Genomic DNA, 144,179 nt, shown 5'->3' with positions numbered 1-144,179 from the left:
TGTTTAATATGGCATATCGCAGCTTTAAAGTGTCAGATCTGAAGCTTACTTATCTTTAACTAAGACAGGGTTGTTGAATCAGATCAAAAGCCATTGCGAAGCTGCTGCTCCTGCTCTTATTATTTCCTTGTATTTGGGAGCTGTTGAAGAAACAAAAGAGAGCGTCAGTCTTGTGAAATTAAACACAAACTTTATTTACAATTTCAGGCCAGATGCACAAGCAGAATTGTGATGACAGAAACTTTAATCAAAACACAAGATGTTGTTTTGTCCCTGACCCACGGGCACTGATTTCCTGCACCTTGTTTTCTTTTTTCCTGTTGTCCATATTTTTAGACAACTAGATTATTTGAACTCTCAGAGCATTTTGACTACAATGTGCAGATGGCTGGGTTTTTTTTTAGGCTGTATATTTTATTCACGAAGCAAACTAGGAGGATCTTAGGTTTAAGGTCCACATTTTGTTTAGTTATGTGATCTTCAGTTCTGCAAATGTTGTCAATAGTCAACGGGGTTTGAGAAAACAAAACTAGAATTATTTATAAGTTGCACAATGGAAGCAGGATTGTCAGAGTTGATCTCTGCAGTCAGACTATCTGTCAATGCTCACTCCCAGGACCCAATGATGAGACCAGTTCCAGAGGACAGTAGGGAATTGCATCCCAGAAACAGAATCAGAAATTAGATAATGACTTTCAGAAGTACTTTTGGAGATGATAATAAATAAGGAATCTGTTTTATATCTCCATTGAATAAACATATTGGACGAGGAGAGTCAAAACAGACTTGATCGCATTTTACACCATTGCAGAGTCAGGTTTTGTACTTTGGTGGAGGAGAAGGAAAACTGGATTAGGGAAGAGCTCTTAGAGAAAAAGGAAGTTGTTTCATATAAAAGGTTTCAAGTTTGTAGAAACTATTCTGGTTTATTAATTTTAAATTTTGTAGAAAGGGACAGGCTGCTAAAAGGACCAAAAGAGAGAAACAAATAAAAGACATCATTAAACTCATACTCTTCGTTTATTATGTATTCCATTGTCCTGTGCATGTCTCCAAATGTATGACCTCATAGTTCTCTCAAGTAAACTCAATTTGTCATTCTTCTGCCCAGCCAACCACTTCATCTATATCTTCCAATGTACTTTGCCTACCTCAAAGCCAATTATTAAATCATTTGCAACATATTTATTAATTAATTTATTTAAGGATAGAGTGCTCATTTAATTAAACCCCAGTGTGTAGTTCTACATTCTTCATATACACTGGGAGGCCTTTTTATTAGATGCTCCTGTACACCTGCCCATTAATGCAAATATTTAATCAGTGAATCATGTGGCCACAGCTTAACACATAAAAGCATGTGAACATGGTCAGGAGGTTCAGATGTTGTTCAGAGCAAACATCAGAATGGGAAAGGAATGTGACTTTGACCATGGAATGATTGCTGGTGCCAGACCGGTAGATTTGAGACTATTAGAAACTGCTGATCTCCTGGCATTTTCTTGCACAATAGTCTCTAGCTTTTACTGAGAATGGTGCTATATTGTAAAGGATTAATCGTTGTGCTTGTTGAATGTCTCCCCAGCATGGCCTTGAATGTAACAGCACTAGCTAAGGAAGCTTTGATTACCACTGTGAGAATACAGTACGGTGACCATGGGAATGTGATACACCTTGAGTATAGACCACAGAGAGTTTACAGAGGATGGTGCAAGAAGTGGCAGTTCTGTGGGGGGAGAGGGGAATGCCTTGTAAATGAGAGAGGTCAAAGAAGAATGTATAGACTGGTCAAGGCTGAATTATCATCCCACTCAAAAGCATTCTCCCGTCATATCTCCATAACCTCTGACACCCTTACTAATCAAGATCCAATCAACCTCTGCTTTAAATATACCCAGTAACTTGGCCTCCACAGCCATCTGTGGCAATGGATTCCACATGCTCATCCATCTCTCGATAAAGATATCCCTCTTCATCTCTGTTCTAAAGGGATGCCCCTCTATTCTGAGGCTGAGCCCTCTGGTCCTAGGGTACCCCAAAATAGGAAGCATCCTCTCCACATCCACCCTATCTTGGCCTTTCATTTTTCAATGGACTTCAATGAGATCACCCTTCATTCTTCTAAACTCAAGCGAGGAGCCATCATATGTTCTTCATATGCTAACCTCTTCATTCCCAAGATCATTCTTGTGAACCTCCTTTGGACCCTCTCCAATGCCGGTACATCCTTTCTTAGATATAGGGCCCAAAACTGTTCACAATACTCCATAGGCAGTTTGACCAATTCCTTATAAAGCCTCAGCTTTTGTATTCTAATCCTCTTGAAATGAGTGCTAGCATTGCACTTGCCTTCCTTACCACTGACTCAATCTGTGAGTCAATCTTCAGGGAATCCTGCGGGAGGACTCCCCAGTTCCATTACAACTCTGATTTCTGAATTTTCTCCCCATTTAGAAAATAGCCTGTGCCTTTATTCCTTCAACCATCCACTTCCCTACACTTTATTCCACCTGCTACAGTACTTCTTTGCCCATTCTCATAATCTATCTAAGTCCTTCTGCCGACTCCCTGCTTCATCAACACCAACACCTATCTTCATATTGCCTACAACCTTGACCACAAAGCCATTAATTCTGTCATCCAAATCATTGGCATGCTGTTAACATGAAAAGATGCAGTCCCAACACCAACCCCTACAGAACACCACTAGTCACTGACATCCAACCAGAAAAGGCCCCCTTTGCTCCCACTCCTTGCCTCCTGCTAGTCAGCCATTCTTCTATCCATGTTATTATCTCCCCTGTAATACCATGGGTTCTTATCTTGCTTATCAGTCTCTTGTGAGGCACCTTGTCAAAAGCCTTCTGAAAATCCAAGTAAACAATATCTACTGACTCTCCTCTGTCTACCTTGTCTGTTATTTCCACAAAGAATTCCAACAGATTTGCCAGGCAAGATTTTCCCTTAAGGAAACCATGCTGACTTTGGCCTATTTTATCATGAACCCAAATTACATCAAAACCTCAACTTTAATAATGGACTCCAACATCTCCCAATATTTGCAATGTTCCTGTCCTCCAGAACCATTTCAGAATCTAGTGATTCCTGAAAGATCAAAACTAATGCCTCCCCAATCTCTTTAGCCACCTATTTTCAAAAGTATATTTAATGTCAGAGAGATGTGTACAATATACATCCTGAAATACTTTTTCTTCGCAACCATCCATGAACACAGAGGAGTGCCCCAAAGAATGAATGGCAGTTAAATGTTAGAACCCCAAAGCACTCCCCCCCCAGCTCCCCCGCCCTCTCTGGAATGTAGTCCATATGGTCCAGATGACTTATCTGCCTTCAGACCTTTAAAGTTTCCCAAGCACCTTCTCATTATTAATAACAACTTCACTCTATTGGGCCCTGACATTCTCAAATTTCTGGCATGCTGCTGGTGTCTTCCACAGTGAAGATTCATACAAAATACCATTTCTTTGTTCCCCATTACTACCTCTCCAGCGTCATTTTCCAGCGGTTCAATATCCACTCTCACCTCTCTTTTACTTTGAAAAATCTTTTAGTATCCTCTTTTATATTATTGGCTAGTTTGCCTTCAAATTTCATCTTTACTTTCCTTATTACTTTTTCAGTTGTTTTCTGTTGGTTTTTAAAAGTTACCCAACTCCTCCAGCTTCCCACTAATTTTGCTATTTGGTATACTCTCTTTTGCTTTTATGAGGTGGAAGAGAGGTGAAAACCAATTATTGCATTGGCTACACTTGTAAGGGAGAGAGCTGTAAGAAGAGAGGAGGTTTATGGGTATAGAAGAGTGGACCAGGGTGTTGCAAAGGGAATGGTCCCAGCAAAATACTGAAAGGGGAGATATGCCTGGTGGTGAAATCTCTTTGAAAGTGACAGAAATTGTAGAGAATTCGTTGTTGAATACAAAGGCTGGTGGGGTGGGAGATAAGGACCAGAGGAGTTCTATAATTGTACCAGAGGAGGTAGGAGTTGGGGTGGTGGTGAGAGCAGAGGCATAGGAAATGGATGAGATATGGTGAAGGGCTTTGTTGCCAATTGCAGAGGCGTAGCCACTGTCCGGAAAAATAAGAAGGCGTTTCAGAAGCATTTGTATGGAAAGTTTCATCAGATGACAAAACCTTCTACACAGATGCTACTTTGATGTCTGCCCCTCCCATACTCTCACTTGAAGTTTTTACTGACATTCTTTGTCTACTTTGAAATTCTGACAGAACTTCTCCAACCTGATATATTGACTGTGTCTTTTCCCATTGGTTGAAGTCTGATTTGCTGAGCAGAATTTTCTGCTTTTTGTTTATATATTTCCAGCATTAACAGTTTTTTTTTAAATTTCATTTATACACTCTTAACTTTTTCTTCCTGCAATGAGTCAGTCTTGGATCCAGTTTACCACTCTCCCTTGGATCTCCCGATTAGGGCATCTTTCCATGTGTCAAACACTGTGCTAAAATCCATGTAGACTATGTCAAAGGAGACCCAAACATCCAAGTCCATAGATCCCTGGAAATAGCAACCCAGGTGGACAGGGCAGTGAAGAAAGCATATGGCACGATTACCTTCCACAAGATACTGGCTAGAAATCTTGAGCAACACTCACAAAATGCTGGAGGAACTCAGCAGGACAGACTGCATTTACGGACGGAAATGAACAGTTGACAGTTTGGGCTGACACCCTCCATCAGGACTGGAAAGGAAGGGAGCAGAAGTCAGAATAAGAAGGTGGAGGGAAGTAGAGGAATACTACATGGCAAGTGATAGGTGAGCTCATGTGAGGGGAAAGTTGGGTGAGTGGGGGGGGGGGGAGATAGTGTGAAAAGCTGTGAGGCGATAGGTGGAAGAGGTAAAGGCCTGAAGAAGAAGGAGCAATCTAATAGGAGAGGACAGCACTTAGAACAGAACTTAGGACAGAACTTAGAGGAATGTAGAAGACAGAGAGGCATTTTGATAGAGGGATACAAAATTATGAGTGGTATAGATAGGGTAAATGCAAGCAGGCTTTTTCCACTGAGGTCGGGTGGGACTACAGCTAGAGGTCATGGGTTAAGGGTGAAAGGTAAAAATGTTTAAGTGGAACATGAAGGGAAACTTCTTCACTCAGAGGATCATGAGGGTATGGAGCAATCTGCCAGCACGTGGTGCATGCGAGCTCGATTTCAACATTTAAGAGAAGTTTGGATAGGTAAATGGATGATAGGGGTATTAAGGGCTACGGTCCTGGTGCAGGTCAATGGGAGTAGGCCTGGTTTGGCATGGACTAGATGGGTGGAAGGGCCTGTTTCTGTGCTGTACTTCTCTATGACTCTTAAGAGAAGTAAGTGGAGAACCAGAGGTGATGAGCAGGGGAGGGGTAGAGAAGGGTTTTGACGCCAACAAAGTTTGGGGCACAGAAAATAAGAGTTGGGACATCATGGTATACTTGGCTTATTGGTGTAATGTGTATAGTTCCAGTCACCTTTCTGTAGGAAGGATGTGATTGTGTTGGAGAGAGTGCACAGGAGATTCACCTGGATGGTGCCTGGATTGGTGATGTTTAATTACAGGGAGAGACTTAAAAGGCTTGACGTGTTTTCCCAGAAGTGAAGGAGGCTGTCGGGTGTCCTGATAGAAGATCATAGGAAGTGTAGATAGCTTAAATAGTCAAATCTTTTTCTCATGATTGGGGTATCAAAAAACTAGAGGACATAATTTTAAGCTAAGAGGTAGAAGATTTAGAGGATACCTTAGGGATTTTTTTTTTCCAGTGGCCCAATTGAATTGAGAGAGGAGACTACACACATATTGGAGCAAGAGATATAAAAAGGAACGTTCTTGGGCTTTCGACTTTATCTAGCAGTGCAATTGAATCGCAATTCATTAGCAATGGCAAATATAAATAAGGTAGGGAAAAGCTGAGTGGCCATTGTTGGAGCAGAACAATGTTAGAGTCGGAAGATTTTGTCTCAGCAGACTTTAGCAACAACAGGCTTGGTGAGATAAGTTTCAGGTAGGTTTCTTCGTCTTCACTCTTCATCTGTTATGCACAGTTAGTGCAGTGAGAATGGCTCTGGGGTCTGGGTTGTGTTCTTTATGTGAGATATAGGAAATCTGGGAGACCTTCAACATGCTAGATAATGACCTGCACTGGGTGCACTGAGTGGTATCTCCACAGGGAAAGTGATAAGGAACTTCAGCTGCAGCTCGATGACCTTCAGTTCAAACGGGAGAATGAGGAGGAGATATATAGGAGCTACAGGGAGGTAGTTGCCTCTAAGTTACAGGAGGCAGGTACCTAGCACTGAGTCTGGCACTGTAGCTCAGAAGGGAAGGCAGAGGGGGGAGAAGAGGACTGCAGTAATGACAGGAGATTCCATAGTTAGCGGAGAAGACATGGGATTCTGTGGACATGATAGAGACACCCAGATGGGATGTTTCCTCCCAGATGCCAGAGTCAGGGATGACTTGGATCTGATCCATGGCATTCTAAAGGAGGACCCTAGGGTTCTGAATGGTGGCTGAAGAGATTGTGGAAGCATTAGTAACGATATTCCAAGAATCAGTAGTTTCTGGCATGGTTCCAGAGGACTGGAGAACTGAAAATGTCACTCCACTCTTCAAGATGGAGAGAGACAGAAGAAAGGAAATTGTAGGCAAGTTAGCCTGACTTCAGTGATTGAGATTATGTTGGAGTCTCTTGTTAAGGATGAGGTCTCAGAGTACTTGGAGGCACATGATAAATTAAGCCAAAATCAGCATGATTTCCTTAAGTGAAAATCTTGCCTGATAAATCTCTTGGAATTCTTTGAGGAAATTACAAGTGGGATAGACAAAGGAGAATTGGTGGATTGGTATACTTGGATTTTCAGAAGGCACTTGATAAGGTGTTGCACATGAGGTTGCTTAACAAGGTAAGGGCCCATGGCATTACAAGAAAGATACTTACATGGATAGAGCATTAGCTGTTTGGTATTAGGCAAAGAGTGGGAATAAAGGGATGGTTTTCTGGTTGGCTGCCAGTGACTAGTGGTGTTCTGTAGGGGTTGGTGTTGGGACTGCTTCTTTTTACATTCTATGTCAATGATTTGGATGATGGAATCAATGTCTTGGCAGCTAAGTTTGTGGGCAATACAAAGATAGGTGGAGGAGCAGGTAGTGTTGAGGAAGCAGAGAGGCTGCAAGAGGGCTTAGACAGATTAGTGGCAGGTGGAATACAGTGTCAGGAAGTACAGGGTCAGGCACTTTGCTAGAAAGAATAAGAGAGTGTGAAAATTTAAAACTCTGAGGTGCAAAGGGACTTGAGAGATTTCATGCAGGATTCCCAGAAGGTTAACTTGCAGGTAGAATCTGTGTTGAGGAAGGCAAATGCAATGTTAGCGTTCATTTTGAGAGGACTGGAACATAAAAGCAAGGGCGTAATCCTGATCCCACCCATCCAGCCAGCATCTTCTTTGACTTTCTACCATCAGGCAGGAGACTGTGACATAAAAACAAGAATGGTCAGGATGGAAACCTGCCTCTTTCCCTAGGTCATTAGGCTTTTGAACTCCCTGTCTCATCACATTCAAAGTGTTACTGGTTAATCTGTTCTGCGCCATATAATATTTAGTTTCTGCTCTTTAGTTTGACAGGATACATGTATATAGTTAAATGACAAAAAAACTTGACTTCCCGTGAAAGGTGTAATATGTGACAGTGATGGGGCTCTACCATCTTGAATTCAGAAGATCATCTTGGTGCTTGGGTTCCACTCCAATTCTGGAGTAGGGTCACACTACAAGGTGTGTACTCTGCATTGCTCGTAGATCAGGCATCGTGCAAGTCGTCACTATTAGTGGTGTTTAAAGTTTAGAGCCAACATGATCACTTTGTTTGTCTTTGTAATCAGATTGGTGATGAAATTCCCAGACTGCTCAGAATTCTTGTGATCTCATTGAAAAAAAGTTCTGTCAACATGTAACGAAAGAACTGGTGCAGGTTCACCTTCCTCAGGTCATTGCTGTTCATGGATTTCAGGATAACAGATAGAAAAGGGTTCAAATTCAAAGTACATTTATTATCAAAGCACGTATACATGATACAACCTTGAGATTCATCTCCTTACAGGCAGCCAGAAAACAAAGAACTCCAATAGAACCCAACATGCAGAAAAAAAGACAACTCGCACAAACAATAAAGATAAGAAATAGCATTCAGAACTAAAGTTCATGATGGTGCCACAAAACCAGTCATCACTCAGATTGGTCCAGGAGCCCGTTAGTTTCAGGCCTCAGCTTCAGTTCAGCACAGGGACAAGTAAACCTCATCGAACAGTGAGCTCCAACACCCTGACCTTTCCAGTCTGGCTCCGTACTTACACTGGCCATCAGCAGGCCATTCCTCATTCCCAGACGTTTCATGTGAAATATTCATCAGTGAAATCTTGTACCCAGTGAGAAAGCTATTATAAGCTTTACTATTATAAGTGACATCTTTCCCTGATGCATGTTATGTGTGTATTATATGTACTACTGTGCTTTATACCCTGGTCCGGAGAAACATTATCTCTTTTGATTATATACAAATACAACATATAGTTAAATGACAGTAAACTTGACTTGATCTGACTTAAATAAATTGGAAAGTTTGTTTCTTTTATCATTGGTAAACATTAAATACGTCCAATTTTAACTTTAAAAATATACAGCACTGAAGTTAAAACTCACTTTTAGCACCATCCTGAGAATAAAATGTTCAGATATTCCAGCCTGATTAAGTTTGATAAAAGAGACAGCTTAATTATAAGGCTATTTATGAAACATGAATTGCCTGAGTAAATTAACTTTATTTATTTTACTTAAGTCTTTGAAAAGTTGAGAGTCTGGTTCACTGCCCTGCCTTTTGCTTATTAAACATTAGGCAAGTGGGTACCACCTTTGGTTCCACAATCAGCTATCAGTCCAATTACATACAAGTTTAAACATTGATTTGTTTCACGATAGTACAGATCTAATCTCATTATCTTTACATTTGGCAATGAAGCACCCACACATATTCTACATTGAGGTTAATTACTCAGTATTCATCAATTAGCGACTGCGAACTGGATATGTGTGAATCCAGGTCAAGGCTTGCTACTGTTGCAACAATCGCCCCTTGTTATAATGATCAGGGAGGCACAGAGAGAATCTGTAATTGCCGACAAATACCTTTGTTGTCTCAGCGGAAGAACGCAGGAACTTACACAACCGACTACCTGTGCGCACACCTCCTGAGTTTTCCTGACCTTCTATGAACAGTCAAAGAACAGAAAATATAACACCAGTTAATAAGGAGTTTCTGCTACTGGCCACATGTTCCTCCTAGCCCCGTTTCGAATGTCCTAGTGTTTGAGGGGCACCTCACATCCACGATGATAAACCTCCTACTGAGTCATTGTTGTGTTGTATGTGAAAATCTTTGCTTTTATATTCATTTCTTACCAATTCAAATATTGCAGTCCAGTGCCATTGGCTGTAGTTCCTGTGTCTGACCTCTAACACCTTTTCATTAGCTCTGCTCCAGGCCTGCATCCATTTATTGCCCTCTTTCCAGCAAGTGACAATCAATAATTTGTGGCTCTGGGTTCCCAATCAGCAACCAGCTTGAATCACACAGACCAGACACAGATCCCAACATTCACAAACCTGCATATTATATCCAACCAAAGAACACCTCACAAGTAACATTTATTTGGAAATTATCCCGAGTTCAGCAGATTACCTAAGGCATTATTGTGTCTGCTTTAAACACTGATCAAGCCAAACGACTTCAGCTCACAAACTTTAGTCTCTTCATAAAATGGCAGCCTCCATCTCCTCCCTCATGACGAGAACAAAGGCAATTGGTCTGTCTGCTTCCACTGTCCTTGATTCATTTGAATCCACTGATTTGTAGACTGTAGTTCTTTCTGGCCAACACGACTAATTCCACCAGCAATGTAGTTGAAAACAAACTATCAACATTCACACAGTCTGGGTGAATTGAGGACAGAACAGCGGATGGTATTCTATATATTAGCTTTGATACGTATTCTGTTAACTGTGTGTTAATATTAAAGCTGGGATATTTATTGGGATGAAAAGAGCTATAGTGTCATTCAAAAGAGAGCTATTAACTACCCATGGTCCATGTTCACACGTGAAGATAGCCTTAGAGCTGCTACTAAGAGTTTTATTATTCACGGAACCATAATAATTAATGAATCCTTTTCTTCAGTGGAGGAAAGGGCAAACAGGAGTAATTTTGAATCCAAATTCTCTAAATCTAATCTAAATGAGCCTAAATAAACAGTGAGCTATTGAATTCTGGCTGTGCTGAATTGTACAGGAGTCACACTTAAGTTACCTTTTTGTTTGGAGGTGCGGGCGGTGAATAATCAGGTTGGAATTTATCCCATTTGCTATTAGATTTCAAAATTCTGACAGTGGTCTTTGCCTGCAGCACTGGTGGCTCAAAGCTGACTAGATAAACAATGAGTCACATGAAGCGGATTAATGCAAGCATAATACCAAAAGATGGGAAGAATTCTCTCTCTGACTGCAATTCTGAACCACACGGTAGATGTTGGCTAATGCTCGGTGCGCTTCGATGTACCAAGGTAAATCCTGATGAATCTGGATAGACTCGGATGAAAGGAGATTTTAAAGGTTTAGAACTCTCAACAATTCTAAACAAATAGTCATCACCCAGAATTGTTAGTTCCTTTTGTCTTTCCACAGATGCTGCCTGACGTGTTGAGCACTTCCAACATAGTCCGTTTTTATTACATATTTTCAAAATCTGGAGTGCTTTGCTTTTGGATTCATGCCTTAGATACAGACACTGTAGTGTTCTTCTAGAGGTCCCTAGTCTTGTGTAGTGAATGCGAGTTTATGTATTCACCGTCTGCAGCAACAAAAGAATGTTGCTTTCCTACTGATGATTTACAACCTAGTCTCAGAAAAATTAGCTTCAAATGTTGTTGGTACAGAACCTAAAGGACCAGAGCTTAATTGTAACCTAAACAACCCACTGTCTTGGCTGAATAGACAGTATCAAAATGAATTTCAAAAGCCTCAATCCTATTGTTATCGGTGGTCAATTTACAGTTCAGGACTGCCCGCAGCATCAACAGAAGTTATAAGGTGATGTGACTAGTATAATGCAGGTGTATTAGGAACTGTGTGTATCACAAAACTCACTCACTTGTTTTGAGTTGTGTGCTGAAAGGCCTCCATTTTAATTGCTTTTCCACAGAGAAAGTTGGGCTGATTAATGTGAAACATCTGATTCCTTATGTTTCAAGGTTTCACTGACGTGGTGGTTCAGAGTTGTCCTCATATCAAGCCCTAGAAACATAAACCCTATCATCCCTGCATGTTAAATTAAATTGACCCCTGTTCACCACATGGTAGCTTCACAATACTCACGTCCAGTCCCTCCTTAGCTTTGCCTTTTCCACTGAAAATATCGGGGGAGCACAGCAAGCCAGGCAGCAGCTTTGGGGGGAAATTGATAGTAGACGTTTGGGGCTGAGGCCTTTCACCAGGACTGGGAAGGAAGGGGGCAGAAGCCAGAATAAGAAGGTGGGTGAGTCTAGGTGAGGAGGGAAGGTAGGTGAGTGGCAGAGAGGGATAAACGTGATTGATGTGAGAAGCTAGAAGGCAGTAGGTGGAAGGGGCAAAGGGTGGAAGAAGAAGGAATCTGACAGGAGAGGCCAGTTTTCCATGGAACAAAAGGGAGGAGGTGGGGAAACAGAGGGAGATGATGTGCAGGCCATGAAAGCAGGGGCAAGAGGGTCACTGGAGTGAGGGGAAACAAAGGATAAAGTGAAACAAGGATAATGAGTTGTGGTTGTGACATTACACAAAATGGAATTCCTGTGCAGATACTTATTGTCAACTCGAGTTTTGTGGTAGAAACACAGAAACATAGAAAACCTACAGCACAATACAGGCCCTTTGGCCCACAAAGCTGTGCCAAACATGTCCCTACTTTAGAACTACCTAGGCCTTACCCATAGCCCTCTATTTTTCTAAGCTCCACGTAGCCATCCAGGAGTCTCTTAAAAGACCCTATCGTTTCTACCTCCACCACCGCTGCTGGCAGCCCATTCCACACACTCACCACTCTCTGCATAAATTACCCCTGACATCTCCTCTGTACCTACTTCCAAGCACCTTAAAACTATGCTCTCTCATGCTAGCCATTTCAGCCCTGGGAAAAAACCTCTGACTATCCACATGATCAATACCTTTCATTATCTTGTACACCTCTATCAAGTCATCCTCTCATCCTCCATCGCTCCAAGGAGAAAAGGCCAAGTTCATTCAACCTATTCTCATGAGGTGTGCTCCCCGATCCAGGCAACATCCTTGTAGATCTCCTCTGCACCCTTTCTATGGTTTCCACGTCCTTCTTATAGTGAGGCAACCAGAACTGAGCACAGTACTCCAAGTGGGGTCTGACCAGGGTCCTATATAGCTTCAACATCACCTCTCAGCACTTGAACTAAATCCCATGATTGATGAAGGCCAATACACCATACGCCTTCTTAACCACAGAGTCAACCTGCAGTGTCCTTTGGACTCGGACCCCAAGATCCCTCTGATCCTCCACACTGCCAAGAGTCTTACCATTAATACTATATTCTGCCATCATATTTGACCTACCAAAATGAACTACCTCAAACTTATCTGGGTTGAACTCCATCTGCCACTTGTCAGCCCAGTTTTACATCCCATCAATGTCCCTCTGACAGCCCTCTACACTATCCACACAGGTGCTGCACCTTTTCTCAATGAATAAATGACATTAGACTTATGCTGTTAAAGTGAAGTAATTGAAAGGTTATTTTTAAAGAGAGCACTAATAAAAGCAGGCATATAGTGTCTTCTTACCGTAAAGCTGATCTATATACAACGGTTATATCTTCAGACTGAAAAAAAACATACTTTATACAATGAATTAATATTATATAAATCCCCAAATGAAAACAAGAAAATGCTAAAATACTCACTATTTCTGTGGAAAGAAAAATGGAGTTAATATTTGAGGATAAAAACCTTTAATTCTATATATTGCTATATTTTAATAATTCTATATTGTTCTACCTATATATATTTCATCAATACTGGTTGTACAAGTATTGGAAATTCTATTTTAATTTCTAGTCTGATTTTTCACAGTTTCTCACCCTTGTCTGACTTCCTACTCAGTCATAGAGACACTGGCATCAACTTGTCATCTGAAGTCCATTGATTTTGATTTTATGATGGTTGGCTTATATTATTTTCTTCCAAATGGTTTTTCTACTAAACACTTTCAGTTGTTTTGTTAAGATAACTAACTAAATAAAATGAACTGGGAGGTTTTTAAAACAATCAGCAGCTGAGACAATATCATAAAAGCAAGAGATTCTGCAGATGCTGGAAATCCAATGCAACGCACACAAATGCTGAGGAACTCAGCAGATCAGGTAGCATCTATGGAAATGAATAAACAGTCGACGTTTCAGGTGGAGACCCTTCATCAAGACTGGAAAGAAAGGGGGAAGCTGCCAGATTTAAAAGGTGTTGGGGAGGGGAAGGACAAGCCAGAAGTTGATTGAAGCCAGGAGGGTGGGAAAGGTAAAGGCTGGAGAAGAAAGAATCTGATAGGAGAGGAGAGTGAACCATGGAAGAAAGGGAAGGAGAAGAGGTACGAGGTCAGAGTGGGAAACAGAAGAAGAAGGAAAGGGAAGGGGGAAAAATTACCAAAAGGAGAAATCAATGTTCATGCTATCAGGCTGGAGGCTACCTAGATGGAATATGAGGTGTGCTTCTCCACCATGAGAGTGGCCTCATCATGGCAGAAGAGAAGACCATGGACCAACATGTTGGAATGGGAATGGGGAAATGAATGGAATTATGTTACAATCACCAACATCCTACATCAGCCCAAACACAAGCAACACGTAAGCTCCCATTATCTTCCTAATTCTCAATTGGGATTTGAGGTTTGAAAGTCTTTACTCAGGCAGCTTGGCCAAAGACCTAAGCAAAGCAATGTTCACCACAGCTAGTAACAAAAAACAAATTCAGTACAGAAAGAGGTCAATAGGAATTAAGTGGTCACACCTGTTTGAGTGCACAAAGTATACTTAAATATCTTATGCCTGTTCTCTAGTGATTCCACTAGACAACAAATTTCATGTCACGTAAGTCAATGATAATAAATCAGATACTGACTTTGATTTTGATGGAGTCATACACCATAAAAGAAGGCCCTTCAGCCCAACAAGTCTACATCAACCTCCAAGCACCCATTCAGGATAATTCTACTGGTCCTGGATTAATCCCCTTTATTCTTGCCACATCCTCATCAACTGCCTCCCCAGCCCGATTCTAGCATGCTCCTAAACATTAGGTTTTGGGGAGGTTTAGGATGGTGGTGAAGCAGTATTATAGATTCCAACATAATTTTTGAATTGCACCGGTCATTTTAAAAATCTAAAAGAAAATAGATTGATGACATTTTTTCCTCATTTAAAATGTGATAGGCTCCTCAATTAACATGATAGCCTAGAACTTTGCTTCTACTGATATGAAGTAAGGAACATTCACTTGCCTGAATGGATAGACCCAAGCAGCAATAATATTGAACATCAGATCTCACTGCCATCACCTCAGCGAGCTACAGATAGCTAAAGAACATCTTCAATGGGGACCAGCTCTTTGCAGCTCACGTTCTCGGGATTATTTTTATGTCTTCTATTGCACATTGGTGCTTTTCCGTCATTGTTCATTTATAAAGTCTCAAAAACTATATGAATCCATCATTAAGGACCCCATTCGCTCAGGTCACATCTTGTTCTCCTTGTTACCATCAAGAAGCAGGTACAGAAGCTTGAAGGCACACACTCAAAGACTCAACAATTCAGAAACAGGTTCTTACCCTCTGCCATCCAATTTCTGGATAGACATTGAACCCATAACCACTAACTCACTACTTTTGGGAGGGAGAGGGAGGGAGAGAGAGAGGGGGGAAAGAGAGAGAAGATACTAACTGTAAATCACAGTTTTTTCTCTATTATTATGTATTATATTGTACCGCTGTCGCAAAGACAACAAATTTCACAACATATGCTAGTGATATTAAACCTGAATCTGATTTTGATTTCTTTTCTTTTTACTATAAATGGTTGCAGGAAAATGAATCTCAAGTTGTATATGGTAAAATATATGTACTTTATCATAAAAATCTACAGCACGTTACAGGCCCTTCGGCCCACAATTTTGTATGGACCATGTAACCTACTCTAAAACATGGCCTAGAATTACACTACTGCATAGCCCTCTATTTTTCTAAGCTCCACTTACCTGTCTAAGAGTCCCTTAAAAGACCCTATTGTATCTGCCTCTACCACCTTTGCTGGCCGTGCATTCCATACACCCACCACTCTCAGTGTGAAAAACCTACCTCTGACCTCCTCCTTGTACCCTACTTCCAAGCACCTTAAAAATATGTCCCCTCTCATGTTAGCCATTTCAGTTCTGGGGGAACTGAAATGTCTTATATAGCTGTAACATTACCTCACGGCTCTTGAACTCAATCCCGTAGCTGATGAAGGCCATCACACCATACACCTTCTTAACAACTCTGTCTACCTGCGCAGCAGCTTTGAGTGTCCTATGGACGCTCCCCAAGATCTTGCTGATCCTGACACTGCCAAGAGTCTTACCATTAATGCTATATTCTGCCATCATATTTGACCTACCAAAATAAACCACTTCACACTTATCTGCCCAGTTCTGCATCCTATTGATGTCCCACTGTAAACTCTGACAACCCTCCAGACTATCCACAATGCCCCCAACTTTGATAATAAATTTACATTGAAATTTAAACTTTTAACTTTCAAAGAACCCTTTGGGCTGGGCCTATGGTCTTTAAAGTCTGCGATATCCTCTTAAGTCACACTTAAAAGTGAAGAAATTGGATAAAATCTATTTACATTCCTTTGGTCTTTTATACTTTGTTCCACAGAAACAACAAAGGAAATTTTATAATATCCTCATACCAGTGCTATTTTTTTCTGAAGTAGAAGAAGAAGACCAGGCCTGACCATTTTAACCTATAATGGTCTTCCAAGTTTTACTAGTGAAACCAAAACTATGATCTTAACTTTTAAACTATAAGCTATCAATTTGCTGAATGTTAAAACAGCCAGAACAGGAAGTTGTTATAACATAATGCCAATAAACGAATTTATTTTTCAAAAATATAGAGTGGGATGAAATCAACAAAATGGTTTGTTTACAAATTTGATTTTCTGCTAGTTCTAAGGGAAAAAATCTAAAAGATAAAGACATTTCAAAGTGACAGTATCCTTCTCAATGACCTGGAATTACAAAGGTTTTAAAAGTTGCAAAATCAATGTGGCCCATATCATTACTTTTGATGGGAACAAGTAGAGGCTGCATGAAGAGAGTGCAGTGGACTTATGTGGAAGTGCTTTGATCATCTACAGTAATTAGCATTACACTTATAGATTGATGAGGTGTACTGATTAAGCATATGTGGTGAATCATTATGACTTCCTTCCTGAATCCCCATCCACCCACACACAAACTCAGAAACTCACTACTGATTGATCACAAATTCCTGGGAACTGGAAGCACTGACAAATTACATACTTGAAGAAAATTACATTTAGAATTTCAGAATCAGAACCAGAATCAGGTTTATTATCACCGGCACGTGACGAGAAATTTGTTAACTTAGCAGCAGCAGTTCAATGCAATACATAATCTAGCAGAGAGAGAAAAAATAACAATAATAATAATAAATAAAATAAAATAAAACATAATAATAAATAAATAAGTACCTAAATCAATTATGTGTATTGAATAGGTCTTTTAAAAATCTGCAAAAACAGAAATACTGTATATTTAAAAAAGTGAGGTAGTGTTTGTGGGTTCAATGTCCATTTACAAATCAGATGTCAGAGGGGAAGAAGCTGTTCCTGAATCGCTGAGGGTGTGCCTTCAGGCTTTTGGTCCTCCTACCTGATGGTAACAGTGAGAAAAGGGCATGCCCTGGGTGCTGGAGGTCCTTAATAATGGACGCTGCCTTTCTGAGACACCGCTCCTTAAAGATGTCCTGGGTACTTTGCAGGCTCATGCCCAAGATTGAGTTGACTAGATTTACAACCTTCTACAGCTTCATTTGGTCCTGTGCAGTAGCCCCTCCATACCAGACAATGATGCAGCCTGTCAGAATGCTCTCCACAGTACAGCTATAGAAGTTTTTGAGTGTATTTGTTGACATACCAAATCTCTTCAAGCTCCTAATAAGGTATAGCCACTGTCTTGCTTTCTTTATGAATACATCAATGTGTTGGGACCAGGTTAGATCCTCAGAGATCTTGACACCCAGGAACTTGAAGCTGCTCACTCTCTCCACTTCTGATCCCTCTATGAGGGATTCTGATGAATTTTATCCTGACGAAGAAGAAATTGCAAGTATATGATTTTTTTCCTAAAATATTGCTCTAAATTTGAAAGCCTCTGCCTCAGAACTCCAGCGGCCTGAAGCCATTCCTGACCCCTGGTGCTGTCAGTGTGGATTGTATACATTGCCACTGTGGCTGCTTGGGTTTTCCTTGGGTGTTCACGTATCGCCCTGCATCCTTAAACTGTGCAGTTTAATTGGCCCTTGTAAACAAATTGTCCCTAACGTGTAGGCAAATAATAGAATTGAAAGAAGTCGACAGGAGTGTGGTGAGAATTAATAAAATTAATGTATGATTAGTGTAAATTGGTGCTTGATGCTTGGTGTAGTTCTGGGCTGGAGGACTTCATAATTTTATTAAATTTTTTTGTACTTAAACAGGTAATTCTACCTAAATCCCATTAAATTCTTTATAAAATAAATGCCGCCCAGTAACAAACAGATGTTCAATCTTCATTGTAAGCCCATCTTCATTTTCTGAACTGTTTTTGTATTTTCTTCCTTATTTGGAAACAGAATCAGTCAGCTCCGTCATGGGCTCTAGTCTCCCCACAAATAGGACATCTGCAGAAGGCAGTGCCTCAAAAAGCTGGCATCAATCATTAAGGACCTTACGATTGGGATGTGTCTGGTTCCCAATACTGCTTTCAGTACAGGAACCTGAAAACCCACATTTAACGTTTTAAGGACAGCTTCCTCCCACCTTTCATCAGATTACTGATGCACCATCAATAACTCTCTGAGACATGAGGCGAGATATCGGCTTTTATTGACTGGAAGAAAGAACAATCAGCAATTGACCACCATGCTGGAGACTGAGGGCAGGGCTCAGGCCCCCATCGCCTTTATACCGGGGTCAGTGGGAGGAGCCACAGGAGCAGTCAGCAGGGGCATGTCCAGACAGGTATATGTAGTTCACCACAATTACTGAATGATCCACGAACCCATGAACACTGCCTCATTATTCCTCTTTTGTACTGTTCACTTATTTTTATTGTAACTGTTCATGTCCTGCTCTGTACTTACAACACCACTGCTGCCACAAAACAACAAATACCATGACATATGTCAGTGATAACAAAACTGGTTCTGATTCTGAAAAAGGGGTCAATAGGATTGGATTCATTGTTTCACAGGGATGGAAATCACCAGTGCGGACAGTTGAGCCAAATGGCTTCTTGCTACATTGTGTTTTATGAATCATCTTCTGTATCGGTACAGAGGAGATTTACCAGGATGCTGCCTGGTTTAGAGAGTATACATTATGATCAGAGGTTAAGAAAACTAAGGCTTTACTCTCTGGAGAGAAGGAAGATGAGAGGAGACATGATAGAGGTATACAAGTGTGGTGAGTTATTGATGGTGCATCAACAAGATATTAAGAGGAATAGATAGAGTGGATAGCCAGTGCCTCTTCCCCAGGGCACCACTGCTCAGTACAAGAGGACATGGCTTTAAGGTAAGGGGAGGGAAGTTCAAGAGGGATATTAGAGGAAGGTTTTTTACTCAGAGAGTGGTTGGTGTGTGGAATGCACTGCCTGGGTCAGTGGTGGAGGCAGATACACTAGTGAAATTTAAGAGACTACTAGACAGATATATGGAGAAATTTAAGGTGGGGGGTTATATGGGAGGCAGGGTTTAAAGATCGGCACAGCATTGTGGGCCAAAGGGCCTGTACTGTGCTGTATTGTTCTATGTAAGTGTAGACACTTCGTTAAAGTAGAAACACATATCAAATCAGGACTCTCTAAAACCTTATCTCAATGGCCTTATGAGACCAGCTTGTGAGTAACGGCTAGCTATTTGCAGAGTGTTACAACCAAGCTGGATCTCATCCAGTGTTGAGACATGCACTTCCAGTGCACAAATCAAAAACAGGAATCATGGCTACTTTTCAGCATTCTTGACTGATTTTGAGGTCTTGTATTTTGTACCAACAGCTGTCTGCAAGGTCAACTCATTCAGAACCTGTCTGGGAATTAAACTGAAATCTTTGGGAGGACAAGGTAGGATCTGTGGAGAATGGAGCAAAGTTAAACCAGTTTCTCATCTATGGGCAATCACTTTGGAGTGAATCAGAAAACTAACTTTTTCACTCTGCACAATGTTGCCTCATCACTGTTTTTTGTTTAGTATAAGATTTTCGACATCGACTTTTTTTTGCTTGCTTCTGGTTTATATTAATTGATAACACACTAAATGTAACAGGGTTGTCACCATTCAAAATATCGGATAAGTCTAGTTGTACAGTTAAAACGTGGTGTCAAAATGGTTGTTGTGACATGTCTAGTGTGGGAGTGTACTGGGTAGTGTGTGTCGCTCTCACTTTCAGCTTCCACCACTGGCTAGCAGTCTTACGAAAAGGAGAGCTGAATGTGTAAGTCTCTCCCTGCCAGTACACAGTCTCTCCAACAGCAAGCCTCGTGCAGTGACTCCTCACTGGTGACACACAGAAATTGAACTCCTTTCAGGCTCAGGCTGAACTACAGAGAACAGGGAGAAGGTCTGGCCCCTGCACACGTAGTACGCTGGCCCACATGTGTGTGGACACGCCCTGGTGCTCGTGAACCAGATCCCCAGCTATGGGTAAATAGCCCCACTGCCTTGTGGGCAGCCTCGGGAGAGATGAAGGCTACAGGAGTAAACACAGACATCAAATCCAGAATGGAGTTCCTAAGGCAGCTGGACATCATTGAACATCCTTCCAGCAGCTCCTGCAGCCAAGCTGGTGCCAAACTTATTGCTTCATAAGCTTTCCTTTAGACTACACTGGTGAGGCTGAGAGGGGGATCTTGATGACTGGGCATCTCAGGATCTCCATACCTTCCACCCAGGCTTGTAATGATGATGATCACCCGCTGTCCTTCGAGACAGACGGAATCCAACCAACAATTAAAAAATGTTTTCCTTTATTTATGTGGAATTACAAAGCTATCATTGCTGAGGAGGTAATGGTGGACGGTGAATACAGGAAGACTGGTAATCCCCTCCCGGTGCTTATGGTGCTACCTGCCCTGCTCGTAAGTTCAAGAAGGCATTTCCTCATTACAGCCAAACCATCCATAACTGTTTCTGCTATTTCCTTCTGCCAACTGAGTCAAACCTTCCTCCAGCCTCCCAATGTTCTGTCAAGGAGCCCACACCTGCTTCTAGTTTCTCCCCTACTCTGATCGTGTCTATGAAATCTACTATCTCTTCCCTTGAGCCCAAGTTCTGCTAAATCTCTGACCGTCTAACCACCATGGCTGGCTTCCAACTAACCAAGATCATTAATAGTTCAATATTCTCGGGCACTTTTGTATTGGTTACAAAGTGGACAATTTGCCATCAACTCTTCTCTTGCAACAACCTCAGTCCTGTATTTTTACAAACCACAGGTTAACTCTAACCTTCCTTTCCTCTTGTGAGCATTCTAATATATTAGCCCATAAGACATAGGAGCAGAATCAAGCCATTTGGCCCATCTAGTCATTCCATCAGATTTGATTTATTATTCTTCACAACACCAGTCTCCTGCCTTCTCCCTGTAACCTTTAATTCTCTGACTAATCAATAAGCTATCAACTTCCACCTTAAATATACTCAATGACTTGGCTTTCACAGCCACCTGTGGCAATGAATTCCACAGATTCACTACCCTCTGCCTAAAGAAATTCCTCTTGATCTCTGTTTTCTAAATGGACATCCTTCTAGTCTGAGGCTGTGCTCTTGTCTGAGACTTTATCTTGTCCATCTCAAACTGCAGGGTGAATTCTATCATATTATGATCACTGCTCCATAAGGGTTCCTCTACCTTAAGCTCCCTAATCAGAATCTGGTTCATTAACAAAACCCAATCCAGAATTGTCTTTCCACCAGTGGACTCAACCACAAACTGCTCTAAAAAGCCATCTCATAGGCATTTTACAAATTCCCTCTCTTAGGATCCAGCACCAACTGATTTTCCTGCACATTGAAGTCCGCCATGAAGTCCCTCTTAACATTCCACTTTTGACATGCCTTTTCTATCTCCCGTCGTAATTTAATCCCACATCCTGGCCACTGTTTGGAGGCCTGTTTATAACTTCCATCGGGGTCTTTTCATCCTTGCAGTTTCTTAATTCTACCAACAACGATTCTACATCTTCCGCTCGTATGTCACCTCCTTCTAAGGATTTGATTTGATTTTTTACCTATAGAGCCACCCCACTCCCTCTGCCTACCTGCCTGTCCTTTCAATGCAATGTGTATCCTTGCATTTAAGCTTCCAACTATTAATATTTAATAGTTTAACTCACAACACTTAAGCTCAGCAGTGATGCCCACAATGTCGTACCTGCCAAGCTCCAACTGGTGACACAAGATCATCTGCCTTGTTCTGCACACTGCGTGCATTCACTTGTCCTTCAGTCCTGTATTCATCACCTTTTTGATTTTGCCCCCAGATTACACTTCAACTCATCCCACTGACAGCAATTTTTGACCTGTCATCTGCCTGTGCTACCTCACAGTCTCACTACGCACTGAATCTACTTGTATACCAACTGTCCCATCCTCAGCTCTATCATTCCAGTTCCCATCCCCTGCCAAAACAATTTTAAACATCCTCAACAGCTCTGGCAAACCAGCCGGTAAGGATATTGGTCACCCTCAGGTTCAAGTGCAACCCATCCTTTTTGTACAGGTCATACCTTCCCCAGAAGAAATCTCAACGATCCAGAAATCTGCAATGCTGCCCCCTGCAACAAATCCTCAGCCATACATTTATCTGCTCTAGCTGGGAATCACTCATTGATTCCATTTTCCCAAAGTTATATGTACCTTGATAATAACTCTACTTTAAACTTTGAAATTTCCATTGAAAATTATCATCTTCCACGTCAATCACAGTTCAGCTATCACACTTTACCCTTTATCAAACAGTTATGATCTCTGCATTATCCCGTAAAACCACATTATTCCATCTCTTGGGGCAACAAAGAAAAAAATCATTGTGGGCCAAAGAGCCCGTAGTGAGTTGTATGGTTCTAAAAATCTACTCAGTCAGTCCAGTGCACTACCAATGGGGCATTGCACTTGGTTAAAGCAAGAGCCTATCATCCCTCTCAGATGGTGAATAAGATATGACGCAGGACTACATCAAAGAGGAGGATATGAATTTATTGATCAATACTTATCCTTCAACTAACATTATAAAAATAAAATATCTTGTTGTTATTGCATTAGCATTTTGGACAGTTCTGTGCAAAAAATTGATTTTAAGTTATGCCAATGGTTCTAAAGATTTTTGGGATATACTGAAGCCATAAAAGAATACAATTATTCATTTCCTTTTTTTTTATTAATCGTACACAACAAACTTGGGGCATTTGCCACTGGCTCAGAGATAATATCTGGGCAGTGTGGTGGTGAGATAAGTAGAATTGTGACCTCACAGCACCAGAGATCCTGTTTCAATCCTCACCTCTGGCAATGACTGTGTGGAGTTTGCACATGCACATTCTCCCTGCGATCATGTGGGTCTCCTTGAAGTGCTCCAGTTTTCTCCCACATGCCAAAGACACACCAGTCGGTAGATTACTTGGTCATTGTAAATTACCCTTAGTCTGCAGTTAAGTGATAGAAATTTGAATGAGAATATGGCAAGAATAACAAATTGGATTAATTGCAAATGGATCGTTGGTGGTTGCCATGGATTCAGTGGGCCAAAAGCCTGCTTCAGTGGTATTTCTTACCAGGACTCCATTTGCTTCCTTGAATAATCTTTAGCGCTGCCACATCATTCACCACTTCAACATTCAATTTGACCCTGAGCCGCACACTGTTTCTCCAAGTTTCTGAGAATGGAATCAACAGGAACATCTTTTTAATTATAAACACGGGGAAGTCTGAAGATGCCAGAAGTCCAAAGCAACACACACAAAATGCTGGAGGAACTCAGTAGGTCAGGCAGCATCCATGGAAAAGAGTACAGTCAACATTTCAGGCTGAAACTCTTCTTCAGGACTATGAAGGAAGGGGGAGGATGTCAGAATAAAATGGTGGGGAGGGAGGGGAAAGAGGCTACGCTGGAAGGTGATAGGTGAAGCCAGGTCAAGGGCTGGAGAAGAAGGGATCTGATAGGAGAGGAGATTAGACTATGGGAGAAAGAGAAGGAGGAAGGGACCCAGAAGGAAGTGATAGGCGGATCAGAAAAGGTAAATGGCCAAAGTGCTGAATAGAAGGGGGTGGGATTTGTTTACTGGAAGAATAAATTGATATTCATGCCATCATGTTTTTAATTGTTTAGTTTTTACTTTTGTAATCTGTTTACTGATCAAATGGGTAAAAATAAACTGCTAGAAGGGAAAGAATTGATTGGTTAAATCTGAATTGATGAACTTAAGCAGAAATGAACAGAAAAGACATTTGGTTGAGGGCCAAGCTTACTGTCTCCAATCTATTTGATTAAGTCATCTTGTAAAATTAGTTTGTATGTGCACATAATATGCTTATTAAGACAAATTGTATGCACATGAAATAATTGAATGATTACAATCACAACTTGTAATACTCCTCCTTTTACATATCCCAACAGCCCCATTACCTTGCAGTTAAATCAAATCTTTAAGAAAATGCCAACATTAATCAATAAACAAACCATTTTTAAGTCCATTAACAATTATAGATTGCAACTGAACATGAGGCAAAACATCGTGGATTTTTAAACTAAAAAATGACAGCTTATGGATGCTACTTAAATGTAATTTTAAAATCTAGATGAAGAAAACAAGTTATATGAAAAGTGCACCATTTTCAGTCCATTCACTATATGGCACATATCCTATAGAAGAGACCAGTTGATGGGCAGAGGGGCTGCAGTGGCTCTTTTAGTAAAAAAAATTAGCGGATATTCTTGCAAAGAAATGACACAGTATCAAAAGAATCCATGTAGTAGAGTTAGGAAACTGCAAGGGCAAGAAGATCCTAATGAGTGCAGTGTACAGGCCTCCAACCAGTAGCCACTATTTAAGATAAAATACTCCCGGCATATTGAGAGGGAGAGCTAAAATTGCTTGTATCTGTATCACAGTTGAGTGAATGTAACTATGGAGACATGAGAGAGGGAATGGCCAATATTGATTAGAAGGGAATGCGAGCAGGGATAACAGTAGAGGAGCAATAGCTTGAGTTTCTAGGAGTAATTTGGAAGATGTGAGATCAGCTCATGCTAGAGAAGACGAAGTATTGCAAAGGGAGGATGAAGCAATCGTAGCTGTAAGTTCAGTAAGATAATGGTGTGCTTGGGCACAGCAGCTTCTCCAGGTCCAACCAAAGGTGCTATTGTCTTTTTTAAGTGCTGTTTTTATGATCGCAAGACACTGTTGGATATTAAGAACTTCAAGTATTGCAGGTCAACGCCATGTTACTGCCGACTAGAAAGGCGTTGGTGCACAAAGGTGGTATGCAGTCTAACGACAAATGATTATCTTGGGCATTATTCTTGTGATTACAAGACCCTGGTGGACATTGGTAATGTAGAATTCTGCAAGCCCAGTTCATGGTTGATTGGCGAGACCGACAGCAGGGGAGTTGCGTGGCCTCAGCTGTAGCACAGACCAGGCCTCACGCCGTGGGGCCAGCTGCTGCACTCACGCAGGAGTGGACACACTGGAGGGTGTGACGTGGCGTCCATTCTGGGCTGGGGGCTAGCCTCTCGCATTGGTGCTCTCCTCCACAGATTGCCTGGTGGAAGACAAACCTGGCTGCGTTATCTGCAAACTCCAGCGGATGTTCTAGCTGACAACATCCATGCATCACCAATCTACAGGACATGGCACTCAATGACTTGAGTGATATTATATGACTGTATGTTTGCTGCTATCTTATACGTGCTGTATGCGCCATGTGTTGTGTGTGACTGACGGTACTGTGTTTTATACCTTGCCCTGGAAGAATTCTGTTTCATTTAGCTCTATTCTGGGTATTCATGCATAGTTAAATGACAATTAAACGTGAGCTTAAACTTGACAAGGGAAGTCAAAGACAGCAAAATTAGTGGACTGGAAAGCTTTTAAAAACCAACATAAGGCAACCAAAAAAAATCAATAAGGAGAGAAAAGATGAAATCTGAAAGCAAGCTTGCCAATAATATAAAAGGGGATACCAAATATTTTTTCAGATATATTAAAAGTGAAAGAGGGGCAAGAGTGGACATCTGATTGCTGGAAATTGTTGCAGGAGATGTAGTAAAGGGGAATAAAGAAATGGTGGATGAGCTGAAAAAGTATTTTGCATGAGTTTTCACTGTGGAAGACATGGACAACATGACAGAAAATGGAGAGAGTCTAGGGGTAGAAATGTGTGTAGTTACTGTTAGTATGAAAAATGTGCATGGGAAGCTGAAACGTCTGAAGTAGATAAGTCACATGGACTAGATTGTCTACACCTCAGGGTTCTGAAGAGGTAGCTGATATTGGAGGAATTAGTAGTGATAGAACATAGTACAGTACACTACAGGCTCTTGAACCCATGGCATTGTACCAACCTTTCAATTTACTCCAAGATCAATCTAACCCTTCCCTCCCACATAGCCCTCCATTTTTTTTTCATCCATGTGCCAATCAAAGAGTCTCTTAAATATTCCTAGTTTATCTTCCTCAACCACCACCTCAGCAGTGCATTCAACTCACTCACCACTCTCTGTATAAAAATCCTACCTCTGATGCCCCCCTATACTTTCCTCCAATCACCTTAAAATTATTCCCTCATATTACCCATTGCGGCCCTGGGAAAAAGGCACTGGCAGTCCACCCTATCTATGCCTATTATCATCCTATACACATCTATCATTAATAACTATTTACTTAACACCTTTCATACATAAGGATTCTAAGATTTTTACCAAAATTTTGGCCACTAGATTAGAAAATTTATTACCTAAAATTATTTCTGAAGATCAGACTGGATTTATTAAAAACCGTTATTCATCTTTTAACATCAGAAAATTAATTAATATGATTTATCCTCCTTCATCTAAAATACCAGAATGTGTTATTTCCTTAGATGCTGAAAAAGCATTCGATAGAGTTGAATGGCCATATTTATTTAATACGTTGCAGAATTTTAATTTTAGTTTAAAATTTATATCATGGATTAAATTAGTATATTATAATCGGTTCTTACCAATAATCAGAGATGTCCTTTTTTTCAGTTATCCCGTGGTACGAGGCAAGGCTGTCCTTTAAGTCCTTTATTATTTGACATTGTTTTGGAACTTTTAGCCATTGCCATTCGTGAATCACCTAATATTTTTGGTATTACTCGTGGGGAAGGGACTTATAAGTTATCATTATATGCTGATGATTTGTTACTATACATATCTGACCCTGAGAGATCTATTCCTACTATTTTGTCCTTGCTTACTCAGTTTAGTAGCTTTTCTGATTACAAACTGAATTTTAATAAGAGTGAATTATTTCCATTAAATATGCAAGTTCCAATTTATAAACACTTACCATTTAAACTTGTTACAGATCATTTTACTTATTTGGGTATTAAAATTACCAAGAAACATAAGGATTTATTTAAAGTTAATTTTTTACCTTTAATTGACCAAATTGAGCAACTTGTTACCAGGTGGTACCCATTATCTTTGTCATTGGTTGGTCGAATTAATGCTATTAAGATGATAGTATTACCCAAATTTTTATATTTATTCCAAGCATTACCAATTTTTATTCCTAAATTTTTTTTGATATTATTGACTCCAAAATATCCTCGTATGTGTGGCAGAATAAAAATCCTAGATTAAGTAAAGAATATTTACAGAAGCCTAAGAAGGGGGGTGGTTTGGCTTTGCCAAACCTGAGATTTTACTATTGGGCAGTTAATATTCGATATTTAATATTTCGGACACAAGAATCGATTATAGTATCTTGCCCACAATGGGTAAATTTGGAACGTAAATCTGTACAAGACTTCTCATTGTTTTCTATTTTAGGATCTTCACTTCCTTTTGCTTTATCTAAATTGAATCAACAAATAACCAATCCCATAGCTAAACATACATTACAAATATGGTTTCAATTTCGTAAATTTTTTGGCTTGAATAAGTTTATCTTATCAAGCCCTATATATCTAACTTTTTTTTTACCCTCTTTTATGGATCACGCCTTTGTATTATAGAAAACAAAAGGTATAACATGTTTTCGTGATCTTTTTTTAGACAATAGTTTTATGTCCTTTGAACAGCTATCTAATAAATATATATATTTTGCCTAAAACTCATTTTTTTAGATACTTGCAAGTTAGAAATTTCTTGAATAACATGTTACAGTTTTTTCCGAAATTATGTCAAATGGACATTACGGAATTTTTTTTAGCTCTGAATCCTTGTCAGAAGGGTTTAGTAGCCATCTTTTATAATATGATCATGAAAATACAGCCAGAAATATCAGGAAAAATTAAGAAGGAATGGGAAAAAGAACTTCATTGTCTTATACCCACTGAGCAGTGGGAGAAAATTTTACAATTAGTTAATTCTTCTTCTATTTGTGCTAAACATGCCTTAATACAACTTAAGGTTGTATATAGAACTCATATGTCTAAGGATAAACTCGCTCGATTTTATTCTTATGTTAATCCAACCTGTGACAGATGTCATTCTGAAGTTGCTTCATTGACCCATATGTTTTGGTCTTGCCCCTGCTTGCAAAATTATTGGAAAGACATTTTCGGTATTATTTCAAAAGTTCTGAATATTAAATTGCAACCGCATCCTATTACTGCAATTTTTGGTTTACCAATGGTGGATAATAGTTGTTTATCCTCCTCAGCTCAGCAGATGATTGCATTTGTTACGTTAATGACTAGAAGATCTATCCTATTGAATTGGAAATAAATTAATCCTCCAACCATATTTCAGTGGTTTTCTCAAAATATTTCTTATTTGAGTTTAGAAAAAATTAGAAGTGTCGTTTTTGACCTTTCAGTTAAATTTGAAGAAATTTGGAGACCATTTATTCAACATTTTCATATGAGCTAAACTGACTTTTCCTAAACCTTACTTTTATTATCCTTAATTATTTGGATGGAGGTACGAAGTTATTGACACTGCTCTGTATATTTGACTTAATGCAATGGCCCATGTTGGTTAGATATTTTTTGGGAGGGTTTTTTTTTTCTTATTCACTCCTTTTTTCATAATCACTATGAGTTTGGGAGGTTATTATATATGGATGATCATCTATTTGTATTTATACTTTAACCTATTTATGTATTCTCAAACTCTCTGTATCTATGTTTCTCTTATGTTTGTTTAAAATTAATAAAAAGATATAAAAAGAAAGAAGGAGGTGCCAATCAATATTAGGGAAGTTGAAATCAGCTATGAAAACAACCCTATTATCTATTTTCAAAATCTGCATCCAATCTGCACCTCATTGTCTCCTTTGCTATTGACAGGCCTATAGGTACTTGCAACAGAGTGATTGCTCCTTCCCTGTTTATAAGCTCTACCCACACAGTTCAGTAGACAATCCTTCCATAACGTCCTCTCTTTCTGCAGCCATGATACTATCTCTGATTAGCAATGCCACTACCCGACCTCTTTTACCTCCCTCCCTGTCCCTTTTGAAGCATCTAAACCCAGGAACAACCTACCTCCATTCCTGCCCCTGAGACAGCCTCGTTTCTGTAATGGCCACAATGTCATAGGTCCATGTACTGACCCGTGCTCTAAATCTATCACACCTGTCACGGATACTTCTCACTTTAGACCCATTTCAACCCATCCAACTGGCGACATTTATGCCCTGTCCACTGTCTATCCTTCCACACAGTGTCTCTACAGCCTGCATATCCCTTTACAACAACTGCCCCATCCACTGACCTATCACTCTGCTACCCATCCCTCTACCAGTCTAGTTTAAACCCTTACCAACAGCTCTAGCAAACCTGGCCACAAGGACATTTTCCCTGCTCAAATTCAGGTGTAACTCATCTTTTCTGTACAGGTCATACCTTCCCCAGAAGATATCCCAAAGAACACAAATCTGAAACTTTTCCCGCTGCAGCCAATTCTTCAGCCATATATTAATCTGTCAAATCATCTTATTCTTACCCTCATTGGCACATGGCACATGGCACATGGCACACAGCACAGGCACAAATCCAGAGATTACTACCCTTGAGGTCCTGCTTTTTTTTTTAAGCTTCCTACCTATATTTGCTCTTCAGGACATTGTCCCTTTTCCTAACCATGCCATTGGTACCAACGTGTACCAAGAGATCTTTCAAGAATTATCAAGACTCTGGAATGGTTCCAGAGGACTGGAAAATCTCAAATGTCACCCCACTCTTTAAAAAGGGAAGGAGGCAAAAGAAATTATAGGCCAGTTAGCCCAACTTCAATGGTTGGTAAGATGTCAGAGTCCAGTATTAAGGATGAGTTTTCAGGGTACTTGGAGGCACATGATAAAACAGGGCAAAGTCAGTAGGGAAAAGTCAAGCTGCTGGAATTCTGCAAGGAAGTAACACTCAGGATAGATCAAGGAGAATCGGTGGATGTTGTTTCATTGGATTTTCAGAAGACCTTCAACAAAGCTGCTTAACAAAATAAGATCTGAATAATAGAATTGGCGGTTTTGTGGCCAGATTTATGGATAATACAAGATTAGATGGAGGGACATGTAGCGTTGAGGAAGCAGGGATTCTGCAGAAGGACTTCGACAGATTGGGAGAATGGACGAAAAACTAGTAGATGGAATATGGCGTAGGGAAGTGTACTGAATGGTCATGCACTTTGGTAGAAGGAGTAAAGGCATGGACTAGTTCCTAAAGTGAGTGAATTCAGAAATTAGAGGTGCAAGTAGACTTGGGAGCCCTAGTGAAAGTGTAATTTGAAGGTTGAGTCAGTGGTGAAGAATGCAAATGCACTGTTAGCATTCATTTTGAGGGGACTAGAAAAGCAAGGATGTAATGCTGAGGCTTCATAAGGTGCAGGTCTGACTACATTTAGAGTATTGTGAGCAGTTTTGGGTTTACAGAAATGATCCAGGACTGAGTGTGAGGAGCTCTGGTGGCCCTGGACCTGTACTCGTCAGTGATGAGAAGAATAATGGGAATCTCAGAGAAACATACCAAATATTGAACAGGGCCTGGAAAGAGTGGCCATGGAGAGGATATTTTCAACAGTGGGAGAGTCTAGAATCAGAGGGCACAGCCTCAGAATGAAAGGATGCCCCTTTTGAATAGAACCGAGGAGGAATTTCTTACCAGTATGGGGTGAATATGAGGAATTCATTGTAACAGACATCTGTGGAGGCCAAATCATTCGGTATATTTAAAGCAGAGATTGTTAAATTCTTGATTAGTAAGGACATCAATGGCTACAGGGAGAAGGCGGGAGAATGGGATTGAGAGCAAAAATAAATCAGCCATGATTGAATGTCAGAGCAGAATCAAAGGGGCTGAATGGCCTAATTCTGCTCCAGTGCCTTATTGGTTTATGGTCTATGATACTTTAAAGATTCAAGATTGTTTTTTGTTATTTTCAGTGCATGAATGTAAAGGAGAACAAAATGATTATTACTTCAGATCCGATGCAGATTAAAAAGAACACAATAAATGGAAATATAAAAGCAATCCAGTAAAACATCATGTACACATAACAGTTATATACATGGAGTTATTGTCTGTATGCAAGGTGATGCTAGATGATATGTATATTGTGGAGGCAGAAATGTTGTGATGGGTCAATGGGTGGAAGTGTTGATCAGTCTGACAGCTTGGGAGAAGTAATTTTTAAAATTTGATTAGCAATTGGAATATACACTCATTTTTCATTTTCAATCCTTTTTTATTAATTTTCCAACAAAGAGAAAATTACAAATCAGAGGAGAAGTTTAGGCAAACACATAATACAAAAGACGTAGAGACAACCAAAAAAAAATACTGTCAAGGTCAATTAAATATAATGTTAAGCTGTTGTATATGGTACATAAAGAAGAAACCACAACTCCTCTTGACAAGTCATAAAGAAAAAAAAAGATTGGAAATTTTATTAATAAGAAGAAAAAAAACCCCGCTAAACTAACCTAAAACAAAAAAAAGATCGAGCAGTCCATTTGAGGATAAAATTAGAAAATTAGAAAAAAGGAGAAAAAAAACACATCCTTCCAGTCATCGGAATATACACTCAGTGACCACTTTATTAGCTGCAGGAGAGGCATTCAGTGTGGGCTTCTGCGGCTGTACCTCATCCACTTCAAAGGTTGAGAGGTCCAATTTACTATTGGAGAAATGCATACAATATACATCCTGAAATGCCTTTTCTTCGCAAACATCCACGAAAACAGAGAAGTGCCCCAAAGAATGAATGACAGTTAAACGTGAGAACCCCAAACCCCCCCCCCCCCAGCTCCCTCTCCCGCGCATAAGCGGCGGCGAGCAACAATCCCCCCTCCCCCTACCGGCCAAAACAGCAAGTATCAGCACCACCCACCGAGCACTCAAATGTGAACAAGGCAATAGCAAAGACACAGAGTTGCAGAGGCTTCACGTTTCATCCGGCATTCGACGTACCTCAGGTTCTCTCTCTCCCTAGTAAGGGAAAGTGTCTCCATTCTCCATTTTCCCATTGAGTGGGGAAACCTAACAACAACTCATTGATTTACGATGTTAAAAGTCTGTTACATCACTTTTTTCAAGCTCTGTGCCTGAAGATCACTAAGATCTCAGGTCTTCGGGCCCAGAGCTGTAGACTTCCCCAAAGACAAACAGGTCTCCTGCTGTGAAACCAACCCTCGATCCTACTGTTTCCAGAGCCCTGAGATTTTAGGCTTCCAAATCCGAGCCAGACTCTCAGGCCGAACCCTTGGTGTGCCAAACAACAGCCAGTCCTGAAACCCTGAGAACAGGTCCCATTCCCACAAAGAATCAAAGTCAATGTGTAACTCCAGGTCAGGGTCTTCAAAAGAACCCTGAAAGGGTGAAATAAAGATACTGAAGATGGAAATAGAGCTGTTTCCGAAGATGCAAGCAAAGGAGTCGCCTTTTAGTGCCATCTTAACTCCGCCTCCATCATGTTAATATTCAAAGTTTGATAAGTACATTCAGAGATGCTCTTCTGCACACCAACATTGTATTAAATGGTTATTTGAGTTACTGTTGCCTTCTTGCAAGCTTGAATCGGTCTACCCATTCTCATTTAACCTCTCTCATTAACAAGGCATCTTTGCCCACAGAACCGTTGCTCACTGGATGTTTTTTTGTTTGTCGTACCTGTTACTCTACAACAAAAGGCTCTTGGATCCACCTTGGGTAACCAGAAAGTTGAATCTTCGACTAGCTACTTAAAACTATGTTTATTTGGACTGAACAGAGCAAGCATTAAAATACTTGATACGTGCGGACCACACTCGCTGCAGCACACCTCCCATTCTGCCCATCCACAGCAACCACTTACAACCAGGCCATCGGTGAAGCCGCAAAGAACGACCTGAAGCTCCGTGAGTGGTCTACTTTTACACCAATACACTAGCACCAGCTCAAACCCCCAAACCACAACCAATCATCTTGTCACCACACTTCGCGAATCCTCGCCTGTGTTCACCTGACTTTCACGTTCCCTCACAATGTATCGCATTCTCATGCAGTGTTGTATTCTCACAGCTCCTGCAGCTGGTTCTGTTACGTTCAAGGCCGTGGTGCTGAGATGTTCAACAAGTGGTAAGGTTAACCCTTTACCATACAGCACCATTCTCTGTAAACCCTAGAGACTGTCGTGCATGAAAATCCAGGAGATCAGCCACTTCAGACGTACTCAAACCACCTGACTGACACCACCAATCATTCCATGGTCAAAACCACTCAGATCACATCTCTTCCCCATTCTGATGTTTGGTCTGAACAACGACTGAAACTGCTGACCATGTCTGCATGCTTTTACGCAGTGAGTTGCTGTCATGTAACTGGCTGATTAGATATCTGCATTAACAAGCAGGTGTACAGGTGTATCTAATAAACTGGCCACTGAGTGTAAAACTCAAATTAATAAAATTGTTAGCACTTAATTTTTAAGTTGTTCTTGAAAAATGTATTTTTAATTAAATATTTCCACATTGCAGGTATTGATCAGTTTACTATAAATGTCTAAATGCATTTTTTTGTGTTTGATGCAGAAGTAAATAGATGTTTATTTGGAGATCTATTTCAATATAGATAGTGAAAGCTGAAAATAAATTTACTCATTGAAGACACTTGCATTCTATGTATTATAGCTAGTAAGTAAACTCAGTCAAAATGTTCTTGTCTACTTTGGAACATAGAAAAATAACTTTTTAAATGTAAGTCTTGGAAAATTGTCCATCGTATTCCATATAATTTTCAGTATGTTATAGCAGCAAATTGTGTTATCTCGTTCTTCTTATTACCTGCTTGGATGAGAAGCCATTTTGTAGATTTGATTCCCAAAACGTCTGTCGTCAGCTTTTCCAAACAAAATGGCCCCTTCTCTGATAAACCTGATGAACTATAGTAAATGATGCAGAAGTCCTGGCCTGCTTGCCCAGCAAATAACATCACCAACAATAAATTATACACCTATTATTACAAAACTAGAGGAAACCGGTGTGGAAACAGTTTTCCACATTACCTTTCAAAAGTCTATCATTGTCTTGTATTTACTTTGAGTGCCACAAGAAAATGAATCTCAGGTTTGTATGTGGTGACTTTGATAATAAATTTACTTTGAACTTTAACTTTGAAGGCACTTTAGAATCCTAAGATTTGAGCGTTAATATAAGTACAAGTTCTTCCTTTTGTGGAAAGGTGACCGGATTGGAAAATGTTTGCTTACCCTTCCTGTACAACCCTGAGTTTGCTTCTAGCTGTCTTTGCAATGTAGATTTATGATGTCTTCCTCCACAACCACACCCTCCATCACTTATCCAGTCACCAGGAGGGCTTCTAGGAGAATTGTATGGCATTATTATGACTTTATCATTGTATACTATTGTCAGAGGAAGAGCAGGCAAGATCGTGAAGAGAAGGTGGAGTCATTTGTGAGTCATTCGTCCTACCAGATCTTACCACCCTGCCCCATAAAGTATTCAGGCAGTACATGGCAGGATGTGCATTAGACAAATGCATTTCACAAATAAATAATTACTTCACATATTTCATGAAAAGCTGAAGTAACACAGATCTGCTTGCATTAGTCGCTGGCTATGAAAGTGAAAATTGTACTCAACCTTAATAGCAGTGGAGCTTTTCAAGATGCCATGCACAGGAATCTCTAAAATATCACTCAAAGTGAAGAACAAGCATGCATTTATCATGAGACTGATGTACTTTACAGGACACTTTACAGAGAATTCATTCCAGGATGTCACAGCAAGATGAAATATGGCCAATCAATCTTGAGGAGTTGTTGGCTTCCAGTGTGCAATAAATGACATCCACTTTGCTTCAAGAGCACGTACCATCAATCCCACAGCCTCCTCAACAGGGGGATATTAATTAATGAAATTCAGCTCATTTTGCTCAACACAAGGAAGAAATTTGTGTCAATGGTTGACCTTTGAATGAAGAAACCTGCTACTTGCTTCTGTAGAATAGCCCAAAAAATTAGCGGAGTTGTAGTTCACTAGGGAGATAGACCCTACCTGGGCTGTCAGTGAGAGAATTTAAACAGGCCCCAGTGCTGCAAACATGAGGAAATCCAAAGCAACACACACAAAATGCTGGAGGAAGTCAGCTGGTCGGGCTGTACCAATGGAGCGGAATAAACAGCCGATGATTCTGGCCGAAACCTGGAAAGGGAGGGGGAAGAAGCCAGAAGAAGAACAAGGGAGGACGGGCTCCTCCATCTTATTCTATCTTCTTTCCCCTTCCTGACTAGTTCCGATGAATAGTCTCAGGCTGAGACATCAACTGCATTTTCCCCTTCATAGATACTGCCTGAGTTCCTCCAGCATTTTGTGTGTGTGTGTGTGTGTGTGTGTGTGTGTGTGTGTGTGTGTGTGTGTGTGTGTGTGTGTGTGTGTGTGTGTGTGTGTGTGTGTGTGTGTGTGTGTGTGTGGTTAAGAATCAACTTTGATGTGTCAGGAGACACATCGAGGCCAACCTGGGTAAGGACGGGAGATATCTTTCCCTGAAGAATGATGATGAACTAAACGGACTTTTTATAACAATCTGGTAGTTTAGGGGTTACCTTTACAAAAGCAACCATTTCCTCCCAGATTTATTTAATTGCTATAATATCAATTCCCCCAGCTGTCTTGAAGGGATTCAAACACTTGTTTTTGTGTCAATCATCCAGAACTTTGGCGACTAGTTCAGTAACCATATTACTGTACCCTTGATGTATTTTGCTTCATTTTAAGTTGCCCACGGACATGAAATCAAGAGGTCAGAGAGAATGGCCTCCAGATCTGAAAGTAAGAGAATATTTCAATTTGTTCCAGTTCCCCAGTGTTTGGAAAATAGGCCAACAAATTATCTGATAATTTACAGAAAACTTCAAAGTCAAGTCAAAGCAAACCTCATTATCGAAGTTCATATATGTTACCATATACTACCTTAAGATGCATTCTCTTGCAGGCATGTTTTTATGTGCAGACTGGTTGGAAAGTGCTTCAGCTATGAAGTTCCAGCTGCTATTACATTCAATATGAAGACCATCCAGTTCTATCTGTATAATATTACCCTCAGCCTCAGTGTCAACCCATCGGCTGCTAAAATTATCCTGTGGGATTTTGTTCCCTCTAGATTTCAGTTTTTCAATGTCCAATATATATAATGTTAATCCCACATTCCTAAGGTTGTCATAGCCAGGGGTGAAAGTGGGGATAAGCTCCCAATACCTATAAAGTGCTCCAAATGACGTGCGTCACTAACAGCCTCTGTCAACAAAGTCCAACTCTTGCCCTTCTCGTGTGGCTTACCCACTAGGCCCAGCAGAACCGTTTCTACTGACAAGAGATGGGGCAAAGGCGGACCACTGGCACCTCAAAACCAGTTGCTTCCGGCAGGTGGGGCTCGTCAGCCTTGGACGGCAACCTGCCTAGGAAAAGGAAAATTCTGATTTTAAACCTCCACCGCCTTGCGGCCATACCCACTCATGGGAAAGGCTTCATGAGTAAACCCCAAAAAGAAGAAATCCAGAGCGGGGGTCATTAAGGCAGTTTGATGTTGTTTACAACTTCACTCTGGCAGCCTCTGCTTACCCTTCCCTTGAACTATATCAGTGACGTGGAGAGGGCGAACCCACTGCATGGGCAACAGCCGGTTCTTCAAATCTTTCCGCCCCGGCTTGCACACTGGAGAGGCCACAGTCCACCAGAGGCACAAACCCACGGTTCCCTGGGTCGGCAGCTACCTACTACTAACCACGCAAACCCCTGTCACTGATATACTGTCTCATGCCAGTTTTATTTGAACCAGCACTCCCTTGTTTGATGATTTAACACGTTTAACCCCTCACTACCCTATTCATTCTGGCACTGCAACACTGAATTTCACTAACTATGGCCTTGCTGCAACCTCAATATTTTCCATCTCCTCTCAATCAAATTATTGGAAATCTGAATCAAAAGAAGAAAATGCTGGTCAGTTATCTATGGGAAGATAAACACGATTTACTTCTTAACCAAAATATTCTTTTTTCTCACCTAATCATTGACCACTAATGTTAAATTCTTGATTTCCACTCACTTCCCCATTTTTCCTCTTCCCATTGTTGTCCTTAGGCAGTCCGTTGGCACTGAGGGTGCCATGCTGCCTGTCTGGTTTTGTGGGTTCTGAACTGCAGAGCCCTTCACAGATCGGGCAGGATGTGCTTAATGGTCTGGGCGATGCCCTCCTTCTAAGAAGCAAGGCCTCTATGTACTCCCAACGCATGGACTCTGGGTTCTCCACACTGTCCTGAATGGGGCATCACCACTTGGAGACTGTGCACAAGAAGGGCCAGAGTTGCCTCTACTTCCTGAGGAGACTGAGGTCCTTAGGAGTGTGCAGGTCTCTCCTTCACTTGTTCTACCAGTCTGTTGTTGTCAGTACAATCTTCTGTGCAGTGGTGTGCTGGGGCAATGGCATCAACAAGGATGATGCCAACAGGCTCAATAAATTGATTAGAAAGGCTGACTCTGTTGTAAGAGTCAAACCGGACACACTGGAGGCTGTGGTAGAACCAATGACGTGTCAAAACATCCTGCCAATTCCGGACAGTGTTTCTCACCCTCTGCATGCCACCTTGGCTGAGCAGAGAAGCACTTTTAAGACAACTGCACTGCTGCAAAAAGCACTCTTACCCTTGGCCATTAGGCTCTATAATGAGTCAACCTACAGTCGGAGAAATGATAACCCCCTCCTGTTAGACTGTGGAAACTTATTTTTTCCTTCTTTCTTACTTCTCTTCTAATATTTGTATATTTGTGTACTTGCAATGCTATTGTGACACTCTAATTTCCTTTGGGATTAATTATCTATCTAATAATACCTACAATCCTAGTTTAAATTGGATAAATATGTAAGTGTGATAAAAGAGGTTATTAATGTAACTAAAACATTAATGACATTTGAACAATTTTACAATTGCAAATTAAGTATTATTTTGGCATCACCGTGTAAATTGAGGACTTTACACAAAGAATTGCAGACAACTTGTTAGCTGTCTAAAAATTGTTGACCAAATCCTTTTAGGAAAAAATGTGTGAATTTCTAATACACTTTTTTAGCAATGGAAAAATAAGGGACTCAGGGATTAAGATATATACCATGAGCTTTGACTTGCTGGTCAATTTACATTGTCATTTATTACAAACACGAACATTATTCACCAGGAGTTTCTTTTTGAAAACTTGCTGATTTTACACATTAATTGCCCATGACAAGCATCCTATGGAATGTTTGACCTCACTACTAAAAGTACAACTTTACGATACCAATGTATCTCTCTGGCCCAGAATCATACTATCTAAATTTTTTTTCTCTCATTCCTCTAATTAATCAATTGCAGTTAGAGATGTTTTAAAATCAAAGTCTTCACTTTAAATACATTTCTTATACTTTCTTTCTGTATCTTTCTTTTCTTCCTCCTCTTAATCTAATTTCTTCTTTGTGTACCTGGTTTCATTCTGATACATCTCTGAGGAATTGATACAGAGGAAGCAGTTCAGATTTGTGAATCATTGAGATCTGTTCGAGGGAAGGTATGACCTGTATAAAAAGAATGGGTTACACCTGAACCCAAGGTGGACTAATATCCTTGCAGGCAGGTTTGCTAGGGCTGTTGGGGAGGGTTTAAATAAATTTGGCAAGAGGATGGGAACCATAGTGATATGGCAGAGCATGGGACAGTTTGTGTTCAAGTAGATGCAGCATGTAGTGAGAATGTGAGGAAGGATAGACAAGGGAAAGGGCATAATTGTAGACAGTAGGATGGATTGATATGTGGCTACTTTAATATGAGAAGTATCAGGAACAAGGGCAATGAATGTAGAGCATGGCCAGTACATGGAACTATGACATTGTGGCCATTGCGGAGGCTTGGCTGTCACAAGATCAGGAAAGGCTGTTGAATATTCTGAGATTTAGATGCTTCAAAAGGGACAGGGAGGGAGGTAAAATAGGGTGGGTGACATTTCTAATCAGGGACAGTATCACAACTTCAGAAAGGGAGGTATTGTCTAGAGTCAGTGTAGGTGGAAGTAAGAAACAGGAAGAGGCCAAGTACTCACTTGGGCAAATTCTATAGACTCCACACCCCCCCCCCCCCCCCAATGGCCACAGAGACTTGGAAATACAGATCGGGAGGCAGATTTTGGAAAATGCAAAAACAACAGAGTATTGTCATAGTTAGCTCAACTTCCCTAATACTGATTAGCATCACCTCAGTGCAAAAGGCTTAAGTAAGCTTTAGTGAAGAAGAGTCTAGTCATCCTTCTGTTCTTCAAGTATGTGTAAAACATCTTAGCCTTTTCATTTCCTCAAGACAATTTGCCCATTCCAGTTATAGTCCGGTAAAATTTCTCTGAACTATGACCTATGCAGTAACACCGTTTCACAAATAAGTAGAATATTTCTGTATACCATGCTCCTGATGTAGTCTCACCAATGCCCTTTATTATGGACTCTTACTTTTGTATTTAATTTCCTTAACAATAAATAACATTCCAAATTACTTGCAGTCCTTGTATTCTAGCTGTTCGTGTACACTGTACTCTCAGCATTTCAGAGTTCTTTAATCTATCCCCTTTTATGTAGTAATTTTATATCTTGGATTGTGAAAATGTGCATTTTCAGATTTTCCCATGTTATACTACAAATGCCAGATCCTTGCCCACAATTAATCTATCTACTGTATATCCCTTTGTAACTTATGTTCTTTTCCCCATCTTACTTTCCTTTCTATCCTTGTGTAATCAGCATGCTTAACAATGATACCATTGGTATTTTCAGCCAAGTCATTTACAAAAATTGTCAAATGTTGAGGTCCTAGCAACAATCCCTGTAGCACATCACCTTACTTGCCAGAAAAAAATCTATTTGAGCCTACTGTTTGCTTCCTGTAAGCCAGTTATTTCCTATCCATGTCAATGTCACTTCCTCCAACATTAGCTGTTATTTTCTACAATAATCATTGATCTGGCACTTTATCAAATGCCTTCCGGAAATCTTAACAATCTATTGGTTCCCTCTTACTTTAAAGATCTTCAATAAATAGGTCAAACTCACCAAACCACATTGATTTTGACTGATTGCCTTGTACTTCTCCAAGTGCCTTTCTGTAACATCTGTTAAAATAGTTTCCAATATCTCGTGTCAGCTAACTAGCCTAAAGTTTCCTTTTTCCTGTCCCCTTCCCATTTTGAATCAAGGAGTTACATTTCCTATCTTTCAATCTAATAGGACCTTCTGCAAATTAGTGCAGTCTGGAAAACTTGCCATTTATTTTAAGACCCTGGGATAAAATGATGTTTGGGGGCATTTTTAAGAATGTGCTTGTTCATTCACAGGATGTGCGCTTGCTGGCAATGCCAACAATTTTATCCATTCTCCATTGACTCAAAGCTGATGGGTAGTTAACAACCAATCATTCATGGATCTGATCACACAGATAATGGTGAACTAGAATACTTGCTAGAATGTTAGAATAATTACCAATGCCATGTTTTACAATTCCAGCGTTCTTTATGTAATTGTACATAACTTTTCCAGCTTCTGTGATAGAATTCAAGGTCATCTCCTTGGGTACTAGAGCAGTAATCTTACTGTTGTGCAGACTGTCTGATTGCTTGTAAGAACAGCAATTGTACATTGGGGTCAATAGCCTTGTTACCAGTGGGGAAACCTAAGTTACCATGTAGCTACCATTTGCCGGTTAAAATACAGATGAAGAGGTATCATGATGGAAGTATTGTACCTACTGCTATCAAACCTGGCTTTGACAGAGTGCTTTGTTGTGTAAAGTGCTTCTCTAGCTGCAGGTTGAGTGAATGCACCCACTCTTGGTATACATCAGGGTTAGCAAGCATTCTCTGCTAAACTATGTATGCATAACAAATGACACTCTGCTCCATGGGGAAACCCATGGTCTACTGAAACCAGACGATCACACCTATTGTTTTTCTATCTACAATGGTTAATGAAATTTAATCACTCCTTTTGAATGGAGACTGTATTTGATCTTCTGTTGAAGGAAAAGAAGGAGAGTAACCTGTGAGATGCTGCAGAACTGGCGAGCTCCAATCAGAAAGGAGCTAAAGTGAACTCTTCTGACTGGCAATATAGTCTGTACCCTGTGTGAGGGCACTGTTGTGACTGATAGATTTCAGTGAGATTCACCTCATGGAGTGCGGACATCTTACATATTGTCCTCATCAACATTAAGAAAATTACTCCCTGAATGCCTTGGGTTGGCATGGTCTCCTGCTGAACTCCCTGTCATAAATCCCAGCCCTCGCTTCCAGCACACATCATGTTCTACATAGTTTTTGTTCAATTATTCAATGTTTCAAGGGTAATACTTACTAAAGCACTCATATCCATGAATTTGAGTAAAGGACTTCAGCACCCATCACACCATATCCTACAGACCTCTCTAACTTGAAACAATTGTAGAAAGCAACAAACTGATGATTGCAGCAGCAGTCAGGGTAAATCAATAGGAATGAAACGGTGAAGGAAAGACAATCTACTGAAATTGCATCGCTGGGGTCTTATTCTTGCTGCAGAATGTGCACTTAGTCATGAAAGGTTAAGGGGAGATGCTGGCTGGAACTTTGATGCACATCCAGAATATGCAGCGTTGGCTCAAATGTGCCTTGTATATTGATTGATGTTGCTATCTTCTGCACTGCCCATTTCCAGTGTACATTCACCGTGCACATTATAATAGTTTTAACAATATGAAATCCAATATAATATGTCCCATGAGTTTATCAGTGTGTCACAAACTATTTTGGCACTTTAAGTATTTGCAATATCTTATTAAGATATTGTTGAGGTGATTTTTTTTACACCTGTTTTAGTTTCAGTGACATTAATCACTTTCTCAAATCAATTTGAGAACTTCCTACTTTCTAATGAGTTTTATTCATAATGTTGTATTCTCAACAAATGCAAATGGCCTTATCAACAACACGAACTTCGATAAGTATTTTATCTAACAGTGGAGGATAATAAGTTCTAATAAATTACCAGAAATCCTGTGACTGATCTCTGTAGGACTCAACTCATAATGATAGTCCATTAACAAAGACTTGGGAAGTGTTAGCGATAGAAAATATTTCCTTAATTATCTATACAAATACACTCAGAATCGGAATCAGATTTATTATCACCAGCATGTGACCTCCTGTACCGCTGAGTGGACGTTCATGATCTCCCGCTGCTGTAGCCCATCCACTTCAAGCTTTGACATGTTGTGTGTTCAGAGAAGCTCTTCTGCACACCATTGTTGTAACATATGATTACTTAAGTTATTGTCGCCTTCCTCTTATCTTGAACTAGTATGGCCATTCTCCTCTGACCTCTCTCACTCACAAGAGATTATCATCCCATGAGATCTAACTCAGCTTGAGCTCTCCATTTGTGGCCGGAATGGATTGGGGTGTTGGCAATCCTCACCAGCGGGTCGGTGGACTCCCTCAACTCAATGACCAGTCGGGTTTTCTCCTGCTTGTACCCAGGCTGATGGATCTCAGCTGCAACACGTTGTCCCAAAGAAGCCAATGTCCCAAAATCACCAGCCATTTCCAGATGTAAAAGTTGGCTTTCCCATCCATACTACTGGCTGCTGATAAGGGGTTTTTACACATTTTTAGGGGCCACGTCACCCTTTAGTACAGTGTGGATTGGTAATATCACACTTTATACTTTCTGGTTAGTTAGCTCTGGTTAATTTCGGCAAGGCCCTCTGTGAGCTGCTCCTGTGCTGCTTTTCCCATCTGCCTGTCAGAGAGCTGTGCAGCGTACTGCCTCCTAAAGCTCTGGATGGGCTGCCTGGCCAACAGTATGATTTCCCCAGCCCCCTACAACAAAGGTGATGTTGTCACTTCCTACCCCTTAGGCTTCACAACTTGATCTTCATCCTTGCCTATGTCACTAGCTCATCCAGCCTCTTCAGCAGCCTTCTTGTGCATGTGGCCGGCTGAAGAGTGCTTGTGACATCATCCATGTTGCTTCTCAGTGGAAGAAGCCTCTGTCCTGACGGCAGCTTTATCCTCCAACCACCTGCCTTGCTCCAATAAGGATGATCTCCAAGACTGCCGCAAACAGGGTGGGAGAGACGGAACACCCCATTGCTATGCCTTCTTCAAGCTGCTACCACCCCCTTGTAAAGTCTCAAAAAGACAAGCCCATCAGGAGGTCACCAAAGTAATCAGAAACCAGGCCCCTAATGCAGTGGGGAATGTAAAAGAACTCCATCGCCAAGTTGATGAGCTGGTGAAGCAAAGATCCACAGGCATTCACAAGATCCGGCCACACGACGTGTAGGTCACCTTACGCTTGGCTTGCTGGATCTGGTCCCATATCAATGGTGCATACTTTGCACATCCCGGGAAGCCGGGAACCCCTGCCTTCTGGCAGCTGGGGTCAATGTATCCATTGCCCATGGGGTAGCTGGTCCTCCTCTTAACCACAACAGAGAAGATGATTGTCCCCTCAACGTTCAGCAGTGCAACCCTCCTGAACTGGTTGATGGAACTGGAGTCCTGCTCTTTGGAGATGGACAGCACCACAGCTTTTTGCCACTCTGCTGGGATGTGCTGGTTTTTCCAGACTTCTCATTAGCTTCCACAGGATCTTTAGTACACGAGGGGTTTCTATAGAGCTTTAAGGAATTCCATTTTGATCTGGCACTGACACTGACCTTGCCTTTTGATGACTTCTCTGACCACTTAACTTGGGGTGGGTGGGGTGGGGGGGTGGTGAGAGTTGTCAAAGTGGATGGTTGGGGGAGCAGGATGTGGAACATACCCCGGTGATCCAAGGGAAGTTTCCTTACTAGACCACTGTACTGCCCCGACGAATGTCTCCAGCTCCTCTTTGGTGGCTTCCGTCTTCCTGCTCTCTTTATACTCTAACAGCTCAGCCTTCCTAAAGAAGCAGGGATTCCAAAAAAAGCTCGTGGTCTCTCTCTCTCTCTCTCCCTAGGATTGTGCTGATGTCCACATCCAGCCTCTGCCAGTCGGCCTGTTCATTTGCCTTTGATCCATTTGATCTTGTGCCTCCTTCCTGGTCTCTTCCTCTTAGCTTTGTGGTGTGGCTCCACAGATGGTGGGGATGTCAGATGTGTCTGTATAAACATACATGGGGGTGGGGCTGGGGTTTACCTCCACTATTGGGCCTTCTACCCCTACCAACTAATGTAAAAGAACTCCTTTGCAAAGTTGATGAGCTAGTGAGGCTCAGATCCACAGGCATCCGCAAGGTCCAGCCACACAATGTGTAGGTCACCTGAATGTTGGGTCCTTCAGCGTGGTGGTTTTCTCTCTGGCTTTGGGTCCCTCTTGTCGATCTGCCGCTGCAGTGCAAGGTCACTGTTGGCCTTTCTTGCTGTGTCTCACTCTCCCCTGATGGATTTGTAACTCCCTATGTGTCAACACATTCTCCCATCCACACCTGCCCTTCTGAAGGGCCTTTATCTCATGGTCCATGGGCATTCCGGTTGTTGCTATGTAATCTATCCCTTTGGACCCATCTTTCATCCCACCTCTCGGAGGGTCTTCGGGTTGTCTCTTTTATTCATCTTCACAGAGTCTCCTCTACGAGAGACGAGTGGGTTGGGTGACGAGATGTTTTTGAATTTTGCATCATTCTCTGTGAACTCTAGAAACTGTTGTGCATGAAATTCTCAGCAGTTCCTGAGATGCTCAAACCAACCCAAGTGGCACCAACAATCATGCCATGGTTAAAGTCACTTAGATCATATTTCTTTCCCATTCTGAATTTTGAACTGAACAACAACTGAACCTCTTAATAATATCTGCATCCTTTTATGCATGGAGTTGCTGCCACATGATTGGCTGATTAGATATTTGCATTAACAAGCTAATAAAATGGTCACTGAGTGTATATAGGCTGATAAAAGGATAATATTCCCAAAAAATATTGTTTTTTTATTAATGAATCAAAGAGAAATAATGAAAATAGTTAGCATTTCTGAATTTCTTTCTTACTTAGAATCATCTGAGGCAGCTTATTTTGCCTTGAGTTCTAAATTAGCCATGGATGAAGCATCAGATAAGATCAAGTTCTGATCAGTTAGACTTGGCAATATGACCTTCCTGGATTCAAGAGCAGCTGGACAACTTTGTGGGAGTAGGTTGACCAAAGTAGGTGGTTAGGTGATCTGTTCTTTCCCAGATCTCGAAAGAAATCAAATACTTAAGGTTATAGCACAAATATATTTTGGTAGGATGTGCCACCATTGTTAGAAGAATTATTACTTTGCAGCTACTAAAGAAAGCTAAGCTATTCTGCACATTGTGGAATAGCCAACCCCAACAAATGCTAAATTAGGTCCTCTTGATATATGGAAACATTTATGTTCCTCAAGATCTTAAGTACATCACGTTTTTTTTTTCTGGTTAAGAGGAACAGAACCTGTGATTCTATGTTAACATTTCTGCATTTTGAAGTTAGTGATTTTAATGTATTGACTCCCCTTCCTGTCAGGTAATGTTCTGCCCCCTGGAATCTATATGTCTTGTTTGGTTCTTGATCAGCCAAGTCAAGGTCCAAAGTACATTTATTATCAAGGTACATATATGTTGTTGTATATTACGCTGAGGTTCATTTTCCAGCGGGCATCCATGGTGACTACGAAGAAACACAACAGGAACAATGAAACACCACACACAACAAGAGAAAGGTCAGAATAATAATGTAATGAAACTGTGGCCCCAAAAGGCTGGAAGGATAAAAGGAAGCTGATGGGTCACATTGGGGTCTATAAATTATAAGTAGTAAACACACAGAGAAAAAGAGCTGGAAACACTCAACAGGTCAGGCATCATCTAAGGAAAGAGAAATAGAGTTAATATTTCAGGCTGAAATCTGTCAGACTTAAATTATTGCAGGATTTTGAAGGTGATGCTTCGTTTAGTCATGTGGGGGGGGGGGTGAAAATGAAATTGGCCTCAAGGCTGATGAAAGACCAGAATTTTGTTCTTGTGGAGTTAATCTAGTCTAATGTTGTTTTTTTTTCATGGCAAACTTGGGGGAGAGAGCCTTTCTGGGGTTCTTCCATTATAGCATAATTGGGGAGAGGTGTAATTGTCTTAATGGCGTCTTCAGGAAAGAACAGACTTGGTTGTTTTGTCTCTCTCCTGGTCTCGTTCTTTTAATTCTTGCCAAAATGATTTCTTTCAATACCTCAATTGTTTTCCCAGCACCTAAAGGCGTCAGTAAGAAATCAATTATAATTCTAAAGAGTCATCTTGTGTAGTTAAAAAAAATTACAAGGAGTTAAAAAAAAAGAAACTGGAAATACTCTATCGGAGATCGGAGTTAAAGATATTTTACAAAGCAAGAAACTATGGCAATCACAGTAGCAGAATCTATACAAAAGCTGATTTAATATTACAATTAGACCAATGACGGTTTGATTAGATGTACTTTTTTCATTTCTCACAAAATCAGGAACTTTGATGAATTAACACAGATTTGATTTTAAACTTCAGCCTGTTAAAGCCTCCGGCGGTAATTTCTATATGTAATGGTGCTTAATTAAAAAGAACTCTGTACTGGAAAATAAATGGAAAATTAGCAATAATGCGCACAGAACAATAATAGGACCATGTAAATAACTAATGAACGAAGTGCAAAAGGAAAGAGCGCGGGAGGTACTGGGAAGGCCGGGCAGCGTTGCCAGGTCGGGGATGGGTGGGAGATCGGAGAGGCTCCAGCTCCTCCTGGGAAAGTAGTGCGGCGCTGCCGCGGGCTGCTACAGGGCGGGCGCGGTGAAGAGGCGCAGGCTGGCTGACGCCGGGCCGGGCCGGGCTCGGCGCTGCGCAGCTTGTTGATCGAGCCGCATATGGAGTGGAGGTGGCCCAGGGCAGGCAGCCTCGGCGGCCCAGGTAACTCGCCCGGTACCGACCGTCCCCCCCAATCGCCGCTTCCTCGTCGCGCTTTCGGCTCCCGCTTGCTCTCTTTCTGCGGGGGTGCTAAACCTTCTGAACGAGGAAAGTTGCCGCGTTCTTGTGCCTCCTTTTTCCAAAAAGTACTTTTCGACCAACATGGCGTCACCGGGGAAAGGGGCAAAAAGTAGTCGGATCCAGAGGCCGGGGGTGGAATGTAGCTGATCTCCGGGGAAACTTCGTTTTACTTTCAACACTCCCCGCTTTCCAGCTGCTGAATTCGCTTGTTGGTTCCTTTGTGTAACTATATTTTAGCTCCAGTATCGTGAATGCTGCTGCGAAAGTTTTTTTCCCTCCTGAAAGTTAAAAGAAAGGATAGATTTTTTTTTACATTTTTGGAATAGAGTTGTAACAACCACTCACTCCAGTCTCCAACGATGTAAACTAATGCATTGAATGATTTCATTTGCATTTAACAGTTTCTGGTTGTGCGGCAAGTACTGCTTTATAGCTTTAAGAATCCTATCTTTTTGATCATATTTCATTTATGTACTTTATTAAATGAAACAGGTTTTGAATGTGATTCGTTTATATCCAGCTTTGATATAAATCCTGTGAAATCATCTTGATTCAATTTCCATTTCACGGGTCATCCAGTAAAACGCAAAGTATCAAAGATGCGCCACATTTATACTTGTAATTAAAGCATTTAGTCTAATGCTGCGATGAAGAACATTTTAAGTAAATATTCCTTAAAGAATACCTGTGTTGTAAAGCGATCGAATTTAAATGATGAATATTTGAACATTATCTGAATATGATAGAATATAGTAAGTATAGAATATAGTTCTTGAAGTCTTTTGAATTTGTATGAAAATCTTATATCCAAAAATAACAGAGGTTTTGATTTTTTTATGTCTGTCTAAACTGCAAATCAATGCAGTGACCGAAATGTCTAGTGTGAATTAACATTTACGTTACGATGTAATGTATTCAGTAGATTTCCTTTATCTGTATTGAGGACCTTTTTTTTGCATGTGGTAGTGCATTATCTGCCAAGCATCCTTTTTGGCACTTTGACAGGAATCAGTTCAAGGCAGGGATTCAGTTACCGAAAGGACAGGAAATTTGTCCTTGTGTTGTTTTTTTTCATTGTATCCTCTCACTATTAGTACCTTTCACCCTCATTTATGTTCTTCCTGCACTCTGAGTTCAACAGTTTGTTGTAAAATATCTTCCCAATTGTTTTATTAATGTTACATCCTTAAATTTCAAAGTACATTTATTATCAATGTATACTATATCAACCTTGAAATTTGTCTTTTTACGGACAGCCACGAAAGCAAAGAAACCCAATAGAACCCATTTTAAAAGACCTTCAAACACCCAATGTGTGTAAAAAGAACAAATTGTACAAACAATAAAAATGTAAACAAATAACACTTACTCAGAACTAAAGTTCACGAAAGTTAGTCCACAGCCACAAAGCCAGTTCATGCTGTAGCTGATCCAGAACCCTGTTAATTTTTAAAAATGTTAACCCATAAATGTTGGTTTATGTTTAAATAGTAGGTAGTCTCTGACCAAGTTATTAAGCTGATCTACAGTTCATATGCACATTGGCATCAATTTCACCCTGTAATTGATAAATCTGTATATCCTCTGACCTTTTTTATTTATGTAATTAATGTTGTATTATTGTCATGGCGTATTTTCTTAACAGCAAACTTTGTCTTCAGTAACTTTTGAAACCTAGATTAATTTTGGGCATTTAACAAGATTACAGTGTACATTGTAGTAATTGTGCTTATGCATTCCCTTCTCTACTGGGTTTGTATAGGTTTTGCAAGCAGATAAGTTGCTTGTTGAATGGGCAGTAGAAAAGCAGTTTTGGTTAAGTATAGCAAGCCAGATGTTGGTGGTGCAGTCTTTCTATCTGCGTGGCTGTGCCTAATTTGAAAGCATCATCTCAGGCTGGCTGATAAAATTCTCAAATGAATATGGATAATTGGATTTTGTACAAAGATTATGACTTGGCTAGAAAATGCTGATGGAGTGGCATCATTGGTTCTTCATTACAATGGTGAGTAATTCATTACTTGTTATTAACTAAAAAGATAACTGAATTTGGTATTGAGACCCTTGAAGGTGTAGTCTTATTACTGCTGAATGAATGCGAATTAAACGCATTTCAGTTGATAGGTATTATAGACATTACTGTTGGGGAACATTTTTGTCAAATTCTGATTTTTGATCTGAATTTTTTTTAAAAAAAAGAGTTCCCCACAGAATATTTTTTAAGCTGAACCATATTGGGTCTTAGAAGAGGATTTATCTCAGGATTTTGGTGTAAATGAAAACAAATAGATTTCAGTGGGCGGCAGATAATTATTACTGAATGTGGAATTGTGATGCATTTCCCTTTAGTTTGTAAACTGCTATTGTATAGTGCCTATGTCACTTTTCCTCATTTTGCTCATATTGTCACCTTCCTCCTTTCATTGGGTAGTACTGAGGGAAAAGTGAAAAAAGATTGAGTTTTAAAACTATAGTTTATAGAAGAAGGGGAGTGTCATTTTGCATCTTTGCCACCGTGTGGCAAACCTAATGGCAGGAGGTTTGATCTTTAACGAAGACTTCTTGTTCTGTATTGGGTGCAAGTGAGTTTGTAAAAGAGTTTTTGCAGCAAATAAGATATGTTCTACATCAAGCCTTTCAGTGTTTGAAAGCACTCTTGCTATTGAAGTATTTCTGCTAAATAACTAGGCAGTAAGGCTACATCCACACTAGATCGGATAATTTTGAAAACACCGGTTTCACATAAAAATGATAGGCGTCCGTACTATGCGTTTTTGAAAATACCTCTGTCCACATTGAAATGGAGATTTTGGCGAATCTCCTCCTACTGGGCATGTGCAGGACACATTACTGAAAACAAGCGACGTGTCTGGTGTTGAATCTCGCCGTAAAAGTGCGCGTTTGTGTAGTTACAGACTAGAAAAACTTAAAATGACGGACAGCTGTTGGCTGTTGTGCAGGAGAACTTAAAAGTAAAAAAAAACAAATACTGGAGTGTATGGAGGCAACCGACAGGGAGTTCACGGACAGATTGACCCGGCTGACGACAAACATTGAAAAACTGACTAACTCTTTTGCATTAATAAAGCACCTTGTTAAATGTATAAATGTTTTAATGCCTGCATCAGTATTATCTGGTATTTCCATACAATGTTACATTAGGCTGTTACGCATCTATTGTCAGAGAAGTACTTGTATAAATAAGTAAACCACCTTCATACGAGCAAGGACAGAAAACAGGGCAAAGTGAGTATACTTATTTATTCAGTAAGTTATGGGTCAAAGAATTTCTAACTCTTCTGGCTTCAGTCTCATTGCTGTCTGTTCTGAAATTGTTAGGTTGTGATCAAGAAAACAATGAAGTAGCACGCTGCTGTCTGATAAGAGTTTTCAAATTTCTCTGGTTATGCTGTCCACACTGATCTGCCCGAGCAACGTTTTCAAAAATACCCACCCTGGAAAGCATTTCTGAAAAGCTCCGGTTTCGGGGGATGAAAACACTGTTTTAGTGTGGACGGAGGGTAAAAACGAAGAGAAAAAGCTTCAGTTACGGACTTATCTGGTGTAGTGTGGACGTAGCCCAAGTGTTCTGAAATAGTAATGAGATAATGACCAGGTAATCAGTTTTTAGTGTTTGTTGCATCTTAAATGTTGGCCAGAATGTTCTTTTCTAAATTCTGCCTTGGAAGTGGAACTTTCTTGTTACTTCAATAAGGTGTCAGCCCAGAATTTGGGCTTGGGTCAGTTAAATGGGACTTTAAACTTGTGACTTTATCTCAGGAGACAATGACATCAGTTGATTCATGGTTGACAATATATTGGATGTATGAATCGTCAAATTTTAGTCTGTACATTGAGAAAGTACAATTGTAGTATTGCTATGAGCGAAACAAACCAGGATAATTTTAAGTTTTCTTTTAGGTCATCTGCACTCTTCCACCTGTAAAGATGGAATATATGGTAATGTTTATTGAGGAAAAATCAACCAGACTGCCATTCATTGTTATCAGTTGATCTTGGTTGGGGTGTAGTATCTGTATTTTGGGTATGTAGGACAGGAATTTCTCAGACCAGTTTGTGTCTTAGACATTTTTTTATCCTTTTTTGAACTAGTCCCAATGACTGAGTATGTTTAGGAGATAGAATTAAACATCAAATCCATCTTGGAAAGACTAGTAGACAGGGTAAAATCTTGTATTCCCTTTAATATTGTTGCGGAATTGTTTTAGGAATAAAATGTATGTTGAAAGTACTTAACACTATTTAAAATGTTTTTTTTCTAGGAAGACAATGTTAAGAAACATAACTTTCTCCTTGTGGATGTACATGTCTTGCTTTAGTCTGAGCCCACTGAAGCTGTCTAGTGTGAGATCAGACAGTGAAAGGTGTTCTGTAAGCACCAATCAGTAAGGAAGATAGCCGGCTGGTGGCACAGTGGCATTGGTGCCGGACTTCGGAAGCGAAGGCTCCCAAGTTCAAACCCAGTCAGCCTCTCCCCAAGCACACTTTCCATCCGTGCTGGGTTGAGCATCGAGCTAACCGCTCGGCCTCATTTAAAAAAAAAAACCTGGGTCGAGTCAGGAACGTTCATATCGTGACCCGGTTAATTTGAAAGGAGACCAATCCTGACACTACACGCCAGCCAAGAATGGCTGACTGTCTGGTGTGACAAGTTATGAAAAGTAAGGAAGATGTACTAAACTCTTCTATAGGAATGCATACAAAATCCTGGAGGAACTCAGCTGGTCATCAATGTGGAAAAAAAGGACAGTCAGTGTTTCAGAGTGAGACCCGCCAGAGTCCTGCTGAAGGGTTTCGGCCCAAAATGTCAACCATGCTTATTTTCATTTTCTCTTGTTTTTCCTTCTATTGGGTCAGTTTTCTACATTTACCACTAAAATGAGGTTGTGTCAGAACTTCTCAGAAGCTGAAATGCCCACATATGTGGTTTAATTGATAGATTTTGGTGTTTTTTTTGAGTTTGAGGTTCAGTGTTCAGGTTTCTTTCAGAGCATCCGAAATGTCAACAATTTCTTCTCCCTCACAGATGATGCTCAACATGCTGAGTTCTTCCAGCAGATTATCACTCCAGATTCCAATATCTGCAATCTCTTATGTCTGAATATTTGCAGCTGCGTTGATTTTACAATGCAGTATTGTGGATCTGGTATTATTTGAGATATGCTGCTTTATATATATTGAGATACAGCATGGAATAGGCCCTTCCAGACCTTGAAGCCACGTTGCCCAGCAACCACTGATTTAACCCAAGCTTAATCATGGGCCAGTTTACAATGACCAATTAATCTACTAACTGGTATGTCTTTGGATTGTGTGAGGAAACTGGTGAGTCTTTGGGGGGGTGTGGAGTTGAAAACATGCATCCACAAGGAAGATGGACAGAGACTCCAGCGGTGGAATTTACAGATGGTGTCAGAATTGAACTCTGAGCAATGCCACCCGGAGCTGTAACTGTCGCGCTAACTGCTAAGCTGCCATGGTTTTGAATGAGACATATAACCCTGGCTCCTCTGTGCTACTAATTTGAAGATGCAGTGTTTGTCTCCAGATTCTAGTGACATTGCAACAGTAACCAAGTAGTGCTTATCGGCTGTCATTAGCTTTGGGACATTGATGTGAAAGTTTTGTTCGCAACTGATTGTTCATTCTAGTTCTACAAATTAGTGGGTTTTGAATTTTAATTTTATTGATATTTACTAGCTTCAGCCTGTTGGCTGTCATTGTGTCACCTTGTTTTGGTAAACATGAGGTCTTGCCTGATGGTTCAGGTTAAAAATTCTGTGATATTCAGTAGAGTGGAAATGCTGAGCAAGCCCCAGAAAAAATACTGGTGATCCTAACAATATCTATGCTACACTCTTAAACATCTTTCTGGAAACGTATTTGTAATGCTATTTTGTGTAATGGGAAGCCACATCATCTGCACGTGCATCAGGAAATACAAGTTTGGGGACAATTAAAATTGACACAAGTTCTGTGAGAGCAAACATTCAACCCCTATCTCATATTTTTGGTTGTGATTTGTGAATTTCCATTACCTGAACTGTTTTAACAGGGTGGTTGCCTGCAGCTGATAATTTATAATTGACAGGAGCTATGTAAAGAGAAAATTTAAGAGTGCAGCATAGATTGTCAGGGTTGAAATGCAAACACTCTTGTTTATTCTGAGCCTGAAAGCTTTAATGGACACACCAGCTACTCTTTATAAATAATGTACATTCCTTGTAATGTGGAATCCCCAGAGACTGCAGAGAAAGCATCATTACCAGGCTCTTCAACCTTCTTTGAAATCCTCAATTGATTTACAGCTCAGAAATGGTGCAAAATGATACTCTCGTCTACATCAGGTCAGTCAGTGAAAGTCAAGAAGTAAGCCCATTATCCCAGATGTAGTAATTAAACCATTTGATTGGACAGGAAATCAAAGTGTTTGGTGTGGCCTTAGTGTTCTGAGCAGTGGGTGGCCAATAGATTTGATTATTACTGAGATTTTTTTTAAAAGTGCCTGTTTAAACCAGTTCAGTAGATCTGATACAATTTTTAGAGAAGTCTTTGACCTGTGTAAATTGACATTTGGAATAGCAGACTGATAGAAGGTCAGGATAGTTTTGCTTTTAATGTTTGCTCTTGCTGTGAAAACTGAATAATTGCTGTCCAAGGGGGTTTTACTTCTATAGGCTTGGTCCCATACTCTCATACATTCCCACCTTTAAAGTGAAAAATATCATGAGCAATACACCGATGCGTCATTCTCTGCACTGTGGTATCTATATTCTACGCGAGGTAACAAATGTCTGGGAGTGAGTTACAGGGCTGTAATTCAGTTGTGCTTTACTAATGCTGTACAATGTGAGTGGTTGGTGAACATCAGATCTGAAAGATTGAATTACTCTCTGCCAGGCTTATTAGTGAGCTGTATGGTTCTAGCAACAGTATAAATTGGAGAGAGAGGATTTGCTGTTTTGCCTGGTGTCATGTTGGTTTCCAATTGATCTACAAACAGCTTGACATTTGCGAAAAGTTAACACTTTTTGGTTAAATCTGTGGTGTAAGTGCAGCTTGTATGCTTTCAACAGTAGTTTTCTTTATGTTCATATTTTAAAATTATGCTTTGATCACTTTTAATCTTCAAATTTTAGTTCTTCGTATTTCATGGCTGTAATAGATGAAGTAGCTTAGAAGTTTCAGAATCAGTTTTAATATCACTGACGTGTCATGAAATTTGTTTTGTTGCAGCAGTAAAGTGTAATACATAAAAACTAAATATAGTATACAGTAGTGGTCACCAACCATCGATCACGACCGACTGGTCGATCTTTGAGGCTTTCCCAGTAGATCCCGGAGAGAAAAAAAAAGAAAAATACACAAATACTGTTGAGAGATTGTTTCTGGGTTGCGGGGTTTTAGTTCCATTCTTTCTGCCCAGTGTGCATGCGTGTAGCTCCCCCGCCAAACACTACACAGTGTAATTCAGTGGTCCCCAACCACCGGGCCGCGAGGAAACAGTATAATTTCCTCATTCCCTGTCATGCCACTGTTGGATACATGCGAGGTCATCAGTCATCTAAATGCAGTGACAACCTCACGCAGCCGATGAGAAGTGCCGTTGCTACCGGTCTGGAGAGTGGACAGATGGGCGCCACATCTAAACCTGTTTAGCACACCGAATGTTCGTGGGGAAGCCAGTGCTAAAGTATTCGCAGACAACCTAATTTGGGTTTCGTAAGTAACAGAGCAGCTACCGCACTGCAATCTACTGAAACAAACTTTTTTTCGGCCGATAGATCCTACAAGGGGTCGGGCGTGGGCCCTGTCGCACTCATCGCTGGTCGGTCACTCTCGATGGACTGCGACCGCCGTGACCTGTACCTTGTCCTCTCACCCCACCCATGATGAGCAGCACCTGGCCAAAGCATCTGGTGGCGGGCGGGTGAGAGGCTGCAGTTTGGGCCCGGAGGCTGTCTAATGAGGCAATGAAGCCCCCAAAACTGCTTCGGCATCTTGAGTCCAAGCACCCTGCACTTAAAGACAAACACGTTGAGTTTTCTCAGCAGAAAAAAAACGTGAGCAAGCGGGACAGAAGTTAAGTGCCAAGAGCCACGAAAACTAAATTGCGGAATAGACTGGACATAAGAAACCTGCTTTGAGTATCGCTATATTCTGGTTGTGTTTAACATCCCCCTCCCTCCCGGTCGTCCTGTCCGCAAGAATATTGTCAATATTAAACTTGTCCGTGGTGCAAAAAGGGTGGTGACCCCTGGTGTTTATACATTATTTTTACTTCTGGGTTGTGGGGTTTTACTTCCAGTCTTTTTTGCCCCGGTGCGCATGCGTGTAACTAATCGATCTGGGGTCGATCTCGCCTTTCACTAAAGCCGATGTAGGGGATCTTGGGCTTAAAAAGGTTGGTGACCACTCGTATACTGTGTATATATTATACAGTGCCTTGTAAAAGTATTCAGCCCCCTTTGTTCACATAAGTGAGTATTACAGCCAGGGATTTTGATCAATTTAACTGAGAATTTTTATTCGTCACTTGGTATGGCAATATACAGTATTGCACTGGAGGAAAGTTAGCATGGTAATTACAGGGGGATAAGTACTTTTTCAGCCTCACAATTTTGGTTTTTAATTTTCAGTAAATTGTTGACAAGTTTTTGAAATTTTCTTTTGATTGGTCATGATGCACAATGTTTTGATTTGTACAAAAATTCTTTTTCAATATATTTTAAATTTAGAAAATGAGACAGTAAATGTGTAATAGTTTTAGGCTGAATACTTTTCAATGTACTGTGTATATGTACAGTACTGTGCAGAAGTCTTATTTCTGTAAAAGATGATTTCAAAAGTAATCAAAAAGTATCAAAAAATTACTCTGATCAGTAAACAAAAAACTAAATCAAATATTGATCTGATTTAGTTTTTACTATTTGTTGCTCTTTATAGTACTTTGATATTTAGAAACTTCACTTTTGCAAGCAGCTTCACTTTACAGAATTTGCATGTGCCTAAGACTTTTGCTCAGTACTGTATGTGTCTTATGATATATGTAGTGCAAATTGAGAGCAAAATAGAAAGCGTTCATGGGCTGGTTCAGAGGGAAGAAGCTATTCCAAAAATGTTGGGTGTGTGTTTTTGGGTTTATGTACCATCTTGCTGATGGTAGCAGTGAGAAGAGGGTATGTTGTGGGTAATGGGTGCCGCCTTTGGGACATCACCTTTTGAATATATCGTTGATGCTGGGAAGGCTAGTACCCATGATGGAACTGACAGAGTTTGAAACCCTCTGAGGCCTTTTTCTGATCCTATGCAGCAGGTGCATCACAAATCTGGTATGGAAACACCAGTGCTCTTGAACAGAAAATCCTACAAAAAGTAGGATGGTGATGCAACCAGTTACTGAATTCTAGTTGCTAATACTTCAGTGTGCTGGTGGGGAGAGATTATTGGGATTGAATTTGGGTGGGATCACTAATGCAAACTTTATTACAGTCCATCTTAACTTTTTACCAAGTGCTTTGCAATCATTCATGAATCCATAAAGTTTTCATTGTTTTTGAAATTCCATTTTATGTGAAGGAATACTTTGGATTTAAATTTGCCTGTTAGATCTGTTGTCCTCATTTTACAATTTACTGTGAAATAGTTCTCAGGATGGATCCAATATCATGTCACTGAGAGCAGGTTCATGCATCCTATTTTCAATTTTCTTTTCCTTTCACTCGTTTTAAGTGACTCCTTTTAGTTGGGTTTCATGCCTTGCAGCATCTCTACCACAATCCCCATCAGCACAGGTGCACCACAAGGCTGTGTGCTTAGCCCTCTGCTCTATTTGCTTTACACTTATGACTGTGCGATGAAACACAGCTCTAGTGCCATATTTAAGTTTGGTGATGACACTGCTGTCATTGGTTGAATCAAAGGTTGTGAAGAAACAGTATTTGGTGGGGAGGTTGCAAATCTGGCTCAGTAGTGCCACAACAAAAACCTCTTATTCAATGTCAGCAAGATCAAGTAGCTGATTATTGACCAGGAGGAGGAACCCAGGGGTCCGTGAGCCGGCCCTCATCAGGGGATGAGAGGTGGAGAGCATCAGCAACTTTAAATTCCTCAGTGTAATCATTTCAGAGGACCTGTTCTGGGCTCAGCACATAAGTGCAATTACAAAGAAAGTACAACATTGCCTCTACTTAGAAGTTTGCAAAGATTCAGCATGACATCTGAAACTTTGACAAATGTTGGAGATGTGTGGTGGAAAGTATATTGACTGGCTGCATCACAGCCTGGTATGGAAACACCAATGTCCTTGAACAGAAAAATCTACAAAGAGTAGTGGATATGGCCTAGACCATCACATAGAAAGCTGTCCCCACTATTGAGCACAAGGAAACCAAACATTGTGGCAGGAAAATAGTATCCATCGTCAGGATCCACCACTGCCCAGGTTATACTCGCTTCTCATTGCTGCCAGCAGGAAGAAGTTACGGGAGCTTCAGGACTCATACCACCATGTTCAGGAACATTTATTACCTCTCATTCTTTTGGCTCTTGATTCAATGGGCATCACTTTATTCAACTTGCCCAATCATTGACCTGTTTCCACAACCTATGTATGGACTCACTTTCAAGGATTCTTCATCTTGTGTTCTCGATATTTGTTACTTTATCTCTTGTATTTGCACAGTTTATAAGGCACTAGTGTGCCTTAAACTTTGTAAATACAAGAGATAAAATACTCGAATATTGTGAGTAGTTTTGGGTCCCTTATTTAAGAAAGGACGATATCCTGAGGTTTCAGAGGAGGTTCGCAAGAAAAATTCCAGGAATTAAATGCTTATCACATGAACAATTTGATGGAATTTAGAAGAATGGGGTGTGGGGGATCTCATTGAAAGCCCTTGAAAAAGTGGTGGTGAAGAAAACGTTTCCAATGGTGGAGGAGTCTAGGACCAGAGGGCACAGCCTCAATCAGAGGGACTTTGCTTTAGAATGGAGATGAGAAATTTCTTTAACTGCAATCTGTGGACTTCAGATGGTTGTGGAGGCCGGGTCATTGTGTATTTACTTGAGGCGGAGGTTTATAGGTTCTTGATTAGATAGGGTGTGAAAGGTTACAGGGAGAAGGCGGGTGAATGAGCTTGAGAGGGAAAGCGTATCAGCCCTGAAGAAATGGTAGAGTAGGTTCGATGGGCCAGGTGGCCTAATTCTGCTCCAATGTCTTATAGTCTTGTGTCTTGTACGGTGACATATAAGAAATTTGATAATAAATTTACTCTGAGCTTTGCATCTCCACTTCCTGGTTATTGTCAACTGGTCTTGTGATGGCTTAATGGTAGAGTTTTATTTTGAAACCTTTTAGGTTGTATGGGACTACCAAGTCCAGCAAAGTAAAGTTTAAAAAATATATATACAACTCTTGCATAATGTTCTTCTTTGGGAAAGGAAATGTATTATATAATTGGTAATGGTGTTTGCTTTTAATTTGTGAATATATTTCAGTCAATGACATTGATCAGTCAATGAAAAACTGCAGATTCTGGAAATCTGTATGATTGTGGCTGATTTTTATCTGAAAAATATGGAGTAGTGTAAATTTGTTTGATATCTAATATGTTACAGTGTTGCATTAAGTGGTAGGACTTGTGCTTAGTAAAGAAACAAGAAGCGAGAAATGACACTAATGAATAAAATGGAGACAGACAGACATACTTTATTGATCCCAAGGGAAATTGGGTTTCATTACAGCCGCACCAACCAAGAATAGTGTAGAAATACAGCAATATAAAACCATAAATAATTAAATAATAAGTTAAGCATTCCGAGTGGAAATAAGTCCAGGACCAGCCTATTGGCTCAGGGTGTCTGACACTTCAAGGGAGGTTGTAAAGTTTGATGGCCACAGGTCAGAATGACGCTCAGCGTTACATCTCGGTGGAATGAGTCTCTGGCTGAATGTATTCATGTTCCTAACCAGTACATTATGGAGTGAATGGAAGTCATTGTCCAAAATGGCATGCAACTTGGACAGCATCCTCTTTTCAGACACCACCGTCAGAGTCCAGTTCCACCCCAACAACATCACTGGCTTTGCGAATGAGTTTGTTGATTCTGTTGGTGTCTGCTACCCTCAGCCTGCTGTCCCAGCAAACAACAGCAAACGTGATAGCACTGGCCACCACAGGCTTGTAGAACATCCTCAGCATCGTCCGGCAGATGTTAAAGGACCTCAGTCTCCTCAGGAAATAGAGATGGCTCTGACCCTTCTTGTAGACAGCCTCAGTGTTCTTTGACCAGCCCAGTTTATTGTCAATTCGTATCCCCAGGTATTTGTAATCCTCCACCATGTCCACACTGACCCCTTGGATGGAAACAGGGGTCCCCGGTGCCTTAAGCCCTCCTCAAGTCCACCACCAGCTCCTTAGTCTGTTTCACATTAAGCTGCAGATTATTCTGCTCGCACCATGTGACAAAGTTTCCCACCATAGCCATGACACCAGGGAAGCATCCACCTGCATCACTGTCAGCTTCTCACCCAGCAGAGCAGGGTGAACAGGATACATTGGCTAGTTGTAATTTGAACATTGTTTTTTGGGTATAACTGGTATTTTGTTTGCTCTTGCGAATGCTGCTATACAATGTGCTTGTGGTGCTGCAGTACGTTTCTCATTGTTTCTGTGCATATGCATACTTGTGTAAGCTCAGCAGTACATGTGTAAGTGACAGTAAGCTCTCACGTTGTTATTGCTCACTATGGTACACCTAGTCACAGGCCTCATAAACAGTCACTTGATCAGGCATGGATATTTGCTGCTGGAACACCAGGTTCCTGGCACAAGTGTATGGGGAGGGGGAGTGGTGAGGTAAGAAGTTTGTCCGGTTTTCAGTTAAGCAGTACTGTCAGTGGTACACCAATGATGCAAATTCATGGTGCTAATAAGTGGAGCTAATTTATTTCACTTTCTTTTTCATAGGAGTGGATGTTTAATGCTAAGCAAGGTGCTAGTGATCTTTTATGGTCGTTATGTATCCATCTTTTCCTTCAAGAGTTTATGCCAAGGGAAATAACATTTTAGTTTAATCAATGTATTATGGTGTTACACAAACTAGTGAGGAGTATGAATGTCAAGTGGATATCCAGTAATTAGATTGTCATCATGTGCTCACTCCTTTTGTTGGTGTGATTAACTCTATTGTTTTCACTACTAGTTTTGTGTAACCAGAGAAGGGGAAAAGGTCTGGAGTGTTGTATACATCAGTAAATGCACCTTTTGGGTTGTTGATTTCATTGATTTTTTTTCTTCTTTTCCGTCTTGGTAGGTGCATCACTTTCTACTGCTATGGGGTTCTTAAAGAATCGGACAATTAAATCATGCCCAAAATTGACATGGGTATAAATTCCTCACGTTTGTGGGGGAAGCTGATAACGGGATTAAGTTTTAGATTTCACTACTGGTTCTCTTACTCTAGATATTTTTTTAAATTTGAAAGCTATAATTTTTTTAGACAGGCACATGCTTTTGTGAATTCAGTTCAACTGCATTTATCTCAAAACTTGGTTTTCAACACAAATGCTTTAGCTTCAAAGTTAATTAATACTATGCTCACAAATATGAATTGGGAGCAGGAGGCCACTCAGCCCATTGAGCCTGGTATCCCATCTAATAGGGCTGTGGTTTACCTGATTGTAATCTGTTTTACCATATGTGCATAGTGAATTTTCTGTTACTTTGCTTATTCTTGGTCCATCAGCCTAGAAATCTTAGCTGTATGTGTGTGTGTATGATATGTATGTTAGTTTTTTCCCGCTGGATCTATCTAATCATTTACTAAACTTTTTTGTACATTTTTCCTTATACTAGAACATATGAGATTAAATTTAATTTCAGTAATTTCAGACTGACTGTAATTTATCAGAAATTGGCCGACTCAGCAGATCAGATTAGACTAAAGCGCAAGTTGTGTGATCTAGTTGGTTTTGATTATTAGTATTTTTTAATTTTGTTACAGGCACTCATTGTTTTATAAGAACAATGTCCAATTTATAAGAACACCTGTCCAACTCTCAATAACAATTCTGTAAAGCTTCTGATGAATCCACTCATTTGTAAGGATTCAAGGCCCTTTAAATGGACACAAAATCAGCAATAAGTGTGTTTAAATAGTAAAATATATTTACATTTTATGACTTTTTGCAGATCAAAGAAGAATTGAATGGTTTATAAATACTTTAAACCAATCAATAATCTTGATATTTGCTCTCGGGTGCTAGACTAGACATAAACATTTCCACCTATGTTGACATAATTGTGACAATTTATCATTTAAATATCTCATTGAATTAGTTCATTGGGTTATGTTCATTAATGAAAATTAAAGTTATTATTGTAAAGTATTGTATAGTGTTAAGTTCTACTTCATGAACTTGTTGAATTAAACTGCTCAAGTAGTGTGGGCACAAAAGCAGTGTTTTCTTCATCTAATCTTGAGTACGATTTTCTAAGAGACCTTTGTCCTGCTCATCTGGTTTCTAATAGTTTTGGTTGTTAGAACAAAATTAGATTCTGATCATGTGCTTGGCGCATTGGAAAGCTATTACCATTGCAGATGTAATGGTCATCTGAACTATGAGAAAATTGTCCATCCAAAACGTACCAATTCTCTTCAGGTATCTGCAGCTCCAAGTAGGGAAACATATCAGTTTTCTTCCTTTGGGCCAGGGGTACCCAACCTTTTTTATGCCATGGACCAATACCATTTAGCAAGCTGTCGGTGGACCCCAGGTTGGGAAACCCTGCTTTGGACCAAGTACTTATGCATCCTCTGATCATTATTAACATGCTACAGCAGACTGTTTGAGTATTTAAGTGTATTGGAGGGAGTACCTTATAACAGTTTTAACATCTTGTGTTCTTATTATGGTTCTTGCCGCTTGTTGCTGACCATTGGTTATTGCTTGAGCATTTGTGAATACCCTGTTTTTTGAGCCCTATTGGGTAGATATCAGTCTTGGGGAAATTTTCAAGAGAAGTATAGCGCAACCATAAATGTAATTTATTATTAAACAAATGCACTTTTTTAAAAATGCCATTGTAGAATGATGATTAGAATATCAGAAGTTTGAGCAAAGAAGTGACTTAAGGAGCTGTGTGTTTCACAAGGAAATTCCAGGAAGTGGATCTACTTGGCTGTAGTGAATTCATTATTGATGGGATGGGTCTTGTAAAAGAAACCAAATGGTTTCTTGAGGTGAAGTTATGCTTTTAAACTTGGAGGCTACAGATATAGAAGAAGGCAATATTTAAACAGAGGGTTGGGTGCTTTACAATTGAGGTGTTTAGAAGATCGGGAGCCAATACAGCATTGTGTGAATTGGACAGTGCAGGGTAAGTATGTCTTAAGAGGTGAGGGAGGGAGACTTTGTTGATTTTCATTAGATTATCAAGTCTTGAAAGTGAATAAATTAACATTTGCTTGGGATTAGTTGTCCAACATACTGAAACTGAAAGTAGGCAGCCTCTGAGGGAAAAGTTACTGGACTGGAATGAAAGCACACAGGTTTCTCAGGTTGCATGCAGAATAGTTTTTCCTGAGGAGGTGACTGGAGTTTTGATATAGAGAAGGTTTTCAGAGAATTGGATTTTGTCTTCAGGTACATATTGTTTATTTATGCATTAAAGAAATGGGTTGTTTTGACAAAATAAAGACAATTGATCTAGATATTGTATGGTCAGAATAGAAACAGGTAAGTAACTCCTTGCTGGACCAAGTACTTGGATTGAGGATGGGAAAATATCCAGTAAGTTACAAAACATTCCTGGAATTATAGAGAATAAGATTAGATTACTATCACAAGAAGGCATTAATTTTAGAGCAAAATGACCACTACCTATGCTGTAATGTTTCTGTAGTCCTTTGAAAGTACTTATGCCAGCCAGAATGAGATGTTGGGCAATTCTGCTATCTGTCATATTTGGTGACCACTCTGCATTATGTGCCTGAAATTGATTCGGGCATGTAATACATATTCCCTCAATTAAAATGTTCCTGGAGAAATTGCTGCACCTTGTATTGGGAGGTTGTTGCATTTTGTTTCCTCCACTCTTTACAGCTTTGTTCTCTGTCAGAAGTAGTTTACAGTTCACTCTGTTTGCTGTGGATAATATGTCCATTGCATTGGTCGAAGATGTTACCAAGAAGTACCACTTGAGGATTCTAAAGAAGATCTTAAATAAGAACTAGGAAGTGCTTTCTTGTGCTTTAGTAAATAACTTATCTCGTGTATGCCAACATTTTTCAGGTTCCCTGTGATAAATTACAAGCACTTTTCCTTGAGAACATTCTCTTTTGCCAAATTATCTCTTAACAAGAGTCTGGATCTTGTATGTAAACCTCTTTTGTAGTGCAGATTCTCAGCTGTGAAAGGGATTGATTTAGAAATATTTAATAAAATAAGGCAAATTGAAATTTTATCAGAAATATAAAAGGGAAGTTACTTAAGGTGAATATTAGTCACCTTGAGGGTGAACCTTTCTTTGGAGCTAATACCAGAAAAATAGAGATATTGAATACTTTTTCTGTCTAGGTGAAAGGTACCAAAAGCATACCGGTAATAGAAAATCAGGGAGTAAAGGGGGTGGAGGAACTTAAAAGCAATTACTACATAGATAAAAGTACTAGGCAAGTTTGTGGAACTGAAGGCTAACAGGTCCACTGGACTTGGTCCTTCATTTATGCATAGAAAAAACGTGATCTTCCAAAGTTTACTGGATTGTAGGAACTTTGCAGTTGGGTGGAAGATTTCAAATGTAATGTCCATATTTGAGATTTCAATAAAATGGAGGGAGCTGCAATTCATTAGTAAAAGAGGAGAAGCTGGATATTTAGAAATTCGTAACACGTGTTGATACAGCTTGATCATATGTTTTTGTGATCTGGACATTCTAAACAAGGCCAGCATTTATTGATTATTAGATGGAGTGAATCACATTCACTGTATGTTTCAGTGTCTCAATGTACCTCTGAAAAACGAAAGCTTTATCTTACCTGGACAATTTTCCACATATGTAAATACCTGTATTGTAAATATATTTGGTTATTTAGCACAGCTTGATCTGGAGTGTACTAAAACAGACTTTGTTCTAATTGTTTTCTTGTAAAAACATTTGTTTTTGTGAATGCTGTTGTTATGCTGCTGCAAGGAGTTATTTTATTGTGGTTGAGCTCGTGTACTTGTGCTTATGAGAATAAATTCAAATTTGATTTTTGGCTTTGACTTTAGAACTTCAGAATAAATTTAAGATACCTAATTCCATGTCATTTGTCATACCCAACATGAAGCCATCACCAATCTTGTGATATCATGAATGCAGATAGGATGGTAAAAATTGCTAGTGTGGCTAATAAGGGTCATTTATTTTTCCATAATTCCCTATACAGTGGCAGCTGTTCAGCTCATTGGATTCATGACATCTATCAAAGCAATCCCATTGATCTCTCTTCATCAACTATTCCCCTGTAACCTCACCACCTCATGACCATCATGTCTGCTATTCCTGTCCTTGCTGCCACTGAGAGCAGTGAAGTTAACCCAACTCCCACACCTTTGAAATGTGGTACAAAGCAAGTGCTAGAAAAACTCAGTCACAGGGAGACATCCCAGTTCCACACAGCACAACAAGTTCAGTCAGAATCAAAGTCTGTTCAGCTGCATTGTCAGTGTGTTACCCTCTTCTGTTTGGCCTTAATGGGTGAACAAGGTTTTATGAAAGGTTTTATTTGACAAATTTATTGGAGCTCTTTAAGGATGTTACATGTGTTCTGGATAAAGAGGAACTGGTAGCTATATTGTATTTGAATTTCCTGAAGGTATTTTATAGCTGCCAAATAAAAGCTTAGTAAGTTGGGGTAATACATAAGAATAGATAGAAATTAGCTGAATAACAAGAGTCAGGATAATCAGTCATTTACAGATTGCCAGACTACCATTGGCTTTGTGCCATAGGGATAGATGCTGGCACATCAATGTTTGCTGTTTATCTTTGACTTGAATAAGGAGACTGAGTGTACTTAACTAAATTGTGCCATGGTACAAAGGTAGGAAAACATTGAAGGCAAGCCATCTGCTAGAAGAACTCAGCAGGTTGAGCTGCATTTAGGAGGAAAGTGTTTCTTGTCAAATCTCTGTGCCAGGACTGAGAGTGCAGAGTGAGGTGGCCAGTATAGAGAGAAGGGGAGTGTGGGAAAAGCAAGTTATGAAAAAGACCTAAAACTGCAATGGGAAATGAATTGTTTTAAGGGACTGGGCAAAATTTAAGCACTCTAATATGGGAAATGAGAGCTTGCCTGCTTTTGTAGAAGAAGAAGTTATTATTTAACTGGGAAAAATCTGCAGAATGTTTAGAGGTCTGATAGATGAGAAGCAGCATTACCTTGGAGGTGAAATAAGTAATTTGGAAGACAAATAAATGATTTTATTGCAGAGTGAAGTCTTGTCACATCTGTAGTGGGTGTAGATGAAACCACTACTGGAGATTTGCTTGTAGCTTTGCTCCACCTTGGTTAAAAAGGGGTTTACTTGAAGTAGTGAAACTTCCATTACTTGATTCTTGGGATAAAGAGGCTGATATATGAGTAAATATTAAGCTGATAGGACCTATTCTTACTGAAGTATTGAGAGGTGAGATGAGCCAAATTCTATACAAGAGATTGTTGATACTGAAGTGCATTAAAATCCCAGCTGTGTTCATTTATCTCAGTTGAAAGGAACCATTGTACTTCTTCTAGAAATATTTGAAATAATTTTCCCTCATTTCTTAAAGAGCTTCTGTAACTTTTTATCCACTTCTTGGAAATATCAATCTGATTTTTGAACTTCCTTGCTGGCACAGAAGCCTTAGAAATCTTTACTTCGGAGTCTTTAAATCTTTATTCTTCAAAGCTATATGTTAGTAATAATTGTGACTTACTCTGAATGAGAATGTGAAGAGGGTAAGGGGTACGTGTAGAGGGGGTGGGTGAGGGGTAAGTGTAGCAAAATATGTAGACAGGACAAGAGAGAGGTAAGTCATTGAGGAAGTAAGGAGAGATAGCTTAAAATCAGGTGCCAGGCCAGACGTGGAGACCACAAGGAAAAGGGAACCTACAACCACAAGACAATGTGCTTGGCAAAATATTTTAAGGATACCTATTTCAAGTGTCCTGAAGTACGTCAGTATTAATTCTAGGTATTACACTTTAACCTTTGCTAAATTCTGAGTATTTTGCATGCTTAGCTATGCAATAGCCAATCAATTTATGAATTTGAATTGGTAACCATATTTGCGAATGTAGTACCATGCTTTTGGGTATAAGTATGACCTTTGTAAACCGACAAGTTGGGACTTGGCTACCTTACGCCCAAAGTGCGTGGGGCTACGAACTCCTCTCTGAATAAAAACCGTTTCAGAGGTAATTTTGTGTCTCTGGTGTTTTTCCTCAACTGAGCAGGTAACAGTTACAGGTTGACATGGTGACCCAGTAAACCTCTGAACCAAGTAGGTGATCGTGTGTATTCTCTGCCAAAAGCATTTTTGTGTTGTCCCTGTTTCTCCTTAAACCCAAAGTTTTGTGTAAATTAGTCTTTAGGACCTTGAGTACTGTCCACACCTACTGTTTGTGAAAGGCTATAAAGAACTGATGTGGGGAAAAATAATTTTTGCATGCCTTCTTAATTTTTGATGGCATTTGCAGTTGATATAGTTGGAGTTTCAGACGAAGTATCTGTTGTTAGACACCACTATCAATATTCCCTCTAATTTGTAATGACCAGTGTACGCAAAAATCTAGTGCTGTATGATTTTTTTGCCCAGTGACAACATGCATGCTCTGATTTTAAAGTGGAAGTAAACCTGAAGCTATTCTAGGGATAATCTACCAAGTCCAGTTCATTACTTAAAAGAAGTGACTCAATAAGAACTTTGATCTCCTTTGTAATTTCCTGGTTTTCTACATTAATTACTAATAAAATGAGGTCTGATCTTCTTCTAAGCCACAATAACAGACAAATGCAATCTTATTGAATACATTATTTAATCATTCACAGTCCAAACTGGAGAAAGTTTGTGAACCCTTGTATTTAATAACTGCTAGAATCCCTTCAGCAGCAATAACCTCCACCAAACATTTCCTATAGCTGCTGATCAGACTTGCACATCGGCAAGGAGGAATTTTAAACCATTCCTCCATACAAAGCTGTTTCAGATCATCAATATTTCTGGGATACCTTGCATGAACGGCCTCCTTCAGGTCATGCCATAGCATCTCACTTGGGTTAAGGTCTGGACTCTGACTTGGCCATTCCAAAACACAAATTTTCTTCTTTTTAAACTCTTCTGCCATTGATTTACTCGTGTTTCAGATCATTGTCTTGTTGCATCATCCAACTTCTATTAAGCTCCAGTTGATGGACTGGTACCCTGACATTCTCCTGCAAAGTGTCTAGATACAATTTTGAATTCATTATTCCCTCATGATTGCAAGCTGTCCAACCATAATGCTCCTTTCACCATACTACACATTTGGGATGAGGTTTTAGTGTTGGCGTTCAGTGCCCTTTTCCCTCCAAACATAGTGGTGTGCATTTCTGCCAGAAACTTCAACTTTTGTCTTGTGTCCACAGAATATTGTCTCAGAGGCATTGTGAAACATCCAGGCGGTCTTTTGCAAACTTGAGATGTGCAGCTTTTTTTTCTTTGGAGAGCAGTGGTTTCCTTCATGGTGTCCTTCCATGAACACCTTCCTTGTTTGGTGTTTCCTTATAGTGGGCACATGAACAGAGACATTAGCAAGTTTTAAAGGTTTCTGCAGGTCCTGTGCTGTTTTTTTTCACCTTCTCTTCAGCATCATTGTGCTCTTGCTGTGATCTTTTTAAGATACCCCCTCCCCCAGGAAGAGTAGTACCAGTACTGAACTTCCTCCATTTGTAGAGAGTTTTATCTTACTATGGACTGGTGAACACTCAGGTCCTTAGGAATGTTTTAGTAGCCTTTTCCATCTTAGTGCATCTTTATAATTCTTCTAAGGTCCTCTGAAAGTTGTTTTGATAGAGGCATGGTGCACATAAAGAGATCTGACTTGAGAAGAGCAGGCTCTGTCAGTAACCTGACTGTGTTTTTCTAGGGCAGGGCACCTCTACAACCCACACCTCCAATCTCATCTCATTGATTGGAACACCTGACTCCAAATACATTTTGTAGAAGGCATTACCCCAGGGTTTCATGCTTTTTTGAACATAGACAGTGATGGTTCAAATTGTGTATGCAGTATTGATGAGAAAAAGTACAATTGTTTGTGTTACTGGTTTGGGCAGATTGTGTTTGGCTATTATTATGACTTAGTTGACGATCAGACCACATTTTATGAGTAATTAATGTAGAAAACTAGTTAATTGCAAAGGGTTCGCAAACTTTTTCTTGCAACTGCATTTATTTGCTTACAATACTTGTTAAAGTGTGTAAGTTTGAATCAATATGCAGATTGCATGTACATGGCTTCATAAATTTTTGGATGACATTTGTAAGCTACATGTAATACCAAGGCTATATCAGACTAATGTGTACGATCTGTTGGGTATTGGTTGTAGTTGTAAGAAAATCTAGATGCTATTCACAGGGCTTTGGTAATACAACACCCAAATTTTTTGTTCTGTTTGAGAAAGTGCACCTGTGGTGTGAAAATGAACTAGATTAATTTGCTGGATTGAATGGTTTGCTTAATGTGGAAGAATTGACCTTAATAGATAATTTGGATTTCAGATAACCGAGTTGCCACTTTAAATCAAACTTAGGATTCATAGTAGATAGTGTTGGGAAAATATTTTGGTGGGGAATCTGGAGCTTAACTGGGGTAAGATAGCATTAAGATAATGGGTTTGATTATTTAAGACTGTGGTGAGAAAGTATTCTGCAATTCTGCACCTTTATAATTTACTTGAGAGCTTATGGATGCTAAATCATTAATTATATACAATCTGAGCATTTTTGGCATACAAGAGAAAAATGAGTGTTATGTGGATTTGACAGGAAATAGGCTTGAGGTCAAGATCAGATCAGCCATGATCTTAATCACAAAGTATGCTTTAAAGGCTAAATATTCACACTGTTTGTGTACAAGCTTTGTTTTAAAGTATTTTAATCAATGGAAACTTTCTGAAAGAAATCCAGAGCAATGGTTCTGTGCAACTTCATGCAATTCAAATTTCCTATTCAATTTGTTCAAGACCAAGTGTTGATAATTTAAAATTGAGGTTAGAACAGTAAATACTGTAATTTCATACATGTAATCTATTTACTTTGTTAAACTATAAGCTACCATTCAAGATGAATTTCAATAAAGCAGGGTAATTTAGTTTAACTTTTAATTTTTGTATTGATGTGATCAACTGTACCTAGGCAGTTGCTCCTAAGATCATGTGCAAATTATTTGCTACTTGTGACTCATCTAAATGGGATTGGTTCCAAAGTATTGGGAATTCTACCATATTGGACTCTTGTGGCTGTTCGTTAAAGAGTATGGAATCATTTTAGTCTACTGGGTCCAGGCCAGCTTTTTGCTGAATAATCCCAGAACAGTTCAGTTTTCCTCATTTTCTTGTAACTTTGCAACTTGCTTTCCTGTGCCATTTCATTCACTTTTAATTCTTTTGCCACTTGCCCACATGTTGCTTTGCTGCAGCTAATTAACTTGTAATTTTGGGATGTGTAAGAAAAAGCCCATGCAGTCAGAGTAAGAGCATGCCAATTCTACACATAGCATCCAAGTTCATGTTTGAACTTGGGAGCCCCAGAGCTGTTTTCACAACTACAGACTCACTTTCAATGACTCTGCAGCTCATGTTCTCAGTTTTTTTGCATTATTTGTCAGTCTTTGTATAGTTTTTCTCAAATTCTATTGTACTTTATTTTGTAGATGCTGACAAGAAAATTAATCAAGGTAGAATTAGTTAACATACACTTTGGTAGTAAATTTACTTCAGGCTATTGGGCAGCGATGCTAAATGTGTCACCTGTCCCTAACAGTAATTCAGTTTACATGTGGGTTGATTAGAAGAAGGGATGCTTTAAGATTGAAATTACTTAAGAGTGTTGAATAAAACATAGATCTCTTGTCAATTAAGCAGTCTATACTTAGATTGTTTGAAGGTGGAAAAGCTATTGAGGAAATTAAAGAAAATGTAGAATCTTGTACTGTAAGTCAGGGTTGTTTTCAGTTATAAGAATGGTCCTTTGGTTTAAAACATACTAATTGAGGTGCCATTTTACATTTTTGGATACATTCTAGATGTATGATGGTTGAGACTAATGGTGCCTTTCCCACACTTGGTTGACTTCAAATGTACTAATCTTGTATTACTGGGGTAGAAACATTGTTATACAGTAGAGAAATGTACCTTTTTGTCCTGGCAGGCCCATGTCCACTGTTTCGTCCCTCAACATTAATCCCATTTGCTTGCATTTAAATTAGTGAGATAGGATTTTCCCCTCCATAAAGGCATGCTAACTATTTCTAAATAGTTCATGCCTTTCCAAATGTCTTGTCTTGTCGAATTTTCTCCGATAAGTTGCCTACCACTGGTGGAGGTCATTCCACTGATGGGCCTTCATAGATGGTGAAGGTTTATTGGCTTATCCCTGCTGCACTTAAAAAAACTCATTAGCTATCCTTTGGTGCAGAAATCCCGGGCGAAATCTCTTGCCCCAGCAATCTCCTGCTTTGTTTCCCATACCATTCTGGGTTAGATCTCATCCCATTCCTGGAAATTTATCTCGCCTTGTGTGTTCCCAGTCATCTGTAACACCTCTATTACCTTATGCTTCAGATTATCAATATATCCTTCCTTCCTTTGTGATGACAGAAGAATTGACTTAGGACCTCACCTGTATCCTCTGGCTCCACACATTAAAAAAACAGACAACAAAGGGGTATTCTAATATATTCAGAAAATAATTAGGCTGGTTCTTGATCTTAATTTCATGGGCTCTTTTTACCCTCTTAATTTATTCAGTATTCCCTTGCACCCCCTTTATTCTTCAAGCAACTGGCTTGACTGTCTATGCTTGGACGTGTTATATGCTTTTATGATCAAATCTAAATAACCTTTGACATCCAAAGTTTCCTAATTTTGCCATATTTGCTTTTCATCCTTAGCAGAAGATGCTGGCCCTTACTAATTCTTTTAAAATTTCTTACATTTCAGCTGCTGTTTAAGCTGCATGAATATGTTCCCAGTCTGCTTTCACCAGATGCTCTATTCTTCTGCTATCAAAATGTCTCTCTAGTTCCTTTCAGTTCTCATAAGCTTTGGATGTTAAGTTGAAGACTAACTTTATCCCTTGAAACTTAGAATTATGGCCATTCCTCTTTCCCATCTCCCACCTTTCTCTGGCTTTTGCCCCCTTCCTTATCAATCTTAATGAAGGGTCTTGGTCTGAAGTATTGACCGTTTATTCCTCTCCGTAGATGCTGAGTTCCTCCAGCATTTTGTGTGTGTTGCTCGAGAGTGGCAGCATCTGCAGAATCTCTTGTGATTAGAATTGTAGTCATCGTTTCCGTGGAGTTCCCCAAACAACATTTTTATTACATACTTGTGTCTAATTTCCTAAGGTCAAGTACAGCTCCTTCTTTGATAGGATTACCTGTATTTTGTGTTTTTAAAAATTAATGATAATCTAGAAATCCTCAATGATAATAATCTAGAAATCTGCTCATTTAAGCTTGTGCTCAGGCAGTTCATTCAGGAAAGTTTTATTCATGATTTTGTTGTAAAATCCCTCTAGGACAATCCCTTTATACCAGTGATTCACAATGGGAGCGGTTACATTACTAAAGGGGCGTTGGGGAAATATAAGTTGTTGGGGGGCATTCAAGATTCTTGGTGGCGAGAAGACAGTAAGTTGCACCCTAATTTGAGGCACGAGACCTGGCTGACCATGTCAACTCACAGCCGTCATCATTGTACAATAGACATTCCTAGTTTGTGATAATTTTGTTATTTTAATTTAGCCCCATTAATGATGGATGGATAAATACGTACAGTGTGATCTGAAGGCAGTGAAACCTTGAATTCTAATCTTACTAAGAAAGAGAAACTACAGAAAGTGTATCAATACAATGTTACATACCTGGTGTATGGTGTATTCTTGTTAGATCAGCAACACTCCATGTGTCTTATTTGTAATACTGTCTAATGAAACCATGAAATCATTAAGTTTGCTGGAAAACTTCTGTAAAAGACACACTGAAAAGGCTACTTATGATATTACTCAGTTCCAGAAGATGAAAGAAGCATTTGGAAAGCATTGCACACTCAAGTCATTTGCTGAGAAAGCTAAAAATGATCTTGATGGTGGTCTCATTATAACATTTCCAAAATGATAGCAATGTGTGGAAAACCTCTACAATTGGTGGAAGATTAATAATGCCTGCTGTATCAGAAGTGTTCATCACTGTTCTCAAAATGGATACCAGTATTTTAATATCAATTCCTCTGTAATTCATATTGACGAAATGAGTGAAGAAATTGAGTATCAACTACGCACAGAGCTACAAAAAACAGGATTTGGGAATCAACTGGTGAGTTAACTGGAAGACAGTGAGGCGTTGCTAATGGCATATGTACAATTTATCAAAAATGGAAAAGTTTATGAGGAGATGCTCTTTTGTAAAAAGTTTGAAAACAAATATCAATGGAGAATCAATCTGTGACAAGCTCAAAATATATCTTGAGAATGAAAGTATTCAGATTAGGGACATGACATCTTGTGCACCGAATGTGACAGGTCACCAATCTGGTGTAATGGTATTTATGAAAAAAGAAATTGCAGGTCTGATTGCAAAACATTATGTAATTCATCATTAATATCGCGCAGTCAAAAACCTCTACTTTTTTTTCAAGCATGACTCTTGTAATATCTTTTATCAATAAAATTAAAGCTCAAACATTAAGGAGCAGACTATTTCGACAATTATGCCAAGACAAAGAGTTGGATTGCTTGCTGCTTCACACTGAAGTGCGATGTCTGTAGCTTAAAACTTTCGCAAAGGAGAAAATCTGCAGATGCCGGAAATCCAAGCAACACACAAAATGCTGGAGGAACTCAGCAGGCCAGGCAGCATCTATGGAAAAGATTACAGTTGACATTCGGGCCAAGACCCTTCAGCAGGACTGAACGATCTGGAAATTCTGGATTGGGTAATTAACCCATTTCTTTGCAAGGTGGAAGAACAGGAAAGAACTTGCAAGAGGAAAATATCGAAATTCAGAATAATGAAGAAGCCAAAAATGCTTTTCAAAAATGTTGGCTTTTGTGCTATGTGGCTACACTGTCATACGAAGTTTCCTGGTCTTAAGAGAAGAGCCAAACTGTTCTTCATTGGATTTCTATCCTTCTATCTTGGTGGAAGAGGCTTTGATGAAGTGAACAGCATACTCAGAAAAAACAAACCGCCTGCATGTTGTTACACGTGGGGACTTGACGCTTTTGCTGTCACAACTTGACAATTTCAACTCTTGCTATTAACCTTATGGGTCACATTGACTGTGTAAGCTAGGTTTAAAGACAAATAAAAATTTAAAGTATAATCCTGTTTCTCATGTTAGCATTTGGTAAACGTGCTTTTACTCTACGGGGTGCCAGAAAGTATATTGTGCCTAAGAAGGGGTTGGTAAGAATGAAAGTACTTTTGGGGGCGTTGGCAAGTATGAACATGCTTTAGAGGGACATGGAGCTTTTTTAGTTCAGTGTTGGGGAACAGTGCTTTATACACTGCTGTGATAATACCCTGAGTCAGAATATTTTTCCTTGCCTCCTGCATACATCCCCATCACCCCTAAGACTTTAGTTCATCAGAATATTAAGCTGCTAGTCATTCTCTTTACTCAGTGCCATTTATGTGATTTCAATAAAGTCATACTTCCGTACTAATTTGTGCACTGAGCCCATTTGACTTGACCACATGTCTCTTTGCATTAAATTAATAATTTATTGAACCTACCACATCCCCCACCATACCCCTTAATCTGCCTCTGTCTGTGATCCATACTGAGCTACCTTGATCCATTCTCTATATTTAGCTTATCTCCCTAATTACTGCACACATTAATATTTCCACCCTCTGCCAAGTTAGTTTTAATCTTCCTGAGTAGTGTGAACAAAATTCCCTGCTAATGTAGTGATCCTTTTTCAGTTTACTTGTCACCTGTCCTCTCAGTAGCAGGTTACAGCTTTTCTGCCATACATCACTCCTGTGTTCCTTCTTTTACTCTCGCTAGTCACAGGGAATAAAACCAAGGTTGTGATGTGAGAGGTCTTTTTAAATTTTGTTGAATTCTGTAAATTAACTGGAGGCTCCTATCCTTTCTACCCATGTCATTGTACCTGCTCCAAGACATCCCTGATCTAGCACTAGGGACGACGGACACCACTCTGCAGTCTCGCTTTCAGTCATAGAATTACCTATATTTTACCCTCAGTAATGAATCCCTTACCACTACAGCTTACCTAGAGTTTTATCTTCCCTGCCGTATTACACCATAGGGATGATCACAGGCAACTCCTGCACTATCTGCTTACCTGAAATGTTTGTTTATCTTTTTTTCTGGTATAACCTACTCGCTAAATATACAGTCTATCATAATTTATTTATCCACCACTCCATAATCCATCTATAGATCCAACTACTATGTGAGTTGACTAAATTCCATTGCCTCTAGATACCTACCCAAAGGCAGTGGCGATTTGTTTGCCTCTACAGTTCTGTGCAAAAGTCTTGGGTACAAATATTATAGCTAGGGTTCTTAAGACTTGCACAGTATTGTAGTAACTTAATATATTGCACTGTCCAGCTGCCACAAAAAGAAAGCAGATTCATGACATTTGAGTAGTGATAAACCATACGGGTCTCTAATGTGGACTGAAAGTGAGAAGGGAACCATGGAAAAGGGGGAAGAGAGTGGGAAGCACCAGAGAGGCATTCTATAATGATCAATAAACCAATTGTTTGGCCCCACCCCTCCCGCTGTATTCCATCCTTGCCGTTCTCAACATCCTTTGCTCCTGTCAAATTTACAAACTTGCTCTCCAATCTATGATGACACAGTACAGTGCAAAAGTCTTAGGCACCCTAGGGGTGGGTGTGTGTACATACACATATGTGTCTAAGACTTTTGCACAGTTCTGCATCTTTCAAGTAAGTATGCCAAATGTAATTGTGAAACTTTTGAGGTTGGGTTGCATCTGTCTTCTGTACAGTCTCATCTGTAAGCAGTTTAATTTATCAAGCAATGCTAAATGTGCTGTGACTTGTAAAGAATTTAACAAAATCTGAATAGAACATTTGATTTGACTAAGTTCCTGATGACATTGAAAGAATGTCTATTTATAAAAAGTGAAATCTGCAATGAGAATATTGTTCCAAATATTTTGGAGAAAAGCAACTTAAGTGCTTGCATTTTTAGTTGAGTTTTGAGTTGCTGTCCAGTATGTCTATTTTAATTTCAAAGCAATTGCATGTTTCAGAGTCATTGGTTTGTAATTCCTTTGTAGCATATGAGTATGCATGTTACAGTGTCTACAGAGTTTAAAATGTATCCTACAAATTAAAGCCATTTTATACGCAAATTTCTTGTAGGCCAAGTCCGTGTCCTGATTTCGGTAACTGTATTTTTCCTTTGGTTTATGTTCCTAAATGGTAAACAGATGTATTTATGGTTAACTGCCATAGTAAGTGTGACCTTTAGTTGTAGTCAGCGTACTTGTAGCCGATTTTTCTGTTTCTGCAAGGGCATTTCCTTGTTCACAACTTGGTTGTAGTCAGGATACTTGTAGCAGATCTTAATGTTCCTACAAGGACATTTCCCTTGTTCACAAGGGATGTATCCTTGGCTCTGACCTCCTTTTTGCATGTATTTGTAATCTCTTCCTAACATATGAACTACTTGTGTTTATTTATCTAATTCCTAATCTCTGGAATTCACCTTGAGCCATGCTGCATTTCCATGATCTTTAAAATATACATCTTGATCCTGCTATGTTTAAGCTATCCTCTTCTAGCTTGATATAACCGCTGTCATGCATCTCATTGCTTATGTACATTGATGCCATGCTCATTGGAAAGCAAGGCCCTCGTAATTTTACTTTAATTGTTGAATTTGGATTTGCCTTTGAAATAGGATAGATGATTTAAACAAAGAATTCAAAGAAAAAGGGCTGTCTCCATTACTTCATAAATGCTATGGCAAAAGGCCAAATGTGGAAATGTAGATGCTGAACACATCTGTGTTTTAACTGGAACTCAAAGATGCTGTCACGTGTTTAAGTGAAAGGAGAGAAGGGAATTCGAGAAGGGCGCTTGACTGTCACTACCAATTTCTCAGTTATCCTTGTCCTTGCTTTCCCATAGCAGACCATGAAATTCAATATAAATTTCCCCCACTTAATGCAACCTCCTCCAGTTTTGATCTTCCACTGTTGCTTTTGGATGACATGGCATGCTGTGCTTCCTGGCCTTGCTGCATTGCTGTCTATTCATAGAATTTGAGTGTGCCTTCCTTCAGTGAGCTTATCTGGTTGGGTTGGGTCGTTTATCTATTAAAATGAGTTTTTCCATTTTAAAAAAACTAATCATAAATGTGTACCTGTACTAAAGGGAAAAAAAAGTGTGAGTCTATATGCTTACGTGTCATTCAAGTAACACCTGGGTAAGTTGAAACATTTTATTGTTAAACCACAAGTACTTGTTACACCTATTTAACTCTATCTAGCACCTTAAAAGGAGTAAAATATTCCAGGCTGCTTTCCAGCAACATTAACTAGTGAAATTAAACTTCTAAGGCAAATTATTTTGGAGCAAGTCATAAGTTTTAAGAAACTTTTTGGAGAGATCTAGAAATAGATTTATAGTTCAGATAAGGCAGCTGAAAGACCTGCTGATAACACTGGACAACAAATTATTTTGGAAGTGTTGCTTCCTCAGAATTTTGTTTTGTATATGACTTGAAGTTGAACACAAATACAATATCAGGCTACTTGTATCATGTACCAGTACATCACAGTCCTGACGAAGGGTCTAGGCCTGAAACGTTGACTCCTCATTTCCACAGATGCTGCCCGACCTGCTGAGTTCCTCCAGCTTGTTAGTACGTGTTGTATCATGTAGGAATTTGGAGAGACAAGAAATTAACTTTTATTGAAAATACTGCATTTAATTACACATATGCTTTTGCAATAGTACAACTAAGCTAAAATGTTTTGTTAATTATTTTTGTCAGTGCTCAGTGTCTTGAGGCTTCTTGCTTAACTGTCCAACAGTAATCAGCCAGCATTGATGGATTACAATTGCTCCATGACCACAATGACCTGGTGAAACTTATCACTATTCTCATCACTGACAGTGGCAAGATTTGCAGGGAAGATGTCTGAATAAGAATGCAGAAAATGAATCTATAATGACATGTTGCGCTTAATGCATGAAGCATGGTGTCAACCACCTGCACATGGTTTGGTGACTCTATAGTTGCCAAGAAAATTTACAGCAATATCCTTGAATGCCTTCCATCTGATTTTTCTCCAGTCCTATTGGAAGTTCTTTGAATTGCCTGCCATTGATGAACTGTTTGATGTGTGGACCAACAAAAATGCCTTCCTTACTTCAATTCATAATTCAAGTCAGAATAACTGATTAACAAATATAGGAGATTTTTAAAAAATGATATGTGATAGAGAAATTTCATGGTGATTTTCATGATCATCGGCCCGAAATCCATGGTACACCCCAAAGGATTCAGGAAGCAAAACCTTTGTTGTCCAGTGTAATGGAGGAGTACAGAAAGTTACAAGCTAAGATCACTACATGTCAGGAAGGACGCTGTACTGGCAGAATTTGATAATAAAGATGGGAATTTTCAAATTGGTGCACTGCTGGATTGGGAGCCATGCCAAGGTGATTAATTTTGACTGTTACTAATGGCAGGTGACTTGTAGTTTGCTCAGAGTCAACTTTCAAAAACATCGAAGACAGGGGATACTTTGCAAGCAGTAGAGGCCAGGAGATAATGTCAAGAATATTTTTCTTGGATTGATGAATTTCTTGCTCTGCCTTTTTCTCAGTTGCCTCCCTTGGTTTCTTATTAATTATTGTTGCTACTATTTTAAGCACTGAAGTATGGTTGTGATTTTTTTTTTATGAGCAGAATAAGTGGTTTTAATTTGAGATTAGACCAAATCTTGGTGCAGCTGGCAGATTCTGTCAAACACCTGTGAAGATCCATTGTTTTTGAGGAGGAGGAAATTATATAAGAAGGAGAATTCCACATGGAATGTTCCCTTGAGCATTATGCAACAATGGAAAAATGTAATGGCACAGCCTGTCATTTCAAAGATATCTTCCATAAATATTTCCTTTGTTCTTAATGCAAATTAAATCCCATTACACCAGAAAGTTCACATAGATCACAATATCATGCAAGCTAATTAGCTCTAGAACATACTTTTCCTTTTACCATTGCTCATTGCAGCCTCACTTTATAGTGATGATTGCCCAGCCTGTTTATGTAAATAGCTATCTTTTTTTTTAAAAGAACTGTGCCAGAAAGTAGAACTTTATGACAAATCTTAGCAATGTATGTAGTGGATTTGTAAACTTGGCTAACTTCAGCACTGTAAAAGTCATTGTGGCACAAGCACCCAAGGCTGAGGGGGTTAATTCATCAGATATGTAGCAATCATTGCTGAAAGGCACTTAAAAAAAACCTTCTGAACTGTCATTCTCTCTTTGGCATGAGCACCCATCCTACAGAGACCTATTTGTAAGCAAACCACCACTCCTATCCAACAAGAAGTCAAAATGGTACATTCCTACTCAACACTTCAAATAAATGGTAGGACTACTGAAATCCTAAGTCTTAGTGTAGAGTATGTTATAAATCTACAGCTTTATCACTCACATCTGGGAAGGGATGATCGCAGCTATCTTCAAGGATGGACAAGGTAAATTGAGAGGTTGCATATCTATGTTGTTTTATTAGGGGAACCAATCAGTAGTGTGATAATAGCAGGATAGAAGCTATTCCTGAGCTTGTTGGTTTGTGTATTCAGGCTTTTAGAACAGGCTGCTCAAATTTGATGCCCATGAATCCATAACTGCATGCAAGACTTCACCCTAACTGGTAGATGTATAGCAGAACCAGTCTTTGCAAAGACTGGCATCAGACAAGGCTACATCATTGCATAAAATCTGTCTTGATTTTGTTTCCAATGTACAATGAGAGTAAAGTTAATCATGAAAATTTCAGAAGTTGTTCAATCAACTGTAGTTCAGAATTCAAACTTCAGTAGTTGAACAGCAGTGTGTAGATGGTTCCTTGTATCTCAAGAGGCTGAGCTGAAACCTTTGGTAACATTTTCACTGAAGCATATGAGAGCCTTGCACTTGGTCTGCAGGAGAGAGCCCTTCTCCAAACTGCCCATGCTGCAGGTGATTTTCCAGAAGTCCAGCACTGCTATCAGTATGAACTCGCGAGAACCTCTGGAACCCAAGTACACCCATCTGCAATCAAGAGAAGTCTTGCCAGAAGTGGTTACAAAGCCAAGAGACTCACCAATGCAGAAAAACACAAGGACTGGTGTGCTGGACAATAGCAGCAAGTGTTCTGGACTGAGTGTTCTGCAAAGGCATAGTGAATAGTTAGTGAAGTAATTAGAATTAATCCTTGTAAGGCAGTGATGTTTGCATGCCTAAATCTCTGGCCAAGATGGTTAAGCGTGCAGCCTTATTGACTAGTCTTTAAAAGAAGCAGACCTATGAAGCGATTGGCTGACAATATCCCTTCGGCTGCGGAGGAGACAATGATTTGCTTTACTGAACTGGAGAAAGTAGATGAAGAATCAGCACAGATAAATGTAAAAAATTCTCCTTTTGACAAAAATTCATAGGATCTGTTACACTGGTCTAAGAAACACAGTATTAGCAGAAATTTGTTTTGAGCTAAAAAGCAGTAGCATAAGGTACTTAATTGTTAGATAACTCCAAGTGATTTTTGTGCACGGTTTTACTGATGTCGTTTGAGAATTTGTAAATGGACCAAAAACAGTAAGAATCCACAGGCTATAATTACTTTGTGTCCCAGGGAATCAATGTCCCAGCTGTACTCAATCTATACCATTGATTTGGATGAGGATATCAAATGTGATGAGGAATGTAGATGAAGTAAATGGGCAAATATACGGAATTTAATGTGGGGTGGGGGGAAATCTGAGATCATTCTTCATTTGATAAAGAAATAATTAAAGGTGGTGTTCTGAGGGTTCTATTGTATACATACTACTGAAAATTAATATTGCAGATTCAGCAACAATTTGAAAGGCAAAAGGTATGTTTACTAAAGGATTTGAGTATATGGATATTGTACAAAAGTGAGACGGTCTGGAAAATCTTTTGAGTCTGCTTTCACTGTCGAAGCACAGATTTATGGTGGAAGTAATGGAATGTAGCTGAGGTTCACTAGATTAATCCCTGGGATTTGTGAGTTTTGTTCGAGATGAGATTAAGTGAATTTGGAATTATGTTCTCTAGAACATAGATGAATGACAAATGATCTCATATAAGACTTTATTTTTTATAGACTTAACAGGATAGATGCAGAATTGGTATTTCTTGTTTGAGGTGTCTGGAAGCAAGGTCAGTCATTTGGGGCAGTTGAAATGAAATTTATTAATTGACTGAACACTGAATCTTTGGCGTCTTCTATTCAAAAGGGCTATAGAGGCTCAGTTGCTGACCAAATTCAATAGGTTAATAGATTGTTCGAAGGTAACCAAGGGATTTTGGATAAGAAAATGGAAATTGACGGTGAGGTAAAAGTTTCAGCCATAACATTGAAGGGACTGGTAGTCATGAGCAACTGCACAACCCACAACTGCATCTATAGTACTATGTTGAAGTCTTAGGTATGTTTGAAAAAATCTGTAAAGATGCTTTCTCAAATAAGAAAATGAAAAGTTTCTAAATATCAAAAATTATTATGAAGAGTAAACAGAAAAATCTAAATAAAATCAATATTTGGTGTGACCACCCTTGACCTTTAAAACTGTATCAATTCTCTTAGGTACACTGTTGAGCACTTATATAAGCAGAAAACTGCACAATAGAAACCAGAAACTCATCATGTTATGGGTTTTTGTTTGCTCCTTTTTTTGCTATTTTGTGCGATTCTGTTTGGAGCAAACTGCCTCTGTGGTCTGCAGTTTAACGAATGACACAGCATTAGGTTGGACTGAGTGAACTGAACATTCCTGGAATGTTTGGATGACTTGTAGTTTGATGTTTTATACTTTTTTTGCTCACTTTTTGCCGTTGGTGCAATTTGTTCCTTGTGCATTGGGGGTTTGATTTTCTTAGAATGGGTTCCATGGTTTTCTTTGTTTCGTGGCTGTCTATGGGAAGAAGGATCTCAGGGTTGTATACTGCATACATACTTTGATAATAAATGTACTTTGAATCTTTGAACTTGAAAATCAGCCAGTTGTTCCAGTCATCTTGGAAAACTTGCCACATTTCTTCTGCAGACTTTGTATGTTTCGTGTACTTCGGTCTCTCCAGGTAATCCCAGTCAGCCTTGATGTTGAGATCGGGACTCTTTAGAGGCCATACCATTTGTTGTAGAACTCCTTGTTCTTTTTACTGAAGATGGTTCTTTACGACGTTGACCACATGTTTGGGGTCATTTTCCTGCTGCAGAGATTAATTTAGGACCGATCAAATGCCTCCTTAATGATGATGCTTGATGGATGAGAATCTGCTTATGCTTGCCATTGAGGATTCCATTGATTCTGACCAGATCATCAACTTCACTTGTAGAAGTGCCACCCCATACCTGCAGAGAACCTCCTCCATGCTTCACTGTTGGCTGCAGACACTCAACCGTGTAGCACTCATCAACTCTTCTACGTACATACTGCTTTCTGTTTGAGCCAGAAATTTCAAATTTTGATTTGTCATTCCAGAGCACTTGTTGCCGTTGTTCAGCACTCCAGACCTTGGGTGAGTCTTTTGGCTTTGTTACCACTTCTGACAAGACTTTTCTGGACTGTAGATAGATGTACTTGGGTTCTAGTGCTTTCTGTGAGTTCAGAGCTGAAAGTACGTCAGCCTGATGTATCTCATGTCAGCTGCACTCAGTTTCCATGGCCGATAACCACGTTTCTGGTTTTCAGTTTTGCCTATTTCTTCATGCTTCCTTGGAAGAGCTTGAACAGCATGTCCTGAAACTCCAGACTACCCTGAAATTTCTGCACAGGAGAGACCTTGCTGATACAGGATGACACCTTGTGGCTATGCTCACTCTTGCCATGATGTAAGAATTGATGATTTGAAGGTTAAACAGACATGTCTGCCACACTCTCATCTTTTTAGTTTGGTTGTCCTTTACCCAGTTTGATGCATTGTACATTGTACAATTTCTGTTTCAATTAGTTTAGTTCATTTTATGTTGTCATCATAGCGTCCTGTTTGTCATCTTTGTTTAATCAAGCACTGCGCTATATATCTACAAAGTCATCAAGCTTTTATCTGAAAAATGGTTTATTAATTTTTATTATAAACATCTAAAGCAAAATTTGTATTAAAACATCTAGGGTGCCTAAGACTTTTGCACAGTACTGTACATCAAGTGACCAATAGTGATCTGCTTGTAAGCCTTCCCAGGTTTTTTTCACTGCATAACACAAGGCATTTTAAGAGTAATATCTGGATTCTGCATCTTGTATCATTTCTGCAAATAAACTAATGCCAAAATTGATGGGTGGGAGCATTTGTTGCATGACTACTCATATTTTTGGACAGGAGTTTTACTGTTTTCCTGTATTTAAAAAAAACATTATCTGAAAAGGTTTAAACGGTTCCCTCTGCTGGACAATCCTCTGTCTGTCTGTCTGTTGCAGAGTGGGCCCTTCTGCCCTTTTGAGCCACACTGCCCCAGTAACCCCCAATAAACCCAATTAAGCCTAACCTAATCACGGGACAATTTACAATGACCTTACTAACTGGTACCAGTTTGGACTGTGGAAGGAAACTGGAGCACCCAAGGAGGGACGTACAGACTCTACAGACGGCGCACTGGAATTAAACACTGGAGCACGGCAAGCTGTAATAACATCACGCTAACTGCTGTGTTTCTGTGGTGCCCTTTAGAACCTTGTGACTGAGTTGTCTTGGATTGAAAGGAAACATTTTGCTATAATTTGGCTTGAAGGCATGACATGTATGAAGATCAAAACTGATATTTTGTGTAAAGGGGGGTTTCTTTTTTTTTCTTTGTTACTGTTGGGAAAGGGTTTCCTTTTGTTAACTAGCAGGAATGCTAATTTACTGATAACGAGAATGGTATTCCTTTGTAAACCAAATGGGGATTAATGTTCTTTCTTCTGAGTCTGTAAGCTTTTGTTGACGGGGGCTTTTGGGCAGATCGGCGTGAGGGGGTCGAGAGAGAGGACGTAATGCTCTAAGCTGGGCGAGGATCGGACCCCAAAGGGGGGTCCGAGGCCGGGAGATTCTCCGAGGGGGGGGGGGATGACGCTAGATGTGCTTGGTTGACCACTCGGAGGGTCCTGAGCTGTTTGGAGAGTCGAGGAGTTCGGAGGGGATCGAATGGTGGCCAGAAGACTTCAGTAATTGAGCTCCAACGGTTGTGCACGAAGTGGTTTGGACTTTGATAAGTTTGGCGCCTTTTCTTTAATTTTCTCTTCATATATACTGTATCGTTATTAATCACTTAGTTATAGTAACCTTTATAAATTGTACTCATTTAATCGCATATGGTGTACTGTCTGGTTTTGGGCGAGGCGGGGACATCACACAGCATCCACACCAGCTGATTACCCAGTTTGGCGGGGCCGAAGGCTGCTCCCCCTAGACAAGAACGAGCTGAGCGAGCCTGAGGCGACCCAGGGAGTTACATTGTGGGGTGCTCGTCCGGGATTGATTTCTGTGGAAGCTGTGTGATCACCCTCTTTAAATTGTGTCTGCGGCGAAGAGCTGGTGTGCCTTTGTGGGTGTGCGATTGCTGGTTATCGCTGTATGTGTGTTGGGTGGGGTGGTTGCTGTTGGTAGCAATTGTCATTGTTCGAGTTCCGACTAGTGCTGACGAAACGGTGGTGGGACCATGGGTTGTCCGTACTGTTTGGAGATTGAGGAGTGACAGGTTGGGATGTTTCAGCAGTGGTGAGCTCCGCCCGGTTGTTGGAATAATGTCCAGCCCTAAAGGGGCGGAGGCGTGGGCGGAGCGGACCCCTCAGTTGTGGGGTGAGTGGCAGTGCTTGGCTGAGGAAAAGCGACAGGGACGGGTTGAAAGTTTGAGTAGGCGGACTGGTGACTTTGTTAGAACTGTCAGGCGCAATTACCTCGAAGTGACCGCTGCCAGTTCTGGGAAGTGTGGGAAAATGAGTGTGGTTCGACTGGAAGTCAAATGCCGCAGCTGGGGGGCTTATTATATCTGTGGCAGGAGATTGGTGGGAAGTTTTTAAGGTATCCCTTTTTGCCTAGGGGGGCAGATAAATTGCTTGTGGTGCCAAGGGGATCTGTCAAGGGGATCAGTTGTTCCGTTGATTCGAGAGGTGTCGGGAAACTTAGAGGAGGCCCAGTGGGGGAACGGCTTGGGGTCTCTGGGGGAGCACGTTCCCAGCAATGTACCAAGGAACTCCCGAAAAGAACAGACCCTATTCCTGAAGGCTTAGAGGGGCCATGCGCACAGGTGTTGTTACGGATGGATGGAAGTCAAGTTAAAGCCATCCTCGGCACCGGGGCACCGGTGAAGTTGCTGTACAGTTTGTTTCATAACAGTTATTGGAAGCATTTACCCTTGACAACATTGAGGACACTGGAGATTCGGGGTACCAGTGCCGGTGATTATCCAGACAACGGTTGTTGGTCAGTGAAAATGGAGTTCTTAGAGGCAAATGTGGAGGAGACTGAGGTTCATGAATCGTTAATGCTGATGTGTCCGGACCCTGTTGAGACGGGCAGCGTTTCTGTTCTAGAGAGAACCAAAATCCTGCTGGTGCGCTTGGGAGCCTGCCCGGAGGAGGCGGGTGAGCGCTGTTTGGAGGCATTGTCGATGCACCCAGGGTTTCGAGCTGCTTGTGTGGACGTGTGTAGCAGCATTGGGCTGATACCGAATTCAAACAAGAGCCAGTGGTGGTACGGCCTGGGGGAAGTATCTGAGGGTGAGACCCTCTTCGTGGACGCTGCGAAATACCACAAGGGAGGGGAGTTGACTGCTGAAGACACCTCGGAGAGAGAGAGGTTGCAGCGACTGGCCCCTACAGCCGTGGAAGATGTAGGCAGCGTGTGTATGGATTATATTGCGTTGAAGAGGCGCACTGTCAGTGACCAGAATATGGCCCTGAGGGCCAGAGAGGCGATGGCCTGTCTGAGTGGTGTGAAGTGGTTTAAGGTGCTGGATCTGAGGAGTGGATGTTGCCAGATCCCGATGAGTGGGGCCAACAAGGAGAAGACGGCCGTTATAAATTCCCTAGGAGTCTTCGGGTCTGAAAAGATGCCACAGGGCATATCTGGAGCCTTTGCAACCTTCCTGCGGGGCAGGTGGAAGACCATAGGGGATGTGGAGGCGTTTGGAGTTTTGGTGTATGTGGATGATCTCTTGGTATTTGGATTTGCCTCAGGAGAATATGGTGAGGTCGTTGCAGGAGGAGCTGAGAACTACCGAGTTAAAGTGTTTTCGGGACACGTGCCAGGGCTGGTGAAGGTCGCAGCTCGTGAGAGACTGTCTCTACGGAATCAAGTTTGATATGAAGACGGAGAGACTGGAGAAAGTAATCTGGAACCATTCGGAAGACTTACAAGTTGGAGAGAATGAAGAAAGTTGTCTGACTGAGGGTAATAGCAAACTGAGAACCTGGAGAGGGGAGTTTGCAGAGGTGAAGAAGTTACAGACGAATCTCAGAAGAGAGAAGCGGAAGCTTGAAGGGAACCTGAAGATGACCATCGACAGTTCAAATGAAGTGCAAAACCTGAAAGTTGATCTGGAAGAAGTCATGAGGAAGAAAAAGCTGGAGAGAAGTGCAGTGAATACTGAACAGGAGGCTGAAGAGACTGCGGGAGCAGTGCAGGCCACGTGTTTCCGTTTGGAGAAGATCAAACAGCAGCTACCGATCACCGGAATGAGGAAGAATACAGATTCGATGGATGATGTGCTGGATGTGTGGTACATGCTGCCTTTTGCTGACTTTCCCTCGATTGAGGAAGAGACCTTTGGCCCTTCTCCCATTGAGTCAGGTGTAGCGGGGAGGGTTAGCTGTGTGCAGTGTGGGGCATGAGTGAGAGGTTGAGAGAGGTGTTGGTAGTGGGCCCAAGGTATCCCCAGTTGTGTCCGAGCCTGAAGGGTTTAGGTGAGGGGGTACGGAGGCCTCAGAAGGGTTAGGGAACTCCCAGATAGTTGGCCTAAGTAGCGCCTGAGGAACAGGGCGTGAGGGTTACTGTGTGGGGAGGAGATGTCACTGTTTGTGCTTGGGTTACAGTGTGTTGGCAGGAAAGGTGGCGAGTTATTTAGTAGTCATGAGGACATGACTTTTATTTGGTGGAGGAAGTGTGTAAAGGGGGTTACTTTTTTTCTCTTTGTTACTGTTGGGAAAGGGTTTCCTTTTGTTAACTAGCAGGAATGCTAATTTACTGATAACGAGAATGGTATTCCAAATGGGGATTAATGTTCTTTCTTCTGAGTCTGTAAGCTTTTGTTGACGGGCTTTTGGGCAGATCGGCGCGAGGGGGTCGAGAGAGAGGACGCAATGCTCTAAGCTGGGCGAGGATCGGACCCCAAAGGGGGGTCCGAGGCCGGGAGATTCTCCGGGGGGGGGGGGGATGACGCTAGATGTGCTTGGTTGACCACTCGGAGGGTCCTGAGCTGTTTGGAGAGTCGAGGAGTTCGGAGGGGATCGAATGGTGGCCAGAAGACTTCAGTAATTGAGCTCCAACGGTTGTGCACGAAGTGGTTTGGACTTTGATAAGTTTGGCGCCTTTTCTTTAATTTTCTCTTCATATATACTGTATCGTTATTAATCACTTAGTTATAGTAACCTTTATAAATTGTACTCATTTAATCGCATATGGTGTACTGTCTGGTTTTGGGCGAGGCGGGGACATCACACAGCATCCACACCAGCTGATTACCCAGTTTGGCGGGGCCAAAGGCTGCTCCCCCTAGACAAGAACGAGCTGAGCGAGCCTGAGGTGACCCAGGGAGTTACATTTAAATTATTGAAAATCTAGTTTTGCTGCACAGTTCTGAAGTGGCTGAATGTGCAAGCATTCTTTGATTTGAGCTTTTGTTCCAGGTTAGGAGTATTCCAGAAATTCAGCAATGTTGGCTTCTAAAGCAAAGTTTGTAAATTACATTTTGTGAGAATAAATTTAGTTTGTTCTGTTTTATATTTCTTGAGTCAGCAAGGGGAGCATTTAGATTGAAGAGTAGTTGATTATTTTGAAGGTGTTCTCAGATGGTCTCTTGGGGTGATAGATGACTGCTTCAAGAGCATGTTGTCAGATTATGGTATTGAGAATGTGAAAAGGGTAAGGGGTATGTGTAGAGGGGGTGGGCGAGGGGTAAGTGTAGCAAAATATGTAGACAGGACAAGAGAGGTACATCATTGGGGAGGTAAGGAGAGGTAGCTAAAATAAGGTGCCAGGCCAGACGTGGAGATCACAAGGAAAAGGGAACCTGCGACCACAAGATAATGTGTTTGGCAGAGTATTCTGAGTCATACCTATTTCAAGTGTTTTGAAGTGCTTCCAAGTATTACGCTTGAATCTTTGCTAATTCTGAGTATTTCGCATGCTTAGCTATGCAATAGCCAATCAGTCGATGAATTTGAATCAGTAACCATATTTGCGAATGTACCCTGCTTTTGAGTATAAGTATGACCTTTGTAAACCGACAAATTGGGAGTTGGCTACCTTACGCTCGAAGTGCGTGGGGCTGCAAACTCCTCTCTGAATAAAAACCGTTTCAGAGGTAATTTTGTGTCTCTGGTGATTTTCCTCAACTGAGCAGGTTAATAATTTCAGGTTGACAGTATATCCAGCTAGGTGTTGCCAAGTAATGAAGCTGGGCTAGTTTAAAATATGAAAACAATGAACAGAAGATCAACATCACTCATGATTGTGGTTACCAAACTTGATTAACTGAATTTCCCAGATGCACACAGTGTTCTTACTATGTAGCTATTCTAAATTGCCAGTCTTACTGCAGCACTCTACTAAACATTTCAATGACCAACAATACCAGTTAATGGCTGTTATCTTTTGTGGGAGTGGGTCAGGCTTGTGGGGCTGAAGTGCAACTGGAACTTGAAGAGCAACCTCTTCAAAATACTCAAATGGTCTGTGGCTTCATGTGTTTCATTTAATCATGAAGACGAATCTTCCAGGTCACTGTTTCTGTCAGCCAACTTTAAAATCTGTTGCATGAGACTCCTCTGTCCACCTTGGACCCCTAAAGTAAAGGGGGTGGGTTCACTTGTAGAGACGCATTCACTTGCTGGCTGATGGCAGAATGAACTATCGTGGCATGCTCAGACTGCTGACAAAAGCAAAGCTTTGGCAAATATGCAGGAGCAATCTATAGGAAATATTAGTGTTATCTAGACAGGGCCACTCTAGATAACACTGCCCTCTTTGCTTTTTCCCTGCTGCCTTTGAATAAAAGTACAATTTGATATGAGAGACATATTTTACTGCCAGAGTTTTGATGTTTTTAATTTTTTGATTTCTTGTGCCTTGTATCAACTTTTCAGTCTTTGGAGTTGCTTGGTGTGTTTGAACTGGGATTTGTAAATGTAAATGCCAATATTCTTGCTTTCAGAAAACCCATTACTTTTACTACACTTTGGTACTAGTAGATGAGTATAGCCTTTGCCTACTATTTCTGAAGCAGTTTTGTGCTTGCTTGACAGTCCACTTTTTCATTGGAAGATTCTGTGATTTGGTATTTTGTTTTAGTCAATCTGATTGCTCATCTTCATTGACACATCTAAATTTAACAAAAGAATTGCAATGCTGTCCTTTTTTGGGGGGGGGGGAAATGTTTTATTTCTTTCCTCGAATTTTACTTTGAAAAGGTGATGTTGATAATACTGAATGGGAAAAGCTTGGGTTGTTAGAAAATTGAGTAACTGTCAAATAAAAAAAGTCCAGAGTGAATACTAATGTAAAAATAATGCAGAATAAATCCTGGGAAATATGTGCACTGACTGATTTGGTTTTGCATTTTTTGCTTTGCTTAATGCTATAAGGCCCTCAGATATAAAACAGAAAGGAGAAAAAAAATATTCCCACTGTTTTTCAGCCATGGGCAAAGTTGCATTTCATTGTTGAAAATCCTCTCATTGCTTAACTCTTGGTCCTCTCTGATTAGAGAGGAAAAAAATACTGCTGAAATCTGCCCTTGCATTTATTTGAAATACTTTAATTTTTATGCAGGATTTCATTTATTAGGGATGTCTTGGGAGTCAAAGATGATGGGATAGAGGCAGGTACTCCTTTTGCACCTACACATAAACTAATATATTTTGTGTTTGAGTAGTCGTGTTGACTTTTAAAAATACTGCTTCAAAAAACAATCATTACTAGGATAAATGAAGTTTGTACAAGTGCAATTATGTTTTTCTGAAATGTTAATTTGACAAGTACAATTTGTTTACCAGAATCAAAATGTAACTCCAATTAATGAGAGTCCCATTTAGCCTTTGATTCTACCATTCCATCCTTGTTAGCAAAATTACCAACTACAAGTGAGGCCAATATTATAGTAGGGAAAATGACTGAAATTGTGCTTAAAATAGGCAGGGTGGAAGTGAATGTACAATTAATCTTGAACTAATTTCTTAATCTAACTTTTTGCTCTTATTTTCTCATAGATCCGGAAGAAAATTATCTGAATACATTCCAAAATCGATTCAAGATTCTTTTACCCTGTGGATTTTAAACTGGACTTTTAGGGGCAATCCTGCTGAACAAAGAAACAGAGTTTGTATCTCAAGATTGGTTTGATGCCCAAAATAATATTCCTTTTTAAAATACTTAAGAACTATTGTTAATCTCTTAAAACACAATAGCAACCCTGCTATTGGTTTCAAAACTGGTTGAGATGACTACAATGGCAAGTTTATTCTCATTCACCAGCCCGGCTGTGAAACGCCTACTGGGCTGGAAGCAAGGAGATGAGGAGGAAAAATGGGCTGAAAAAGCAGTTGATGCATTGGTGAAGAAACTCAAAAAGAAGAAGGGAGCCATGGAAGAGCTAGAGAAGGCATTAAGCAGTCCTGGTCAACCTAGTAACTGTGTCACTATTCCTCGGTCTCTAGATGGTCGCCTTCAGGTATCGCATCGAAAGGGCCTACCACATGTTATTTATTGTCGTGTATGGCGTTGGCCCGATCTTCAGAGTCATCATGAACTGAAGCCATTAGAATGTTGTGAATTTCCATTTGGCTCAAAGCAGAAAGAAGTCTGCATTAATCCATATCACTATAAACGAGTAGAAAGTCCTGGTAGGTGGCTAAGAGAATGTGTATCTTGGATAATGTTAACTCCTTGAAAGCATGTGATAAGATGAAAAATGCACTACCAGATTGTGTTCCCTCTCCCCTTCTCTATTGGAAATGATTATCTGAACCAGATCTAGTCTTTACCGGTTACATTTATATTTTTTCAAGACTTTTAATTATCACGTTGTATGGTTTATTAAAAGATAAGTCAAGCCCTGCAGTGCTGTGGGAGCAAATGCAGAATCACTGCTGTGATTCAAAAACAGCTCATCTACCATTTTGTCATGGTTAGTAAGGGAATGCTGACCTTGATGTCCAGATCCTTCCATTGAATAAAAAGTGTGGGCAAAACTGCCTCTATGATTAAACTGGGCAATTCTTAATATTTACTTGATCTCCATGATATTTTACCTCTGACCCTTTTCTACATAATGAGGCAAAGTTTCCAAATTAATTTCAATGAAAACCTCCTGGAAACCTTAAACTGAAGATAGGAGTTATTTTTCCAACATGTTTCCCCCAAGTTTAGAAGGATGTGTAGGAGAGCACCTGAATGCTGGTTAGTTCTTGCAGTGTAGTATAAGGTTAAACAAGTTGCAATGGTTCTTCCAATTGCAATTAATCACATTATAAGAAATGACATTATTTCATTTCTTGAAAATAAAATTATATAAATGGCTCAGACAGCCTTGTTAGAAAATTCTTAGCATTGTATGAGTTAACCATGTATTTTATTTGTATTTATTTATTTTTATCTGTAGTTACCTGTGTACTGTGAGCATTTGAAATGAGATATCTTGGTCTAATATATGGTCACCACTGTTTACTGGAAACTGAATGAATGCATTTTAGCTACAAGTAGTTCTCTGCACTGACCACCTGATTTGTGTTATTTTTAGCAACTACAGTGAGACGTAATCTTAAGATACAAGCAATGAATGAGAGTAGCCTTGTTCAAAAGAACCTCATGTTCTGTGTATAACATTGGCTGTATTTAAATACTTGTGCTGATTTGGTTGTTGTCGAGGTCTTCTGGAAATCATTTACTTGGCATTACAGATTGGATTAAGATAGCACTGTGGCCAGACTACTACACAGAGAAGCAACACCACCAGTCTAGAAACCTGAAGGGCAGGGGAAGGCTGCAAAGTGAAAGCTAAAGTGTTCAGGCAATAAATTACCTTTACAATTCATTGCAAAGCAATGTAGAGAAGTTCCACAGTCCCATTAGGAAAATCAGTTCCTGATTGCAAGTTATCACTAGTCATGGCCTAGAGTTTTATAGCCTGTGAAATGTTTTTTTTTGGGATGTTCCAGGAAATGAGTATTGTCCACACCAGCAGGCCACTAGCTGTATGTTTGCATCACACAGGTAACAGACTCCAGCAGAAGGCATAGAGCATAGAACAGTACACCATAGGAACAGGCCCTTGGGCCCACAGTGTTGTGCTCAACCAATTAAATAAGTAAATGACCAACTAAACTGATCCCTTTTGGCTATACATGTCCATACCCTTCCATTTCCTCACATTCATGTGCCTATCTAAATACCTCTTAAAAATCACTAATATATCTTCTGCCACCACCCCATGCAGTACATTCCAGGTACCTACCACTTTTTTTTAAACAAACAACTTGCCTCATCTCCTTTGAACTTATCCCCCACCCCTCTTTCCTTCACCTTAAATGCATGGCATTGGTATTTCAACATTTCAACCCTGGGAAGAAGATGCTCTGTCTTTTCTGTCTATGCCTCTCATAATCTTATTAACCTTTATCAGATGTCCCCACAGCCTCCGTCACTCCAGTGAAAGCAACCGAAATTTGTCCAACTTCTCGTTATAGCACATGCCCTCTAATCCAGGTAGCATTCTGGTAAACCTCTTTTCCAAAGCCTCGACATCCTTCTTATAATGAAGCAACCAGAAATAGGCTGCATCTGGATTATTGCAGAGCATCCAGAGTTTTGTAATGCTTCAACAAAACTTGCTGACTGTTAAACTCAGTGCCTTGACTAATAAAGGCAAGCATGCAATATGCCACCTTGACCACCTATTAATCTGTGTAGCCACTTTCAGAGAGCTATGAATTTGGATCCCAAGATCTCTCTGCTCACCAGTACTGTTAAGGGTTTTGCCCTTATCATGTACGGTCTCTTTACATTTGACCTGTCAAGGTGTAACACTTAACATTTGTCTAGCCAATTCCTCATAGATCCCATGAATCTTAATCCTCTGAATGATACTCCCTTGAGGGATCTTGTCAGTGCCTTACTAAAATCCACGTAGACAACAACCCAGCTTTATCAACTCCATAAAACTCAAGTTAGTAAGGCACAACTTGCCCCGCACAAAGCTATGCCGACTCTCTTTAATTAGGCCATGTTTTTCCAAATGCTCAAATCTTATCCCGAAAATTTTTCTCCATTAACTTTCCTAACACTGATGTGAGACTTGGCAGCCTTTAATCCTACTTGCCAAGGACTTTTCAAGGCCTCTCCTCTTCTAACTGGCTTCTTGAGTTCTTTTCTAGCATCTTTATAATCCTCAAGGGCACTGTTTGATTCTAGCTTCCTAAGCTTTACATACTTTATATTTTTCTTAACTAAATTTATCAATTCCCTTGACCTGAATGTCAAAGATTTGGATGACAAAATTGATGGCTTTGTGTTCAAGTTTACAGATGCTACCAAGATTGGTGGAGGGGCAGATGGTGTTGCGGAAGCAGGGAGTCTGCCGAAGGACATAGATTGGGAGAATGGGCAAGGAAGTGGCAGATGGATTATAGTTTAGGGAAGTGAATAGCCTTGCCCTTTTTTTAGAAGGAATAACAGCATGGCTTATTTTCTAAAACAGGAGAAAATTCAAAACCAGAGATGCAGAGGGACTTGGAAGTTGGTCAGCACACTAATGTGGTTAGCACAAAGCTTTACAATTCCAGTGACCTGGGTTCAATTCCTGCTACAGTTTATAAGGAGTTTCTACGTTCTCCCTGCGACCGGGTGGGTTTCTGCTGAGTGCATTGGTTTCCTCCCACAGTCGAAGTTGTACCGGTTGGTAGGGTCATTGATCATTGTTAATTGTCTCATAATTAGGCTAGGGTTAAATCAGGGTTGCTGTGCAGCATGGTTTGAAGAACTAGAAGGGCCTATTCTAAGCTATCTCAATAAAGATAATACCGTGACCGTAACTATGGAATACTCAAGATACGACCTGCTAGAGTTTTATAAAGCTGCAACATAACTTCCTGACTTTTGCACTCAGTGCATCAACTGATATAGGTAAGCATACCACATGCCACCATAACCACCCTATCAACCTCTGTAGCAGGGAGTTATGAACTTGGACTCCAAGATCCCTCTGCTCATCAACATTATTAAGAGTCTTGTTCTTATGTATATTATCTCTTTACTTTTGACTGACCAGGGTGCAGCATTTCTCATTTGTCAGGGTTAAACACTATCTGACATTTCTCCATCCACATCTGCAACCAATTTATGTTCCGTTGTATTCTTTGCCAATCTACACTATTCACAACACTAACAGTGTTTGTGTCATCTGCAAGCTTATTAACCCACGCATCTACATTTTCATTCAGCTCACCAGTGTATAGCAGAAGTCCCAGTAGAGGTGGCTGCAGAACTAATGACAGACCTCCAGCTAGAATAAGTCCCTTTGACCACTACCCTCTGTCTTCAATGGGCAAGCCAGTTCTGAATCCAAATGGCCAGTTCACTATGGACCTCATGCATTTAAATCTCTGGATGTGCCTCCTATAAGCGACAGATGCCTTACTGAAATCTACATAGGCAACATCCCCAGTTCTACTTTCATCAACTGCCCTCATCACATCATCAAAAAACATGCGTAATAAGATACGATTCACGCTGCACAAAGCCATGCTGGTTCTCCCTAATTAGGACATGGTTTTACAAATACTCAAATCCTATCCCTAAGAATTCTCTCTTCAATTAGTTCCTTTCTACAGCTACAAAATAAAATGGGAGAAATACATTGCTCTTTGTCAGTTGTAGAATATTTTTGACAACTCTTATCCCTGGAGGCACTTTAGTAAAATTGCCCCTCCCCCTTTCCTTGCATTAATAATCTTCCAGTTTCCAATTGTTCTATAATAGAGTTGCACGTGACCCAAATTACACAGTCTTTCAAGTGTTTTGAAAAGTTGTGAGATCATCGGGGAGGCTGTCTTCCTGAGAAAGTGTGACATGCCCTTTGTTGCCAGTGTCACTTGCACTATTTTATGTTGCAGTCCGAAACCTGCCTGTGTAAATTCTGGAAGCTAGGAGAGGTGGACCAAGAAAGTGATAGTTAAGCTTCCGTTGAAGCTTCCACATGAAACTTTGAGGACTCTAGTCCATCTTCCATTTTTGACTATGCAGACAATGCTTATAGGGTTGCCTTAACACAATGCTTGATCATTCCCTGCTCTTTCTCCACCCATCTGATACACTGCATGTGATTGTCAGCAAGCCATCAGGTGGAAATTGGTTCTTGCCATGAGTCTATTAAATGCTGAATATTGGAAAATTATTGCAGTGAGGCAAAGATGCAAGCTGTGTTTCTTAGCCTTTTATTACTCTTTCTTAAAACAGATTCCCAAACCCCTTGCCACTTTGTGCTCTACCTTTTGATTTAATATTAATATTACCCTTGGCTCCTCAATCATGGGCAGTTCCTCTTTCTCTTGGAATCCTTGTTTCTAATTGGAATTAATTTCTGAGTGTTAGGGACCAACTGTTTTGAATATCTGCCACTGCTCATTAACAAACCTGTCTCTTAGCATGTTTACCCATTAAGTTCTAGACCAGTGGTTCCCAAACTTTTTTGGGTCACCAACCCCTAGGTGACACATTCTCCTTTTCCAGGCATACCATGAAAGCTATAAAGCATTTTGATTTGCGATACACAGTGAAAGAAAATAGCAGTGATAAATAATTGCAAAAGTTACTCAAATCTATTTAAAGCTGTAATAAAATAATTTTGCAGTTAAAACAATTTTCATCAGCAGTTTTAGAGTGTACATTGCAATGCAGCTGTTCACTACTTTATTGTTTTTTTCGTCTTAAATGGGATGCAGTGATATCAGCTTCTCAATGTCAGTCAGAACGAGTCTCAGATCCCTACATTTGCAGTTTGTTTTGTTGCTTAAAAGGAAGTTGGGTAACTGCACTTAAACTGCATTCTACTAAGTATGATGTTGGAAAAGCAATAAAGAACATCTTGACCTTTTTCCACAGAGCAGGATAGCATTCAGAGATCTCTTTCTGCAATCAAAAATCATGCTAAATCATGCAATTTCAGCTCAGTCATTTTGTAGTGAGATCAGTTCTTCTCATTAATAGTTCTTCCTGTCAATTCCTCATTACAAGTGTTCAGGAGTAGATTTAATACCCTATCTGAAATTTGGATCCAGAGAAGATCCTAAAATCTCTCTGGCATGTCTTTATGCAGCTCACCCAGGAGGGCACAGTATACCTGAAGAACATTATCTGATATTCTTCCTCTTCCAACTCCGAGACTTGAAAATTGGAAGAGGTTGCTACAGCCGATGTTGCACTTAAATAGGGTTAACTTGAACAGAAATGTGGAAATGACTGATGTGACTTTGATAAGATTCACATTTCTTTGTAATTGAAGATTGATTTCATTAAACTTTGCAAATAATTCTGACAGATAAGCAATGTCATGCCAAATATTCTTGAGTTGATTACTGAGTGATGCATTCCTGTCTTCAAAGAATTTTATTACATAGTGCATAGAAGTATCTCAGGCAGTTTCCTTTTAAGATCCATCTGACTTCTGTATGCAGCAGCAAGTGTTCAAATTGTTCTTAGTTCTCAAAATAAAGCTCTCAAAATAATGGAGAATTGAGAGCACGGGACTTGCTTTTATTTGTTGCTGTGATAATAGTATTTAATGACTTATGCAGCTGATTACCTGGTTTTCTTGTGACAAAATGTTACCTGTGAATTTCATAATGTATAGTAAATCTATTGGGTAGCTTTTTCAAAAAAGGTTTAAAAAAACACGGTGGAGTCCTGTCATTGATGATGCCCCATCTGTTGCACAAGGAAGAACGTTCATGAGCATAATGTATTTCTCTTGGGGGGGGGGGGGGGAATGCTCAATAACCCTGAAATATTGACTTCACCTTATCTGTTTCTAGTCTCCTTTCAAATAACAATTCTTGAAACATGCTTTCATCTTTTATGAAGCGAACATAACCAAGAAGCCAAGATTTTTTTGTCTGGCAAAGTTGACTCATCCAACTGTAGAGAAAATTCTATTGGCCTAAGTATGGCACAATGTCTTTCACCTTCTCAGACATTTCATCTATTCGTCTTTGAACAGAGTTGTCGCTGCGTGGAATTGTTTTAATTATTTGGTTTGGTGACTTGTACAAAACTATACTCAGAACCTTTGTTACTCCTGGCAGAATTAGTTCTTCTCCAATTGTAAGGCACCTTCTTGATTTAGCAGTGAAATGTATGAAGCAGACAAACTGTCACTATTTCATTGTAAGGTGCTGGCATGCATGTTTTGAAGTGTTTTCTGTTTCTGAAAGTTTTCATTAAGTGACTGAAAATAAACAGTGCTTAATTGCTTTTTCAGAATGTATTCTCTTCAAATGTTCAAGGAGCCTGGATGTTTTCATTGCCTCATTTGGGAAAAAAAGTTTTTTTTGTACAATAGACACATTGGCTAGTGTTGGTTGCTTAGGGCTGGTATAAATCCATATTTCAGATATTCCATATTATGCTCTCTACACTTTTTCGTTTGGTCTACTTCTGCCATTTTCATTGTGTCAACCACCTATTAGAAGTCCAACCTCAAGCACTGCAATCGATAAAGGGGGAAAGTCACGACATCATAACACCTCAGGCAAAGCACGACTCTCTTGAAGGTACATAAGTAGGGCAGCAATATCTCAGTTGAACCATGGGCTAGAGAAATGTGGTCAAGACCATTCAAAAGGCCAGATTCTGAACACCATGCCCTAATTCACAGGAATTGAATCACTCAGTGATTAGAGTATGGGAATTGTAGTAGTTAACACTATACTACAGTAATGAACGGCAATAATGTGTGGCATGGGCTTGTAAATAGCACAATTTCTTCAGTCCAAATTGCTCACGGTATGCCAAATACAGAAGTGTTAAATTGCTTTTCAACAACTATAAATGCATATTGAGCAAAGTCTTAAGAGAATGGAGGGTTAGCAAGAGATGAGGTGAATATGTGATCATTGTAATCAATTGAGGCACTGAAGATCAAATGCTTATAATAAGTCATTTTTTTATTAAGCCTGTAATCACTCAGCTGCCTGCTTTGCTACCAAGTGCCCACCTACTGGCTTCTCCTTTAATTTGGGAACCAATGCTCAAGGCAAATCTACCTTTGTACCATTACATGCGACTCTACTAGGTAGGATTTAAGTACAGGAATAAAGAGAGACATTGAGGGTACATGGACAAGTGGGTTGTATGCCAGATGGAATACAACTTGGAAATTAAGTGAGATGATTCACCTTATACACAGTTAGTTCTAAAGGGCATGCCTCTTTGTTCGCATGCCAGATACCATAATCCTGAAAATCTGTTCTGAGATCAGAGTCAGACTTATCCCTGACTTGGGTGATGTGAAAATTGCTGTTTTGCAGCAGTAATACATTGCTAAGACATAAAATTACTATAAATTACAAAACAGTACTTATTAAAAAGAATAGGAAGATAGTTTAAGGGGTCTTGGGCCATTCAGAAACCTGATGGCAGAGGGGAAGAGGCTTTATCTGAATCATTGAGTGTGGGTCTCCAGGTTCCTGTATCTTCTCCCTGGTGTTAATAGCAAGAAGGGAGTATGTCCTGGATGGTGAGGGTCCTCGGTGTTGGATGCTGCTTTCTCGAGGCACCATATCTTGAAGAAGTCGTCTGAGGACATGATGGGAAACTTCTTCGCTCAGAGGGTATTGAGAGTGTGGAATGAGCAGCCACCACAAATGCATACGCACTGGATTTCAATGTTTAAGGAAGTTTGGATAGGTACATGGATAGTAGGGATATGGAAGGCTATGGTCCCAGTGCAGATTGATAGGAGTAGGCTGTTTAAATGGACTAGATGCGCCAGTGGACCTGTTTCTGTGCTGTACTTCTCTATGATTGTATGGTATGGAGGCTTGTGCCTCTGAAGAAACTAGCTCAGTCTACATACCACCTGCTGCCTCCTTTGATCCTTGTGCCAGAATGCTCTCCACTGTACATCTATAGAAATTTGTTAAATATCTTTGACATTTTGAATCTCAAATTCCTAACAAAGTAGAGGTGCCGAGGTGCTGCCTTTGCAGTGACATCACTGTCATAGGAAGAGATTGTCATGGCTTTTTCTTTGTTTAAGGATGTCTTCATTGTGGCCAGATGCAACATCTCATTGATCCCTGGGAATCTAGTCATGACCTTTCAAAGTGGGAAATGAACACTTGAGACCTCTGGTTCATTTAATAATAGGAAAGATGGGCCCTGAATAAATGACAGAAAGGGTGGACAAGCTACCCATATATCTGTTCCATCAAGTACCTTGTAGCTCATCTGTAAAATAGTCTGTGGCTTCTATAATAAAAATGGAAAAAGTTGGAAATACTCAGTAGTCAGCCACAGGAAAGTGAAAAAGCTCATTATTCAGATCAGGGACCCTTTAACTGGGAAAGATTTAGAAACATAGAAAATAGGTGCAGGAGTAGGTCATTCGGCCCTTCGAGCCTGCACCGCCATTCAGTATGATCATGGCTGATCATCCAACTCAGAACCCTGTACCTGCTTTCTCTCCGTACCCCCTGATCCCTTTAGCCACAAGGGCCATATCTAACTTCCTCTTAAATATAGCCAATGAACTGGCCTCAACTGTTTCCTGTGGCAGAAAATTCCACAGATTCACCACTCTCTGTGTGAAGAAGTTTCTCCTCATCTCGGTCCTAAATGGCTTCCCCTTTATCCTTAAACTGTGACCCCTCGTTCTGGACTTCCCCAACATTGGAAACAATCTTCCTGCATCTAGCCTGTCCAATCCCTTTAGAATTTTATAATTTTCAATAAGATCCCCCCCCCCCAATCTTCTAAATTCCAGTGAGTATAAGCCTAGTCGATCCAGTCTTTCTTCATATGAAAGTCCTGCCATCCCAGGAATCAATCTGGTGAACCTTCTCTGTACTCCCTCTATGGCAAGAATGTCTTTCCTCAGATTAGGGGACCAAAACTGCACACAATATTCTAGGTGCGGTCTCACCAAGGCCTTGTATAACTGCAGTAGAACCTCCCTGCTCCTGTACTCAAATCCTTTTGCTATGAATGCCAACATACCATTTGCCTTTTTCACCACCTGTTATACCTGCATGCCCACCTTCAATAACTGGTGTACAATGACACCCAGGTTTCATTGCACCTCCCCTTTTCCTAATCGGCCACCGTTCAGATAATAATCTGTTTTCCTGTTCTTGCAACCAAAGTGGATAACCTCACATTTATCCACATTAAATTGCATCTGCCATGAATTTGCCCACTCACCTAACCTATCCAAGTCACCCTGCATCCTCCTAGCATCCTCCTCACAGCTAACACCACCACCCAGCTTCGTGTCATCCACAAACTTGGAGATGCTGCATTTAATTCCTTCGTCTAAATCATTAATATATATTGTAAACAACTGGGGTCCCAGCACTGAGCCTTGCGGTACCCCACTAGTCACTGCCTGCCATTCTGAAAAGGTCCCGTTTACTCCCACTCTTTGCTTCCTGTCTGCCAACCAATTCTCTATCCACATCAATACCATACCCCCAATACCGTGTGCTTTAAGTATGCACACTAATCTCCTGTGTGGGACCTTGTCAAAAGCCTTTTGAAAATCTAAATATACCACATCCACTGGCTCTCCCCTATCCACTCTACTAGTTACATCTTCAAAAAATTCTATATGATTCATCAGACATGATTTTCCTTTCACAAATCCATGCTGACTTTGTCCGATGATTTCACCTCTTTCCAAATGTGCTGTTAACATATTTTTGATAACTGACTCTAGCATTTTCCCCAACACCGATGTCAAACTCACCGGTCTATAATTCCCTGGTTTCTCTCTCCCTCGTTTTTTAAGAAGTGGGGTTACATTAGCCACCCTCCAATCCTCAGGAATCTAATCCAGAATCTAAGGAGTTCTGAAAAATTATCACTAATGCATCCACTATTTCTTGGGCTACTTCCTTAAGCACTCTGGGATGCAGACCATCTATCCCAGGAAATTTATCTGCCTTTAATCCCTTCAATTTACCTAACACCACTTCCCTACTATCATGTATTTCCCTCAGTTGCTCCATCTCACTAGACCCTCAGTCCCTTACTATTTCTGGAAGATTATTTATGTCCTCCTTAGTGAAGACAGAGCCAAAGTAGTTATTCAATTAGGCTGCCATGTCCTTGTTCCCTATGATCAATTCACCTGTTTATGACTGTAAGGAACCTACATTTGTCTTGACCAATCTTTTTCTTTTCACTCATTTCATTCAAAGGAGGAAAAAAAGGTTTTTAAATTGCAAAGAACTTGGTGGGAGGAATAGATGGGACAAAAAAAATGTGACCAATTCAGTTGGGTTAATGTTAGAGGCTTTATTGTTGTAAACTCCAAGCCAAAATCAAAACTGGATGACTTAAATTAAAATTCTCAGATTCAGATTTGTCATGTGTCCTTCAAAACATTCCGTGAAATGCATCATTTGCATTAACAACCAACACAGCTAGGGATGTGCAGAGGGCAGCCTGGAAGTATGGCCATATACCAGCATGGCATACTTGCAGTATGCTGCAGAACAACAGAACATGACAAAAGAGAACACAACAAGCAACAAAACAGCAACAGAGAATAAGCTCCAATTGATAGGAATTTTAACTCAAAGAGAATCAATGAAAGTTGGGAAATTTAATGTCAAATCCTGAATGCTGCTGCATTCCCAGGCTGCCTTCTGTGGTTCCTAAATTGATCTCATCATTTACCTCTTGACATCATGACCTGCAAACCAGTGTGGAAGCAAGTTATCCTTAATAGCAAGGGATTGCCTGAGGAGCTGGAGGATGGTAGATGTTGATCAGAAATAAACCTCCATAATTATTTTTAAATAGGTGTAAAAAGAATAACAACTACAAACTCATTAGATTTGGTTCTGTTTGGTATAATGTTACTGGATTGCTTATCAATTGAAAACCTTAGAAATAGTTGTTCCCTAATAAGTTTGTTAATTTGTATGACTTCAGAAGAGAAAGTTCCAATCGCACTAACTTTCTTCAGGCCATTGAGGAAATAATCAAATTGAACTCTGGTGAGACTGGAATTCAAATTCAGGATAAGGGACTGTCCACCTAGGACTAAGGTGCAAATTTCTTACTTGAGAATACTTTGAATTATCTACTCCATAGTGAAGTGGGGTGTCTCTATCAATAACATGATTTAATATGTATAATTTTGGCCATTGAAACAATTCACTAAGATCATAGTTAACACTGTACAACTCCATTCCAAATGACAATGCAGATCTACAATTTTAATTATGATCTTAGTGAATCATGGAACAAATTCTGTAGGCTGTGATCTAGTTTATATTCTAATACCTTGTATGAGGTTAACCTTTGTTACAATTAAGGACTTGGTTAAAGTACTTCGTGTAATGTTGGGGTGAATGTGAGGAACTGGCAATGAGTTTTTGTTTTTTTAGTGATATAGTATCACTGGTTACTGGCTTTAAAAATATGTGAGGATGGAGCCTTTCATCCTTGCTGCACTTTTCAACTCCCAGTTCCTTGGGGTTGGAAACATTTTGGATTTTAACAGAGTTTGGAACGTATAATGAGATAACTTGGGATTGCCATCATTTCTGACTCTGAACTTATGTGCTACCAGTAAGCAGTCTGTCTTACACTTGTTCATCACGCATATGTACATATGCATCCATTCAGCATGTAAGATCAGTGCTAATCTTGGCAAACTCATCAATGAATTTCTCAACTGCTTTGCGATCGGGAGATGCTTTATCACCATAAATCTTAAAAAATTAAAAAATGACTTTTCTTAAATTTCTACAACCAGCCTGCCGAATATTCACATTACCTTCAATCTTCAATTCATGTTTCATGATCAGCATACCATTAAGTAGCATATGTTCACTCCCACGCTGATGAATCCACTCTTTCAATATACAATTATGATCTTTATTTTTCACTTCATTCAGTGGTTTTCTAATTTTATCTACATGCGTGAGATCACTTCTCAGAATAATCTGTGATGCGCTTCACCTGTGAAGCTACCCAGCACTTTGTGGAATTCTGCATCTGGGACGTTATGTAAGTGGTCAAAATGATTTTGGATAAGGGGTATACATCCTGTGTCTCCCAATCTCCTTCCAACTTCATTTTCTCCCACATGTACTCCTGGATGAAACTTTCTCCTTTGTTGAGACATTGGCATGCTATTTAAACTTAAGTAATTGTCAATTTGCTTAACTATTCCATCTCTCCCTTTGTGGTTTATACCTCCGAATTTCCTATCAGGTCACCTAAACTGTTGGCCCCTCAATAACTATATATGGTGCATCAACAGTGTAGGTTGGTAATGTCAAATTTGCAACCTCTGCACCTGGAAATGGCAGCAGTAAAAGATGACCTGCAAAATGTTTTCTTCATACCTGAGAAGTTCATGAACTTCTTTGGTAATGATATGATCATCTATATAGTGCTTTCCTTCCAACAGCAAACTACTAGAGGCTTTCTTTGCCTCAGCATTTCCTATTTTAAGTTTTTCTAAGCTGGTTTTGTCTACAGCAACATCTACGTGATGAATAAATGGCTGACTATTCTTCCTAATGCTTTCTCTAGCTGCTAAGTAAATGTTTTTCACTCTACCAGCATTGTCACTCTTCCTTTGAAAACTGACCATAGTGAGCTCTCTTGGAACTCTGACTCCTCAGTGCTGGTAAGCTACCATCCATCTTCATCCTCCATTTGCAATCTTTGAATGCTATACCATATACTAAATACATATCGATCTTTTCCAGGATGAGAATATATTACAATATGTTTGGTCATATGACAGCACCTCTGGATGAATTGTGTCAAGCATCATTTGATTTTGTTGACTTTTTACATAAACTGATTATCCAGGAGATTAAAGATAAACCTCAGGCTTTGACTCTCTTCACTTTTTTCTCTACCACAGCATAGAAGCAGCCCTATTTTTATTTTTGAAGCAAATGTTATTCTTCACTATTTTTGACATAGGAGATAAGGCCAGCTGAAATCAGTCGTAATCACATTAAATGATGCAACAAGTTTGAAGGGTCTGAGGGCCTGCTCCTGCTCCTGCTATTTGTACTCCTGGGTTACGTATCAGCTCAAACCTGGACTTTGCTCAGATGTGTCGCAAGGCTAAATTTTTGAAACCTGGTCGTTTGCTTTATTTCTACATGTTTTATATCCCCTCTATGTAAAATAGATGTAATCTTGTCCAACCTCATTTCAATCCAGACAGTCTTTAAAAAATAAAGCTTAGTTACTACGTAATGGAACTCTATTTTTTGGCATGATTTGCTGTGGAATTTGATATTCGCTTTATTTATCAACCTGTTGACCTGTGTGACATTGAACACATGAACATTGGTCTAGATGTTTTTTTTCTTAGAGAGTAATAATACTAGTAGTGAGTAAAAGGTTATCTGATTTGACAGGGACAGCTGGCCAGTATTGAATGGGCAGGATTAACCAACTTAAAAATTCTTTGTTTTAAGTGCACATTTTAGTAGATTCTTGCTTGTGTGTGGCACAAGGTCTGATTCATCTAGAATGCTGTATATATTCAAAATATGCAACCAAAGTCTCTTGGTATTGGCATTTGTCGTCATAACTGTTTGTTTGATTCTGCACAAATAATGAATCAGGAAGAACGGCGATGAACTTGTAGCATGGGTCAGTACATGAAGCTTTGAAGTTAATTGCCATTACAGAGTCTGGGCTGTCACAAGGGCTGAAATTGCTGCTGGATGTTCTAGGGATTAGATACTTCAAAAGGGATAGGGAGGGAGGTAAAACAGGTGGTCAGTGGCATTGCTAGTCAGGGTTGCAGAAAGAAAGGTCACCATGGAGGAATCATCTACTGAGTCAGTGTTGAGTGAAAGACAGCAACATGAATGGAGCAATCACTCTGTAGGGAGTCTTCTATAGACCACCCAATAGCAATAGAGGCACTGAGATTGGGAGACAGATTTTGGAAAGGTGCAAAAATAACAGGTGTATTATTTTGGATTAAGTTTTATTAAGGTTTAGGAAGCAAAGATCGGACAGGGCTCTAGAGAATTGCAAGGTAGCCAGGATAAATCAGAAGAATGATCTTAGGAGAGCTAAGATCTCAAATAATAATGAGGCAGCCTACAGAGAAGAAGTCATCACCCTGACGCAGTGGTGTCAAGAAAACAACCTCTTCCCTCAATATTGCAAAAACAAAGGAGCTGGTTGTGGACTACAGGAGGAATGGAGACAGGCTAACCCCTATTGACATCAATAGATCTGGGGTTGAGAGGGTGAACAGCTTTAAGTTCCTCAGCATCCATATCACCGAGGACTTCACGTGATCTGTACACACCAGCTGTGTGGTGAAAAAGACACAACAGCGCCTCTTTCACTTCAGACAGTTGAAGAAGTTCAGTATGGGTCCCCAAATCATAAGAACTTTCTACAGGGGCACAACTGAGTGCACCTGACTGGCTGCATCACTGCCTGGTACTTCCCTCAATGGCAGGACTGTGCAGAGAGTGATACAGACAGCCCAGTGCATCTGTAGATGTGAACTTCCCACTATTCTGGACATTTACAAAGACAGGTGTGTAAAAGGGCCCAAAGGATCATTGGGGACCCGAGTCACCCCAACCGCAAACTGTTCTAGTTGCTACCATCTGGGAAACGGTACCGCAGCATAAAAGCCAGGACCAACAGGCTCCGGGACAGCTTCCACCAAGCCATCAGACTGATTAATTCATGCTGATACAATTGTATTTCTATGTTATATTGACTGTCATGCTGTACATACTATTTATTTTAGATTACTGTAATTTGCACATTTAGACAGAGACATAACGCAATGTTTACTCCTTGTGTATGAAGGATGTTAGTAATAAAGTCAATCCAATAGAAGTAGGCATGAAGGGGCCTTTGCAGGTAGGATTAAGGAAAACTCCAAGGCGTTCTACAAATATGTGAAGAACATGAGGATGAGTAGAGTGAGGTTAGGATGACCAGGGATAGAAGTGGAAATGTGCCTAGAGTCAGAGGAGGTAGGGGAGGTCCTTAATGAATACTTTGCTTCAATATTCATCAGTGTTACGCCTGTGCCGCCCCCCCCCCCCCCCCCTTCCTTTTTGAGAATCGCAAGATCGCTATTAAGTCAGGTCAGGAGACCCAGGAAATGAGAGAGAGATGTTTGGAATGTCCTGGTCCTCAGCAATACAAAGCCACGGAACAGGTCATTGTCTCTTGGAGACGGAATTGTGTATTGAATACTGTGCTTCGTGGAAGCCCTCAGGCAACGTGGGCTAGTTGGGGGATGGCATCATTCCACCCTGATTGACATCTGAGACCCCATGAGTGGGGATAAAAGAGGGTCTGGGGAACAGCCCTTGAGACGCACCAGGAGAAACGCTAGAAGTCCCGTGACAGCGTTTAATAGCGACAGCCGGTGGAGGGCCCATGTGTGTCCTTTCCCGTTGCCCCGGGATTGAGGCCCTACCACGGAAGGCGGCTTAGCTAAGGAAGAGATCACCACCGACGCCATTTCAAAGGATCGACATCATAAAACGGAAACCGGGCAATTTCTAAACCTCCGTCTCTCTCTCTCCAACCAAAAGCTGCAGCTTGAATGAACTAAAGTGACTTTTATATTTCCATCGGACAGTACATCATCCCCTAGACAATGATAGAGCTATTTCTTATTGATTATTATTATACCCGCGCTTTTAAATTTAGTATTGACGGCGTATATTATCTGTAAGTTTGCATTGATATTATTTTTGTGTATTTTTATCAATAAATACTGTTAAAAGTAGTACCATCAGACTTCAACGGACCTCTCTATCTTTGCTGGTAAGTGACCCAGTTACGGAGTACGTAACGCCAGTGAGAAGGATCTTGACGTTTGTGAGGTCAGCGTAAATTAGGCTGACATCCCAGAACGTATTGAAATTAAGAAAAGGGATATGCTGGAACTTTTGAAAAATATTAGAATTGGTAAATCCCCTGGGCCAGACACAGGTTACTATGGGAAGTGAGGGAAGAGATTGCTGCGTTTTGGCGATGATCTTTGCATCCTCACTGGCCACAGGACTACTGTCAAATGATTGGAGCGGAGGGTGACTAATGTTTCTTTGTTCAAGAAAGGGAGTTGGGATAACCCTGGGAGTTATAGACCAGTGAGTTTTACTTCAGTGTTTACTTATTTGAAGGCAGGATGCAAGGTTAATCATAAACACAAGTGATTCTGCAGATGTTGGAAATCCAGACTAACACACACACAAATCTGGAGGATGTCAGCAGGTCAAGCAGCATCTACGGAGAATAAAGAGCCGATGCTTTGATGGAGATCCTTTGTCATGATGCCTGACCTGTTGAGTTTCTCCAGCATTTTGTGTGTGTTATACAAGGTTAATAGAAGGATCCTTAGCATTATGGAGGAACAGAGGGATCTTGGGGCCCATGCCCATAGATCAGGGGTCGGCAACGTTTACCACTGAAAGAGCCAATATGGACCCATTTCCCACAGAAAAGAAAACACTGGGAGCCACAAAACCCGTTTGACATTTAAAATGAAATAACACTGCATACAACGGGTTTTTTTTGCCTTTATGCTATGTATAAACAAACTATAATGTGTTGCATTTATGAAATTGATGAACTCCTGCAGAGAAAACAAAATTACATTTCTGCATGCAACAAAAACATTTTGAACTCCGAAAAAAAGACGTTGGGTTGAAGGTTACTCCATAGTTAGCCTACCTTGGATCGAAGAATTAAAAGAAAGCGCGCACTGGCGGGTGTCAGGCATTGGCAGTGGTGATGTATATTAATAGCGATAAAAAAAAAACACGTTGTAGCGGTGTGCTACACGCAGCGCTAAAATAAAGACACTGCAGTTAACTTTATTCTAACTAAACAGCCTTGCTTTAAAGCCTCCCTCAACCCGCTCCCCGTGGGCGCGGATGCTCCAAAAGTCACGTACTCACAAACCCCCGTAGGCTGTCTTCCTTAGCCGGAACGGTGGCTAATTGTGAGCCGGTTCGGATGTGCCAGGAAATGGGGTCTCCACAACGTTTTTAGATTGTACAAGATCACCATAATCTTCAAATTTCGAATTACATTTCAAAAACTAACAAACCACGGGGAGCCGCAGCACAGAGATGAAAGAGCCGCATGCGACTCCAGAGTCGTGGGTTGCCGACCCCTGCCGTAGATCCTTCAAAGTTGCCACGCAAGTTGGTAGGGTTATTAAGAAGATGTAGGGTGTGTTGGCCTTCAGGGGATTAGGTTCAAGAGTTGGGAGGTGATGTTGCAACAATTAAACCCTGGTTAGACCACATTTGGAACATTGTGTTTAGTTTTGGTTACTTTGTTATGGGAAGGATGTGGAAGCTTTAAAGAGGGTATAGAGGAGATTTACCAGGATGCTGCCTGGGTTAGAGAGCATGCCTTATGAGTAGAGGACTTTTCTTTGGAGTGAAGAAAAATGAAAGGTGACTTGACAGAAGTGTACAAGCTGATAAGATGTAGATCGAGTGGATAGTCAGATACTTCTTAACAAGGTGGAAACGGCTAATAAGGGGGGCATACTTTTAAGATGATTGGAAGAAAATATGGGGGGGGCGGGTTGTCAAAGGTGGGTTTTTTGCACAGAGTAGTGAGTGCATGGAGCATCTGCCAGGCCTGGTGTTCATTTAAAAAATTGTTAGATAGGCACATGGATGATATGGAGGGCTTTGTAAGAGGGAAGGGTTAGGTTAATTAGAGTAAGTTAAAAGGTCAGCACAACATTGGGGGTGAAGTGTCTGTACTGTGCCTTAATGTTCTAATGTAAATGATTGTATACAAGTTCCATCTTTTAGAGGTGATGTAATTCACTTTTACTGAGAATCTAGAAACCTCGAAGATAAATTTGAAAATCTGCATTTCTTTGCGAAACCCCTTTTTACTAGGCATTTCTAGAGATGTGGCTCATTAGCCCCTTGCTAACAGCCACTGGTGAGAAAGCCACCTTTCTCAGACTCCATATGTCTAGGGTCGATATGACTTGGATCCCGCCAAACCTGTGAGGTTGGGGTGTCCCGCCCACCCGAACTCTAATCTGCATGAATACTGTGCAATTTACTGCCCCCATGCAATTGCCCATCGGCAAAAGATAACAGGCCATATACTGCATACAATTATAAAGAAAGTATATTTATGAACGTTAACCAGTTATTGAAGAAAAGAAAGCAAAAAACAAAAGGGCCCAACATAATTAATAAACAGTCAAATGTGCACGTAAGTTGAAGCTCATCTTGAAGTTATCTTTAACTTGCACGCTGGACCCTCAATCTGTGTGAAAGCACACATCACCTTCCGAATGTTGCTCGAAATCCATCTCAAATGTAAGGACTCCTCCACGGGAGTATTGGTCCCTGAAGCTATTTGTCTGCAGAAAGCACCTTGTGCAACAGGGGCGGCAACCTCAGTCATCTTCTCTCCATCTTCTCCTAGCTCCCACCAAATAGACCTCGACCCACACCAGTGTCCGTCACAAAGACTTCTCCACCCAGCGTTCTCTAGAACCTTCTTCCAATTCTACCATCCTGATTGGTGACACAATATTCCTAAGTTGAACAACAAAGCCCCTTCTCAGCTCAAACCCAACATGCTAAAAGCAGAACAGATTGCTCTTACGTAAGTGCTAAAATGAAATACCTATAGCATGGCAGTAAAAATCTTAACCAGGGCATTACACATGACTTTTACAAAAAACAGATGTAGGTACACAATGTCGTGTGTAATTTGTACAAACATAGCATTTAAGTTGTAACCAACATAAGTCAGCCTGAATCTATAAAAGGTTCCATTCCTCTGCTTTGCTTGTGCCTCCCTTCACTTGGTTTCATATTTTGATTTGGAAAAAAAGCTGTCTGACCACTATCACCTGAAGAGACTCAAAAGGATTCATGGCATTTTTGTGATATGCAGATAACTGGTTGGATTAATTTCATGATATTAACATGACATTCGGCTTTACTACTACATAAATTTTCTGCCTGTAACACACACAAAATGCTGGAGAAATTCAGAACAACAGGCAGCATCTATGCAGAGAAATAAGCATTCAGTGTTTCATGCCAAGACCCTTCGGAACGTCAGGACAGTGTTTATAAACATTCTGGCTTACAATTTTGTGTCCCTACTTGCCTACCAGAATTGCCTTGGCTGTTGGTTGATTTGATGATTATTGAGTCTTGGATTGATATTATTTTCTCTAGCTGAAAATTGGGGGGAAACATGCCATGACTCTTCTCAGGCTAATGAAGAGGGTGTGGTAGAAGTGTTCTTAGAAGCTTCAAAGACATCTATAAAAAGCACCGTAGATGTTAACAAGGACAACTGGAAGACAGCTGCTCAGAATTTCATTCAGTGGAATTGCACGCCCTGCAAAGACCTCCAAAGTAGCAGAGAAACAAACTTCTATGCACAGGGAAGGCGAACCCACAAAAAAATCGGCGCAGGATGTAATTAAACTCATCTTCAAATGCAGCAGCTGTAACATGAGTTTCTGCTCTGGTGGGGGCCTCAATTGCCATAACAGATGCTGCACCACAGCTGATTGAGTGCACTATATAGAGAGTGAATTCACAATCTCTCAAGCCTGAAGAATGCCATGAGGTCAATGACTTATCGACAGCTGTATTATCTAATAAAGACATGAATACAGGAAATTGTAATTACTCAAACGGGCTTGACAAAGGGTCTGCACAATGGGAGCAAAACTACCAACCCTTCATCTTGAAGTAAACTATGGGCCTTACAGGCTCTGAAAACAGGTTCATGTCTGGATATATTTGTCATCAGTGTGAATATTGTGAGTGGTAAAAAGTGAGCTTTATTAGCTAGAATACAAGGAAACAAGAAGGCAACAGACAAACATCCTTAATAATGTCAGAGGACAGACTGGAGGATAATTCTTTATTACTGGACTGTTTATTTTCTGTAATACAAGGTCAATGCATAGCTTCAATTTGAGGAATGTTCACTTTTGTGAATCAACGAATAGTTCTGTATGAATTTTTATAAATCGGTCAATTATGTTGTCTCTAGTTGTTGAACATTTGCTGCTGTGCCAGTAATATTTCAGGTACTAGCATATACTTTGGGTTTGTAGGAGATACTGCCACTGAACCAACCCTGCTGCCGACCGTTTAGTGCCTTGTTCAAAGTAATGTTGATAGTGGACACTAAAGAAAGGTTTTTGGTGAATGCAAGATTTTAAAAAAACATGATGCTACAGAGCCTGAAGATCCACATGAAGCAGGACAACATAGATAGCCCAGATGAAGGGTTTCAGGCCGAAACATCGACTCTTTATTTCTTTCCATAGATGTTGTCCTTCCTGCTGAGTTCCTCCAGCATCTGCAGAATCTCTTGTGTTTATAACATTGATACTGCTTTTTGACTGTTCAAGTTAGTGGTTCCACTCCAATTTTGCTAAATCACTTATCTGCCAAACAAAATCGATCATATCCCAATTTTAGACCCTTTACTCTATTTTTGTCCATTGGTGTAACTGTGCTAAATATAACCAAATCATGATCTTTGCCACAAGTGTTTACTTCACTGATATATTCATTCCACCTTGCACTCCCTACATGCAGTTTCTCCACCCCCAGCCCTCTTGTTTAATTTGTTGCTTACTGGCTAAAATGCAGATCAGTCATTCTGTGCCTTCTATCTCTTCTGACAATATTTTGATGGTGAAAATTTTTCCACTATTATAACCCACATAATGTTTCACTTGTGAAGAGCTTGCCTTCAATCTCTCAGACGGCAGGTCTATAGTATACTCACAACATTGTGGTTTCCCCTTTTTTGTCTTTTAGTTTAGCTCATTTAGCCGTATTTGATGATCTTTCCAACATATGTTCCCACAGCTGTTTTTGTTTTGTGAATCGATATGACCATTGTATACTACCATTTATGTTTGATTGGAATAAATTAGGCAGATTATTTTAATTAATTATTAATCAATTATTTTAGTATTGGTTCATTTGTTGGGTACTATGTGATATAATGTGGGCGATTGTGGTCTTTCCATGATCATAATTGTTCTGGGCAGATTTTTCTAATGTGGTTTGCCATTGCCTTCTTCTGGGCAGTGTCTTTACTAGACGGGTGACCCCAGCCACTCTCAGTAGTCCTCAGAGATTGCCTGTCTGGCGTCAGTGTTCACATAACTAGGACTTGTGATGTGCACCAGCTCCTCATGCGACCATCCACTACCAGCTCCCATGTCTTCATGTGATGTTGATTGGGTGGCCAAGCAGGTGCCACTTTGCCCAACAGTGAGCTTCAGGCTAGTGGTGGGAAGAGACACTTTACACCACCTTTGGTAGAGATGTATCTCCATCCCACCACTCAATATTGGTGGCAGGAAGAACTGGAATCTTTTCCGAGAAAGATGTAATAATTACCCAAAAATCAAACATCGCTGTTGGTTGTGAGCACATATTTCAAAAAGAGAGTCTACATTGTTGTTATTGACTTTTTGAGGAAGTCTGTGATTCCTTTGCAATTACCTGGTTTTCTGCATTAATTACTCATAAAATGTGGCCTGATCTTCATCTAAGTCACAATAAGAGGCAAACACAATCTGCCTAAACTAATAACACACAAACAATTGTACTTTTCATGTCTTTATGGAATACATTGTTTAATCATTCACGGTCCAGGCTGGAGAAAGTATGTGAACCCTTGTATTTAATAACTGGTAGAACCTCCTTTAGCAGTAATAACCTCCACCAAAAGTTTCCTGCAGCTTCTGATCAGTCTTGCACAACGATGAGAAGGAACTTTAGACCATTCCTCTGTACACAATCTGCTTCAATTCATCAGTATTTTTGGGATACCTTGCATGAACGGCCTTCAGGTCATGCCACAGCATCTCAATTGGCTTAAGGTCTGGACTCTGACGTGGCTATTCCAAAACACAAATTTCTTTTTTTTTGCTGATTTATTCTTGTGTTTCAGATCATTGTTGCATCATCCAACTTCTATTAAGCTTCAGGCGACAGACTGCTACTCTGACATTATTCTGTAAAGTGGCTTGATACAATTTTGAATTCATTGTTCTCTCAATGATTACAAGCTGTGCAGGCCCTGAGGCAGCAAACCAGTCCCAAACCATGATGATCTTTTGACCATGTTTCACAGTTGGAATAAGATTTTGGTGCTGGCGTGCAGTGCCCCTTTTCCTCCAAGCATATCGGTGTGCACTTCTGCCAAAAAGTTCAACTTTTGTCTCATCTGTCCATAGAACATTGTTCCAGAAGCGTTGTGGAACATCCAGGTAGTCTTTTGCAATCTTGAGATGTGCAGCAATGCTTTATTTTGGAGAACAGTGGTTTCCTCCATGGTGTCCCTCCTTATTCAGTGTTTTCTCTTATAGTGGACACATGAACAGAGATTTTAGCAAGTTCTAGAGATTTCTGCAGGTCTTTTGTTGTTACCCTTGGGTTCTTTATCACCTCCTTCAGTATTGCACGTTGTGCTCTTGGTGTGATCTTTGCAAAACTGCCACTCCTAGGGGGAGTACCAACAGTATTAAATATCCTCCGTTTGTAGATAATTTCTTTTACTATGGACTGATGAACACTCAGGTCTCTAGAGATACTTTAGTAGCCTTTTCCAGCTTCATGCATCTCTACAATTCTTCTAAAGGTCCTCTGACAGTTGTTTTGATTGAGGCATGGTGCACATAAACAGATCTTTCTGGAAAACAGAAGGCTGTATCAGTTACCTGTTTGGCTTTTATATAGGGCAGGGCACCTCTACAACTCACAGCTCACTATTTGGAACACTTGACTCCAAATAGCTTTTGTAGAAGGCATTACTCAGGAGCTTCACACTTTTTTTGAACATAAACTGTGGTGTTTAAATGGTGTACTCAGTATTGATGAGAAAAAGTACAATTGTTTGTGTGTAATTAGTTTAGACAGATTGTGTTTGTCTAATGTTGTGACTTAGTTGAAGATCAGACCACATTTTGTGGTAATTAATGCAGAAAACAGGTAAAAACAGGCAAAGGATTCACAAACTTTTTCTTGCAACTGTATACAGTCCTCTCACTGGGGCTTGTACACTAACTTGGCTCATTAGCTGACTCTGCTAAAAGCCACATGACTTGGCGGTGAGAAGGCTGCCCTTCATAAGTAATATACGTCTAGGGTCAGTATGATTTGGGGTTCAACCACACAGGATGGTTAGGATGTTCCGAATAAAGGAACCTCTTAACAGCAGGACCCATATTTGAGTGAATATTATGTAAATACTGCCCATACACAGCTATGGTAGCCCAGAAATGACAGACCATACACCAGCATAAAATTATAAAGAAAGTAAACTTACTAATTTTCAACTTTATCAAACAGTTAACAGGGAAAGGAAAAGGAAGATAAAAGGGCTTAATACAGTTAAACCAGTCTAAATGTGCACATAAGCATTTCTGTAAAAGCTGGGCGTAGCTTTACTAATGGTACTGAATTCTCACCAACCACCGGTAGAACATCCCTTCTTGGAATCCTCCGCCTTGTGAAGCACTCCTTGCAGTCAGGCCTCCCATTTGGATGGGATCCTTCAGGCATCTTCCCTAGTGCTCTTCTCTCCGCACCTCCCACCAATAGACCCAATCAGACTACTGTCCTTCAGAAAACTCTTCCCACCCAGCTCTCGAGAATGTTCCACGCCATTCCCACTCCTGATTACCTGACACAACATGGCTCTTTATCTTTAGCTGATGCCAAAGCACTCTCGCCAGCAAGACACACTGCTTTTACAGAAAACTGCTCAAATAAAATAACTCAGAGCATCCCAGTAGAAATCTTAACTAGGGCATTACATGTAGATGATTAAAATGCATATTTCTGAGGTTGTATATTGGATTCATAAAATTAGAGTATCTGAAGTTGGAAAAACAGACTGGATATCAAACTGACAACAATTCAGAAGTATTTGTACAGGCTGACAGGAGCTGAGAAATTATTTTCCATGGGAATCACTGCTGTTCACTTTACGTGGTTTGGATTATTCAAACACAAGTTCCGTGTATATTTTCATTGAGGCAGCCAAATTGGAGGGGTATTATGAAAATGAAAGAAGAGTTTAACAAAAGATGTTTAGAATAGCTGACCTGATTTTGTAGTAGCAACGAACAAATGGTATTCTTTCAGCGTGCTGCTGGTTGCAACCTTTGTACAGGTGTCCCCCGTTTTTCGAACGTTTGCTTTACGACACCTCGCTGTTATGAAAGACCTACATTAGTTACCTGTTTTCGCTAACAGAAGGTGTTTTCACTGTTACGAAAAAAGGCAGCGCACACCGAGCAGCCAAGCTCCTCCCCTGGAACTGCATTTTAGCCGGCATTGCTTAAACATGTGCCTCTGAGCATCTGTGCTTTATGTCAATTTATTTTTTGCATCCGTTAGCAAGCTGAGTTCTAAGGTATCAGAAAAGCCTAAAAGAGCGCTGTAAGGGTGTTACACTTAGCGTAAAACTAGACATAATTAAGTGTTTCAATCGTGGTTAACGAAGTAAGGTCATAGTGATTTTGGCTAAGGGTTTGTGGAAGTTGACAAAGATGATGTTGAAGAGGTTTTGGCATCCCATGACCAAGAACTGACAGACAAAGAGCTGATGAAGAGGAAAGGATAACAATTGAAACCAAACGCAGTAGCGAACAGCCCGAAAGTGAAGTCGTCCAGGAACTGAACATGAAGCAATTGCATGAGATTTTCGCTGCGATTGACAATGCTGCTGCAATGATTGCAGAAAAGTATGACTTTAACTTTGAAAGGATACACAGGTTTAGGGCATATTTGCAGGATGGTTTGAGTGCTTACAAAGAACTGTATGATAGAAAAATGAGCAGGGCTAAGCAGTCAAGCATACTGTCGTTTTACAAGCCTTCCACATCAGCCACAGCAGACGATGAAACTCGACCTTCGACATCGAGGCAGGCAGACGTAGAAGAAGATGACCTGCCTGCCCTGATGGAGACAGACGACGATGAGATGACACCTCAGTGTCCCACCACCCCAACCTCCGATGACTCAGCCTAACACACCATCATCAGTGTTCTCACTGTCTTCCCGATTTCAGAAAGTGAAACTACATTGTACATACATTATTTCTGCTTTATATAGGCTATGTATTTTTATGTGTTATTTCATATGATTTGGTAGCTTCATGGCTTAAATGTTACTGGAAAGAGTGCTTCTGCTGAGAGCGCTTGCACTGTGTGTTTCTGCTGAGAGCGCTTGCATGAGATTTTCACTACGGTGGACAGTGCTGCAATGATTGCAGAAAAGTATTCCTACTTTATATAGGCTGTGTATTTATCAGATCATTTCTGCTTTTACTATATGTTACTGTTATTTTGGGTTTTATGTGTTATTTGTCATGATTTGGTAGGTTATTTTTTGGGTCTGCGAATGCTCACATATTTTTCCCCATATAAATAAATGGTAATTGTTTATTCACTTTACGACATTCCAGCTTATGAACCATTTCATAGGAACGTTCTACCGTCAAATAGCGGGGGAAACCTGTATCAACTTTGAGTTTCAGGGCATGTCCCCTTGTTCTTAAAGATAACACCTCATCTACGCCAATATATATTTCATAAGTTTCACTATTCAGAAAATGAATGTCATGCATAAAAAGCCTCTTGTTTAAAAAAATTACCGTTGATCTATGATAATACTTGTAGTTGGTGCTAGTTTCAATTTTCTTAAAATCATGTATAATTAATATTTCTGTAGGTATAACATAGTGAATAAATTGTGTAATGTACCTCAAATTATTAATTTTTCCCAGCTCTTCTTGCCAGTAGTGAATTTTATATTGATGTTATGAAGTCAAAGTGAGAAATTTGAAGGTCTGCACGTATGATGTATTATCTAGACAACACGTAAACCAATAATTCAGAAATAAACAAAAGAATTAGTTATGTCCATGAGTGTAATTGCAAGAGTAAAGGTCGCATGAGATGTAATCTTTGTCAAGGTGGACTATGCATATTAACTCCTGATGAATTAATGAGCAGTTTATCTTGCCCATGAAAATATGAAACATAGACTCAATATATGATATGGTTTCTATGTCAGTTTGAAATGTGGTCATGGTGGGATTGAGTGTATTCTATTGAGGGGTTCTATTTCTGAAGGGTGTGAAAAGTTAGTATCATTAACCGGTCCTGCTGAAGGATTTCAGGCCAAAATGTCAATGTACTTTTTCCAGATGCTGCCTGGCCTGCTGAGCTCTTCCAGCATTTTGTGTATGTTGCTCAGATTTCCAGCAACTTCAGATTTTCTCTTGTTTGTGATTAATCAGTATTGCTGACTTACTCTTGATGCTTTATTACTTCAGCTGCTTTTCATACACAAGCTCCATATTGATTTTTTTGCTATGGTAGAGAAAAGGCCAATTGATTTCAGTAGGTGAGATGATCATCAGATAGCTTCGTTAGCTAATATCAAGATTCTGTACAAACTCATAGGCAAAGGATGACATGGTTTCACTGAGTAATGCAATCAACAGTATGTAATAAGGATCCTGTCTTGTTGAGCAGCAGATAAGAAGCTTTTTTAATTGTGAGCAGTCAGCTAATTTCATGCAATCAAAGATTAAATGCATCCTGTTTGTCTAAAGCAGCATGAACCTTCCTCAAGTGATTATGGCATTTTGTAAATATGTGCATTTTGTAAAGTAATGGTTGAAAAAAATCTGTCATTAAATACTGAATTTTAATCCATATGATCCTTAATATTAGAGATTAAAGAAGGACAGGAGAGAGCGATCTTTCAAGCTCCTGTCTATTTGCCTGATTTTTGGTATGTTTATTAGAAGTTACTTGTCAATGGGATGCCCACTTCTGAAACCTGTAGGGGCATGGCATGGAGATCCTTTAGGAAATGGAACCTTGAGGAGAACATCATTTTCAAGTTGTATAGCATACGAATGACATGCTGTATTTGGAATATTTTGTATGTTATGATATAGTCCATACAGCAAATGATTCACAGTAATTTTTAAAAATAAAAAATCCTTACAAGATAACCACTGGAGAATTTGCAAGCAAAAATTAGTGTAGCTTGCCTGCATGTGTTTAAATTTTGATTTTCCAAAAGGAAATAGAACTTTTTGGGGAGCCAAGTTGTCTGGGAGTGTGGTCGAATGTTAATTGTCATCATGTGTTCAACGTGTAAGTTTTGAGATCAACTAGGAGCTTCCTTTGAGATTAATTCATTCTTCACCCAAATACCAAGATTGTAGCATCTGAAATACGATCACGCTGTTACTTTTGTCTTCCTAACTGCTCTTTCCTTGGCAGATTTCTAAATTAAAAGGCCAGAATCAGAAGTAGGTTTAACGTCACTGGCATATGTCATGTAATTTGTTTTGTGGTAGCAGTATTGCCATACATAACAGTAAAAATCTAAGTTACATTAAAAAATGTATATCTATATAAATTGAATAGTACGGAAAGAGAGCAAAAAAATACAAACAATAGTGAGTTAATGTTCATTGTCCATTCAGAAATCTGATGGTGGAGGTGAAGAAGGCTGTTCAGGCTCCTGTACCACCTCCTTGATGGGAGCTCTGCAAAGAGAGCATGTCCTGAGTGATGAAGGTCCTTAATAATGGATATCACCATAGTGGAGCTGGCTGAATTTGCAACTTTTTCTGATCCTGTGCAATAAATCCTTCCATACCAGACAGTGATGCAACCTGCTAGAATGCTCTCCACAGTACACCTGCAGAAATTTGTGAGAGTCTTTGGTGATGTATCAGATCTCCTCAAACTCCTAATGAACCATAGCCACTGCCATGCCTTCTTTGTAATTGCATCAATATGTTGGACCTGGGATAGATTTTCAGTCATGTTGACACCCAGGAACTTGAAACTACTTACCCTTTCCACTGCTGATGCCTCGATGAAGACTGGCGTGTGTTACTGGCGTATCTTACCTCATTTATCAGTAGAATATTAGCCCATGCTCAGCCTTCTAGGTTGGCTGATATCTCTTAATGTTGTGACAGGAAATGTTGATACATTGTTCCAAAATGTTGTTTTAAAGGTTAATTCAATTGTGTCATACTGTTTTTGCTAGATTCTTCAGTCTCTGATCCACACAATAAATTAATTCAAGGTCATTCAGTGTTGTATGTGGTGAGGATATACTGATAGGGATAGTACAGTAGGAGTGTAAACTGTGTTGTAGCAGAAATATGAGCTTGAAGGCATTTTAATCTTCCTACAAATGTGCTCTCGGTGTCATTGTTCAATTCGGTTTAACACAGGGAGTCCCAACCTTGAGTCCATAGAGCCCTTGCTTAATGGTATTGGTCCATTGCATAAAAAAGGTTGGGAACCCCTGGTTTAATGGAACTGCTAGTCTTTGGGTAGTGGAAATTACGTTTATTGTGTTGGCTACATGCTTGTTTTAAAACTGATGTTGTTTTAGAGAAGCTATTTGAGTATTTTACAATCTTTCAATTTGTATTTGCTTCATTTTCTTGTAAAATATTTAATATTTGTATTTTCTTTCTAGTTCTTCCTCCAGTGTTGGTTCCGAGGCACAGTGAATTTAACCCACAGCATAGTCTACTTGCACAGTTTCGTAATTTGGGACACAGTGATCCTCCTATGCCACAAAATGCTGCCTTTCCAGTTTCCTTTCAGCAACCAAACAACCACCCATTCCCTAACTCTCCCAATAGAAGCTATCCAAGCTCCCCTGGAAGTAGTACGTATCCTCATTCTCCAGCAAGTTCTGGGCCAAGCAGCCCATTTCAGATGCCAGGTAAGAGCAGTAACATTCAACTACAATACAGTGTTATTACCCTTCATATTTGTGTTAACAGTCAGCTAGACCTTATTCAAACCAGTACATTTTGATTTAGGAGTAATTCTCCAGAAACAGACTACGATATTTTTTTTTTAAAAAAAAGTAGTCTTGAAGCTCTTGTCCTTTTTAGAAGATGCAGAGGAAAGAAGATGATGATTGACCCTGAGCACAGAAATAGTAACATTTTTAGAACAGTAAATGGATGCTTAGAATTCATTGTTGTAAAAAAGTCTGTTCTCTGTAAATGTGACATGGTATTTCATTGTTACACCAAATTTATCAGGTACAATTCATTGAATACTTTTCTATTGTAATGAAAATAAACTGATTTGATGAAGGTTGCAGTCATACTAGTTCCATCATTGAAATTGATTTTGGGAAGAACAAAACAGGTAAAATACTAATGAGAAAATCTGTGGATGCTGGAAATCCGAGCTGGATTTCTAGATACTGCCTGGCCTGCTGAGTTCCTCCAGCATTTTGAATGTGTTGCAGAGGTAAAATACTATATTCCAAATTAAAATTTGGATAGGTTTAGGATAAAAATAGTATCCATGATCATTTAGTATTGTTTCAGACTAATGAATGTAGAATTTTGAATTACTACAATGTTACAACCCTTTCATTTCACTGAAGAAACTAATGCCATGCTGTCAGTCATGCAACACTAACACAGTACATTGAACATAGGAAGCATCATAATACTTAAGATGTTACACTTGTCTGAGTTTAATGTGCAGCCCATTATTTAATTTTGCATTTGCAATTATTTTATATCATGGATTTGCTTAAAGTTTATTTTATGCATTTGTTATGGACCTGTAAAAAGTTAAATACACCTTTGAATAAATAGAGGTTGTGGTAAATTAAACCACAGTCTTGACAGGCTAAAGTTAAGTATCATTATTATTTCTATCATCTTTATCCAGTTATTATCTTAAATGGATATACACAATACCGCTGTGTCCATCTTAGATTGTATAAACCCCAAAGACCTTAACTAATTTCCACATGAGCTAATTTCCTATTGTTTTTCTCCACTATCTGACCAAGATGTTACTTAATTTTGTTTGAAGAAGTTCTAGATAGTAGTTATAGATTTCCTCCTTTGTATCGCTTGATCACTTCCTCAATTCCATTCCACCATCTTGAATTAATTTGCAGTGTTAGAAATTACTTTATTCCTTATGGTGTTTTGTATCCTTGGGGCCCTATCAGTCGCCATTTTTCCAAGATGAAAATTTCAAGGTGCAGCTCAAAAAATATCCAGGATTACAGTGGACAGAGCAAAGATGCTCAATTCAAGGCATCCCTTTTTTAAAATCAGTGTTCTATTAGAATTGAAAACCAAATTTACAGCTCTTGAAATACAAAATCTTAGCAGACTCGTAAGACCATAACACTAGAAGCAGAATTGTTATTCAGCCCATCGAATCTGCTCCTCTAGTCCATTGTGGCTAACTTATTATCCTCTCAACCCCACTCTCCTGCCTTGTAAATTTTGACATCCTTACCAAGTCAAGAACCTATCAGCCTCTGCTTTAAGTGTACCCAATGTTCAGCCAATAAAGCTGTCTGTGACAGTGAATTCCATAGATTCACTACCCTCTGGCTAAAGAAATTCCTCCTTGTCTCTGTTCTAAAGGGATGTCCTTGTATTCTGAGGCTGTTCCCTCTGGTCCTAGACTCTCCCACTAGAGGAAACGTCCTCTCCACTTCCTCTCTACTTAGGTCTTTCAATATTCAAATGAGATATTCCCATCATTCTTCTAAACTCCAGTGAGTACCGGCCCAGAGCCATCAAATAGTCCTCATACGTTAATCCTTTCATTCCTGGTATCATTCTCGTGTACGCCCTCTTCAATGCCAGCATATCCCTCCATACATAAGGGGCCCAAAACTGCTCACAATACTTAAAGTGCATTCTGACCAATGTCTTGTAAAGCCTCAGTGTCATATCAGTAATTAAGTACATAGATTTTGTCCAACTTGATGGGCCTCTTTCCACCCATTGCTTTATCTATGCTTTGTTAATCTCAACAAAATCTACATTATCACAATATGTGTGTAAAAATATTAGTTGTTTTCTGTTATTTATCTCTTTATCATCCTTTAGCATTGTTTACTTAAAAGTGAAAAGGTTATCTTGACCACAATTTTAAGTGAACATATGGTGGTATTGAAAATAACCAACTGCAGATGTTGGAAATCTTGAAATAACAGGTATTCTGGACAGAGCAGGTCAGGCAGCACCAACCGAAGGGGAAATAAAGTCATTGTGCTGGTTGAAGACCTCTCCTCTGATTTGTGGTTTCTGTTCTTCCAGTGAATGAAATGCAATCTATTTAATTGTTTGTATTCTGGTAATCTTAGCCTGCATTCATTTTCTAAGGATGCTGATTTAGTGATTTATAATAATTTTATAATTCTTTCAATCACTTTCATAATACAGTTGTTAAAATCTATCCCCCAGCCTACTATTTCACTTATGGCAAAATGTAATTTAACACATTTGGGTATCTGGCATCTGAAAGGCACCCTATGTAAATCTGACTGGCTAGTAGTAAAACTAATCTAACTGTACCTAGGATGCACTGTAGTCATGTGGCTGAGCTGTAAGGCACTTCATGTACTGGCCCTAACTCTATATGCTTCACCTATTGCTCTTTCCCCATTTGATATATCTCTTTAACAGATATTCACTGCTTCCTTCTTCCTTCCTCCCTCAGGTTCATAAGGAGTGTCATGATGTTATGTACCTGTAGTGTTTCCTACTTGTGCATCTACATCACACATCCTGTTTGTGCTGATATAATGATTTGTAACTACCTGGTTCTTACTATTTTGCCTGTTTACAGCTGATACACCACCTCCTGCATATATGCCTCCGGATGATCAGATGACACAAGATGGCTCACAACCCATGGATACATCAAATGTTCTTGTATCTACAGTTCCGCCAAATATATCCAACAGAGCAGGTAAAATACTTGAATTGTAGAAAAAAAAATACAGCTTTTGTTTCTTAAGTATATTAAAATTGTAAACTGGAAAATTTGAGCCACATAGGGCTGTCTGTTTGTATTTGTAGGTATATGCCAGTTGGTTAAAGATGATATTTTTTGCTATATGCTTTATATCTTAATTTCATTCTGATACTGTGGATAAAGACCTTTTTCAGTGTAGGGCTGAGGTAAAAGAATTCCAGGTTGCTACTATTTATCTCAGTTTGTAAAACATGAGGGCACTCGAATTAAGCTAGGCTGAGGGATTATATCAGCAAGGGTTCTACTGGTGATTCAGCAATAGTGGGCAGGAACAAAAAGTGAATTCCAATTGAGCTTTATGCTAATGAATATTTAAATGAAGTTTTAAAAAAGTATGGTCAATTATAAATTATTTATTTGTACAGATTCATTGATTTGGTTACTTTGCCCCATGTAAGTTTACATTGTTTTCTTTGGGATGAGGCCACCTTGGAAAGTCAGGCTCTTCAGCCCAACCAGTTCATGCCAACCAAGTTTCCCATCTAAGCTAGTTCATTTGGCCCATATCCCTGTAGCCTTTCTATCCATGTACCTATCTAACATACCTTTTAAATGCTGCTAATATACCTCCTCCAGTCACTTCTCGAGCAGCTTATTCCATTTACTGACCACTGTCGGTGAAAAAGTTGCCCGTCAGGTTCGTATTAAATCTCTCCCCTCTTACCTTAAACCTAACCTGTTCTTGATTCCCCAACCTTGAGAAAAGTATTGTGCACATTCCTTCTGTCTATGCCCATCAACTTGTACATCTTTATAAGATTAGCCCTTGTTCTACTATGGTCCAGTGAAAAAAAAGTCCCTACCTGCTCAACTTCCCTCCATACCTCAATTCCGTCAAGCCCTTCCAATATCCTCATAAATCTCCTCCGCACTCTTTCCAGCTTACTAGCACCCTTCCTATAGCAGCATGACCCAGAATTGAAGACAGTATTCCATATGTGGCGTCACCAACTGTTGTTTAAGGAAACGGAATGCCTTCCCCTTGAATTGTATTGCCTGTTGTGACAGTAATGTTATAAGGAAGTTATGTGTGGAATTTCAAAACTGATCCAATGAAGTCGAGGAATATATGGCAATTTTGAGATGTTTTAGTGGTAATTTTCTGCCAGGTTTTCTGGTAGGTAGAGAGCACTGGTAGGGGTACCACTGAATCAAGTTTCATCCTTTACTTATTCAGTAGTTCACATATATCGTGGACACTGGGATAAATTATAAGAGTGAGTACAGCTAAATGAAGTATGTTTAGATGTTATGCCTCATGAATGGGTACAACTAAAGTCCCATTCGCTAATAATGAACATACCGCTTGATTGAAATCTTGTAGACGGCAGAGAGGATTTCAAAGTCCTGTGAATGTCCTAATAGCTTTAAAATAGCTGGTCTAGTTAAACTTTGTAGACCTTAGTAATTCCCAAGAAGTTAGAGGGATGGTAGAGACGACAGTGGTTCTGTTGATGCAATAGGTTGAGTTGGCTGGTATAGTATTATGTTAAATTCTTTAATTTGTGGGAGTTGGGCATTACACATGAGGCCATACATAAAAACATTAATGCAGATTTTCTTCCTTACAGATGTTCAACCAGTTGCTTATGAGGAACCAAAACACTGGTGCTCCATTGTCTATTATGAGCTAAATAATCGCGTGGGAGAAGCTTTCCAAGCCTCCTCTACCAGTGTCCTGGTTGATGGTTTTACTGATCCCTCGAATAACAAGAATAGATTTTGTCTCGGTCTTCTTTCCAATGTGAATCGTAACTCAACTATTGAGAACACCAGGAGACACATTGGCAAAGGTAATCTTACACTCCCCATTTTATGGTAAAGTTTGGCAACTTGACTCGGAATTTGATGCATCAGATCAATTTTACATCCCTTCTTTGGATTGAATGCTGCACTGTGAAGATGAAGATGCTATACTTAAAAAAAAAACAAATAATGCTTTGAAGGCATTCTGCTGATAAAGATCACTGCTACAGCATTTTTCAGTTATTCTTAATGATTAAAAGTTCAGGAGCCCATGTTTGAAAGTGTATTCTGATCCCAGATACAGGAGATACTATAACACCTTTTGCAGTTACCTAAAGCCCATTCTTAGATGTACTTCATAATCTTCACTTTTACAAATCCAAAATAAATGTGACCATTTGTTTTCCAAATTCAGGTTGGAGCAACCACTGAACTTTTTCTTTTCAAAAACAAAATCATGGTTGCTATCAAGATTTGAGGATATAACTATTTATTTCATTCTCTGTTCAGGCTTTTGGCTTCAAATTTTGTTTTAAGCAGTGTGAAAATCTAAACAGTATGGGGCTCCTTCCTGGAAGTCTGCAGCAGCCCATACATAAGCTTCCAGAAGCCTTGAGTAAAATTGTAGCTTGAACGAAAGGAGACACTGGTTTCATTCATTGAGCATTCTGTTTAAAAAAAAATAGATTTCTATATCACTTTCAAGGCCTCTGCTTATCAAAAGTTCTTTCACTGTATAAATGCCAAATGCTGTAAAAAAAATTAATTGCAATATTAAATAAGAATAGTGCTCAATCCGACCCGTCAGCTGTACTTGCAATTGAGTCATTTGCTATCAAAGGAATTCTTTCTTAAGTGTCCCCATAGAATGGATTAATTTTTTTAAATTACCATGCAGTGAAATAAGTAAAGTTTAAGACTTTGCTACATATGTCTTTTTCATATAAGCTGACTAGAAGCTGCAGATTCAGAAATGAGCAAACACGAGGAAATCTGCAGATGCTGGAAATTCAAAAACACACATAAAATGCTGGTGGAACACAGCAGGCCAGGCAGCATCTATAAGAAGAAGCACTGTCGATGTTTCAGGCCGATCCTGATTAAGGGTCTCGGTCGGAAACGTCGACAGTGCTTCTCCTTATAGATGCTGCCTGGCCTGCTGGATTCAGAAATGAGTTGCATTTGGCATATCTGTTCAGTACATTCTGGAGCTATTGCATGATAGCAAAGGCAGACGTAAATCAAGCTGCAGAGGTGGGGTTCAGATGTGCTGTAATAGTAAGCAGTGGTGCAAGTTGAAGATGTTGAACTGCAGATGATCATCTGATGGCAGTTATATAAAAAGCCTAACGACTCTCTATTGTTACGTATTCAGGCAACAATAAATATATGAGTTCGGCAAGGGTTTTTTATAACAAACAACACGTTTATTAAACACAGAAAACAAACCCCCCCCAAAAGTAAACAAACACTAACGTAACCGGAAATCAACTGTGGTGCGGCAGCTCAAACAGTTCTTTAAAGTGGTATTGCCAAAAGTTCGATATGCTCACAGTCCATTTAAAAGGAGAGACTTTATAAGACGATTTAAATTCTCTTTCACGTCGTTTTGCTTCGATCCCCGGCATCAAACTTCCCACGAAGAATTTATGAAACGGAAAGGCTTAAAGGCACTGACCTTTCCTTCCACACTATCCTCAATCCTTTCTGGTAATCCCAGGGATTAACACGAGAATAGTCAACAAAATCCTTCCAAATAAGGATCAAACAAAGGCCGAACCCGTTTCACCGTAGAAATCAATTCTCCTCGATCTTTAACTCCCGAACTCCGATCTTCACTCTCCACTGATTCTCGAATTAGCGGAATCGTAAAGAACCTGCTGGCAATGACCTTTTAAACTTTAGGCATTAGATAAAAACTTCATCCTTCAACTAAACTGCGTCATCACATTAAATCACGCAATGGCATGAAGTCCACTTGGCAAGTCCAGCCACGAACTGCCCCCCCTCACAGGGTGGGGTCTTCCTTTTATAACCTGAAAAAAAAACCTGTCACATGATCTCTACTGGCGGGAAAATGACGTCACTCCACCATCACAAGACCATTACCTCAAGCCAAGTATAGCTTCAACCCCAGTCACGTGACAAGGGTACCAGTGTCATGTGTCATGAGTACGTAACACTATAATTTTTGATGTTCTATAATGTTCTAATGGAAGGCACTTTAACATGTCTAAGCTTTCAGTATACTTTGAAGTTCTCATGGTTAGATGTTTCTGGGCTTTCCATCATGTATAGCCTTCCCTAGTACTGCATTCCATGGATCTTGGTGTTCCTCAATACAAGCCTCTTATATACTTATTCCTTTTGCCTTACTGATTGGGTGACCTTGTGGTCCTTTATCACATTGGTTGGTTGTACATTTATAAAAGTTGTTTTTTCTGGATGAGATGCTGCCAGGGAAGGAAAATGTGGAGTCTAAGTAAATCAGTCTGAGCCTGGTAGAAGTTTGACTGAACTCAATAACCATTAATTGTTAGTGATGGACTAAAATGAGGGAAAATTTTAATTTTTGGGTGAAATAAAGGATGCAAATCAAACTCAAAATGTTGAGGATCCAAGTTGCAACCTAAAGTAAAACTAATTTTCTTCAGTCCCAGTGATTGCTGATTGCCTTAAACATGGTGAATTCTTGGGCCATTAGCTGAAGAGCTGGCATCACATCTCGCTGAGTTCTGCCATTTCACAAGAACCAAGTGCAGGTGTCTGTGCCACAGAGAATGGACATTGGCAAAATTTTGTACACTTTTGCCCAGCTCAGTCTCTTACCAGTTCCTTCCCATTCTAATTCCCATTCTTACCCACTCTTGACTATCCATCCCACCTGCCCCTCAGCCTTCCCATTACATGGCTTGCAGTAACAACATGCAGGAATGGTGGAAGAGTTTAAATTAGAGTAGCAGTCTGAAAATGGCCCTTGTGAGGGTTGTGTTTCACTTTTATATCTTTATTTGCCATTAATGTTTAAAATTTTGTCACCTAATTTGTAATTGAAATAATTATGTGTATTAATAGCAAGTAGCTGATGTTCCTACCTGAAAAACAGCCACAGCTGTAATGCAGGCAGGTTACACAACATTATTAATGACAAGTCTTACACTGTTTTCTGAGGGTAATTGTTGACCAGGGAACTAAAACTGCCATGAAATTTTTTATTTCTACTTTGACTTAAATGGGAATGATTGACCAGAAAAGAGCGTATAGGCCAGAATAAGCCTTTATGGTAGAACCTTTTAGTGTTGCCTTTTGGAAATGCATAAGAGGGAATCAGGATAGGTAACTGCCATGTAAAGAATTTTCACTTAATAACGGAGAACGTTAAGGCATTTTTTGTTTGTTTAGTCACTTTTTAAGCTTAGTGCATGTGCCTACATTAAGTGCTTTGGGCAAAGACCTTAAAGCAAGCATTATTCCTACTAACAAGCTAGTAGGGCTAAAATATATTAAAAATGAGAAGAATAAAAGGGTGATCATCTGCTCCTTTCTAAGTGGTACCATAGGATCTTTACTTCCACCATTTATTTACAACACATGGCTTCAGAGATAATAACATTTCCTTAAAATTATACTGATTGTCTCCAAGCATCAAATCAGATAATGTACCTTTATTAATATTTGTATGTCCTGTGTCATTATTTTGCCTATATAATATTCTTGAATATATTTTGGAAGATGTGTTTCTGCATATTGTCATAGGTTAGAGGAGTCCAAATGTATCGTAAATTTTATTGAACATCTATCAAAGCATTTTGCAATCACTGAAATATTTTTATCGGACATAATTGGCAGTATTTTATAGAAAGCAAACTTGTATCTATTGGCTTTCAGGTGTTCATCTCTATTATGTTGGTGGAGAAGTCTATGCTGAATGCTTAAGCGACAGTAGTATTTTTGTACAAAGTCGAAACTGCAACTACCATCATGGATTCCATCCAACAACTGTCTGCAAGATCCCCAGTGGATGCAGTTTGAAGATCTTCAACAATCAAGAGTTTGCCCAGCTTTTGGCCCAGTCAGTAAACCATGGCTTTGAAGCGGTTTATGAACTAACTAAGATGTGCACCATACGAATGAGTTTTGTAAAGGTAATAAAATAATTCAATATAAAAGGAACATACTTTGCTAGTTTTATAAGTAAAGGGAAGTAACTAAGTGCAAAACAGGAAAATGAAATAAATAGAACGAGACGAGGCTGTGTTCACACTGGTATATTTGCATTGTAATGGTTCGTTCATGCTGCTGAAGTGAAACTTCTTGCCCCAGGATGTTTTGGATCATTGGGCTTATTGAGTCATGCTCTGGACTGAATGAACTGTTTGTAGAATAATACAGCATGACTACAGGCCCTTTGGCGCAACAAATCCATACCACCCTTCTAGTCTCAGTTTCCTCAGTTCAGCCCATATCCCTCCAAGTTCTGCATTGACTTATCCAAAATGCTGTTTATATGTTATTATTGTACCTGCCTCAACTGCTTCTGGCAGGTTGTTCCTTATACTCACAATCCTCTACTTTAAAAAGTTGCCCGTGCAGTACCTTTTAAAATCTTTCCTCTCTTGTACTGAACCTTTACCCCTTGTCTTGCTCTCCACTACCCTGGGGAAAAGACTGTTGCCATCCACCTTAAATATGCCCCCATGACTTTATAAACCTCCTATATTCCAAGGAGTAAAGAACTAGTCTGGCCAGCCTCTTTCTATAACTCAGGCTTTTTATACTTGCCAACTTATCTCATAAATATTTTCTGCACTCTTATAACCATATAACATTTACAGCAGGCAAACAGGCCATCTCAGCCCTTCTAGATTGCTTACTCTCACCTAGTCCCACCAACCTGCACTCAGCCCATAACCCTCCATTCCTTTCCTGTCCATATACCTATCCAGTTTTACTTTAAATGACAATATTGAACCTGCCTCTGCCACTTCTACTGGAAGCTCATTCCACACAGCTACCACTCTCCGAGTAAAGAAATTCCCCTCGTGTTACTCCTAATTTTGTCATCTGCAAGCTTACTGATCAAGCCTTTGCATTTGCCATCTGTGTAAGACCATAAGATATAGGAGCAGAAGTAGGCCATTTGGCCCATCACGTCTGCTCCGTCATTCAATCATAGGCTGATCCAATTTTCCCAGTCATCCCCATTCCCCTGCCTTCTCCCCATACCCTTTGATGACTTGGCCTCCACAGCTTCTCGTGGCAACAAATTCCACAGATTTACCACTCTCTTGACTAAAGTAATTTCTCCGCACCTCTGTTCTAAATGGACATCCTTCAATCCTGAAGTCGTTCCCTCTTGTCCTAGACTCCCCTACCATGGGAAGTAACTTTGCCATATCTGATCTTTTCAGGCCTTTTAACATTTAGAGTGTTTCTTTGAGATCCCCCTTCATTCTCCTAAACTCCAGGAATACAACCCAAGAGCTGCCAGATGTTCCTCTTATGGTAACCCTTTAATTCCTGGAATGATTCTTGTGGATCTTCTCTAAACTCTCTCCAATGTCAGTATATCCCTTCTAAAATAAGGAGCCCAAAACTGCACACAATACTCTTGTGTGGTCTCAAGAATGCCTTATAGAACCTCAACATTACATCCTGCTCTTACATTCTGTACCTCTAGCAATGAATGCTAACATTGCATTCACCTTCTTCATCACCGACTCAACCTGGAGGTTAACCTTTGGGTATCCTGCACAAGGACACACAAGTCCCTTTGCATCTCTGCATTTTGAATTCTCTCCCCATCTAAATAATAGTCTGCCCATTTATTTCTTCCACCAAAGTGCATGACCATACACTTTCCAACATTGTATTTCATTTGCCACTTCTTTGCCCATTCTGCTAAACTATCTAAGACTCTCTGCAGGCTCCCTGTTTCCTCAACACTACACGCTCCTCCACCTAACTTTGTATCATCAGCAAATTTAGCCACAAATCCATTAAACCCATAATCCAAATCATTGACATACATTGTAAAAAGCAGCAGTCCCAACACCGACCCCTGTGGAACTCCACTGGTAACTGGCAGCCAGCCTGAATAGGATCCCTTTATTCCCATTCTCTGTTTTCTGCTGATCAGCCAATGCTCCACCCATGCTAGTAACTTTCCTGTAATTCCATGGGCTCTTACCTTGCTAAGCAGCCTCATGTGTGGCATCTTGTCAAAGGCCTTCTGAAAATCCAAGTACACCACATCTACTACATCTCCTTTGTCTACCTTGCTTGTAATTTCCTCAAAAAATTGCAGTAGGTTTGTCAGGCAGGATTTTCCTGTCTTGTCATGTGCCTCCAGGTACTCCATAATCTCATCCCTAACCATCGATTCCAACCATCGATGTCAGGTTAACAGGTCTATAGTTCTGCTGCCTACTACCCTTCTTAAATAGCGAAGTAACATTTGTAATTTTCCAGTCATCCAGTACAATGTCAGCATCTATTGATTCTTGAAGGATAATTGCTAGTGCCTCCACAGTCTCTCCAGCTACTTCCTTCAGAACTCGAGGATGCATTCCAATTAGGTCCAGGAGATTTTCACTGCACATACTTCACTTCCCTGACACTCTTATACTACAGGTGTCTTCCACTGAAGACTGATATAAAATACACATTCATTTCCTCTGCCATCTTTGCATCTCTCATTACAATATCTCCAGAATCATTTTCTATCGGTCCTATATCTACCCTTGACTCTCTTTTACCCTTTGTATTCTTACGAAAGCTTTTAGTATCTTCTTTAATATTAGTCACCAGTCCTTTCATAATTCATATTTTTCTTCCTAATGCCCTTCTTAGTTTCCTCCTGCAAGTTTTTTAAAATATTCCCAATCCTCCATCTTCCCACTAGTTTTAGCTTCCTTGTATGCCCTCTCTTTTGCTGTTACTTTGGCTCTGACTTCACTTGTCAGCCATGGTAGTGTCCTTTTTCCATTCAAAAATTTCTTCTTATTTGGAATATATCTGTCTTGCATTTCCCTCAGTTTTTGCAGAAGCTCCAGCTATTGTTGCTCTGTTGTCCTTCCTGCTAGTGTCCCTTTCCAGTCAACTTTAGCCATTTCTTCTCTCATGCCATTGTAATCTCCTTTACTGCACCGAAATATAATTTATATAGTTAATAAATAACAAGGGTTCCGATGCTGATAACTGTGGCATATTACTAGTCACTAGCCTCCATACTGAGAAATAACCACAACCAGCACCCTGTGCTTTCTACCTCTTCTTAGATTCCATAGGACTTAAGATTCCAGAACATCCTATACCATACAGGACCTTGTCAAGGGCTAAAGTCCAAATAGACGACATCCACTGCCTTATTCTGATCTACTTTTTGGTTACGTCTTCAAACAACTCAAAGAATCATCAAGCACAACTTCCCATGCACATTGTCATACTAACTTTTATTTATTCAAATGCTAGCAGATCCTGTCCCTCAGAATTCCCTCCAGTAACTTCCCCATTGCTGATGTCAAACTCAGCAATTGTAGTTATAGGGTTAGCCCTTGCTACCCATACAACAACAGTAGCTACCTTCCAGCCTTCAGGAACTTAAACAGTGACTAGTGATGAAGCAAGTATCTCCTAACAGCCTCTGCAGTTTCTCCATGGTCTCCCACAAAGTCCAATGACACGCTTGGTTAGACCCTGAGCATTTTTCCAACTTAATGTGCTTTAAAATTGCAAATACCTCCTTCCTACTAATACAAATGTCCTCCAAAACATCCCCACTTGTTTCGTTTACCTATCGTTACTCTCCTCAGTAAGCAGAGGGTATATATTGAAAATCCCACCCTTCTCCTCTTTATTGATCTATACGGGGACCTGTTCTCTCCCGAGTCACCCTTTTACTCTTAATGTATTTTGTAGTCTTAACTGACAGATTCACCTTTTCTTAATCCTTTTATAGTAATCAAGAGATTCACTTGTCCCCAAACACTTAAACCCAATGTATGTTCCCTCCCTTTTTTCTTCACCAGAGCTTCAATATCTCATGTCAACCAAAGTTCCTTAAATTTGTCACCCTAATGGAAATAGCTGCCCCTGGACACTTGATATCACACTCTAAAAGCCTCCCACTTGCCACTTGTTCCATTCATTTGGAAAAGGTTCACCCAATCAACCTCTGTTTAGGGAAATCTCTGATTTCCCTAAAATTAGTCCTGCTTCAGTGTTAGACCCTAACCTGTGGACCTGCCGTAACCTTTTCCATCACTAATAGAATTATGGTCATCAGAGTCAAAGTGCTCCCTGATTATCACTTTAGTTATCTGCCCTGCCCAAGAGGTCTGGTATTGTACCCTCCCAAGTAGGGCTCTAAATATTGTTGGCTCGGGAAACATTCTGGGACATGCATCGTAAATTTCACCTCATACATGCCCTTAACACTTAAGATAGTCCAGCTAAAACTGGGGAAGTGAAAATATCCCACTAATATAACCCTATCCGTTTTACAAATATGAGCAATTTCTCTATAAGCCCCATATTTTGCTGACTATTGGTGTGTCTATAATTCAGTCCCAGTAGAATGGCTCTCCCTTTGTTGTTTCTAAGTTCTACTCATATGATTTCACTGGATGATCTCTCAACAATGCCATTTCTAAATACTACTGATAGGTCATCCCTTATCCAAAAGGTAGTAATCCCACCTTACCTGTACCTCACAAGCCTGTAGCATCTGTATCCTAGAATATTGAGTTGCTAGTACTGTCTTTCTCTCAGCCATATTTCTGTTATGGCTATAACATCCCAGTCCTGAGAATCAATCCATGTTCTGAGTTTGTCTACCCTACCTGTTAAACTTTGAGCATTGAAATAAAATACACTTTAACTGGGTATTCCTTTCCCTGCCTTTACTGCGCCCCTGACTATCCTGATTACACTTTGTATTTTTGAATTCTATGATTGGGTTATAGCATGGAAGTTAAAACATTCATTCAGCCATTTCAGCATTAGTAAGACATTTGTCTCCCCAAGTCTGCAAAATGAATGCAGTTGTAACCTCATGAATCTGTGCTGCATTTTTTCCCTTCTGGGTTTGCCTCTTAGAGCTTTATACAACTGTAGCAAACTTCTAAAAGTTAATCTGAAATGCTTTGGGCCAGATGTATTTCAGATTTTGGTATAATATAATGTATTAGCATGGGATCACCATCATTTCCAGTAAGCTGTATTTGATTTGCACTCATTCATCACACATAACAGTAAAAATCATTACATACCATCAACATAATGAAAATATAATGCTTGCAGGGTAACAAAAGCAGCATTGAGAGAATACCTGAATCAGCTGTTGAACAACAAACAACAACAGGCTTTCAGTCTCCACTTACAATGCCATGTTTTGATTAAAAGGTTACAATTCATTGTATGTTTTTTGTAGGTTTTATGTAAGCTATAAAGACAATCAGTATCGTAGACTTGTTCTGATAGATTTTCATCTGCAACAATCTTCACAGATTCATCAATGAATTTCTCTGCTGCTTCGTGATTAGCAGATGCTTTATCTTTAAAAAATTTTTAATCTATAAAATTAATGCCTTGCCTTTTCTTAATTTTCTACAACCAGCCTGCTACATTGTATATTCATAATTACCTTAAATTTTCAGTTTGTCATGGTAGATCTTTGCTTGTTTCGTCATCAGTATACCCTTAAGAGGCATATGTTCACTCTGATGCTGATGAATTCACTCTTTCAATAGACGATCAAGATCTTCATTTCTCGCTTTATGCAGTTATTTTCTATTTTTCATTTAACTTCTGTTCATTACATATGAAGTCACTTCTCAGGACTGTCTGTAGTGCGTAGAGATCTGCACTTTGTCTGGGAACCTTCCCGGCACCTTGTGAAATTTTCCGTTTGTGTAAGGTGCAAGTGCTCGAAAAGCTTCAGATTTCAGAGGTTTTCAGACTTTTGAATTGCAACCTCTAGTTCATTAGTTTTCTAAAACTTTGTGCCATTTTCCCATATTAGTGACCTTTCTATGGTAAATATCTGGATTCACTCTATCTCTAGCTTTTCACTATTTAAAATATCTATCTTTTCAGTCCAAGATTGATAACTTCATACCTATTAATGGTTGTCTGCCAATTTTTTCTCTACCCATTTATATATCAATATCTCTTGTTTTAATGCTGTTCTTACCTATACTCTTCTATATCATTTAGCAAACCCAGACAAAGGGCATTGTTATGCTAGCTAATTCATTAATTACAGTAATTAATCGTAATAACATATTATCCTTGTTAGATATTACTCCTTCTGATTCAAGTATGTATCAACTTTCTGTCTGCTTCCTAACCAATCCTCTATCTTAACAATTCGCCTTACATTTTTAGCTTTAAGACAGCAGAGGATGCAATTCTTTTCCATCTTTTGAATGTCTACTGTAAAATCAATATATAACAAAATACCCAAATCAATGATGTGTAATCTTGCTAAGACTGCAGAAGGCTGCACATGCTAGATTGATCACTTGGTTTTATTCCTTACTTAGAATTAGTTGTTGGGTGCCTTTTTAGCACTTGAATAATTTATCATTCAGAACATGCTTCATTTAAGGCAAGATTTGTTCTTTTTTCTCAGATCTCTTTCTCTTCTCATCTCCCTCCCAACACCTTGGTTATGTTCTTGGCATTCTGTAAAGTGCTGTTTTACCTCAAAGGAACACTGGGATAAACTAAAGCATTGGTATATGAAACGTTGTTGTATATGCAGGAGGAACTAACATTCGTATTCTCATTTACATTCCTTATCCTATTAGTGGGTTATTTGTTTGATTTTAGAATCAACAGATGGAACTCAGAATAGTTCAGCACAAGAACAGTCTCTTTGGCTGCATCGTCTGCCCCAGACATAATACTGAATTAAACTAATTCTTTTCTGTCTCTGCATGATCCATATCACTCCATGCCTGTACTGTATATTCAAGGATGTTGTCAGGACTAGAAAGCCTGAATTATTGAGAGAGAGGTTGGCCTGGCTAGGTTTTTATTGTTTGGAACATTAGAGAATGAAGAGTGATCTTATAGAAGTATTTAAAATTGAGAGGCATAGATAAAGTGGATAATAATAGCTTTTTCTCCAGGATGGGGGAGTCCAGAACTAGAGGGCAAAGGTTTAGAGTGAGAAGGGAAAGATTTAAAAGGGACACAAGGGACAATTTTTCCACTCAGAGGGTGGCAGGTCTATGAAATGAGCTGCCAGAGAAAGTGCTTGTGTTATTTAAGAAGTACTTGGATAGGTACATGGAGAGGTATAGGAAAGGTACATTCCTGTTAAGAGGATAGAAAGATAAGAGAATCAGTTGTAGAAATGGCAGATGGAGTTTAACCCAGATAAATGTGAGGTGTTGCACCTCGGTAGGGCAATTGCAAGAAGACAGTACACTGTTCAGGGCAAGATCTTTAAACTGTTGCTGAGCAGAGAGATCTTGGGATCCAAGCTCCTAGCTCCTTGAAAGTGACTACACAGGTCATTAAGGGAGTTAAGAATGCTTGCTTTTATTAGTTTTGCTTTGCAACTTTATAAAACTCTGGTTGGGCCACATCTGGGGTATTGCATGCCCTGCATTTCTGGTCACCCCATTATAGGAAGGATGTTGAGGCTTTAGAGAGGGTGCATCCTGGTAAGAGGTTTACCATCTTGGGCCATCTTGCATGCACTGCTCTTTTGAGATCTATCCACAGATTTTCGATGATGTTTAGGTCGTGGGACTGTGAGGGCCATGGCAAAACCTTCAGCTTGCACCTCTTGAGGTAGTCCATTGTCGATTTTGAGGTGTGTTTAGGATCATTATCCTGTTGTAGAAGCCATCCTCTTTTCATCTTCAGCTTTTTTACAGACGGTGTGATGTTTGCTTCCAACATTTGCTGGTATTTAATTGAATTCATTCTTCCCTCTACCAGTGAAATGTTCCTTGTGCCACTGGCTGAACACAAGCCCAAAGCATGATCGATCCACCCCCATGCTTAACAGTTGGAGAGGTGTTCTTTTCATGAAATTCTGTAGCCTTTTTTCTCCAAACATACCTTTGCTCATTGCGGCCAAAAAGTTCTATTTTAACTTCATCAGTCCACAGGATTTGTTTCCAAAATGCATCAGGCTTGTTCAGATGTTATTTTTCAAACTTCTGACGCTGAATTTTGTGGTGAGGACGCAGAAAAGGTTTTCTTCTGATGACTCTTCCATGAAGGTCATATTTGTGCGGGTGTCGCTGCACAGCAGAACAGTGCACCACCACTCCAGGGTCTTCTGAATCTTCTGAAGGTCTTTTGCAGTCAAATGGGGGTTTTGATTTGCCTTTCTAGCAATCCTCCGAGCAGTTCTCTTGGAAAGTTTTCTTGGTCTTCCAGACTTCAAATTGACCTCCACCGAGCCTGTTAACTGCCATTTCTTAATGACATTACAAACTGAGGAAACAGCTACCTGAAGAAGCTTTGCTACCTTCTTGTAGCCTTCTCCTGCTTTGTGGGCATCATTTATTTTAATTTTCAGAGTGCTAGGCAGCTGCTTAGAGGAGCCCATGGCTGCTGATTGTTGGGACAAGGTTTGAGGAGTCAGGGTATTTATAAAGCTTTGAAATTTGCATCACCTGACCTTTCCTAACAATGACTATGAACAAGCCATAGCCCTAACAAGCTAATTAAGGTCTGTGACCTTGGTAAAAGTTATCTGAGAACTCGAATCTCTTGGAGTGCCCAAGCTTTTGCATGGTGCTCCTTTCCTTTGTTTTCACTTTAAAATTGCACAAAACGAATATAATACACTAATCTTGCTTAAAATGTTGAAAAGAATGTTTCATCTTTAACTTTATGACTTTTGGAGATCAGTTCATCTTCTACTCACTGAACTATTCACAGTAACAGAAATTTTGACAGGGGTGCCCAAACTTTTGCATGCCACTGTATATCCTCTAGTGCAAGACAGCATTCTGGTAAACCTCTTCTGCACCCTTTCCAAAGCTTCCACATCTTTCCTGTCATGGGAGACGAGAATTGCAGAACAGTCCTTCAAGTATACCCTAACTGAAGTTTTAAATAACTGCAACATGTTTTTCTGACTCTTATACTTTAAGTGATCTATGGACTTGGCCGTCAACGTCCCCGTATACATCAGTGTTATTGGGAGTCCTGTCACTTACTGTATACGTTTCCTTTAAATGAAGCTTTCCAAAGTATACACCTCACACTTGATAGGATTAAATTCCATCTATAATTTTTCTGTCCATATCCCCTTCAAACTGAAATAGAAGGAAGGCATTTAAGATCAGAATTAGGTTTAATGTGTTACGGATTCAGGCAACAATAAATATATGAGTTAGGCAGGGGTTTTTATAACAAATAACATGTTTATTAAACACTGAAAACAAACCCCCCAAAAGTAAACAAATCACTAACGTAACCGGAAATCAGCTGCTGTGTGACAGCTTAAACAGTTCTTAAAGTGATGTTGCAAAAACAGTTCTTTAAAGTAGTATTGCCAAAAGTTCAAAATGCTCACAGTCCATTTAAGGGAGAGACTTTTTAAGGCGATTTAAATTCTCTTTTCACGTCGTGTTGCTTCGGTTCCCAAGATCGAACTTTTTCCCACGAAGAATTTACGAAATGAAACGGCTTGAAGGCACTGACCTTTCCTTTACAGAACTATTCCTAATCCTTTCTGCTATTTCGCAGGGATTAACACGAGAACAGTCAACGAATTCCTTCCGAATAAGGATCAAACAAGGTCGAACCTGTTTCACCGTCGAAATCAATTCTCCTCGATCTTTAACTCCCAAACTCTGATCTTCACTCTCCACTGATTCTCAACTAGCAGTATTGTAAAGAAACTGCTGGCAATGACATTTTAAACTTTAGGCATTAGATAAAACTTCAACTTTCAACTAAACTGCGTCATAACATTAAATCACGCAGTGGCATGAAGTCAACATGGCAAATCCAGCCACGAACTGCCCCTCCTCACAGGGAGGGGTCCTCCTTTTATGCCCTGTAAAAAAAAACCTGTCACATGACCTCTACTGGCCGGAAAATGACGTCACTCCAGCACTCCAGAGTTACAGTAAATATATACATACACACATATACATATATATATATTTAGTTAAATTGAAAATGGTGCAAAACAGAAATAATTCAAAAAGTAAGGTTTTGTTCATTGGTTCAGTGTCCATTCAGAAATTGGCAGAGGGGAAGAAGCTGTTCCTGAATCGTTGAGTGTATGCCTTCACACTTCTGTACCTCCTTAATGACGGATGCCGCCTTCTTGAGGCATTGCTACTTGAAGATATCTTGGACCCTAAAGAGGCTAGTTCTCATGATGGAGCTGATTTAAGTTTTCAACTCTCTACAGCTTACTTCAATGCTTTGCAGTAGCCCTCCCCATACCAGACCACGATGCAGCTAGTTAGAATGCTCTCCACCATACATCTGTAGAAATTTTCGAGTGTCTTGGGTGACATATCCAAATCCCCTTAAACTCCAAATGAAATATAGCTGCTGTCGTGTCTTCTTTGTAGCTGCATCAATATGTTGGATCCAGGTTAGATCTTCATAGATATTGACACCCAAGTATTTGAAATTGGTCACTCTTTCTACTTCTGATCCCTCTAATAGGACTGGTGTGTGTTTTCTCATCTTACCCTTTCTGAAGTCCATAATCAGTTCTTTGGTTTACTGATGTTGAGTGCAAGATTGTTGCGATGACACCACTCAACTAACGGGTGATATACCTCACTCCTTTACACCCTCTTATCACCGTCTGAAATTCTGTCAACAATGGTTGTATCTTCAGCAGATTTATAGATAGCATTTGAACTGTGCCTAGCCACACAGTCTTGTGTGTAGAGAGAGTAGAGCAGTGGGCTAAGCACCCATCTTTGAGATGCACCAGTTTTGATTGTCAGTGACGTGTAGATGTTGTCTTTGATCCACACAGATTGTGGTCCACCAGTTAGGAAGTTGAGGATCCAGTTACAGAGACCCAGGTTCTGGAGCTTTTCAATCAGAACTGTAGGAATGATAGTATTAAATAATTCTGAAGCATCCTATGCTAAAAAGACAAGAAACCAAGCTTATCCAATTTATTTTGCAATGTTGGGAATTCTCAGTCCTGGCAGTAGCTACATAACATCACTTCTATCCTCTGCAACATAGACTAGAACTTGGCTTGTTAAAATGACATCACGATGAGTAGCTACTCCAGGCTCTACATGCTGAGAGGTTGTGTTTGACCAAGAATACATACAGAACCTAATCTGAAATTGGGATAAGCTGGGTGGAGCAGCAGTTAGTGCTGTTGCTGTTCAGCTTTAGGATTGCCAGGTTTGAACCTAGCCTTGAGTGCTATGCATGTTCTCCATGTGACTACATTTTACTGAGTATTTTGGTTTTCTTATACATACCTAGGTGTAAGTTAATTGGCTACCAAAATTGCTCCTGGTATAAGTGGCTGATAGGAAAACTGAGAGAGAAGGAGATATGAGGAAAAAATGGGTTGTTACGGGATTAGTATAGGTAGGTGCTCCATAGCTAGGGCAGACTCACTAGGCCAGGGGTCAGCAACGTTTACCACTGAAAGAGCCACTTGGACCCGTTTCCCACAGAAAAGAAAACACTGGGAGCCGCAAAACCCATTTGACATTTAAAATGAAATAACACTGCATACAACGTTTTGTTTTGCCTTTATGCTATGTATAAACAAACTATAATGTGTTGAATTTATGAAATTGATGAACTCCGAAAAAAAGACGTTGGGTTGAAGGTTACTTTGAAGTAAAATACTCAACGTCTATTTGAGTCCTTCTTGTATTTATGAAAAACGCCAAACTTAAATTTGCCGCCAGCAGCAAACCAAAAATAACGTCAGCCAGCTGTCAACCTGAAAAATAAAAGGACTATTTCACTGAACAATGAAAACATATGAATATACGTAAAATAATAGGCAATTAAAATATTTATCATACTTGTTCAGGTTGACTCACACCTGACAATGCAGTCGTATTCAGTAGGGATGGATCGATGCTTAGGGGAGTGACCGGGAAGGATAATGTGTTTTTTTCCTCTCTGAACTCACAGAAGCGTTTCCCAAACGATGTTTGCATTGCGATGATTGCAGAATGTAAATACTCCGAATTTATCATGTCGTGACCTTGTTTGAACTCTCTCAAATTGGGGAAGTGAGACAATGTGCCTTTCTGTAAATCTCTGGCAAACACTGTCAACTTGCGCTCGAATGCCAAAACATCCTCCAACATGTGCAGGGCTGTACGTCCTTTCCCCTGAAGAGCTGTGTTCAGCGTGTTCAGGTGCGCTGTCATGTCTACCATGAAGTGTAGCTTTTCCAGCCACTCTGGCTGTTCCAGCTCAGGAAAGTTGAGCCCTTTGCTGCCCAGGAAAGTTTTCACTTCTTCCAGACACGCGACAAAGCGTTTCAGCACCTCTCCTCTGGACAGCCAGCGATAAAAACACGTTGTAGCGGTTGCTACACGCAGTCAGTAAACTGCAGTCAAAGATAGCTTTATTCGAACTAAACAGCCTTGCTTTTAAGCCTCCCTCAACCCGCCCCCCATGGGCGCGGATGCTGCAAAAGACACGTACTCACAAACCCCCGTAGGCTATCTCCCTTAGCCTGAACGCTGGCTAATTGTGAGCCGGTTCGGATGTGTCAGGAAATGGGTCGCCACGACGTCTTATTTAGATTGTACAAGATCACCATAATCTTCAAATTTAGATTTACATTTCAAAAACTAACAAACTAACATAAAATACATTTTAATTAAATACTGACCATGTAGCGGTGTGCTACACGCAGCGCTAAAATTACGACACGGAGTCGGTAACTGCAGTCGAAGGAAAAAACTTTATTCGAAATCTTCAGCCTCACTTTTAAGCCTCCCTCAACCTGCCCCCCGTGGCGCAGAGGCTCTGTGCTCGCAAACCCCCATAGGCTATCTAATTGTGAGTCGGTTCGGATGTGCCAGGAAAAGGGTCGCCACAACCAATTATTTCCCAAAGCAACAGGGAGCCGCAGCACAGACGTAAAAGAGCCACATGTGGCTCCGGAGCCGCGGGTTGCCGACCCCCGCACTAGGCTGACAGACCGCCTTTTGCAGTGTGTTAGCACATTGATAATGAATTTTATCACATATCTAACCTAACAATTGTTTGCTGTCTTGGTTAAAGAAATATTTTATGTGTATTTGAATATTTTAGTAGTAAAATGAATTTTGCTTTTGTTGCACTTTTAGGGTTGGGGAGCTGAGTATCATCGACAGGATGTAACAAGTACCCCTTGCTGGATTGAGATTCATTTGCATGGTCCTCTGCAGTGGCTGGATAAAGTTCTCACCCAGATGGGTTCCCCACATAATCCTATCTCCTCTGTGTCATAACAGTGCTTGTTATGCTGCCTCATAGTGCTCATAAATCTTTGTGTTGATTTTCTGGAGTTTGTAATATCGTGAAGGACTAATAAAGTGGGTACATTCTGGACTGTAATGAATGGGAATCTGGAAGTTACTTGACCTTTTGTGACCAATTGTTGGAGAAAGATGATCAGTCTTTTTAGTATACTGCTGTTCTTGTGAAAGTGTTCAGTTTACACTGTAGTATTCCACTTCTGCCTAATCTGAAGAGCTTGTATAGATTATGATTTTAGAATGCTAAAATGATGAAAGGTGACCAAGCATAGATAATTCTCTTGAATGTTAACTGATGTTTTTAAATGCTAGTTTGTGGGCAAGAAAGAGATGCAACATCTTTTTTTCATTCATTGTAGCACAATTGCTGCACAGTTGGTATGTTAAAATTGAAGGTATATTGCATGGATGACTTGCAAATCTTCTATACATTAGGTCACTTTAAATCTAAAGTACAAATGTGGAAGTGGACAAAATGAGCCTTGTGTGCAGCTCTGTCTTAAGTGCTGACGTCAACTTTAAAAAAAATTAAATCAGAAGAGTGTCAAGTTACGATTTAATTTGCAGTGGATTTCCAAGGTGTGAATGGATGCACATATATGATGAAATTTAAAATTGTTACATTTGTCCTCATTTCAATTTTTTGGGACTTCAAATTTGATAGTAGAAGAAGTGGGTAAGTGGGCAATGTGACCTGTGCTGTTTGGTGAATTCAGTATTTTTAACCATTACATTCTGTATAATGTGTACTTTTTCAAGTCTATAAAGCTACTGTTCAGTTACTAGTAGCTAAGCATTAGTTTTGAGGTTGTTAATTAAACGTTTTTTTTAAAACACAATTTTGGTAAGCAAGATTTGTAGTGTTTACCTTATTCTGGCTTTGTCACCTTTTATGTGCTAATTTCTCTTTGAAGAGAAGCAGTGAGATATTTCTATAAATCCTCTGAGTAGCTGATCAGTGGATACCAACAAGTTTGCTATTTATACAATGATAAAGATAGTCTTGTACATCTTCCAGTTTTATTGGTTAAAGTTGGCTGGATGTTTGCAATACATTGTAGTTTTCCAAATAGCTTGTTTTATAAATAATGCCCGATTCTTTTCAGTCCTTGTATATGCACTTTTACACAGACTTTTGCTGTTGTGCTGTGGAATTGGGAATCAACATTTGTTTTGAGGATCACAAGTCCTTTACTAGAAATCATGTAATTTTTTGCCATTATTTTTAAAGTACATGTCTCCTTTGACTTTTTGTAACAAATTTGAGAATTGCACCACAACAAATTCTATATGGTAACGTATCTCTAAAATTCTATCTTTGAAGATATTGATTTTTATCAACTAACCCAGATTTGCAATTACTTTGATTTATTTGTTTAAATATTTTATCTAACTATCTTTAGTTTACTATCTACTTTTTGTGTGCATGCTGGGTGGGATTGAGGGAATTATACAAGGGAAAAATTGGGTTTTCCTAAGCAAGATTGTATAGGTTGTCACCTTGTTCTCAGACCTGTGCAAAATAATCTCACAAGACATAGGAGCAATGAGAGGCCATGACTGGATTTTTTTAAACAAAAGCATATTTGATGAATGTTCATTGGTGCATGGTTTATAATAGGAAATTTCACCATGATTACATACTCAAAATATTACAATAAACCACATAACTTTGCACTACAAATGTTGTAATGGTTGAATTTACCATTATTTAGTGATATAATACAAGCGTGCTGCAAAAAAATGAAAGCATTCTAAAAGATAGTTGAAAACTGCAATGAATCAACATTCATGTGTAAAGTACTTCACCTACACAAAATAAAACAGAACCACTTTCCAACATTTTGGACAAGGTATTGGCACAAATTCTGCAGATTGTTAGGAGGAATTTTCTGTTTGTGTTTGGAGATCCATATCTACATTCCCCATGTGGTTTCAAGGATGGAGTCATCTCTG

General features: G+C 39.9%; 1 protein-coding gene across 1 annotated transcript; it reads left to right on the top strand.

Annotated features, from left to right (window-relative positions):
* Window positions 1-46,578: 46,578 nt before the first annotated feature.
* Window positions 46,579-143,062, top strand: smad1 (SMAD family member 1). The gene is made up of 7 exons (XM_059965002.1): window positions 46,579-47,048; window positions 90,107-90,739; window positions 119,666-119,917; window positions 122,821-122,943; window positions 124,581-124,802; window positions 128,644-128,900; window positions 142,053-143,062. Exons 2-7 carry the CDS (start codon window positions 90,337-90,339, stop codon window positions 142,194-142,196), a joined length of 1,401 nt encoding a protein of 466 aa, XP_059820985.1. The 5' UTR covers window positions 46,579-47,048; window positions 90,107-90,336; the 3' UTR covers window positions 142,197-143,062.
* The last annotated feature ends 1,117 nt before the right edge of the window (window positions 143,063-144,179 follow it).

Source organism: Hypanus sabinus, chromosome 3 (assembly GCF_030144855.1).
Source record: "Hypanus sabinus isolate sHypSab1 chromosome 3, sHypSab1.hap1, whole genome shotgun sequence".
Lineage (NCBI taxonomy): Eukaryota > Metazoa > Chordata > Chondrichthyes > Myliobatiformes > Dasyatidae > Hypanus > Hypanus sabinus.
The sequence above is the reverse complement of the archived record's forward strand: the minus strand, read 5'-3'. Positions and strand labels throughout refer to the sequence as shown.

Bases quoted from the DNA above. Each gene is read 5' to 3' on its own strand.
- smad1 (XM_059965002.1), top strand. From the start codon at position 90,337: ATGACTACAATGGCAAGTTTATTCTCATTCACCAGCCCGGCTGTGAAA. The intron at 122,944-124,580 runs GTAAAATACTTG...TCTTCCTTACAG, and splicing joins AAATATATCCAACAGAGCAG to ATGTTCAACCAGTTGCTTAT. The intron at 124,803-128,643 runs GTAATCTTACAC...ATTGGCTTTCAG, and splicing joins CAGGAGACACATTGGCAAAG to GTGTTCATCTCTATTATGTT.